Source organism: Oryctolagus cuniculus, chromosome 20 (assembly GCF_051225735.1).
Source record: "Oryctolagus cuniculus isolate XC-2025 breed Fujian yellow rabbit chromosome 20, ASM5122573v1, whole genome shotgun sequence".
Lineage (NCBI taxonomy): Eukaryota > Metazoa > Chordata > Mammalia > Lagomorpha > Leporidae > Oryctolagus > Oryctolagus cuniculus.
In genome coordinates this window covers 51,458,169-51,590,893 of record NC_142886.1, presented here as the reverse complement: position 1 = coordinate 51,590,893, position 132,725 = coordinate 51,458,169, and the positions used below count along the sequence as shown (strand labels likewise).

Sequence of the window (132,725 nt, the reverse complement as noted above, 5' to 3'; positions counted from 1 at the left end):
CTCGTCCCCAACCCTCCCTGTGAGGCCCTGGGTCACAGCTGGAGGGGACAGGGGGGCCCTTGGCCGTGGCGAGGGGCCTGTCCTCACACGTCCTTGGCCGCAGTGGTCTCCTCGGGCCACAGCAAGCAAATCCACGTGGGGGAGTGGAGTGCGCCAAGGTGTCTCAGGGCTTCTCAGCTGCCCAGATGCCCCCGACCCCTCCTGACCCCCTCTGACCCTCTCCGACGCCCCCCCAACACCCTCTGATGTCCCGTGACCCTGCTGGTCACAGTCGGGGACTGTGGGCCAGGGAGAAGGACCGGGCACACCCTTCCCTGTGGCTGCCACCCATGTGAGGGGACACGGGAGCCTATGGACAGTGCGTGCCGGTGGCCATGCCCCAGGGAGCACTTGAGGCTGGGCGGGGAGCAGAGCCGTGCGGGCCTGCCTGGCCCCACAGAACTGTGTCCCCTCTGCTCCTGGGGTCCCGGCAGGGGGCCTCAGTGCTGGAGACCCCGGCCCCCTGCAGTTAGGATCCCACCACTTCACCTCTGTGGGCGCGGCGCGGAGGTGCGGCTCTCACCACCGCAGCGCCTGCTGGGTCTCCAAGCCTTGTCCCCCGGGCCTCTTTGGAGGGCTCCGCTTTAGCGCAGGCCTTTGAGGCCACACTGAGGTCCTGGTCCCCGTCACAGCCCAGAGGATGGGACTTTCTGGAAGGCGTTGTCAGGTGTGAACAGCAGGGGAGTGCCGGGTGCAGGAGCCAGAGAACAGAGCCCCACAGGCGAGAAGCAGAGCTGGGGGGCACTGGGCGTGTCCTGGCTGGTGCGGCCCACACTGGGCTCCAGGCTGGACTCGCTGCCCAGAAACTGCTTCCTGTCCCAGGAAAGCGTCTCCACACCCTTCCCAGGGGGCCCCCACAGCTGGGGAGGGTGCCGAGGAGTTGCTGCCGCTACAGACCAGTGCCCGGGGGCAAGCGTCTGTCCTCCCATAGGACAGCGCCCGCCATGAGCCGCCCCAGCGGCACCTGCCAGGGGCTGTGGGCTGCAAGTCGGTGGACATCCTGGCCGTGTGTCCTGGCCATTGGGACACTGGTGGCCCGGCCTGGGAGATGTGCCTGTGCCGCAGCGTCTGCCGCAGGAGCTGTCCCTGCGAGCCAGGCCAGCCCTCTGTCTGAGCCTCTGCAGGGACCCTGGCCCCCTCAGGAGGCCACCCTGATGGCCTGCAGCCTAGAGCTGGGCTGAGATCCTGGACGACCCCTTTCTGGGAACCAGACCCCACACAGGCACTGCCAGAGGCCCTCCCCCAGCCCCACAGGAAGGGCCTGACCCCTGCTCCCCCTTCCCCAAGGAGCTGGGTGCCCAGCTCTGGGTGGGGCATAGGAGTGGCTGACGCTGTCTGGCCCGGTGAGGAACCGGTAGCATGAGGCTCTTGGGCACTGTCCCGGGCTGGGTTCAGCCTGCAGGCAGCAGGTCTTGGGGGACTGTGTCCGTGAGGACGAGCCTGGGGAGGCCAGGCAGGCCCTAGCGTGGGAGCAGTGGCCCTGCTGGTGGCTGCCACCCCTCCCTGCTGCCCCAGGCTCCACCCTCATTCCCCAGGCACACTTGCCCCTGAAGCTGAGCCCGGCAGCCAAGGTCGGGGCTCCGGGACCCCAACAGCAGGGCTGGGAGATCCTTGCAGGGCTGCCTGGCCGGACTGAAACCACATCCCTGGGACCTGGGGGCACCTGCGTGGGGTGTACCTGGCTCCAAGTGAGAGGAGGGGCACTTGCCACACGAGGCAGGTGAGTTCTGAAGCCACGCCCAGCACCTGAAGGTAGGCAGGTGCTCTCCACGCGGGGCAGCTGGAAGGGGCCGTGGAGAGGCAGAGGCAAGGGGCGGGGTCTGCGTCCTGCAGGGGCTCGGCCCCCTGCCACCTGCAGCATGGTGACCATGCCGCGACGCTGTCCCCAGGCCCCTGCCCAGGGTCGTGGGCCCGCCAGGCCGGGCTTTCCCCACCCTACAGCTGGGGTCCCCGCCCCCAGTCTCTCCCTGGCTGGTTCTGTGCTCTGGAGGCTGGCCCAGGCCCCTGGGAGGCTGCCCCGTCCTCCGGCCCCAGGCCACATGGCAGCTTCTGTCTCCCGGGCTGTGGGGCTGCGAGGAGTAGCTCAGCCCCCTGGAACTGCCTGCCCTCAGTGCCCAGGCAGCTGGGCGTGCAGACCCCTCGGGGGTCCCCACAGGCACCTGCCAGAGCCCCCGGAAGCCGCTCACCCGCCCAGGTCACACCTGTGCTGGGTCGTCCTGCAGGCCCAGGGGGCTGAGCCGGCGTCTCCCTCTGCGTCCCCGCGTCGGGGAGCGACTGCCAGCCAGGCCGTGTGTGGAAGTGGGAGCCGCAGGCCAGAGCAGGCAGCTGGGACACCCGGCAGGGAAGCGGGGGGAAGGGCCCGCACTGCCGTCCTGGGCGGGAACCCTGACCCTGCAGAAGGGACTTTGTATCCAGCTGGGCGCAGAGGCGCCGCCCCGCCCTGGCTGCCAGAGCCCTAGGCATCCCCTGGTGCTGAACTTGGGGTCCAGGCCAGGCCGTGCCCGTGCCTGGGGCGCCGTGGCCACCAGCCCCTGAGCAGGTCTCGCTCGGCCAGCGGTGGGCAGGGGGCTCTGCTGTATGGGGTCTGGGGTCCTGTGTGTGACCGGGTGCTGGGCCACGGGCAGCCAGTTGGCCCTGGCCTCTCGGTCATTCCTGGGCGGTCCTCCCCTGAGCTGAGCCAGGGCCTGTGTGGGACAGTGGCCCGGGACGGCCAGGTCCCTGGTGGTGCCGGCCCTGGAGACCACAGCGAAAGGCTCAGTGTGGAGGTGCGGCACTCACCCACCGGGGAGCCCACCCCAGAGCTGAGCTGAGCTCAGGCAAGCCGAGAATGGCCGTGCCCCTGAAGCCCCCCGTGCCCACGGAGGGACCCCAGGATCCCGCCCCCAGCGGGGCAGCAGTGTGAGGGCTGGGCTGGGCCCAGGGATGCCCTTGAAAGGCGACCTCTGCCCCCCGCAGCAGCGGCCGGCAGGGCAGGGCACAGGGTGGCCACGCCCACCCCACCAGGCACCCCTGCAGCCAAGGACTCCCAGGCCCGGCACCACCTCTTGGCCCCCAGGGTTTGCTGGGGGCTCAGAGCAGGGAGAGACGGGGAGCTTCCACCCACAGGCTCACTCCCCACAGGGCTGCGACCGCCAGGGCTGGGCCAGGCCTAAGCCGGTCTCCCACGTGAGTGCAGGGGCACGAGCACCTGGGCCGTCCTCGGCCAGGCCACAGCAGGGAGCAGCCGGGCGCGGAGCCTGCTCTGACACGGGCGCTGACCCTCTGCAGCTCAATGCATCCCTGCCACGCAGGCCCCAGTCCAGCGCCGGCCCTGCAACACTTGAACGGAAAGCCTGGAAGAGCCCCAGCCGTGGGGCTCGAGCCCTGACCCCTGCAGAGTGTCCAGCATCGCCAGTCTGGGCCTGTGCCGGGACCCCCGCTGCCTGAGCGCCTCTGAGCCCCGCCCTCCTTTGTCCCGCTTGGGCTCTCCATCGCCACCTGCTGTCCGGGTCCGAGAACGGCAGGTTCCGGCCCAGCGCCTGTGCCTGCACCACGCCTGCCTGGCTGCCTGCACCTGGCTCCAGGTCGCCTGGAGCTGCGTGCCGGCCATCTTCACGCTGGGGTTGTGTTGCGGGCAGAATTAAAGTGAACTTTTTCTCTGGCATAATTTGAATTTCAGCCATTTTGGGGGGAATTTTTTTCTGAGAAATTCCCTGGGAAAGCTGTTCATTTTCGTGTGGGCATGGTTCTTCCCGGGGGGCAGCCCCCCAGCGACTCACCCAGGCCTGTGCTGCCCTGCCTCTGGGGCGCTTGGCCAGAGGCCTCGGGGCTCTCCTCTGCCCGCCCCCAGCACCAGGCTGGTCCTGGCTCCTCCTCCTCCCCCGATCTGCTAAGGAGGGGAAAACCCACACCCTCAGGGGTCCTCCTGCACCCAGCTCTGCCACACCTCCACCTGCCACACCTCCACCTGGCCTCACACCACCTGGCCTCACACCACCTCCCGGCCTCACACCACCACCCGGCCTCACACCACCTGGCCTCACACCACCACCCGGCCTCACACCACCTCCCGGCCTCACACCACCTCCCGGCCTCACACCACCACCCGGCCTCACACCACCTCCCGGCCTCACACCACCTCCCGGCCTCACACCACCTGGCCTCACACCACCACCCGGCCTCACACCACCTCCCGGCCTCACACCACCACCCGGCCTCACACCACCTCCCGGCCTCACACCACCTCCCGGCCTCACACCACCACCCGGCCTCACACCACCTCCCGGCCTCACACCACCTCCCGGCCTCACACCACCACCCGGCCTCACACCACCTCCCGGCCTCACACCACCTCCCGGCCTCGCAGGCAGGCTCTGGGGTGTTTGTTCTGAGTGACTTTCAGGGTCCTGGGGAGCACTTCCTGGCCGAGGCTCTGTGGCCCAGATGGGTCTCTCTCTCCAGCCTCACCCACCTCCCTCCATGAAGGAGGCAGGTGAGGGTGTCTGTCCCAGGTGCAGCCCAAGGGCTGGGGCTCAGATGCCAAGTCCAGAGCTGGGAGGGCCCAGGAGGTGCCCACTGCCTTCCCGCACCCCCCTCAGGTGCTCCCCTAGGGGCCGCTGGCATCAGCAGTGTCACAGCAGGTGGCTGCCACGTGCCCGCCTGCCCGTGGATGTGTCCATCCTCCATGGCACAGGAGTAGCCACACCCACCTGGCCCGGCCTCAGTGCTACCAGGCAGACAGTATACATCCTTTTTCTTCTTCAAAAGATTCATTTATTTGAAAGCCAGAGAGAGAGAGCGAGCGACAGAGAGAGAGAGAGAGAGAGAGAGCTCCCGTTCCCAAATGGCCACAATGACAGAGGCTGGGCCAAGCTTCAGCCAAGGGCCTGGAGCTCCATCTGGGGCTCCCATAGGGGTGCAGGGCCCAAGCACCTGGGCCGTCTCCCACTGCCCTCCCAGGCCACGGCAGAGCTGGATCCGAGGCAGAGCAGCCGGGACTGGAACCAGTGCTCGGCCACGGACGCTGGCCCCCACGCCCTGCTTTTCCTGCTGTCTAGCCTTGGGCAAGGGGTGTAGGAGTCCCCAGCCCACGGCCTGAGACTACAGGCCCAGCAGCAGCCAGGACCCTCAGCTGCCCCCAGCCCGCCCGTGGGGCTGCCCGGCCTGTCTCCGGGCTCCTGATTGGCCGGCCAGCCTGGACAAGAGAAGGACAGTTGGGATCAGGCCACTGCAGGCCCTGCAGGCTGAGGCCGATGTCACTCACTCGGTCTGACTCGCCCACGTGTGCCCAGGGTACTCGATGCAGTCTCCAGGGGGGCAGGTGCTGGGGGAGAAAGAACAGGGGCACCCAGGGGGGCAGGTACTGGGAGAGAAAGAACAGGGGCACCCAGGGGGGCAGGTGCCGGGGGAGAAAGAACAGGGGCACCCAGGGGGGCAGGTGCCAGGGGAGAAAGAACAGGGGCACCCAGGGGGGCAGGTGCCGGGGGAGAAAGAACAGGGGCACCCAGGGGGGCAGGTGCCGGGGGAGAAAGAACAGGGGCACCCAGGGGGGCAGGTTCCAGGGGAGAAAGAACAGGGGCACCCAGGGGGGCAGGTACTGGGAGAGAAAGAACAGGGGCACCCAGGGCCCCCTCTGCCTGCTGTTGCACAGTATGCGGGCACTTTAAGGACGGCACCTGGGCACCTCTGACTGCGGCCCCGCAGGACACTGCCTGGCCGAGTGCGCCCCCTGGCGGCAATGTTTGAGCTGTTTGGCCTTGGTGGGGGTCAAACTGGGAGGCCCCGGGCGCTCCCCACCCCAGCCACAGGAGAGAAGCAAGGCCACGGCGAGGGAGGTGGGCGTGCTGCCGTGAGACAGAGAATGATTTATTAGAACAAACTCCATGACAAATCATATAAAATAACCGTTTTCTGAAAGACGATCACAAGACCACCTGAGAACAAATGTGCGAGGACAGCTCCCAGAAGCCCGCGGGGCGGCAGCCCGGAGCCGGGGTGGGGGCGGAAACTCAACCTGGGGAGTGCGGATTGGTGAAGAGGAGTGAACAGTGGCTCCTGGGGTGGGACGGAATGAACGGCCACGGTGTCGGTGTCGGCGTGGGACATGCAGGGCGGGCCGTGCCAGCGCCTCCTCCGAACGGACAGCAGGCTCCCGGGGGGCCTGGGGGCCCGGGCCACCCACCCCTACACACACACTCACACACGTAAACACAGGCGGCTGGGGCGCAGGCGCACAGGACCCGCACACTGGACTCGATCAGCTCAATGTAAACAGGAGACACGGCGGCCGGGCCTGGACCGGTCCAGCACGCGCGGGGACGCCGGGGGGTGCGAGATCCCCACCCCCGCCACAGCCAGCGGGCTCTTTGGCTTAGCGGCCCTGCCCGGGCCACGCTCTGCTTACCTGGCCCCTCCCCAGCTGAGTCCTGAGACAGTAGAACTGCCCCACCCCCGCCGCGTGCATGGGGGACAGTCGCAGACGTTCACGTAATGCCCACAGTGTCCGGGAGCAAGGGTGATGCCTGAGGGCGGGGGCAGGAATCCAGGCAGGAGGGGGAGCGGCGGTCACTCACCTGGCCACACCCAGGCCTGCAGCCGTGCGCACCTGCGGCTGTGGCCAGGCCCAGACTCCGGACGGCGCTCCTGGGGTGGCCCCAGTCGCGGGGTTGGCAGCTGTGTTGGCACCAAGGGTTTGGAGCAGGGGGGCGTCTGCCCCCAGGTCTCCCTGGCCACTCGCCTGCCCCACTGGGGTGACGAGGGCAAGTGCCCTGCTGTCCCTGACAGCCGCAGGGACACGGCCCAGCCCTCGCCGGCCGGGCTTTGGCACTGAATCACCCTCCAGCCCCGCCCTCCTCTGCACACAGGGCCCCACAGGTGGAGGGTGGCGTCCCAGTCCCCGGGGCCCTGCAATGGCACAATTCCCCGCCCCCCACAGCCGCGGAGGGGAGGCCTGGGGGCGGGCTCAGGCGGTTGGGGCGGTGGCTGGGGCTCAGGGGGCCTGGGTGTGGGAGGCCCTCCCAGAGGACACCTGCAGCCGGGCAGGTGGGCGGGGCGGGGCGGGTGGACAGGCAGGCACAGGACGCACACAGACAAGGAGGCCCCGCCGGGCCGGGGCCTAGATCAGGAATCTCTCGGCGTCCGGGAGGAAGGCGGGGTCCGGGAGGCCGGGCGGCCCGCAGCTGGCCCGCGGCGGGAAGGCCCTGGAGGACAGGCCCGGCAGCACGGTGGCCGCCGAGGACGGCGAAGACGGGCTCTGTGCAGGCGCGCGGCCCCTCCCGAGCCCCAGCTGGGCTGAGCCGCCCGAGCCCCTGCTCCCCGTCAGCAGGTCCAGGTTCCCACTGGGGTCCACGATGGCGTTGATGACTGGGGGGGGAGGCAGGGAGGCTCAGGCAAGCCCGCAGGCGCCCGCCGCGGCCCTCGCCCGCCTGGTCAGGCCACACCCACCTTCCAGCTGCTTCTGCACACGCCGCAGTTCTTTGAGGATGCAGCTGATTTCCTGGAAAGGCAGGGAGGAGGGCGGTGGTGCCCGGGCCGGGCTTGGCCTGGCTCAGGACAGGGTCCAGGGCCGGCCCCAGGCTGCCCCGGCCTCCCAGCCCTCCCCAGCCCTCCCCAGCCCCGCCTGCCCTTCCCCTGCCCTGCCCGTCCCTCCCCTCCCCTGCCTGAGCGCCCACCTTGTTGGAGGTCTTCAGGATGGGCACCTCGTTCTCGGCGTCGATTCTGGCTTCCAGGTCCTCCCACGCCCTGCCCGTGTTCTGAAAGAGGATCCTGGGAGGGGCGGGGGGGACGGGGCCAGGTGTCACTCGTGCCCACCCAGACGAGCCTCTCCCCGCCACCCCTCCCGGGCCCACGGGGCGAGCCGGCGCTCACAGCACAAGAGGGACCGCGGCCGCCCACTCACTTCATCTTTTCAGCGAGGTGCTCCGTGTTCTCGCGGATGGCGTGTGACAGCTGGGACACCGGGTTCAGCATCAGGTTGTCAAAGATCACCTGGAAGGGCCGGGTGTCACCAGGGCCCCCGTCTCCCCAGCAGAGCCCCCCGCTCCCGGCACCGCGGCGGGGGGCCGTGCCTCCTCACGGTTCCGAGGCCGCGGCCTGTTGGCCAGGGCGTCCTCCCGGCTGTCATTCATGTTCTGGTCCAGGTCCCGGGAGTTCGCGCAGCCAGGGGGCACCTTCTGGAAGGTCAGGCTGGCCTCCGGGATTCGCTGCACCAGCTGCGAGGGCGGCGGGGGGCGGGGGGGGGCGTGAGGAGCCAGCGCCTCCCAGGCGGGCGTGAGCACTCCCCGCCCCCTGGCTCGGGGCTCACCTCCTCGCGGGCGGAGATGGTAGAGGCCGGCGTGTTGGGCACGTTGCTGAGAGAGGGGCTGCGGGCAGGCGCGGAGGAGCCCAGGGAGTCTCCATCCGCGGCCACGTCGTGAATCTCCCGGGCCAGGATGGCCACATCCTTCACCAGCGTCTGGCTCAGCCTGCGGCCGGCGGGAGACAGCAGGTCCGTGGGAGCCCCGGCACCGAGGCAGAGGGGCAGGACCTGGGGTCTGGGACCTCCCCCCGCAGTCCGGTCCCGGCCATGTCCACACAGGGGCAACATGGGGACCGGCTGTGGCCCTGCATCAACCCCCTGGTGCCACGAGGGGAGGGGCAGGGGCTGGTGGGGCCGAGGAAGGCGGGCAGAGCCCCAGGCCCCAGGCGGACCACCCCTCCTCCCCCCACCACGGCCGGCGTGGCGTGGACAGGACTCAGTAACAGCAGGTGCGGGCAGGCATGGTCAGGGCCAAGCCGCGGTCATGACAGCAAAAACCCAGGGCTCCTGACTCCAAGGGTCAGAGATGGGCGGACGGTGGGGCAGGTGCACCCAGAGAGGCCAGGAGAGCCCAGATCCCCGCCAGCTGTGCCACGGAGACCACGCCCCCGGGGGAAGGCCACCGGGCCTTCCCCGCCCGGTGCCTGGGGCTCCCTTCGCCTCTCCCAGGTGGTGCAGCGCCCCCCTGCTTCCCCAGCCCGCTCTCCGCACAGGCGGTACCACCTGACCCCCCTCAGGCATCCTGGTGGCTCCCTCCTGGCCCCTTCTCTTCACACCCCATGTCTGCCACGTGACCCCAGCTGCCCTCTTTCTGCTGACAACGCCTTTGCCTCGATGCCCCTGGGCGCCGTCTCTGCGTTCTGGGGCCTCACGGGCTCCAGCTCGGACCCTCAGCAGCAACACCTGCACGCGCCCAGGCCCAGACACTGCAGCGCCAACCCGCTCTCCCGCTCTTCCCTGCGACCCCCACGCACCCCTGGCCTGGAGGCGGCCCGCTGCACCATCAGGGGGCGCCTCTCTGATGAAGACCTCCTCACGCCCAGGGCCCACCAGCTCTGGGGGTGCTTCCATCTGCCCTTAATTCCCAACCACTGACCCCTCCACCCACCCGTCCGCCCACCCACCCACCCATCCGTCCATCCATCACCCACCCATCCGTCCGTCCATCCACGCACCCACCCATCATCCACCCACCCATCCACCCATCTGTCTGTCCGTCTGTCCGTCCGTCTGTCCACCCAGCCAACCAGCCACCATACAAGCACTCGCGGCGTCTGTCTGGGGCCGGGGGAGGAGGGTCCTTGGTGGCCCCTGCCTCCAGGGCGCTCACCTGGCTATCTCGGCGATTTCTGCCGTCTGCACGACAAAGCCGTAGGGGTCCGGCTCCTGCTCGTCATCATCTGTGTCCCGGGGGCCAGGAGCCTGGGCTCGAGCCCGGCTGGAGCTGACGGCCCGCGGGGTCTGCGTGGCTGCCGAGGCGTGGGAGCGTGTGTGTTTGGGGGAGCTGTGGTGGGAGCCGTACTCCTCCTCGGAGGTGGACGTGTGATCCGAGCCCTGCTGCCGGCGGCGCGCGTCTGGCGTGCGTGAGTTGGTTTCAGAAGCAAGAACAGAACAGAGCAGCGCTCAGCACCACGCAGGGGCCCTCCGGGGAGGCCCATGCCGGGGCCAGCTGTGCCGCCGCCACACCCCTGTGCCGGGAGCCCACTGGCAGCAGCACTGCACCGCCGAGGCCGGGGCCAGCGAGGGGCGCGTGCGGGAGGGGCGGCTGGGCCCCCAGGCGGCAACCGCGTCCCCGGGTGGGGCTGGGCTCAATGAGGGGAGGCCGGGGCTGCTGGCCACGGAGAGCGGGCCAGCTCCCCACGGGCCAGCCGAAGCTCAGGCAGGACACATGGGTGGTGGGGACGGGTCCCAGTCCAGCCTCCTGGCCGCCCCTGCTCAGAGCCCCACGGCAGCCTCAAAGCCGTGCTGGGGGGCCGTCGGCGGTGGCACAGTGGGTCTGCCGAGCAGGGCCCTCCCCAATGTCCCTCCTGCTGGGAGCCCACCCTCAGCACCCTTGCTCAGGCCTTGCCCCTCTGGGGCAGACCTGGCCTTGGCCTGCACAGCGCACCCAGTGGGACAATGCTGGAGGCATGGCAGTGGCCAGCAGGGCAGGAGGTGCTCCCACAGCAGGGAGCCGGCCAAGCCCCGTGGCCTCAACCCAGTCCCCTCGGCAGGCGGCGAGGGTAGGCCAGGCCGGGGGCGCCGTGTCGCCACCATGGGTAGGGACGGCCCTGCAGGCCTCTCATGGTATGCAGGGCCCCCAAGTGTTAACGAGGCTCCCAGCAGACAGGGACAGGTGTCCCAGGGCAGGGCGGGGGCCCTCGGCCCATGGGCCTCCCTCACGAGCTGCAGGGGTCCCGGGAGGAGCCCCATGGGGGACAGTGGGCCACCTGGGCCTGAGACACACGCAGGTGCGTCTGGACACGGCTGCCCAGCCTTGGGAGACCGGGTCTCCCCTCCTCCCCAGGGCCCTTGCCCACCCCCCGCCGCCACTCCGGCACTCACTGGATGCGAATCTGGCACTGCCCGGGCGGGCCCTGCTGAAGGGCTGGCGGGGACTGGAGGTGGTCGCGGCGGCGGTGGCGGCGGCCTTCCGGGCAGCGGCCCGCGCCTCGGCCATGGTGGGCTTGCGGCTGGCACGGCCCAGCTCCACGCTGCGGCCTGAGAAGCCGGAGCGGGCGGGCCCGGCCTCCGAGTCGCTGGGCCCCGTGAAGGAGCCCGCCCGCTTCCGGGGCATGGCCAGGAAGTCCAGGCGCGACAGCTTCTTGGTCTGCTCGCCGGCTGGCCGGGCCGCGGGCTCAGGGTTGCCCGCGGCTCCGCGTTCGCTGTCCGCAGCCTCCGTGTCGGAGGCCTCCCCGAGCCGGGCCCGCCTCAGCCGGGAGGCCCGCGTGGGCCGGGGCGTGGACAGGCTGTTGGAGCGGGTCAGCGGCTGCTGTGCCCTCTGGGCACTGGTGGAGCCACGGCTCTGCTCCTCCCGAGCCGCTGCTTTCCGGGGGGCGCCCGGCCGACCTGCCCCAGTGGCTTCGGGGGCCTCGTGGCTGGAGGTGCCCAGGTCTGAGCCGGGCGGCGGGGAGAGGCCAGGACCACGCTCCTCGTCTGGCCAGTCCAGGGATCCCCGGGGCCCGGGGCCGCGCCGCACGGCCAGATGCCGCGCTGGCTCCCCACGGCCAAGGTCCGCGGGGCCTGGGGGACGAGGCTGCTTCTCCACGGGCCGCCCACGAGCACTGGCCCCCGAGTCAGGTGTGGCCGGCAGGGCCAGCGGCTTCTCCTTCTGCGGCCCCAGGGCCGGGGGGGTGGTGGGGCTGGGCCCGTTCTTGCCACTGAGCAGGCTGAGGGTGCTGGCCGTGTCCACGTCCGAGTCTCCGGACAGGGAGTCCTCCGGGGGCCTGGGCGTGGCGCCCACCTCGCCTCCCGCAGACTTGGAGAGCAGCCGGGCCTCCAGGGCGGCCAGCGCCGTCTCGGTCTCCTTGAGGATCAGCTGTGTGTCGTGGCTGTGGAAGTCCATGCGCGAGGCCCGGGTGGCGGCCAGGTCCTGCAGGAGGGGGTGGCTGGAGACGGGAGGGGGCTGGCCGGGGGCCGGCTCCTTGGTGGCTCTCTCCTGCTGGCCCAGGGCGGGGCTGGGGCCGTCGGGTTCCGGGGAGCGCCCGGTGCGCAGCTGGACAACCATCTTGCCGCTGCTGCTGGCGTAGAGGCTGTCCCTGGCCAGGGCGCCCCCCACCTCCCCCGGAGCCACCGGCGGTTTCCTGGGGAAGGTGGCGTCCACGTCCTGGTCCCCAATGAAGAAACTGGTGGGGGCCGGCTCCCTGGGCGCCCGCGGTGAGCGTCGTCCACGGCTCCACCCCGGCCCCTCCTGGGGGCTTCGGCCTCTCTCCTCCCGCGGCTCCCTGCCCAGCTCGGGGCCCCGGCCGCCGTCAGACCCGCTGGCGTCGCTGAGGCTGTCCGGCTCCAGGTCCTCCCGTGCCACGAGGCGACTGGTCTGCTCACCACTCAGCTCGGGCGGCCCAGGCCCGCTCTTCCTGGCGGCCTCGGGACCCACGGGGCTGTCCACCCTGTCGCCGGGCAGCTGAGGGAGCAGCCTCCGCGTGCGCACAGGCGGGGCCCCCTCAGGATCCCCGGCCCTGCGTCCAGGGCCGTCCTCTGCGGAGCACGAGGGCGGACCGTCAGAGGCCCGGGCACACAGGGTGAGGCCAGCTCACGGTCGGCCGCCCCAGGCCCACCCTGCCCCGCCCCACGGCAGCACTGGCTCCACTTACCGGCCAGGCCTGCGTCCGAGTAGCTGTCAGCCAGGCTGGCCCAGCGGGACACCCACTTCTGAGCCCCAGGGGAGCCTGGCACCAGCAGGCCCTGCGGAGAGAGGGCAGGATGTGTCCAGCTAGGGCCCAGGGAGAGCAGTGGTGCTGCGGGATGGGGGCTGCTGGTGTGACACGGCCGCTCTGGGCGCCCAACACCGCCCCTCCCGGGTCCCCGCCCCACCCCCTGACACCACCCCTCCCGGGTCCCCGCCCCACCCCCTGACACCGCCCCTCCAGGGTCCCCGCCCCACCCCCTGACACCACCCCTCCCGGGTCCCCGCCCCACCCCCTGACACCGCCCCTCCAGGGTCCCCGCCCCACCCCCTGACACCGCCCCTCCAGGGTCCCCGCCCCACCCCCTGACACCACCCCTCCCGGGTCCCCGCCCCACCCCCTGACACCGCCCCTCCAGGGTCCCCGCCCCCGACACCGCCCCTCCCGGGTCCCGCCTGCCCCCCCCCCACACCGCGCCTCCAAGGTCCCCGCCCCACCCCCTGACACCGCCCCTCCAGGGTCCCCGCCCCACCCCCTGACACCGCCCCTCCAGGGTCCCCGCCCCCGACACCGCCCCTCCCGGGTCCCCGCCCCCGACACCGCCCCTCCAGGGTCCCCGCCCCCGACACCGCCCCTCCTGGCCCCTCTAGGCCTGCGTGACTCTGGCTCCACCGCCCAGCGGGGCCAGCGCTGCCCAGGCAGCCCCTCAGCCCAGCCTAGCATGTCCCGGCCTCGGACATGCTCAGGCCCCCGCGGGGCAGCCCGCGCATGGCTCAGCTTGCCCACAGTTCCTGACCCCGAGCCCTCCACGCCAGAGCCAGTGAGCGTGCGCCGAGGGAAGGCCCAGCCCAGCCACAGCCGCCCCCCGCCCTGGCCACTCTGGGGGGCCTCTGGACAGTACCTGGTGCTCTGCTGGGGGCGCCATGCCTTGGGACCGAGAGGCGAACTCCTGCAGCACGGCCATGCGCTGGGCCACAGCCCCGTCACCAGGCTCTTCTCGGTCCCCTCTGATAACCGGGCGGAAGGTGGCTGAGGTCACCCTGGAGAGTTCAGGGGACTCAAACACCCCAAAGACCTGTGGCCAAGAGACCAGGGTCACTGGGCCATGGCTGGGACACACAGCCAGGGGTCTGGGCAGCACAGCGGCCAGGGCAGGAGGCGCGGTGTGTGGGAGCCACCGGGAGCAGGCTGGGCCGCGGCCCGGGGCCACCTGGGCACCTGGTCAATCCTCTCGCGGGCCTCCTGCACCTCCCTGTCCTGTGCCTCCGTCTCGATGGTGTAGGTCCCCGCGTCGCTGAGGCTGTCATCCTCTTCCGCCCTGCACGCCCCAGGGGGTGGCTGCGGGGCCGGGGGGGCCACGGGGCTGGGCCCCCGAGGTGTCAGGGCCGGGGGCAGGACCGGGGGGGCCTTGTCAGGGCCGGGCCGGGTGGCCGGGGCGCCGTCTGCCAGACACTGGGCCAGGAAGTCCTGAGCCAGGCGGGAGCGGCGCCCCACGCTGCCGAAGGGGCGGGCAGGGGTCCGGGGGGCAGGCGTGGGGCTCCCCAGCCGCTCCTCCGTCTTCTCCCGCTTGAGGGAGCTGGCCCTCTGCGGTCCTGCGGCGCCCCCTGCCGCCCGGTCCCGATCAGCTGGCCCCGGGCCACGGCGCCTGTCGGCTCTGGGGTCCCCGGGTGGGGTGTGGGTGAAGGACTGGGAGCGCTTCTTGCGGGGCGTGTCCTCGTCAAAGAACTCGATGACGAACGCCTGCTGGTTGCGCAGCAGCTCCTGGGGGTCCCGCCGGATCTGCCGCTGCAGCCGCACCTGCTCCCCGCCGGCCTCAGCTGGGGCCCCAGCCGCCACCGCCGCCACCGCTGCGGCCGCTTTGGCCAGGGGGTCCTCGGAGTCGCTCTGCGTGCCATCCTCATGTTTGTGGCCTGGGGAGGGGCAGCCACCAGCCTGTGGCGTGTGTAGGGGAGGGAGGGGCCCACCCCAGCCCGGCCCCGGCCCTGCGGCCAAGAGCGCAGCGTGAGGACGCTGGCCCCTGCGCCCGGCCAGGCAGGTGGCTCTGGGGAAGCTCGCCGAGAAAGGAAGACCAAGCTGCCCAGGGCCCCTCGCCGGGGCTGAGCGCTGCTGGCCGCCTCCCTGCGCCAGGACGGGCACTCACCCTTGAGGCTGCGGCTGTGGACGGCCAGGTCACTCTTGGTGCTGTGGCGGTCGTCGCCGGGCCCCGCTCGGCGCAGCAGGCTCGGGTCGCTCTGCACCAGCCAGTCGGCTACCTTGGTCTCGGCCGAGACCACCTCCACGGGCGCGGCCTCCCGGCCCGGCGGCCGGCGCTGGCGCAGGGAGAACTTGGTGACATGGTCCTTGATCTTCACCTTGCCCGGGCTGCAGTCGTCAAACTCGATGGTGAAGGAGGCGTGGCTCTGCACCACGGGGGCCACCCCAGCGTCCGCCTCCGGGGACCGCGGCAGCGGCGGGGCCTCCTTCGTGGGGATCTCGAAGTAGCTGGGCTCGCGCCGGAACGAGCAGCTCTGGGGCTCAGCAGGCGCACGGAGGCCGGCCAACGTCCCGTCCGGCTCGGCTTCTGGCTGCGCGGGCTCCTTGGGACGCTCTGTGGAGACAGCGTCCTCAGAACAGCCTCAGGGCCACCGCCCTCCACCTCCCAGCCCTGCCAGGCCGTGCCCAGGGCCACGCCCACCCCGCGGTCCCACGCCCACCTCGGCAGGGCTCCTCCTGGCGCCGGCCCTCGGGCAGTGCACTGCCGTCATCCTCTCCCCACCACGAGGGCTGCCCGTACAAGGGTGTGCGGTAGGTGGCCGACTCTGTGGAGGGCAGAGACCCCCGGTCGCCATGGCCCCCGGTGCGGAACGGTGCCAGGCCCTGGCATCCCCTCCCCACTCAGACCTGCCGCTGCCCAGGATACCAGGAGCGACAGGTGCCTTGAGTCGTGGGGACACTCACCTGCCCCACCCCTGCCTGGGCTCCCCTGGGGAGGCTGTGCTGGGGGCGCTGTCCTGGGGCCCCACAGCCCTCCCTGCCCGGCCCCCTGCCCTGGAACCTGCCCCGCAGAGGCCGGGAGGGAGCAGGAGCCTGCACCAGGGTCCTGCCCTTCCACAGCTCTGAAAATGCTTCAGGCCACAGAGGGGCGACCATGGCTGCCGTGGCCCAAGCGGCCTTTGAACGGTCCGGCTCTTTGCATCGCTGGCAGAAGTTAAAATCACTTTCACGAGGAGCCAGTGTCCGGGCAGGGTGTCGGCTCCGATACCCAAGGCCCCTTCCGGGCCCAAGCCCTCCACCCCTGCTGGGCCCTGTGGCTCCAGGCCACCTGCCCAGGCGCAGGTTTCTGGGTTCATGGAGATTTCCCGAGGGCCTCCCCAGGGACCATGTTCTTGACCCAGTGCCACACCCCAGGGATGCTGGTGGGGGTGGGGTTGCCACTAGGTTGTCCCCCGGCTGCAGGCCCGAAGGCCTACTCCTGCTCCCTCTGCTGGGCCAAAGACCTGGCCTGCCCAGCTGGCGGCACTGCCGCAGGCTTGAAGACAGACAGCAGTCGCCGCTGGGCAGGCCCTGTGGCCGGGGTGCCCACAGGGGACGACTTTCTGCACACCTTCCGGTTCCCAGCTGTCTCCTGCAGGCACCTGCGGGGGGCAGCCCGTGGCTCCGCTCCATGGACACGGGTTCTGAGCGTGGGAACCAGGCTGTGGGCCGGGGGAGCCCTGGGACCTCCCCTGACACGCGTGGGAGAGCCCCTTCTCTCTGGAGCGTGTCACACCTGTGCTCCCCGGCACCCACTCGGCACTGCACCTCCCCCCAGCCCACCCAGACCAGGACCGCTGCCCCCCGGCCTGGCCTCAGCCCACCAGCACCCAGCCCCTAGGCTCCCACGGGCCTCACTGGACACCCGTCCACGGCCAGGGGGTCCTGCATCTGCATCCGTCTGTGACCCGCGGGGACCACGGGGGCAGCCACTAGCTGGAGTCCAGCGCCTGGGGGCACAGGCATGTGTGCAGGGACCAGGTGTGCATGGGCAGGGTGTGTACAGGGCCATGGGACACGGGTGTGCACGGGCAGGGGTGTGTACAGGGACATGGGTGTGCATGGATGGGGGTGTATACAGGGGCATGGGACATGGGTGTGCATGGGCGGGGTGTGTACAGGGACATGGGTGTGCACGGATGGGGGTGTGTACAGGGACACGGGTGTGCATGGGTGGGGTGTGTACAGGGACACGGGTGTGCATGGGCGGGGTGTGACAGGGACACGGGTGTGCATGGGCGGGGTGTGTACAGGGCCATGGGACACGGTGTGCATGGGCGGGGGTGTGTACAGGGCCATGGGACACGGTGTGCATGGATGGGGGTGTGTACAGGGCCATGGGACATGGTGTGCATGGGCGGGGGTGTGTACAGGGACACGGTGTGCATGGATGGGGGTGTGTACAGGGCCATGGGACATGGTGTGCATGGGTGGGGTGTGTACAGGGACACGGTGTGCATGGATGGGGGTGTATACAGGGACACGGGTGTGCATGGGTGGGGTGTGTACAGGGACATGGGTGTGCATGGGTGGAGTGTGTACAGGGACACAGGTGTGCATGGGTGGGGTGCACACAGGACATGGGACACGGGTGTGCATGGGTGGGGGTGTGTACAGGGCCATGGGACACGGTGTGCATGGGTGGGGGTGTGTACAGGGACACGGGTGTGCATGGGCGGGGGTGTGTACAGGGACACGGGTGTGCATGGGTTGAGTGTGTACAGGAACACGGTGTGCATGGATGGGGGTGTGTACAGGGACACGGGTGTGCATGGATGGGGGTGTATACAGGGGCATGGGACACGGGTGTGCACGGGCGGGGTGTGTACAGGGACATGGGTGTGCATGGATGGGGGTGTGTACAGGGCCATAGGACACGGGTGTGCATGGGTGGGTGTGTACAGGGACATGGGTGTGCATGGATGGGGGTGTGTACAGGGACATGGGTGTGCATGGGCGGGGTGTGTGCAGGGACACGGGTGTGCACGGGCGGGGTGTGTACAGGGACACGGTGTGCACGGGCGGGGTGTGTACAGGGACACGGGTGTGCATGGGCGGGGTGTGTACAGGGACACGGGTGTGCATGGGCGGGTTGTGTGCAGGGACACGGGTGTGCACGGGCGGGGTGTGTACAGGGACATGGGTGTGCACGGATGGGGGTGTGTACAGGGACACGGGTGTGCATGGGTGGGGTGTGTACAGGGACACGGGTGTGCATGGGCGGGTTGTGTGCAGGGACACGGGTGTGCACGGGCGGGGTGTGTACAGGGACATGGGTGTGCACGGATGGGGGTGTGTACAGGGACACGGGTGTGCATGGGTGGGGTGTGTACAGGGACACGGGTGTGCATGGATGGGGGTGTGTACAGGGCCATAGGACACGGGTGTGCATGGGTGGGTGTGTACAGGGACATGGGTGTGCATGGATGGGGGTGTGTGCAGGGACACGGGTGTGCACGGGCGGGGTGTGTACAGGGACACGGTGTGCACGGGCGGGGTGTGTACAGGGACACGGGTGTGCATGGGCGGGGTGTGTACAGGGACACGGGTGTGCATGGGCGGGTTGTGTGCAGGGACACGGGTGTGCACGGGCGGGGTGTGTACAGGGACATGGGTGTGCACGGATGGGGGTGTGTACAGGGACACGGGTGTGCATGGGTGGGGTGTGTACAGGGACATGGGTGTGCATGGGCGGGTTGTGTGCAGGGACACGGGTGTGCATGGGCGGGGTGTGTACAGGGACACGGTGTGCACGGGCGGGGTGTGCAGGGGTGTGGGGTGCAGATGGGTGAGGTTAGGTCTGTGGGTTGCTGTGAGCCCGGGAGGTGTGGCAGCCAAGTGAGGGTCCCACGGAGAGGGCAGGGCCTGGGTTCGTGGGGGCTGGGCACAGAGCGGGGGGGAGGGGCACGCGGTGGGTGGGACCCCTGCTTCCCAGTGCCTACCTGCTCCCGGTCTCCGGTCCCCCTTCTCTGGCCTGGGGTTCGAGGACTCGCAGTAGAGCGGCTGCTCGGGCTGTGCCTCGCCCCGCGTGGGCGCCGAGCCCTGGAGGCTCACCTGCAGCTGGCTGCTGTACTTCTCATGCTGCGGGCAGGCAGCCGGGTGAGGGGCGGGCCCTGCGGTGGCTCCGCCCCCACCCTGTGGCTGGACCTCCCCTCCACCCAGCGGGCCTTGTGCGGGCCCCTCACTTGTCCTCGGGTCTCCCACGCGCCCGGGCGCTGCCCTGCACAGGGTCGCACAGCCCGGGTCCACATCCAGGCCTCCGGGGGCCTGGGAGGAGTTGTTGAGCCCTGTCCAGCAGGCCGGCCGGCCTAGAGTCCCACGGCCTGGACAGGCACCCAGAGCCCGAGCAGTCGGCGGGGGGTCCGCGGGGCGGGGCCGGTGGGCACCAACCTTGAGCGCCTCCTCCGGCACGCGGTGCTGCACCCGCTCCAGCACGTACATGTTGGAATGTGGCCGCGTTAAGGAAAGCAGGGGGGTGGCTGGGGGGACACCGGGCCGAGGCTGGCGCTGGCTGGAGTCCACGCCCGCCGCGAGCGCGCTGGCCCCAGGGCCGTGCAGGTGGCTGCTGGAGGGGCCCTGGCCTCCTCCCCCTCCCAGCCCGTGGAAGCCCAGGTCCCCTGCAATCCCGGGTGTGGGCGGAGCCAAGCCCAGGACCACGCCCTGCGTCACGAAGCCCGCCCCGCGCAGGCCCGCGAGGGTATCGTAGCCGAAGCGGACGACATCGTTGAGCTTCAGAGTCACGTACTTCTGGTCCGGGATGCGCACGTCGTTCACAAACGTCTGCGGGGAGACGCGGGCAGTGGGCAGCCCGGACACCCGCCGCGGGGCGCAGGGGCTTAGCCGCGCCCCCGCCCCGGGCAGCTAAGCGTCTGCAGGCCAGGCCCCAGGGATGCGGCTGGCTCAGCCCCCGAGGGTCCTGGCCCTGTGGCCCCCAGAACCCGCTCAAGGCCAGGTAGGAGGGGAGGGGGCTGCTTCACCTGCCCGGTCACCCCCAGCTCAGACAAGGAGGCCTCACCCCCAACCCAGACAGGGTCCCCAGCCCCGGGCACACAGGGGAGCAGGCCCTGCACCCAGCCCCAGCCCCGGGCGCACAGGGCAGCAGGCCCTGCGGTCCCCAGCCCCGGACGCACAGGGGAGCAGGCCCTGCGGTCCCCAGCCCCGGACGCACAGGGGAGCAGGCCCTGCGGTCCCCAGCCCCGGGTGCACAGGGGAGCAGGCCCTGCACCAGCCCCAGCCCCGGGCACACAGGGGAGCAGGCCCTGCGGTCCCCAGCCCCGGACGCACAGGGGAGCAGGCCCTGCGGTCCCCAGCCCCAGCCCCGGGCGCACAGGGGAGCAGGCCCTGCGGTCCCCAGCCCCAGCCCCGGGCGCACAGGGGAGCAGGCCCTGCGGTCCCCAGCCCCAGCCCCGGGCGCACAGGGGAGCAGGCCCTGCGGTCCCCAGCCCCAGCCCCGGGCGCACAGGGGAGCAGGCCCTGCGGTCCCCAGCCCTGGGCGCACAGGGGAGCAGGCCCTGCGCCCGGCCCCAGCCCCGGGCGCACAGGGGAGCAGGCCCTGCGCCCAGCCCCAGCCCTGGACGCACAGGGGAGCAGGCCCTGCACCCAGCCCCAGCCCTGGCACACAGGGGAGCAGGCCCTGCACCCAGCCCCAGCCCCGGACGCACAGGGGAGCAGGCCCTGCACCCAGCCCCAGCCCTGGCGCACAGGGGAGCGGGCCCTGAGGTCCCCAGCCCCGGGCACTCACTCCGTTGAGGCTGCCCAGGTCCTTCACCCAGTGCTCGTCCCTGTCCTGGTCGTAGTTGATGACGGCGTGCTGCTTGTCCACGCTGCGGGACTGGAGTCGGACAGCACTTAGAAGCCCATCCCAGAGGACTGGGGCCCAGCCCAGCGACAGAGGCGCCTGCACGCCATGCAGGGGTGAGGGCGCCCCCAGCACCCGCCACACGCAGCACTGGGGCCCTGGTTCAGAGCGCCCGGCCACCAGAGCCGGCACCAGGTTCAGCCGGTGCCAGGGCCACTCTCCCCAGCGCCCCCTCCAGCCCGAGGCGCTCCTGGGTCAGCTGTGGGAGGGACCAGCACGGGGACACGCCGTTCCCTCCCAAGGGCAGGCGGGGGCAGTCAGCGGCTTGGGCATGGCCTGGGGGAGTGGAGGGCAGAAGCTTCCCCCACTCCCGGCCCAGCCCCCACGCCTGCCCCGGCGACACCTCCCGCACCCCTGCCCACCCTCAAGCACCCTTGACACCCACTTGCAGGCACACACGGACTCCCCCCCACCCCACAGCGCACCTACCCCTGGCCATCAGCCTCCCTGGCCTGCCCAGGACCCAGCCCCTCACACCGTGGCTCCCAGGTCGGCCTCGGCTGTCCAGGTGCCGGGCCCGTGGCCTCGCACGGTCTGACGGAAGGCTAAGCTGTCTCCATCAGAGACAGGTCCACCAGCACCGGCCCCGTCCCACGCCCGTCCCACGCCCGTCCCACGTGCGGCCCACGTGCGGCCCACGCCCATCCCATACCCGTCCCATGCCCCGTCCCACGCCCGTCCCACACCCGTCCCACGCCCATCCCATGCCCCGTCCCATGCCCTGTCCCACGCCCGGCCCACGCCCGGCCCACGCCTGGCCCACGCCCGGCCCACGCGCAGCCCACGCCCGTGCCATGCCCCGTCCCATGCCCGTCCCATGCGCGGCCCATGCCCGGCCCACTCACCTGCAGCATGAGCTCACACTCATCCCGCCCCACGAAGATGAGCTCGCGCGGGAGCCGGTGCCGCGTGCCGCTGCTGCTCACCAGGAACCAGGAGGTGACGCTCATCTTGGCGCTGGCCAGGCCGGCCCGGCTCTGGGGGGAAGGGCGGGCACAGTGGGGCTGCCAGCCTGCCCCCGTGCTTCTGGGAACATCAGGCTGCAGCCGCACCAGGCCCCGGGAGCATCCGAGGGCCAGGCAGTGGCCTGCCTTCCCCCCGGCCACCATGGGCACCCACTGCCAAGGCTGCAGGCTGGCTGGGGACCACACACATCCCCGGAGCAGCCCACCCGGGACACAAACCTGGGCCAGGGGATCCATGTTCCCCAGGCAGACGCTGTGGGGCTGAGCCCATGGCAGGGGCCCTGGGGGTGGGGCAGGGACGGGCCTACAGACAGAGGCCCCGAGCCCCTCCGTGCCTACACGTCCCTGGACGGCCCTGCGTGAGACGAGCCGGGGGGTGGGACTTTGGTGCCCGCGCCCCCGGTGACATCACTCAGGCAGGGGTCTGGGTGACGGCTGTGCCAGGGAGCACCGTGGCAGCGTGAGGCACAGTGGGCACAGCCCGAGTGACAGCCAGGGCCGTGTCACAAGGCCACCCAGCCCATGAGCACAGACTGCACGCCATCGCCCTCACAGCCTCGCCGTGCACACATGCTTGCACACGCAGACACGCGTGCTGGGAAGCACAGCAGAGCCAGGAAGGGGCCGGGTGGGGTTGTGGTGCTGGGATGGACTTGGGGAGGGGGAGGGGAGCCCCTGCAGGGCAGGGAGGCCCTGGAGACAGGGAGGGCCTGGGACCACTCCCAGCTCTGCAGGTCACCAGCGGACAGGTCCAGAGGCGAGGGCAACAGCCCAGGGTGGACATGACAGTGGCCAGGCCCCCAGGGGGCAGAGTTGGCGGCGGGGGAGAGTGATGGCCACGGGGGACAGTTTAGACTTGGAAGTCAGGGGGCTTCGGGAAGGACTCCTGGTTCCAGCCGGGTCAGCTGCACAGGTGGGGCCGGGGCCGAGCTGGGGACATTGCACAGGCCTGCACACACCTCCGGAAGTGCAACCCCGCCACCAGGCGCGAGGCCACACCCCGTGCACTGCAGCGCCTTCCAGGCGGGCAGTGGTGACCAGCACTGGGCTCTGTGGATCCCCTGGCTCACCCTCCCCCGGGAAGCAGGCAGGAAGCTGGAGGAAAGCCCCCGCCAGGGGGAGGCAGCACCAGGGCCTGTCCCTCCGTGGGGTCTGGCCGGAGAGGTGGTGCCGGACACAGAGGGGGTGGGGCCTCAAAGCCTCTGCAGCCAAGGACGCTGCCCACGGACCCCAGCGGCCTGCACAGCCCCAGGTTCAGGGATCCAGGCTGCGAGGGCGCCATCGTCCTGAAACCCAGCCCTGCCGGGGTCTGGCACTCCGCAGTCACCTGTGCTAGCTGCTGGCGGCCGCAGGCCTGGGAAGTCCCACCCCGCAAGGGCTGGGCTCCGGGCACAGAAAGGCCAGGCCTCAGAGCCGGTCATGCGGCGGAGCCGGCCGGGCCACCGCCTGCCACCGCCAGCCCATCCCGAAAAGGGCTGGGAGCCCGGCTTCCCGCAGCCTGCGGCGGAGCCGGGAGCGCGCCGGTGGCCAGCAGCGAGGATTAACGCCGCACCGCGTCCCCCAGCCCCCCGCCGCCGGAGGGAGCGGCGGAAGCGGCGGTGCGGGAGACAGGGGCGGCGGCAGGACGCAGAGCGAGGAGGCAGGGACGCGGGCAGACGGCGCTGGCGAAGGGAAGCAGGGAGAGGAGGAGGGCCCGGGAGCAGAGGCCTGGGCGGGCGGGCGCGCCGGCCGGAGGGGGAGGGAGTGGCGCCTTCTGAATCAGCGCTCGCCGGGGCGGCCATGGCCGTGCGGGTGCCGGGCGCGGACCGGGCTCCCAGGCCCCGCCGCGTAGACGCGCGCCGGGCGGCCCCTCCCGCCTGGCGCAGCCCCCGGGCCGCCTCCGCGCAGGCGGGGACCGGCCTGGCCAGGTGCTCCGGGCGCTCCCCGCCCCCGCGCCTTTGTCGGGACCGGGCCGGGCCGGTTCCCCGGGGGGCCCTCCCCGATCCCAGGGCGGCTCAGGGCGCGCAGGTGCCGGCGATGGCAGGCCGTGGCGAGAGCGGGCCCGGCGTGTCCTACCTGCCGCGCGGCCCCGGCTCCGTCCTCGGCTCCGTCCTGGCTTCTTCCCGGCTCGGCCCGGCCGAGCGCAGCGCGAAGCCGCCGCCTAGGACATGCCCGGCGCGCCCGCACGCTCACGGCAGCCCCGGCCGAGCCCACGGCGGAGCGGCCTCGCGCGGCGGGGCCCTGACGTCTGCAGCGGCCGCCCCGCCCCGCCGCGCACGCCCCGCCCCGGCCCGGCCCGGACACGCCCCCCGCCCCCCGGAAACCAGGTTAGGGCGCGCGGCGGCCGCCAGGTGAGCGCGTCCTCGGCGGCCCCGGCGCGCTGCGCCCCGCCCCCTGCCGACCCGAGACCCCCCCTCCCCACCCACTGCGCCCTGGCCAGGGGCCCGAACGCCGGCGCCAGGGCTCCGGGACCTGCCCCGCGCGGGGACGCTCCACCGGCTCTCGCCGCGCCCCGGGCCCCAAGGGGGACGGAGGGTGCCGGAGGTCGGGCGAGTCCCAACGGCCGCCCAGCCCCGGGAGCTCCGGGCCAGGTTGGGGGCGCCCTTCTACCTGGACGCCCGCCGCGGGCCAGGCCTTGCCCGGGGCGGTGGGAGCTGGACCTCCGAGGGGCGCCCGGTGCCCGGGTCAGTTCTCCCGTCAGGGAGCCCAGGGGGAAAGGCAGGCCGGCTTCGCGGACGCCGATGGGGTCCTGGGGGCGGGGCGGCTGGAGGAGGGCGCCAGGCCGGGGAGACTGGGCTTTGTCCTGTGGGCAGCTGGAGCGCCGAGCGCTGGGGGCTGCTACAGTGCCCGCCTGCCCGCCCTGCACCTGGGCCCGCCGGCCACCATCTGTCACCGCCGTCACCAGTCCCAGCCCAAGCTGGCCGGTGAGGGCGTCGAGGGGCTCGCGTGCCCGCACGTGAGTAGAGGCGGCCCGCACCTGCGCTGGGCGGGGGGGCTGGCCGCGTCTGGGGAGCGGAGGCCTGGTGACCAAGGCGTTTGGTCTCCATCCTAAGGACAGCATGGCGCCGCAGGAGGCGAGGCCGGCTGGGCCCTGCCCGAGTGAGGGTTTCCTGGTGAGGGCCCTGGGAGCGCAGGTGTGTGGACGGCAAGAACGCTGGGTGGGGACAGCAGACGTTGGGAGGCAGAGAGGAGGGACCTCGAGGGAGAGTGGGCCGCGGGCTGCGGGCTGGGCGGGCCATCCTGCCTCCACTCCCCTCTCCCGCGGGTCATCCTGCCTCCACTCCCCTCTCCCGCCGGTCATCCTGCCTCCACGCCCTCCACGCGGGGCGAGCGTCCGGGGCCCCATCCCACCTGGCTCTGTGAGTTTAGGGAATTTCAGTGACTCCTCCCTGCTGGCTGTGCCCACCCCTCGGATAGGAGGCTTCTTGGCTTCTTTAAATTGTCTTCACTGCCCGTGCAAGCTGCTCCCAGGACCCTGATTCCCCTCTGGGCGTGGGGAGGGAAGGTGGTGATGTTGCCCCAGGTCCTGCGTCACTGGGCTCTGGGCGCCCGGAGAGATGGAGGCTCCAGCCCATGGTCTGCTCCCCAAGTGCCCACGGCAGCCAGGGCTGGGCCAAGCCAAGAGCCGGAACCTCGACCTGGGCTCTCCCTGGGGCCGTGGCAGGGGCCCAGGCACGAGGGCCGTCACCTGCTGCCTCCCAGGCTGCGCATCAGCTGGGAGCCGGATCGGAGGTGGAGGAGCCCGAACTTGAACCCAGGCTGTCAGACCCAGGGTGCCCCGTGAGCACCTGCACCCAGTCTGAGGACAGAAGGTGCCCAGGCAGTAGCTGGAGGCATGAGTGGACAGGCCTCCCAGGGAGACAGGCAGGGTCCCCAGGCCCATGGAGGCTCAGCCACAGAGCAAGGCGGCGGCCACTCGGCAGGGGCTGGCCCAGCGCTTCTGCGTCCGCAGCATCGCAGGAGCCCCCGTCCACGGGAGGGGAGCGCGCCTGGGCCCTGGGGGGAAGCCAGCAGGTGCCACAGGGCCTCCGCCTCCCTGGGACAGCAGTGCGACCAGAGGTGCTGGGCGGAGCCTGGGTGTGGGAGGAGCAGGTGTCTTGAGGCCGCTGGTGGTGGGGACACTCGGTGTGGACCCCTCACGTGGCTGGAATGGTGAATCCCGGGCGCTGTCTCCACCCTGGGGCCGACCTCGGTGTGGGGGAGCCCACCGGACACTCGGCGCAGAGCCCGCGGCGTGGCCACCTGTGACGCAAGGAGAGGGGCTGGGGCCTGCCGCCGCTCCGAGCGGACTGAGCGTGGGCTGGAGCCGTGAGCGCGGGAACACCGCGCGAGGGTCGTGCTCCTGCGTGGGACGTCCCCAGAGCCGCGCAGCCACGGAGGGGCGCAGCCAGCGGGGCCCTGGACACGCCCCGTCCCGCGGCCGGGCGCGGGTTGGAGTCCCGCTCAGCGATGCGCCTGGGAGGCAGCAGGGGTCGCTGTAGCCCCGGGTGCCCTGCGCTGTTCTCGCCACCTTTGAAGGAACGGAACAAATCAAGATTTAGAAATTGCAGATGGCGGCAGTGTGCGCAGGCAACAGGCTCAGGATGGAGGGGGCCGCCGACGGGAACAGAACCGAACCCCGTGGCCTGCGGGGAGCTGCGTGGCGCTGGAGCGGGCAGGGCGGGGTGGCTGGGCGGAGGGCCGGCCGCTGGGCACTCCTCACGGGAGGGGGCACGGCGGGGGTCGGGCGGTGGGGGTCTGGGGGGCTGCACTCCTGGGCAAGTTACAGAAGCAGCCGGGGGCGCCCACAGGACGGGGGGCCAGGGACCAAGACGCCCCAGGGCGGGCAGGGGCCCGGCGTGCAGCTTGGGCTGGAGGCTCGGGGTGTGGGCGTCCCTTTGGGGTCAGGCAGAGCCCTGGGGTGAGTGGACAAGAGGAGAGTGGGCAGCCGCGGGGCGCAGAGCCTCCCCTCCCCCACAGAGCTGCCCCCTTGAGATCCCCGGACTGTGCAGCCTTCAAGGGGGCCACCTCTGGGGGCAACAGCTCCTGTCCAGCTCTGCTGTCCTGGCCGCCTGGCACATGCGCAGTGTCCTCTGGGAGCCCCTGTGCCCCTCTGGCCGCCGGCCTCAGCACGGGTGAGACCTGGTGTAGCTGCTGCCGGCGGGAGGGGCGGGGCCGGCGGGGCGGGGGCGGGGCCCCGCGGGGCGGGGGTCGAGGGGAATGTGGCCTTGGGCCCGCAGCTAGGGGTCGCCTGGGGCTGCAGGCAGCAGCTGGGTGCGGGGTGGCCTCCCTCGGGGACTCAGGCGCCCGTGGCCCCCGCGCTGAGGCACCGTGAGGGCACCCATTGGGGAGCAGGAGCCACCTCGCCTGCCCGGCCGCTGCGCGAGACCCGCACCCATGGCGGGCGAGGAGGAGGAGGAGTGCTCCGTCCCGCCTCCAGGGCTGCCCCTATCCTCCCGGAATGGGCCCGAGGCGGGGTGGGCTCGTGACCAGATCAAGGCTGAGATCTCTGGGCGGGGGTGCTTCTGGGAAGGAGAGAGCGGGCGAGGTATGCAAGACATGCTGTGTCTCCACTCACTGCCTCTGCTGGGTGAGGACATGACGCTCGGTGCTGCAGCAGCTATCCTGTGGCCAAGAGGATAAGCCCAGGGGCAGGGTAGAGAGGCCAGTCCAGATCTTGGCTGTAGCCCAGTGCCCACAAACTCGTTCTTCTTGTTGAGTGACATAAGCCACAAAGGATCCTGCCTGTGCAGCTCCCCCAGCCCTGTTCCTGGAAGCCTGGAAGTCAGTGTGTGTGGAAGGAGCCCACTCCCCAGGCAGGGGTCCATGTGTTTTCGCACAGTGGTCGCCCCGCCCCCAGTGGGGGCGGTGGCCTGGAGGAGGCATCCCTGGCGCCCGGCCGGGGTCTCTACAGTGTTGAGCCGTGGCCTGAGACGCCGGCATCCACATCACAGCGCCAGGCTGATCCCCGGCCGCTCCACTTCCCACCCGGCTCCCTGCCGATGCGCCTGGGAGAGCAGCTGCAGCCCCTGCTCCACGTGGAGACCCCCAGGAGGCCCCTGGCCCAGCTCGGCCCTGGCAGGCGTGGGGGGGTGGGCCAGAGCAAGGACGTTCTCCTTGTGTGCGTCTCGCTGCCTTTCAAATAAGACAAATAAGTAAAAGCCGGCCTCCCGTCCCGTCCACTCTCCCGGGGGAAACTTGCCAGTGCGTCGCTGCCGGGCCCAGAGGCCAAGGGGAATTTGGCGGCGCCGACCTTCCGGCGCCCGCGTGGGCCTGGGCACAGGTGCTGGTGCCCGAGCCACGGCCCAGGCTCGGCACTGCCGTCCCGCCGAGGGTGCAGGGCCGACGGGAGAGCAGCCGGGGCTCGGGCAGGGGGGGGCCTGGGGAGAAGCCGACCCCCCGGCAGAGCCTCTGCCGACTGTGCCGCCGTCACGGGGCCCCGGGCGGAGACCACGGGCGACCCAGCGTCGGCCCGGACCTGGGCGCGATGGGCTGGTTCTCGAACCCGGCCTAAGGGAAGGGAGGGCGGGCGGCGGAGCCGCGGGAGCGGGGCTGGGCTCCAGCCAAGGGGGGTTGCAGGCGTGAGGGGCGCGAACCAGCAGACGCCCCCCCCCCCCACCTCTCAGAGGAAACTGAAATTAAGAACTCCTTCAGCTGCTTGCCCCACACTGGGGGATGCAAAAATTCTCTTAAAAGTCAGCAGGTGGGGGCCGGTGCTGCGGGGTAGCGGGTAAAACCCTGGGCGCCGGTTCGAGTCCCGGCTGCTCCACTCCCCATCCCGCTCCCTGCTGTGGCCCGGGAGGGCAGTGGAGGATGGCCAGGTGCTTGGGCCCTGCACCGCGTGGGAGACCTGGGGGAGGCTCCTGGCTTCAGATTGGCACAGCTCCGGCCGTTGTGGCCTTGAGGGGAGTGAACCAGTGGATGGAAGACCTCTCTCTCTCTCTCTCTTTCTCTCTCTCTCTCTCTCTTTCTCTCTCTCTCTCTCTCTGCCTTTCAAATCGGCAAAATAAATCTTAAGAGCCATCAGCAGGTGGTGTGTGGAGCATCTGGGAGGTCCCAGAGGGAGGGGGTGGGGGAGGGAGGGGGAGCGCGGGCGGCCACGGCTCCAGGGCCGACAGGGAACCCACGCAGAGGAGCGGCTCAGCAGGGTCTGAACACCACAGCCCAGGGTCTACACTGCCTGGGGGGACACCACAACCCAGCATCTACACTGGCAGAGGGGGGATACCACAACCCAGCGTCTACACTAGCCAGGGGGACACCACAGCCCAGCGTCTACACTGGCCGGGGAGACACCACAGACTCTGAGAGCGTCTACACTGGTCGGGTGGATACCACACCCCAGTGTCTACACTGGCCAGGGGGACACCACAGCCCAGTGTCTACACTGGCCAGGGGGACACCACAACCCAGCGTCTACACTGGCCAGGAGGAACACCAGAACCCAGCATCTACACTGGCCAGGGGGACACCACAGCCCAGGGTCTACACTGTCTGGGGGGACACCACGACCCAGCATCTACACTGGCGGGGGGGATACCACAACCCAGCGTCTACACTAGCCAGGGGGACACCACAGCCCAGCGTCTACACTGGCCAGGGGGAACACCACAGACTGTGAGTGTCTACACTGGCGGGAGTGGACACCACAGCCCAGCATCTACACTGGCCGGGGGACACCACAGCTCAGCGTCTACACTGCTGGGGGACGGAGGCACTATTCCCAGTGCCGACAGGAGAGCCCACAGGTGGACTTCCCACAGCCTCGCCCCCGCTGGCCCCGGGGGCAGCGACGGCCCGGCCTCCTCACCTCCCGTTCTGTGCTCCTGTCCCGAGCGGCCCCCAAAACACAAACACGCCTGCAGGTGCGCGGGCCCTGGCCTCCGGCTCCGCTGGGCTCCGCGCTCTGCCCACCTCCCCTCCCCTCCCCTCCCCTCCCCTCCCCGGGGACCCCACAGGCTGCCCCGCCCCCTCTTGCGCACAGCCAAGGCAGGGAACAGGGGCTGGGAGCAGACGGCCCCGGAGCAGCGGAGGCCTGGACAGGCCGTCAGCCCGCGGCCCACCCACCGCCGGCGCCCCCGGCGCCCCCAGTGCAGCTCTGCCCCGGGAGCGGGCTGGGCAGGTGCTGTGCAGGCAGCCACGTGGCCTCTCTGTGACCGGCCCGGCCCTGACATGAGGAGCCAGAGGTGGCGTGGCCGGTGCTGGGGGCAGGGGCGGGCAGGCCGCCACAGGCCTCTGTCCACCGGGCCAAGCCCCAGGCAGCGGCCAAACCGGCTCCCGGGGAGGGCGGATGGGAGGACTTTGCAGCATGGGGGGCGGTGGTGGGGGCTGCGGCCGGACTGTGCCACGCGGCCCCCTCCCCCGCGCGAGCCCCTCTCCTGAGGTCCAGGGTCCAGGCCGGCGGCCGCTGTCTCAGATCTGAAGAGGCAGCTTCCGGAATCCCAGCAATGCAGCCGCCCTTATCGGCAGCCCAGCCCTGGTCTGGCTCAGAGCTCCTTGCCTGGCCGGGCAGGTGCAGGAGGCCCCCCCGGGGGGGGGGGCACCGAGGCCAGCGCCCCAGGAGCTGAGCTGTGGTTGGGCTGAACCGGCGGCACAGGCAGCTGCCCCTACACCAGGCCCCACTGCCTCGGCACTCGGAGCCCGTGTGTGCCCGACGGTGCCTGAACTCCCCTGTGAACACCACGCAGGATCCATCCGGGCAACTCAGGGCAGCCAGGGGAGGCCAGGCGGGGCCAGGAAGAAGGACCGTGGGGACGGACGGGGCCTTTGGCCAGGCCCACCTCCAGAGGAGGGGAGGGATGAGGGCCAGGGCTCCAGTTTAGCCTCCCTAGGGCGGGGAAGCCTGCGGACAGGGCTGGGCCCCAGGATCCCGGCCCCGGGACGGCAGCGTCCTGCCCAGGCCAGAGACGGGCACTGCCGTGAGTGAGGGCCGCTGTGTACCTGCCCGTGGGTGCCCAGTGTCGTGGCCTGGCTCCTCCACAGGGCCTCCTGGGAGGACTTGGACTCGGGGGCTCACACCCGCTCCAGCCTCCAGGGACCAGTCCGCAAAACCTCCCCTGGGAGGGAGCAGCCGGAGCGGCCAGCAGGGCCCAGCAATGGCAGCCGAGGGCTGGGGCTCTGCTCGCCAGCGCGGCACGGGCAGCTCTGCCTGTCCTGGCCCCTCCTCGTGGGGACGCGGCACGTGGGAGAAGAGGCAGAAACCTCTGGAGAGGGGCTGCACAGGGCTGGAACAGTCTCTCAAAGACGGGGCGACCACAGAGCGCGTTCTTCCCCGGCTTCAGTCCCCCAGTGCCCACAGCAGCCAGGCCCGGCCAGGAGCGCCGTCGGGTCTCCCAGGACCCAAGCACTTGGGCCACCACCACTGTCTCCCGGGGTGCGCACAGGCAGCAGAGCCGGGACTTGAACCCGGCACTCAGATGTGGGGGCGTCGAAGCGGCAGACGAGAGGAGTTCCCAGCCTCCAGCTGGGCACACGGGGAGAGTGGGGGCGGCTAAAGCCTCCCCCAGGCCGCCACCTGCCTGGAGCCCGGGGGGCAGGGGCTAGGCGGCTGCTTCTTGTCCTGGCCCGCAGGCGTGGGCCAAGCCCCTCCTGGCGTGGACATGGCGTGTCCACCTGAAGCCCAGGGCGGCCTGACCTGCCCGGGCTGGCCCTGCTCCTGCCGCGGTGGCCCTGGAATGTGCCTGCACCTGAGTCACCATAAAGACTTCTCCAGGGCCCCCAGCATCGGCTGGTGACAAAGCCAGTCACACACCAGGTCCTGCCGAGGTCCCCGTCAGGACGCCCAGAGCGGACCAATCCAGGGACCAAGACCCAGGGAGCGGGGCGGTGACAGCTGCGTGGTTCTGGGCACTCCACACACCACCACGTCCTGCCCTTGGCGCTGGACGCTCCCTGCAGGCTGTCACAGGAGCCTGGTGTCCTGGGCGCCCCGCCCACAGGCTCCTCGCGGGGACAGCTGTGGGTTTTCACGCCCAGGAAACACACGGGAAGAACGGCCCGTACCCGGGTCTTCTTCCGACGGACGGACACACGAGGCCGCCCCAGGGCCAGTCGTGGCCATGCAGCCGCGGTCACACCCGCAGGGCTGGGGTCCCACGGACCGGCCGCGCCCCGCGCAGCGAAGCCGGCACGGACGCGGCGGGCAGAAGCCTTTTCTGCAGGGGCCCTCGGCTCTCCCCCACTGCCCGGGCACGCGCCCGGGGCCGTCGTCCCGCGGAATCCGCCGCCGCGTCACAGCGGGTCGGCGCGGGATTCATCGTGCGCTGCCTGGAGCGCGCGCGACGTGAACCCGAGAGGCTGCTTCTGCCTGGAATTTTCCACGCACCGTTTTGTGTAGTGACCCGCGCGTATAGCCACGGGCACCTCGGCCACCCGCAGCCCCTCCTGCCCCGCGGAAGGAGCCGGGGGCCGGGTCTCCGCCTTCTGCGCCCGCGCCCCTCGGTGCAGGCCCGGGGCGGAGCGGGCCCCGCCGGTGCGGCCGCGAGCGCGGGCACCCAGGCAAGCGCGGTGCCGCGTGGCGCCGCCAGGTGGCGCGCGTTGGCGGGGCCTCCACCCGGTTCGTCGGGTCCCTAAAGCGAGCGCGCCGGGCTGGCCGCGCAGTGGCCCGAGGATCCCTCGGACCCCTGGCCCCCGACTACGCTGTCCCAGTCATCCGCCTGTACCACGCTTGCTTCTGAGTCATCTCCGTCCCTCGGGGTGCACGCCCCTCCAATCCCATCTTGCGGTCTGTAATCACACCTCAGCCAGGGGTCACTGTGTTTGCACTCCCCGAAGCTCCAGTTACTTTAAAAAAAGATTTATTTGAAAGGCAGAGAGAGAACGAGAGTAAATCTTCCATCCGCTGGTTCACTCCTCAAATGGTGACAACGGCCAGGGCTGGGCCAGGCTGGAGCCAGGAGCCAGGAGCTTCCCCTGGGTCTCCCACATGCGTGCAGCGGTCCAAGCACTTGGGCCATCTTCTACTGCCTCCACAGGCCAGAGCAGGGAGCTGGATCAGAAGAGGAGCAGCTGGGGCTTGAACCAGTGCCCATAGGGAATGCCAGCATCACAGGCGGCAGTTTAACCTGTTATACCCCAACACTGGCCCCCACAGCTGCTCTAAAATACCTGCCCAGTGCCCAGTTTGAGCCCCCTACCCCCGCTAATGCCTGGCCGCTGGCCATACCTGTGACTCAGGGGCTCCAAGCAGGGGCGGGGTGTGGTCTCGCCCGCTGCAGGACCTGGGGCCCAGAAGGCGGGCAGCAGGTGTGCCTCTGGGCCAAGCTTGCACCTGCGCCCCCCTGCTGAGTCGTGGTCCTGGGGGGGCAGGTAGAGCCCATCCTAGGGCGACGTCCCCACCCTCGTTCTGGCCCAGGCTCCTTCCCCTGCCACTCGCTGCTCTCCGTCTCAGGACGGTCATCGACTTCAGCTGGAGCCTCCGTTCCACAGACCCCTGGGGGGCAGTCCCTGCCCCCGAGCCACCCGGCTCCTTGCTCGGGCCCTGATGCGGGCAGCAGCTTCTCCCCGGGACCCTGCGCCTGGCGCTGGGCTCCGGGCTCCAGGACGGCCGGGGGCTGCACTCAGCACCAGCCGTGGCAGCAGGGCTCACGCATCCCCGGTGCTTGGGGGAGGGTCCTCACACGTCACAGATTTAATCCTCGCCCCTGAGCCCCGTGCCTGAGCTGCGGCACCCAGGCAGCACCGACAGCCGGGACCATGGCGTCTCAGCTCCATCGCAGCCACGACGTCCACGGGGCCTGAGTCACAAAATGCCACTGCCTGCTGGGCCTCGATGGGCCGCTGCACCGGGTTCAGGGGGTGCCGCAGGGCAGGAGGGGAGCCTTGCACATTCCCGGCAGGGCCGGCCCAGGGCTCAGCCCGCCCGTGGTCAGAGGGACACTGAGCACGGAGCCCGGCTGGAGCCGGTACGGCAGGCACAGGAGCCCCCCGAGCCGAAGAGCTCCACTCCCGCCGCGGGGTCCGTGAGCCACAGCCTGGTGCCCGCAGGAGGGACACGGAACGTGGAACACGGAACACGGGGCTTGGTGGGCAAGCTGGCGCCGCTGTCCCAGAGAGGCGGCCGCACCCGGGGATGGCCAGGGAAGGCGAGGGCAAGGGCCCAAGGTCCAGACAGTGCTGCCCGGTGCTGCGTCGCCTGGGGGGACGGGCCAGGGCGGCCTCACGCCTACGGGAGCGGAGGAGTCCGTGTCCCCCGGCCTGAGCCACTCTGAGGCCCCCTGCAGCTCAGAGCCCGGCCCCGCCCCTCCAGACGGAGCCTGGGGCTGGAGGACGTCCTTCCGGCTCCGCCCCCCCATCGCTGCTGCGCAGGACTGGGCCCAGCGGGGCTGGCTGTGGGGCGGTGGGCAGAGGAGACGTCCAGGCTGGCACTGTCCTCGGACACTCTGTGCGGTGTGTGAGGTGGCACGGAAGAGAAAGCTGCAGAGCGAGGGGTGGCCCTCAGGGGAGCCCCGCGTGGCCTGGTCCTGCTTGGCGTGGCCATGCCGTGTTGTCAGCCGGCGGGGGGCCGGCGGGAGGTGGCAGCCCCGGCCTTGCCCACCCCCCGCCCCTGTGCCCGCAGCCCCCTCCACAGCCTGGGCTCCCGACGGGCCGAGACTCACGCACATGCTCACCGTGAATGTCGACCCGCCGTTGGCTGCGCCGAGCTCAGCTGGGTCCCTCCCACAGCCTTCCCTGCCAGGGGCCGTGGACGTGAGGGTCCCAGAGGCTGGGCTTCAGGGCCTCCCAGTGGCTGTCCGGAAGGGCTCCCGGGCTCCCCATCCTGCTGTGTGCCGGCCCCTGCCTGCGTCCTGCACCTCGGTCCAGCCCCTGGCAGGACAGGATGCTGGGGGCTGTCCCCACCCCAGGACCACAGCCCTGCCCGCTGCGCCATCAGGCCCCGGGGAACGGACCCTAGCGTCTGCCCAGCGGCACGGCCGCCTGCAGGGACAGCAAGTCCAGCGCTGCCCTGATGCAGGGACATCCCCCGTGTCCACAGCACAGTGGGTGGCTGTGGTGGGAGTCGCCATAGCTGGCCACGGACACCGGGTCTCCACGTGGCCGAGGACCCCGCCTTGCCCTGCCCTTGCCTGCACAGGCGCTGGCTGGGGGCCGTCTTCAGCGCTCTCTAGAATGTGGGAATCCAGACGGAATCCTGCAGGGCCACGGGTCTCCGTTGCTCTGCTAATTTCCTGGGTGCTGGATCCTGTCCCGGCTGCTCCACTTCCGATCCAGCTCCCTGCTGATGCGCCTGGGAGAGCATCGGAGGACGGCCCAGGTGCTCGGGCCTTGCACCCACGTGGGAGACCTGGGTGGAGCTCCTGACATTGGCCTGGCCCAGCCTTGGCTGTTGCGGCCATTTGGGGAGTGAACCAGCAGATGGAGGACCTCTCTCTCCCTCTCTCTCTGTAAATCTGCCTTTCAAATATATATATATATATATATATATATATCACAAGTGTAACTGCTGGTTTACTCCCCAGATGGTTGCAACGGCCGGAGCTGGGCTGATGCAGAGCCAGGAGCCAGGAGCCAGCACTGCAGACGGCGGCTTCCCCCACTGCACCACAGCACCGACCCCAAATAAGTCACAAAACTCCCTGGGCCTGGGCCTGTAGGGCCACCAGAACCCACGCATCCCGCAGCACCGGCCCTACAGTCTGTCGGGCGGAGGAGGGACAGGACCACTGGCTGGGCGGCCTCGGGCCATGTGGCAGGAGGCAGGGGTCTCGTGTGGCCAAGGCTGCCCCGCCTCCTCCCCGCCAGCCCCCATCCTCGGGCGGCGTCCTTCGGCCCTGCCTCCCTGGGGAGGGGGCGGCCTGAGGGGGCCCCGGCAGCTGCGGAGGCCGGGAGGGCACTGTCGGGAGAAGCCGGCACCTGCCTTGGAGGATGAGCAGAGATGGGCACCTGCCAGTGCCGCGTCATCCCGAGGCGCAGGAGGCGGGGAGAGGCCTCCTCCCACCCCCTCTGACCTGGGGGCTCTGCAGGGCCTGGAGCCGATGCCAGCCGTCTCTCTCAGTGCCCACACCGATTCCGCTGGTGGTGGGGGGGCCTTGACAGCGAGGCCAGCCCTGGGGGACCCCGTGCTCCTGACCACATCAGGGAGGACCCCATGTCTGAAGAAGGCTCTCGGGTCCTGGGGGTCAGGACTTCCGCGCCATGGAGAGGGCACACATGGACCCCGCCGGCCAAGGGCTCATGGGGCGGCCAGGAGCGAGGCCCAGACCCCGGCAGGACCACCCCACACCTGCTGGACAATACCAGCGGCTGCAGACCCTGTGGCCTGGCCTGCGCCTCCCCGGCCCGGGTGCACAGGGCCCTGCCCGCCCCTCCCAGGAGCCCCAGGGCCGGCCCCTGCCCCCGACAGTGGCCTGGACGGCGAGGGACTCCTCAGCCTACCTAGCAAGGAAAGGGGTTCGCACCCGCGATCAGGTGGGCCCAGGACTCAGCCAGTGGTGGGCGGGGCAGTGTGGGGCCGGCCCCCCAGGAGCCAGCGCAGGGGGTGGAGCCGCCCAGCCTCTCCCCAGACCGCCCCCAGGCCCAGCTCCCAGACTCCAGGACTGGACCAGAGCCCCGCCTGCGGACTGTGGCCAGCTCGTGCTGCTCCTCCTGCCGCGGGCGCCCGCTGTGGTGCTGGGGCCGTGGCGGCGTCCTGGGCCGCAGGGTGACCGGGGCGCCGGCCGCTGCCCGAAGTGCACGACCCTGCCGGCTCCCGCGCGGCGCTGGCGGAGGAGGGAGGGGGCCGCTGGACGCAGCGAGGGCTCCTGGGGCACCGTCCGGTGGGGCGCAGGCCTGGTCACAGACCTGTCAACTGTCACAGGCGACGGGTCCCGCACCGCGCCGGCCCAAGCTCCCCCTCGCGGCCGCCCCAGAAGCAGGGGGCCTCTGGGGGTCTCCGGAGGACACGGGGGGCCACGGGGGTCAGCAGCGGCCCGCAGGGTGAGGCCGCCTGGACTTCCCGACAAGGGCCCCACCCTGCCAGGCCGGCCCCAGCGCACAGCAGCGGCTCCCACTCTCTCCACGCGCACAGACGTGGGCGCCGGCCCGCGCGTGACGGGACTACGGGACCGCGGGCGGCCCCAGGCAGGCCCGCCCCAGCACGCGGAACCTCGCTTCCCCGCCGCCCTCGCTTCCGGGGGCGACGCCCGGCGCGACACCGCTCGCGGCGCAACCGGGAGAACAGAGTGCGCGTGCGCGGCGGCGGTGCGCACGCGCGGCGGCGGCCAGCGGCGCACGCGGTTTCCGGTGTCTCGGGGCGGGCTCGGCCGCCTCGGTCTCTGGCCCCTCGGGGCCCGCTCGGGGGTCTCCCCGGTGGCGGGAAGGGACGGGGGTCATGGTGGAGAACGATGAGGGGCCCGGGCCCAGCCCGCAGTCCCGGCCGGCGCAGGGCCGGGAGGAGAAGCAGGGGCCCGGGGGTCGGGCGGGGTCCTCCGGACCCCCGACCCGAGCGCGGGGCCGCAGCGGCGAGAACCAGGCGTGCGGGCGCCGCCGGGGTCCAGGCCGCCGCCCCTGTGGCTGCTGGAGTGTCCCGGGGAGCCGCGGTCCAGCCGGGAGCCCCCGAAAAGAAGCGGCGGCAGACGAGGGTCCGAGGACTGGGCGGGGGAGGGCGCTGGCCGCGCGGCCCCTGCCGCTGGCTGGTGGCCTGCAGAGCCCCGGGCGGTGGCAGCGGCCCCGCAGCGTCTGCTGGGCACCGCATCCCGGGCTCGCGGGCACTGAGGGAGCAGCAGCCGCAGCGCGGGGAGGCGGGCGTCTCACCTGAGCCAGGGCCCGGTTGGTGCGGGGCTCGGCGCAGGTCTGCAGAAACGCTAGAAAAAGCTTGGCCGTGACCCGGCGCAGCGGGCAGCGGGCACCCGCTGGCGGCCGCCCCGCCCGAGGCTGACGGTGGGCGGGGGGGTGGAGGCCGGTCAGCTGGCCACTGGGGCGTTGTGCAGACCCGGGCGGGCCCTGTGCAGGACCCGCAGGCTCAGCAGTTAACCTGTGGTGGTGCACGCAGGTGGTGCACGCCCGGCGCAGCCGGAACCTTGTGCGCTGCTGCACGCGTGCGCGTGTATCCAAAGTGACAGCGTCGGCTTGGTGGGGTCCGTGCTCCGTGCAGCGCACCGCCAACGCCTGTGATGAGGGCGCTCGAAAGCCTCCCCGGCTCCCTAGGAAAATCGCTGGGCACGGTCACCCTGCAGGTGCCTTGGAGTGAGAGGACCGGGACACTGGTCCTCGCTTCCTCTGTGGGTGCCAGGGGCGGGCACGCGGCTAAAAATAGACAGATGAGCGCGCAGCAGTGGTCCCCTGCAGGCGGTTTCAGTCTTTTAATGAGGATTAACAGGACAGGGAGCACGGGGTTGGCCGGGCTGGGGAGCCTCGCTGGCCGGCGTGGACCAGGGGCACGGAAGAGACGGGAGACGTTTGACGGCCCCTGGCCGCTCCGTCCCTCACCCTTCAGCTGGGCCCCCAAGCAACATCCGGAAGTGAACAGGAAAATGCACGTTTGGGGGGGGGGTCTCCCTGTGAGCACGGCCCTGCCGTCAGGCATGCTGCTCTCTGGGGGTGGTCCCACGCCTCTGTCCACGCAGAGCCCCTTTGACTTCTTGGCGCGGGCGCTCGGGCGTCCCTGGGGTCTGGCTGGGGTGAGCGTGCTCTGAGCACAGATTTTGCGCCTGTGCGGGTCTCCATGTACAGGATGTGTTCCCGGGACTGCCGGCTCCAGGTGCCGGCGTGCCAGGGTCCCAAGCCTCACCGGTGCGGCGCATCTGAGCTGGCAGCGCCGTGTCCCCCCAGGGCGTGGAAACTGCCCCATGTGGTCTCTGGCGTGAGAGTAACGGGTTTATGTGAGGCGGCGGTCTCCCATGGGGTCTGGTGTCCCCACGAGAGGGGACCCGGCTACACGGTGCCCTTGTGGCACTCCGCCCTCAGAGCCGGGGAGCGGCCTTGCCATTCCTGTGGTGCTGAGGCGGCGCCCCCCATCCTCCCACGTGGCTCGCAGGTGGTGTGTGACGCACACTCCTCAAAGGCACAAGTTAACCGGAAGCCTTGACAACTGGCCGTGCCTGTGCAACGTGGCCGTCCAGAGGCGCCGGGCCGGCCACCTCCCTCCCTGGTCAGCGCCCTGCGGTTTCCGCCCCCATTCTCTGTCCTTGCTCCCGGGCGCCCGGTCGTGGGCAGGAGCTGCACGGAGACTCGGTCAGCCGGCGGCTGCCCCTCTGCAGTGGGGCCACTGTGCAGTGCCGAAGACGCAGCGTCCACCCGCCGGCCAGCGCGCGAGGCTCCCGGTCCTCTTTCCTGGGGAGACCCCGTCACGGCTCCTGTGTCCGCGTGTTTGTTCATGTGTTCGAGAGGCGGAGATCCCCAAGGTCACTCCCCGCGTGCCTCAACTGCTGGGGCCGGGCGTCTGCCACGTGGGCGGCAGGGGCCCCACACCGGAGCTCCCGCTGCTGCCTCCCAGGATCGGGGCGGGGCCACACGCAGGCCTCACGGGAGCCGGGCCGGTGCTGGGCGCAGGGCTCGTGGCCACCGGGCTGCCGGCTTTCCCTCGCTCCCCGTGCCGTCCCACCTTGCATTTGGTTTTTTGCCCTGAGTCCCCCCGTTCCCCCGAGGGCCCGGCCAGCAGCCTCGTAGTGACCAGGCTCACGGACTCAGCTACGCCCCTCCTACCGCGTCCATCGGGCTGTGAGCTGCGTGGAACTTGACGGCAAAAGTGAGCAGAAACTCAAGAGTGGGTGAGCAGCCAAGGCTGTGCCACAGCACCGCCAGCCTGCGTCAGGCCACGCAGCACAAAGCCAGCATCCCGCACGAGCCACTGTTCAAGCCCCGGCTGCTCCACTTCCGGTCCAGCTCCCTGCTTGTGCACCCGGGAAAGCCTTGGGAGACGGACCCCTGCCGCCCGGGCGGGAGCTCCAGGCTCCCGCCATTGCAGCCCTTTGGGGAGTGGGCCGGCAGATGGAAGGGCAATCTCCATCCCCCCTCCTCCCCCGGCCCTGTCACTTGGCACCCCACGCTGGAGCACGTGGGCTCGGGTCCTGGCTCCGGCCCCCTGCCAGTGCAGCCCCTGGAGGCCGTGTTGATGGCCTGGGCCCAGCCCCAGCTGCCGTGGGCATTTGGGGAGTGAACCGGCGGATGCGAGACCTCTGTCTGTGTCATCTCTTGAATAAATTTTCAGAAAAACCTTCAGGGCAGGGGGCCTGGACCTGTTGCATGCCACCCACGGGTGGAGGAGGGAGGGAGGCGGGGCTGCCCGAGAGGGTGGAGAGACCAAACAGTGACCACAGAGGAGGTGCTGGACCAGGCCAGGGGGTAGCAGGAGTCGTGGGCGAGCACGATGAGGAGCGACTGTCCCTGGTGACCACCAGCTGGTACCGGCTGCACACCAGGAGTGGTGCCGGGGAGGGACTGGGGGCACCTGGAGCGAGAGGGGCGCCCCCGGGTGCCAGGAGCCCCATGGCAGGGAGGAGGAGAGCAAGACGGTGGTGTGTCAGGGACAGGGGGCATCGAGGTGATGGCGGCGGGGTGTCCACCGCCGTCCTGCCTGGACACTGCTGGGGGACAGCCAGGCCCAGAGTACAGAGACGAGCGGAGGGCAGGCACGCACGAGGGGACCTCTGCCCACCATGTGCATAGCCGGGCTGCCCCCAGGACCGCAGGGCATGCTGGGCCATGTGTGTGAACACGCAGATGCCAGCTCCACGCCAGCTGCGGGCAGCGTCCTCGGCCCTTGGGGCGCCCACGGGTGAGCACGCCCAGCACTGTGCGCGGCCCCCCATCCACGCTGGAGCCCAGCCCCCAGGACCTGTGTTCACAGAAGCGGCCCCCAACCCATACGGCCGGGTCCTCATGGGAAGCAGGGCCCAGGGCTCGGGCAGGTGCAGAGGGCAGCCCTGAGCACCGTGTCTCAGGACACAGGCCAGCAAAGGGTGGGGCCCTCCTTCAGGGTCCAGCTTGGGGAGGGGGACCCTGTCTCCCATCCACCCACCGCCCTGAGGGCCACCTGTTCCACAGGCCTGGGGCCGGGCAGGGAGGGGATGCCGGGACCCACCTCACGCCTGCCTGGTGCCACTACTCCCGCCCAGTGCAGGCCAGCCCTGGGGGGACCAAGCTGGGCCAGGCGGCAGCAGTGACCACCACAGCCCCGAGAGCTGCCTTCTGGGCTCTTGTGGCTGGAGGGGTGGGCGCCATGTGCACTGCACGTGGTGGCAGGGCCACTTGTGGCTGGCTGGGCCCCTCCGCCCTCAGTGAGGCCGTGGAGTCGGAGGGGAGCTCCAAGGCTGTGAGGACCAGGCAGGCCGCGGAGGTCACCTGGGCGCCGAGGGACACCCGGCACCTGCCCCTGCCCTCTGTGCCACGTGCCAGGGCCTGCTTCCCTCCTTGCTGGGGCTTGGGGACTGCAGGGGGAGGCTGCGGCTGGGGAGCTGCGGGGTGCCTGGGGAGCAGCACTGGGGCCGGCCGAGCCAGGGCTGGGGGGTGCGTGGAGAGCAGTGCCCAGGCCAGCTGAGCCAGGTCAGCCTCCATGAAGATCAGCCAGGGGGTGGGGGTGGGGGTGGGGGTGGGGTGGGGTGGTGGCCGTGCTTCTGTGGGGATGGGCAGGGTGACGATGACGATGGTGTTGGCAGCACAGGGTCTGGATTGCTTGGTAAAGGAAGGATGGGGGGAGGGGGAGAGACCCCTCGGGGAAAGCCGGGGTCACTGTCACATCTGCCTGCTCTGCTGAGTGCTGGACACGCACACGCACACGCACACGCATACACACGCATGCAGAGAAGCCCCCAGCAGTGCCGCTCGCCCCGCGGGCAGTCGGAGGCAGGGCCCCAGCCCCGCGGGCTGTGGCAGGTGCAGGCCCCTGAGTCCCCTGTGTCACAGCCCCACATTCTGCTCCAGACTGGGCACAGGGATGCATAAGGACATCAGGTGCCACCCAGGTGTGGCCGGACCCCCGCCACTGTGCCACTGCCAGTCTCAGGAGACGGCCCAGGCTGCGGGGGCTCACCCGGGGCTCTGCCGCCTGCACAGCCCGAGCAGCTGGGTCTGGTGAGCAGGCGGTGAGGCAGCTGACCCACAGCCAGGGCGCACTGCGGGGCTGGGCAGCGCGTCCACAGCGCCCCCACGGGGGGAGCGCTGGGCTCACACCGCTTCTGGTAAACAGGGAGCCGCTGACCCGGGACCAGGGCTCTGGAAATGCCCACAGGAGATCCCTGCGGGCCCCCAGACCCAGGACCACCATGACCCAGCCACAGCCTGGGACGCCCGCAGCTCCGCTCTTGAGGCAGGGGCTGCCGTTCCCTGTCCGCGGACGCTCAGAGCCGCCCCGGACCTGGCACCGGGCAGAGCGGCAGCGGAATGCTGGGCCCCGGCCGATGCACAGCGCTGGGGGAGGCTGGGTCTGCACCCCCGTTCCCAGATTCCCACTTTTCTGTCACGGGCGCTGCCCAGGCCGTGTCCCCCGCCCTGTGACACCCACCCCGGGCTGCTCGGCCTCTGGCCGGCTCTCCTGCTGGGTGGGTCTCTGCCGAAGCCACGCCTCCTGGGATTCCAGCTGTGCCGGATGGCCCCTGCTGGCACTGCCTGCGCCCCGCCCTAGGGGAAGGGGCTCTGCTGACACCCAGGGGAGCGGCCCCCTGGGGGAGGAACAGCAGCAGCCTTCCCCACCGGAAAGCCCATTGCCCAGCACTGGTCAGGCTCACCAGGGGGCCAGCAGGTGGTCAGACAGCCCCGGGACCGTGGCGGGGGCTCCGGCGCCAGGGTGGTCCTCAGAACTCGGCTGGAGGGCCGTGGCGGGGAGCTGCGCAGGGGGGTGGGAGGCGAGCTGGGAGGAAGGCAGGGGCAGCTGGCTTCACGGGGAGCCCCCCCCCGCCCCGGGGCCCTCCCCGCCCCGCCCTGCCCAGGGACGCCTCACGCCAGCAGGGACTTGAGCAGGCCGCTGTGGAACTTGCGCACGTGGCGGTACAGGTCCCCCGACTGCGTGAAACGGCGCTGGCACCAGCGGCAGGCGTGCGGCTTCTCGCGCGTGTGCACCACGGCGTGCCGGCTCAGGTTGTGCGAGTACTGGAAGCTCTTGCCGCACTGCACACACGTGTAGGGCTTCTCGCCCGAGTGCGTCCGCTCGTGCCGCTTCAGCGTGTAGGCACAGGAGAAGGTCTTGCTGCACAGCGGGCACGTGGGCGCCGCGCCGTCGGGCGAGAGCCGGGCGCGGGCGCCGTGCCGCTCCTGGAAGTGGGCGCCGAGGTGCAGCTGCAGCACCTGGGCGCCTGGGAGCAGCTTGCCGCACAGCGGGCAGAGGCACAGGTGCCCGCCCGGCGCCGGCTCCAGCTCCCGACTGTCAGCGCCACCAGCGGTGGGCGGCCCCTGGGCTGCCGGACCAGGTGGCCGCGGGGGGCTGGGGGGCTTCCCGGGGCTGCTGCTGTCCTGTTCAGGCCGCGAGGTGTGCTGGTCCTTCGCCGGTCCTGGCTGGGCCCCCGGCTGCCTCCGGCTGCCTCGGTCCCTCTGCAGGGCCCGCGGCGGATGGGCTGCCTTCAGCGACAGGTCCAGCGCCCCATCGGCCGGCCAGGGAGGCGGCCCGGATGCTGGCGGGGGGAGGGAGGACTCGAGCCTGAGCCGCGGCGGCAGCGCAGCCTTCTGGGCGACCGGGCAGAGGTTGGCGGTCCAGGTGGGCTGAGGGCGTGGTGGTCGGCAAGACGGCTCCGCGCCTGGGCCGGGCTCCCTCTGCCTGTCCCGCAGCCGGCCCCTGCACACCGAGACGACGTCGTGCATGTGCAGGTAGCTGGCGGCGGCCAGCACGTCCTGGACGGGCAGGCAGCGCAGGTCCAGGCGGCCCTCGTACATGAAGTCCAGCAGGCGGCCGAAGGCGGGCGCCGTGACGATGGCGCCGTCCAGCCGCACCGTGTCGCGGCCGCCCGCGGGCCGGTCGCGGTAGAAGAGGTGGAAGTAGACGCTGCACGCGGCCAGCACGGCGCGGTGCGCGGGGAAGCGCGCGTCGCCCACCAGCACGGTGCAGTCGCACAGGAAGCCCCGCTCGCGCTGCTGCCTCAGGCGGCCCAGCAGCCGCGCGCCGTGCCCCGGGAACTCCATCCCGCCCGCATCGCCCGCGCGCGCCCGCCCCGAGCAGGAGCGACTCGGCCGAGCGCAGCCGGCGCCCGCCCCGGCGCCCCGCGCTGCTCTCCCGCAGCCGCGCGCCGCCGCCCCGACGCCAGAGCCGCCGCCGCCGCGGCATTTATGGCAGCGCGGCCGGGGAGCGGGGAGCGGAGCGGGCCGGGGGCGGGGCGGGCGGGCGGAGCCGGGAGCCGCCCCGCGCTCACCTCGCCGCCCGAGCGCCTCTCGGGCCGCCCCGCTGCGGCCCCGGTGCGCACCGAGCCGGGCGCGCTCCCACCGGGCCGGCCCCGCCCTGCAGGCAGCCAAACTCGGGGCCGCGGCTGGGGCTGGAGGGGGCGGGCCGGGGCGACTTCCCGGAGCGGGGGTGCTGGTGTGGGAGGGGGCTCCCGCTATACTTCCCACCCCGCCCCCGCGAGTCTGCGGAGGGGCCTGGGTCCAGGGCCGGGGGGCTCGGGTCCAGGGGGTTGGGAGGGACCCGCGGTGAGGGACCCTTCAGTGTCAGTCAGTGTGACTGACGCCTGCTTCCAAACACTCTGGGGTGCGCGCAGGAGACCCCCACTCTCCAGCTGACCTGACAGGGACAGTGATGGGGCTGGCAAAGACCCAGCCAGCCCGGGGAGGCTGGGAGGAGAGGAGGGTGGCTGGAGGGGCCGGGGTCGCCCCCTGAGGACCCGGTGTCCAGGGAGAGGGGACCGGCGCTGGGTGTTCTGGGAACCAGCAGGTGGAGGGCACCTGGACCCCTGCTCCGTGGCTCTCCAGCAACCCTGTGGGCCAGCAGCTGGTCTGGGACACTTTGCGGACAAGTCTAACTGGTGGGACCCCCACCCAGGACGCAGAGTGGGCAGGGCTAGGAGGGATGGCCCTGCCAGGTGTGTCACTGGGGTGTCTGCTGGGGGGAGCCCCCAGCCCCGCCCTCAGACTCCTGAGCAGAGGGGTTGCCAGTGGCCCTGGAGCCCAGGCCAGGGAGGGAGGGAGGTCTGTGGGAGGGAGCCACGTCGTCACACTAAACGTTTGTCCCTCGTGCGTCCGAAGCTCAAAGGCGGCTGAGGCCTGCGTGGTTGCTGCTAGCTGGCGCCTGCAGCTTGGAGCTCAGGTCACCGGCCCTTGCCCGGGGCCTCGGAGGGCAGCCCAGGGCCCCGGCCCAGCAGGCAGACTGAGTTCAGAGGCCTCGGTGCCCTCCAGCCCTGTGCCCCCGACCTTGGACACCGCTCAGGAGCAGGTGAGGGGCACATCTCGTCTCGGGAGCTTCTGTGAGAATGGCTGCATGGCTGGTCACTTTCTGGAAGGTTCTTCCCCCAGGCCCGCCCCGCCCCTCTGCTGTCGCCTCGGCCGCGGCAGCGCCCGAGCCAGGCGCCCGTTGCTGACCACCCTCTGGGGCTGCAGCCGGGCCAGCTCGAGGCGGGGGCTCTGTTGTCTCCCTCGTGTCCCTGGGCGGTCAGTGTGGAGTGAGCACTGCCCACGGCGCCCACTGCCCCCGATCCACCTCCTCCAGGGCAATCGTCACACCACCAGGTCTGCTGGCAGCCAGCACCTGCCCCCGCCCCGCAGGGTGGCTCGAGCCTTGGGGAGCTGACAGAGGCTGGGGGCAGGGAGCCGGGGTTGGACCTGGAAGGCTGGGCCCAGCGAGGGGTGGGCCAGGCGCAGGGGTACAACGGGACAGCGGCTCACCGGGCCTCTCCCGTGGGGTCTGGGTTCGAGTCCTCCCTCCCCTGCTGCCCCTGAGGAGGCCGCTCCAGGCAGCTCAGGGTTAGCCCCGGGAGCTGGCTGGCCCGTGGCCCCAGGATGCCCTCCAGGGCCTGCGTGGGGTGGCCAGAGGCCAGCCCAGAGCACAGCCGGTGGCAGCCGTGGTGCATGCAGGGCCCTGCAGAAGCGGGTGGCCATCTGGCTGGAGCTGCCCTGAGGCCCCGCCCTGCAGCTGCTGCTGAGACCGTGGTGCCCGGTGGCCCTCGCCTTGCCCACGGCAGCTGCAGAAGGGGACAGGGCGGGCGGGGGCCCCCCGGGGCCTGGGGAGCAGTTTTTGTTGGAAACATCTGGCCTTGGGGCACCTCAGCAGGCCCAGCAGTGTGGCCAGGGGCTGGGAGAGGAGGCGCCTGGGCAGGCTCACACGGGGGCAGCCGGGGCACCTGTGGGAGCTGGAGCAGAGCCCAGGACAGAGTGGAGGCAGCTGGAGGGGCCAGACCCCACTGGCCGGGGCCCTCGGGCTCCCTGCCTCCTCCCGGGGGTGGGCATGAGGCACCCTTCCTGGCAGAGCAATGGGCAGGCTGGACGGTCCCAGAGGGGCCCCGGGGGACCACGGTGAGGTCGCGCCGCGTGGGTGAGGGACAGACATCACTACCTGACAGGAGCAGCACAGACCAGCTCCGCCTCACCTGGGGCCACACAGTCCAGCAGGACGGCTGTGCTGGGGGGGCTGGAGACACCTGCTCAGGAGCCAGGGGGGGCCTGGAGACACCTGCTGAGGAGCGGGGGGGGGGCCTGGAGATACCTGCTGAGGAGCTGGGGGGGCCCTGGAGATACCTACTGAGGGGGGGGCCTGGAGACACCTGCTGAGGAGCCGGGGGGGGGGCTGAAGACACCTGCTGAGGAGCGGGGGGGGGGCCCTGGAGATACCTACTGAGGGGGGGGCCTGGAGACACCTGCTGAGGAGCGGGGGGGGGCCCTGGAGATACCTACTGAGGGGGGGGCCTGGAGACACCTGCTGAGGAGCCGGGGGGGGGGGCTGAAGACACCTGCTGAGGAGCGGGGGGGGGGGGCCTGGAGACACCTGCTGAGGAGCGGGGGGGGCCCTGGAGATACCTACTGAGGGGGGGGCCTGGAGACACCTGCTGAGGAGCCGGGGGGGGGGGCTGAAGACACCTGCTGAGGAGCCGGGGGGGGGCCTGGAGACACCTGCTGAGGAGCCGGGGGGGGGCTGGAGACACCTGCTGAGGAGCGGGGGGGGGGCCCTGGAGATACCTACTGAGGGGGGGGCCTGGAGACACCTGCTGAGGAGCCGGGGGGGGGGGGCCTGGAGACACCTGCTGAGGAGCCGGGGGGGGGGGGCCTGGAGACACCTGCTGAGGAGCCGGGGGGGGGCCTGGAGACACCTGCTGAGGAGCCGGGGGGGGGCCTGGAGACACCTGCTGAGGAGCCGGGGGGGGGGCCCTGGAGACACCTGCTGAGGAGCGGGGGGGGGGCCTGGAGACACCTGCTGAGGAGCCGGGGGGGGGGGGCTGGAGACACCTGCTGAGGAGTCGGGGGGGGCTGAAGACACCTGCTGAGGAGCGGGGGGGGGGCCCTGGAGATACCTACTGAGGAGCCGGGGGGGGGGGCTGGAGACACCTGCTGAGGAGTCGGGGGGGGGGGTGGAGACACCTACTGAGGAGCCAGGGGGGGCCTGGAGACACCTACTGAGGCGGGGGGCCTGGAGGCACCTGCTGAGGAGCCAGCGGCCCCAGAGGCCATGCTGGGCCCGCCAGCCCTGCAGCTCTTCCTGGCTGCACCTGCCTCGGTGCACACCTCCCAGCCCAGAGCCGACCTCTGACCCTGAATGAAAAACAAAAAATGACACCCCCCCCCAACTCACCAATCAGCTCTGGGCCTCTGGGGAGGGGCGGGGCGGTGGAGAGAGGCAGGGCTGGGAGTCTGCCGGGGTAGGGGCTGGCTCTGCCCGCGCGCAGGGCTCCGGGAGGCCTCTGGCTCAGTGACCGTGGCCTGCGCCCCGGCAATGCAGCCCCGTGGGGAGGCCCGCTCGGGCGCCGCCAGCACAGCCTTCCCCTCGGTGTCCCCTGGGTGTCCGCGGCCGGCTCAGGGCCGGTCAGCCCCGCGCCCCCTTCCTTTCCCTTCCACACTGCCCGCACCGCCCCCAGCGGCCACGAGTGGGGCCTTTAGGACTGTCGGGGCTGTGCCCTCCTCCCCTGGCCCCCACCAGCGGACGCAGGTGTCCCCGAGACCCGCATCGGTCCTGGGCCTGTTCCAGTGGAGTCCGCCAGAGCGCGGCCGGGAAGCGCCCGGTGCCTTTACAAAGAGGGAAACTGAGGCCGGAGGATGCGGCCCCCGGCCCGGCTGCCGAGCGGAGGCTCCGTTAGCGGGCCCGGCCCTGCCCCAGGCCGCCCCGGCCCGCCGCGCTCCTGGCGCCCCGCCCTCGCCGTCGGCCGCGCGGCGGGGGCGCCCGGGGCGGCGGAGGCGGATGTGGGCGGGCGGCGCGGGCGCGGGGCGGGCGCGGGGCGGGGAGAGGGCGGGCCGGCGGCGGCGGGACCGAGCGCGGCGGGCGGCCGGCCCAGCGCAGCCAGCGCGGCCCGAGCGCGGGAGCAGGCGCCGAGCACCGAGCGCCGCGGGCACCGAGTGCGCAGCGGGCACGGGCACCGGACCGGCACCAGGCGGCGGCGCGAGTCCGGCCCGAGCAGCGCCCGCCGCGGCCTCCCGCCGGCCCCGCCCAGCGCCGGCCCGCGGGGATGCAGAGCGGCGGGCGCCGGAGGCCGCGGCCCGGCTAGGCCCCGCTCGCGCGGACGAGGCGGCCCGGTGAGTCCCGCCGCCGCCGGCCGCGCCCCCGCGGCCGAGCGCTTTGTTCCCGGCGGGCCGGCGCGGGCCGCGGCCTCCGGCGTGGAGGGCGGGGGCAGGAAGTGGCCGAGCGAGGCCTGGGCGTGGAGGGCGCGGAGCGGGCGGTCGCGCGGGAGGCGCCCCAGCCGGCGCCCGGGTGCGGGCCGGCGGCCCCGGCCTCCTCGTGACCTTGGGGAGGCCTGGGCCCGGAGGAGGGGCGCCGCAGGGCCCGGGGCCGTGGGCAGTCGGCCAGCGAGGCAGCGGGCCGAGGCTGTGCTCCGAGGGGAGGGAGAGGGTCGCGGACCACCGGCCTTCAAGTTCTTAAGCGGTGGGGTCGGGAGGCCTGGGACAGAAAGCTGTGGGCGGCGGCTCCGTGCCCAGGCTGCCCCATCAGGGGCCTGCGTGCCTCGCGGCCGGGCTGCTTCCTGTTTGGAGTGGGCTGTGGAGGTGCTGCCAGCGTCCAGAGGCCGGGCCCGGGTGTGGCCAGGGCGCCCGGTCAGCTGGGGGTCCTGGGACAGCTGGCGAGCTTGTCCCCGGCTGGCCTGGCCCCAGACAGCTGCTCTTGCCTGCGCTGAGCCCCCCACCCAAGTGCAGGGCCTGGTGCCCCCTCCCGGGAGAACACAGCAGGGCCGGGGGGCTCGGTCTGCAGCAGCTGGGACTTGAGGAGCCATGGCGGCCTCAGTGGTGCGTGCCGCGGGAAGTGGGGTCCCCGTGCCGGCTTCTGTGTGGGCTACACCACGCTGCGTGCTCTCGGTGACGGCCAGCAGCAGGCCTTGGGCGGAGGCTGGGGGGCTGTCCAGAGGTCTTTGCGTCCAGCCCTCTGCCTCGGCCACGCCCACGAGGTCCCAGCGCCCTGGCCTCGAGGTGTCTTCCCCCAGGCACGCTCACTTCCCTGCGGCCCTGGGCCTCTTCCTGGTGTGGCCTGGACACGGGCTGTGGGGCCTCGGCACAGCACAGCGTGGCCCTGGAGGGCCAGAGAGGTGGCCTGGCCGGAGAGCCCCCAGTGGGCCGCATCCCCGGCCGTCCTGGGGGGCGGTTCTGCCTGGCCTGAGGCCCCCAGGGCTGCGCTCCCGGCAGGCCTGTGCCAGATGCTTGTGCCTGGGGTGCCCAGAGCCCGGTAGCTGGGCATGGAGGGTTGCGGCGTCACGGCAGCCACCTTGTGAGCGTGGGGACTGTGGCTCTGTAACTGCCTTATGCCGGGTGCTGCTCCCCAGCAGGTGTGAGCCGTTCTGTGTGCCCAGCGCCCGGTGTGCGGCCTGGCACAGCCGAGATGCCTGGTACATGGGCCGGAGAATGCCGTGGAGCCGGGGGGGGGGGCTCTTCCTGGGGAGGTTTCCCTGTCGCCCGAGCTGCACCGCTGGGGAGGGGCCAGAGCGCTGAGTGAGACCCCCCACCCCGGGGATGGGAGGGCCAGCTTTGTACACGGGCTGGGGCCCAGGGCACGCGGAGGGGACCCGTGGGCCGGGGCCTGGGGGCTCACACCTCACACTCGCTTGCTTCTTCCAGAGCCTCGGGCCGGGCCAGCTGGGGCCAGGAGAGCCGTCTGCGCTGACGGCGCGTGCGGCCGGAGCCGGGCACCATGAACGCCGTGAGCATCGTGAAGGAGGGCTGGCTGCACAAGCGAGGTCCGTGTGCGAGCTCCGCGGGGCGGGGCGGGGCGGGGCGGGGTGCGGGCGGCCGGCCGGGCAGCACCGGCCCAGCTCCCCCACAGCTGCCAGCCCTCCCGGCTTTCCTGGAAGGCGAGGGCGGTGCAGGGCCCCACACGCTGCCTGCCCGGGGCAGTGCCCAGGGGCTCCTTGGCCTGCTGGGAGGGGGGCTGGGCGCTCAGAGCCCTCCCGCGGGGGAACTCTCCCACAGGGGAGCCCCAGACCCAGAGAGGGCACCGAGGGCCCACGAGGCGGACGGCAGTCCCCACAGAGCAGGCCCAGGCCCAGGCCCCGGGGGGCAAGGAAAGAACCCAGACGAGAGGCCAGGGCCGAGGCTGCGCCCCGCTGTTTGCAGGGGAGTGGGCGCCGGGCAGCAGGGGTGGGCTGCAGGCCCACCGGAACCCCTTGCCCGTCTTCCTGCCAAGGCCCCCACCCCGCAGTGCCACCCCGGGCGTCCCACCTCCCCAGCCAGCCGCTCTCCAAGCCTGGGCTGCCGTCTGGTCCCTGGGACTTGGGTGTCAGTCCTCGGCCCCGGGGTGGCACTGGCCAGCTGGGCTCGGGCCGCAGTGGCCTCCATGGTGTGCCTCTGCCAGGGGCTGGGTGGGGACGGCCCGCGGGGCAGCCAAAAGAGGGCTTGGACCTCACCCTGTCCATCAGTCAACTGCCTGGGCCTCCGTTTCCCTGTTTCCAGGGGTCAGGGTGGGGCTGGTGGAGAGGAGAGAGTGGCTCGTGGGGTCCAGCCAGCCGGCACCCTCCTGGCCCTGCTCGCAGCCTCCTCCTGCTTCCACAGGTGGACATCGCGCCCTGGCCTGCCCTCAGAGGCGCCCCCGCCCCGGCCCCTTGGGGCCCGTCGTGGCACTCGGCACCGGCAGCACTGTCTTGGCTCCAGCCCTTTTGCCTTGCCTGGGCTGAGGCCAGCGGGGCCGTGTTGGGCTGACCCTCCCAGTCTGTACGTGCTTGGGCCTGGCTGGGGGCGGGGAGGGGGTGCCCCAGTGACTCCCCACCCCTCTGTGTGGCCCGGGGGTGGCATGGGCCTGGCCCTCTGCCCAGTGTCTACCCTTCTGCACCCTGGGTCCTGCCCAGGGCCTGGAGCTCCTTGCTTGTTGGCTGAGCCCAAGGCAACCGTCCCACCATGGCTGCCGTGGCCTCTGGGGGCTGGGGTGGGTGCAGGAGGGGCACGGGTCCTAGGTGTACTCTGGGCTGAGGCGCTGGGGCCCGCTTGGCCCTGCGTGGACCCAGCGTGGCTTCCCGTCTGGGACTGAGTCCCAGAGACACGGGGGCTCCCTGGTTTTGAAGGTTGGCTGCTGCTGTTTTGTTTTATTGCTTTATTTTATTTTAGAAAAAACATTTATTTATTTATTTGAAAGGCAGAGTTAGAGAGAAAGAGAGAGAGAGCTTCTATCCGCTGGTTCACTCCTCAAATGGCTGCAACAGCTGGCGCTGTGTGGATCTGAAGCCAGGAGCCAGGTGCTTCTCCTGGTCTCCCATGGGGTGCAGGGCCCAAGCACTTGGGCCATCCTCCACTGCACTCCCGGGCCACAGCAGAGAGTTGGATCGGAAGTGGAACAGCCGGGACTAGAACTGGTGCTCCTATGGGATGCCGGCACTGCAGGCAGCAGCTTTTCCCGCCACACCACAGCGCCAGCCCTGGTTATTTTAAAACACTTGTTAGGAAGAGGAGGACAGGGCTCGCTCCCCCAGTGCCCATGGTGGTGGACTGGGGTTTCAGTCCAGGACTCCCGCGTGAGTGCGGGGACCCGGTCCCCTGAGCCGCCACTGCTGCCTTCCTGGGGTCGAAGTCAGGGCTCCCGTGTGGGATGTGAGCGTCTTAACCACGAGGCCAACTCGCCCTAGGTCGACAGTTTCTAAATAACCAGCGCTGGGCCGGGCCGTGGGTCTGGCTGGACGTGGCCCGAGCCTGGGTTTCGGACGCCACAGGCTTCTGTGCGGCTGTCTGGGGCTGGGGTCCTCCCCCAGAGCCTGGCCCACCCCTGCCCGCGTGCTCTGGTGCTGCTGGGCCCCAGCCATGCTTACGGCTGTCCCCAGTGTCCCCTGATGCAGGACAGCCTGGGGCATCTCCTGGGGGAAGCTGGCCCGTGGTTGGTGTGGGCTCCACGGTCCCCTGCCTGGCACACGCGTGTATGTCCCAGCCCCAGTTAACGTGACCCACGGGAGCCACACACCTGGGCCCTGGAGCTCACACAGGGTGCAGTCTCGGGCACATTCGAGGTCCTGCCGCGTCCCTGCCCTGCCCGTTCTCCCACCGACTTCGGAGTTGCAGGCCCCGGCATGGGTCCTCCCCACCCCGGGGTGCTCTCTGCTGCAGGCCTGGCCAGGGCCCCTCCCACCTCCCTCAGTTGCTGTGTGCAGGTGCAGGCTGCTGCGCTGGGGAGAGGGTCCCGGACACTGTCCAGGGGCCTGGGGGCGGGGGCTGTGCGGGCGGAGGTGGGGCTGCCCGTGCCTCCGTTTCCCTGGCTGGCAGGTGAGAGTCTGCAGGTGGCCCTGCCGTGGCTGTGGGCAGCAGTGTTGCGCAGTGCCTGGGGACAGGGGAGGGGGGAGGGTGTGTGCAGAGGACGCCCAGAGGGAGGGCCGAGGGGGCGTGGACTGCATGGCAGCCACGGCGCGTGGTGCGAGGCTGTGGCCGGCTTGGCTGGCTGGTGTTGGGCCCAACTTCCTGTTCTGTGAGTGCGTTCAGTTCTCCCTCCAAAAACAAACAACAAAAGAGGAAGCAGGGGCGGGGTGGGGGCGGGGCTTACAGCTGGCCCCTGCCCTGGACTCCCGGGGCTGCTGGCCACTGAAGGGCAGTGCTCCGGCCTGTGTCCTGCTCACTGGTTCCGTATGGACCGTCTGAGGGGGCAGGAGCCCAGGGAGGAGAAGGCAGTGGGGACATAGCCCTGGGACCCCCAAGCTGCTGGGGGCCAGGGCGGTCTCTGCTGCCCCAGGGGGAGAGGGGCGGGGTGTGAGTGGGGCAGTCCCATGCCACGCCCAGCTTCCACCCCCCACCCAGGGGCCTGGCCGGTTGCACGAGGCCAGTTCCTGGAAGTGCCGTGGGAGGGTGCGCAGAGGGAACAGGCGCGGCTGGCCAGGCCTCCCGGGACAGCTCCCAGGGCTGTCCTCCACTCACTCCACGTGGCCGAGAGAGGCTCTAGCTGGGCTGGACCCTCCCTGGGCCCCGGGAAGCTCCTGGGAGCTGTGCGCCCACCCAGCACCCAGCACGGGGGCTCCCTGTTACCCGGCCTTGGGTGTGGGTCCTCAGAACCCAGGTGTGGGACTTGGGACTGGATTCTCAGCCCCCTGCCCGAGCCCCGGGTACCCCCAAGGCTTCAGGTGCTCAGCACAGGGCCTCCTGGGCCCGGCAGGGGGCTGTGGGTGCACGGTGGGCCCCAGTGGGGGGTAGGGGTGAGGCCTTGGGCCGGGCAGGGCCACCACCTGCCCCAGGTGTGGCTCCACCTTGGGAGGCAGAGATCCCGCCTCGGTGCCCCTGGGGAGGCGGCCCTCGGGGCAGCTGCTGGCCGGTGAGGACCCGTGTCTGAGGGAGGCCACTCCGTGCCGCTGCTCGGACCCCATCTCTCTGCTTGCTTGGGGCTGTCTGTACTCTTGGCCCGGATCCAGGCCAGGAGGTATCCCCTGGGGATGTTCCGGAAGCCCCCAGCACGGCCAGGGCAGCAGCCCCTCCCCAGGAACGGACAGACGGGGTCAGCTGGTCGTCCGGCAGACCTGGGCTCACTCCCCTGGCCGGCCTGACCAGGTCGGGTCCCCCTTGTGGGAAGGCTCGGCTGGGCCGTCCCTCTTGTCACAAGCCAACGAGTGGCCTGGGCTGGGCCGTGCTGGCTTCAGGCTGCAGCGAGGCCAGCGCACGTCAGACACGGAGGGTCGTGGGCAGGTGAGCAGGAAGCCTGCCCCAGGGAGGAGATGGGAGCCACGGAGCGGGCAGCCCAGGGGCCTCACCCGGAGGGTGATGGGACACGCCGGGCCACCAGAGGTTCAGTGACGGATGAGGCTGAGGTGGGGTGGGCGTCCAGGCGAGGGCAGAGGAGCCCACAGCCCCCGGCACCTCCACAAGGTGGTGCCCGGCTGTGTCCTCTCCTGCGTCCGAGTGTCCTCTGGTCAACTCCACCCGCCTTGCCTGCCTGGTGGGGGGGCTTCCTGGGAGGGTGGGACAGGCCCGAGGCTGGCAGAGAGGTGGGCCTGGCGGTGCCAGCCCCTGCCGGGCCGGAGTGGCACTGCTCACCCTCCCCTGAGGACCTGGGCCGGGAACGCAGCGCTGGGCAGCTGGGCAGCTCCCCGAGGGCTGGTGGCCTTGGTCAGACTGGCCCGGCGCCTGCTGCGGTGAGGGGCACAGGGACCCCCGCAGGCAGTGGTGGCCACCAGCAGGCCCTCTGCTCAATGTGCCGGAGAAGGTGAAGGCGCGGCAGCTGTCGGCAGGATGGATGTGCTGGCGGCGGGGGACCGCAGGCCTGCTGGGGCTCACTTCGCTGTGGAGAGACAGCCCGGTGCTGCCTGGCACCCTGCCAGCCTGCACCCGCCGCCGCGCAAAGTGCCAGCCCAGCAGTTTGCTGGGGACCGGGAGCGTCCAGAGGATGTGCGTGGAGGTGGGGACGCGGCTCCAGCCCGTCAGAGCCGGGCAGCGTGGACCCCGAGACTGCCCCCGGCCACGTCGGTGCTGGCTGTGAGCTCGCACAGGCTGGGCCTTGCGCAGGCCCATCCTGTCCCCAAGCATTGTGTGGTGTCCCCGAGGCCAGAGCTGACCCAGGCCGGGTCGCAGGAAGCTAGCTAACCCCGTCACCCTGCTAAGGGCAGCCATCCCCTTCTCCCTGTCCCGGGCATGGTGGCCTGGAGCCTGGACAGGACCTGGGGCTCCGTGCAGCACCTCAGGGGCCACCACTGTGCTCCCAGCCCAGGGCTGGGTTCCAGGCTGTCCTGCAGGTGGGCCGGCCAGCAGTGGGGCGGGAGCGGGTCCCACCCGGGCATCTGCACCTCCTGATGGCAGCGCCTGGCTGGACCTGCCTAGAGGGCAGCTGAGCCTGCTGGAGAGGCCCTGGGTGGAGCCTGGCACCGCCACAGGTCTGAAGTGGGGGGGGGGGCGCTGAGGAGACCCTGCGCTGGGCGCCAGCCGCTCCCTGCCAGAGGCCCAGGCCCCTCTGGACCTCGGGGTGGGCAGGTGCCAGTCTGCAGGTGTGCAGTGGCCTCTGCCCCCACCCTGGCGGGGCCGGGGGTCTCAGGTCCCACGTTGCTTTGGCTGAACTTAAGACGAGGGCCGCAGCCCAGGCACGGCGAGCACTGTGGGTCCCCACGGGCCTGCCTGGCCGGACGCAGAGGCAGAGGCGTCCCTCGGCCTGCTCCTGGCCCCCGTGGAGGGGTCTGTGTGCTGAGGGCAGCCCCCTCACCGACACTGGGGGTGGGGGCCCTGTGTGTGCCGTGTGGCGCAGGACCGAGATGGATTTCTGGGGCGCGCGCGGGTGCTCATCAGTCTCCCTGCTCGCTCAGCGTCCTGGGGAGCGGCAGCTGGTGGGATGGCAGGCACTCCATCAGGGGCCGACAGCTCCAGACTGGCGTGCAGGCGGGTGGGCACGGCGCCGGGCGGCCCGGGACGGGGGGGCTGTGCAGCCCCCAGAGCCCGCTCCGCTCGCCCCCTGGAGCCCCTGCCTGCCCCCACCTGCCCAGAGGGGGTGCCTGTGGTGGGCTGGAGCCTCTTCCCTGAGGGTCGCCCTTTGCTCCTGCCAGAGGCCCCGGTGGCCCCAGCCTGGCGGGGCGGGGTGGCGGCTGCCTCCAGGCTCTCCCAGGGGGGTCCTGGGTGGGGAGGGCGGCTGGCCCCAGGACCCTGCATACAACCCCTCCCAGCTGTGGGGGGCACCCTCATGAGGGGGCAGAACCTTGTCCTTCCCCCAAAGCAGCCCCCGCCGCACCTGAGCGACCGCCCCCTGCATCGTGGGGTGGGGCCTGTTAGCTGGCCTGCCCCCCTGGGCATCGGGGTGTGGCCTTACTCCACTGCTCTGGTCCTGCTGGTGGGCTGGCTGGAATCAGGCCCACCCCAGTCCAGGCACAGTAAGCACCCAGCGGTGCTTGGGGGGGCCTCTTAGAGCCCTGGGCTGTGAGGGGGGTGGCTGGGGTGCAGGTCCCAGCCCAGCCCAGGGCTTCCGGGTCCCATCTGCAAGTGTGTCCAGGACCAGGGTGCAGAGTGGCAGCTGCCGGGCACCTGGGGAGGGAGGGCACTGCCCTGAGTGCCTTGCCCAGGGGACGCCTGCCGACCCGTGTCCTCTGAGCTCCCCTGGGGGTGGCCTGTCCCTGCGTCGTCCCCGGCTCTCAGCCCACAGTGAAGCAGCTGCCTAATTAGCAACTTCCCTGTCGTTCAAACTCTGTGCTCGGCAAAATGTAAATGAGGCGTTTTCTCGGGTGTCAGTGTGAAAAATGGCGCAGCGCGGCTCCACGGAGCATCTGCCGTGTCCCCGAGTGCCGCGGTACTGGGGGAGTCGGCCCCCGTGCCTGGACCAGGGGCTGTCCCAGGGTGGGTGGCAGCTCTGCCCTCGGCCCCAGGACTGTGCTGCTGGCCCTTCCTTGCCAGTGCCAGGCTCTGTCCTCTTGGCTGGAGGCCGGCTCAGGCCAGCAGCCACACCCTGGAGCCTGGGTGCCCGGCCGGTGCCTGAGCTGGGCACCAGCTGACCTACTGCCTCCCCCTCCAGGAAGGCCAGGTAGGTGGGCCCAGGCCTCCTCCCCGTGTCCCAGGTGTGCAGGTGGGCCTGGCCCCTTTCCGGCACAGCGAGCCTGCCTTCCCGTCCCCCACCCTCTGCCTGGCGTAGCTGGCCAGCGACCTGGACAGGGGCCCTCACCGCCTGTGTCCTCACAGGGGAGTACATCAAGACCTGGCGGCCACGCTACTTCCTCCTCAAGACTGATGGCACCTTCATCGGCTACAAGGAGCGGCCACAGGACGTGGAGCAGCGCGAGTCCCCACTCAACAACTTCTCTGTGGCACGTAAGTGTCCCCTCGGCCACTCCGGGTTGGACGTGGGGCGGTGCCTGGAGTGGTCCGTGCCCTGTGGGACTGGGGGCCAGCCCTGGCTGGCGGGGGCCTGGGCCAAGCTGCATGGCTGTCCTGTGGAGCTGTTCCCTGAGCCTCCTGCCCAGAGGGGACAGCTCGGGCTATAGGGAGCCTCCAGGCTCTCCCAGGGGGGTCCTGGGTGGGGAGGGCTGCTGGCCCCAGGACCCTGCATACAACCCCTCCCAGCTGTGGGGGGCACCCTCAAAGCTGGCCAGTGCCACTTTTTCCCCTGCCTGGCTGCCCAGGTGTCCCTCCCACGATGCTGGCTGGGGCCGGGCAGGTCCACTGCCACTTTCTACCACCTGGCAGCCCAGCTCTGCCCTGGGGCTGGCCTGGGGCAGCTGGGGGCGATGGGCCTGCCAGCCGTGGGCCTCTGGGTTCTGCCCCTCCCTCTCCTTGGCCAGCACCCTGGGGTCCTCTGGCCCCTGGCCTTCAAGGGCCACCCAGGTTCTGGTTTGGGGGCTGCAGGGAGGTCTGGCACAGGTGGCTCGACCTGGGCGTCGCCCTGCCTGTGGGCATCTGCGTGGGGATGGGCTGCGGCACTGGCTGCTGGGTCATCCCTCCCGGGGCCCACTCTGTGCTAGAGGAGGGGCCTGGCCGTGGGGATTCCCGTGAGCCCCAAATGCCACCCTCCCCGGCCTCAGGCCCAGCTTCCTGGGCCGGAGGCCACCAAGGAGGCGCAGGCCAGTTCCCTGGAAGCCTTGCTATGCCCGCTGTGGGGGTGAGGCAGGAGGGGCCTCTGCAGAGGAGCCCATGGGGGCAGCGCCAGCCGGGGGCAGGGGGCGCTGCCTGGCCAGGGCGAGAGCCAGCGTGTGTGTGCGGAGGGCCTGTGTCCAGGGGCTCTGCCTTGTGGGAGGACCGAGTGAGCTTCCTGCCCGCACAGACACAGGCCGCCTCCCACCAGGCTGGGCCCCAGGCCCCCACGCAGCCCCTCGCCCGGCAGACCTGGCCCTCGTGGTTGCCAGGGCGCTGGTGCTGGAATGCACACGCTCCCCGGCTGTGGGCGTGCGTGCTGCAGGCACACGTGTGGCAGGCGTGCGTGTTCCAGGGGCGTGTACTGTAGGTGTGCGTGTTCCAGGCGCGTGTACTGTAGGTGTGCGTGTTCCAGGCGCGTGTACTGTAGATGTGCATGTTCTAGGCGTGTGTACTGTAGGTGTGCGTGTTCCAGGCGTGTGTACTGGACTTCCGGTCAGGGTCTCCCAGCGACAACTCGGGGGCCGAGGAGATGGAGGTGTCCCTGGCGTGCATGTTCCAGGCGTGTGTACTATAGGTGTGTGTGTGTGTTCCAGGCGTGTGTACTATAGGTGTGTGTGTGTTCCAGGCGTGTGTACTATAGGTGTGTGTGTGTGTTCCAGGCGTGTGTACTGTAGGCGTGTGTGCTCCAGGCGTGCTGCAGCTGTGGCTGTGGCAACAGCAGGGCGTTCTCGCCCCTCCTTGGGCCTGGGCACCCCTTGCCCTCCAAGGCCTTGGAAGGTGACAGTGACCTGCCTCGCCCCAGCCCCAGCCTTGTGGGCAGGGGAAGAAGTGGCACCTGGCCAGCTTGGAGGGGATGTGCGCAGGGGCCTGGGCCGGCAGCCTCCCTGTAGCCTGAGCTGGAGGAGGGCCCTGGGTAGTCTGGGGCTCAGACGCTCAGGGAGGGACCGTGGCGGGGGCTCACTCCCCCCGAGCAGAATGTTCAAACTGGAGTGGGGCGGGAAACAGCCTGGAGGAGGGGAGTGGGGCCTCCTGGGGCCAGCGGGGGCAGGAGCTGATGGGCACCCCCGGCCCTGCCCCCAGAATGCCAGCTGATGAAGACGGAGCGGCCGCGGCCCAACACCTTCATCATCCGCTGCCTGCAGTGGACCACGGTCATCGAGCGCACCTTCCACGTGGAGACCCCCGAGGAGCGGTACGCACACCGCTGGCCCGGGGAAGCTGGGGCACAGCCCCGCTGCGTGCCCCCGGCAGCTGTGACCGCTGGCCTCCCCGACCCCTGCAGGGAGGAGTGGACGACTGCCATCCAGACGGTGGCCGACGGGCTCAAGAAGCAGGAGGAGGACACGATGGACTTCCGGTCAGGGTCTCCCAGTGACAACTCGGGGGCCGAGGAGATGGAGGTGTCCCTGGCCAAGCCCAAGCATCGTGTGGTGAGGCTCTGGCTCTTCCCGGTGCCCGGGCCAGCGGCGGTGGGCAGGTGCCGCTGGCCCCGCTGACCCGCCTGCACACCCCGCAGACCATGAACGAGTTTGAGTACCTGAAGCTGCTGGGCAAGGGCACCTTTGGGAAGGTGATCCTGGTGAAGGAGAAGGCCACGGGCCGCTACTACGCCATGAAGATCCTGAAGAAAGAGGTCATCGTGGCCAAGGTGGGCGGGGCCCGGGCCGGCGCGGGGCCGGCGCGGGGTGGGCGGGGCCGGCGCGCGCTCACCCGCCCGCCTTGCAGGATGAGGTGGCGCACACGCTCACGGAGAACCGCGTGCTGCAGAACTCCAGGCACCCCTTCCTCACGGTGAGTGCGGGCCCTGCGCGGGCGGGGCCCGACCCTCGCCGGGACGTCCGGGGATGTCGGGGTGGGGGAGCCTCCTGGGGGGCTCCGGCGCCGTCCCACCCGCCTTGGCTCTGCCCCGCAGGCCCTCAAGTACTCTTTCCAGACGCATGACCGCCTCTGCTTTGTCATGGAGTACGCCAACGGGGGCGAGGTAGGGCCGGCGGGGGCGGGGCCCGGGGGAGGGGCGGGGCGGGGGCGGGCCCTCGGGGGGCAGGGGGCGGGGCGGGCGGGCCCGGCGCCTCAGCCCCCTCCCCCGCAGCTCTTCTTCCACCTGTCCCGCGAGCGTGTCTTCTCCGAGGAGCGGGCCCGCTTCTACGGCGCCGAGATCGTGTCGGCGCTGGACTACCTGCACTCGGAGAAGAACGTGGTGTACCGCGACCTCAAGGTGCGCCCCGCGGGCCGGCGGGGGGCGGGCCGGGCCGGGCCCCGCTGACCGCCCCTCCCCGCGCAGCTGGAGAACCTCATGCTGGACAAGGACGGGCACATCAGGATCACGGACTTCGGGCTGTGCAAGGAGGGCATCAAGGACGGCGCCACCATGAAGACCTTCTGCGGGACGCCCGAGTACCTGGCCCCTGAGGTGCTGCGCGGCCGCGCACCGCGGCCACCCGACCTGGGCACGCTGGGACCCCACATCCATCCCCCGACCTGGGCACACTGGGACCCCACATCCATCCCCTGACATGGGCACGCTGGGACCCCACGTCTGTCCCTGTGTGCACCTCCTGACCCCCTGGGCACGCTGTGACCCCATGTCCATCCCCCAACCTGGGCACACTGGGACCCCTCGTCTGTCCCCCAACCTGGGCGTGCAGTTACCCCATGACCACCCCTGACCTGGGCACACTGGGACCGCATGTCCACCCCTGACCTGGGCACGCTGGGACTGCATGTCCATCCCCCGACCTGGGCACGCTGTGACCCCTCGTCTGTCCCCTGACCTGGGCGTGCAGTTACCCCACGTCCACCCCTGACCTGGGCGTGCAGTTACCCCCTGTCCACCCCTGACCTGGGCACACTGGGACTGCATGTCCACCCCTGACCTGGGCACGCTGGGACCCCACGTCCATCCCCCAATCTGGGCACACTGGGACCCCTCGTCTGTCCCCTGACCTGGGCGTGCAGTGGCCCCCTGTCCACCCCTGACCTGGGCACACTGGGACTGCATGTCCACCCCTGACCTGGGCACGCTGGGACCCCACGCCCATCCCCCGACCTGGGCACGCTGTGACCCCACGCTCCCTCCGCCCCGCGTAGGTGCTGGAGGACAACGACTACGGCCGGGCGGTGGACTGGTGGGGGCTGGGCGTGGTCATGTACGAGATGATGTGCGGCCGCCTGCCCTTCTACAACCAGGACCACGAGAAGCTGTTCGAGCTCATCCTCATGGAGGAGATCCGCTTCCCGCGCACGCTGGGCCCCGAGGCCAAGGCCCTGCTCGCCGGGCTGCTCAAGAAGGACCCCAAGCAGCGGTGAGGCCGCCCTGGGCTTGGCGGCCCTGGGCTCCGCCGTGCGGCGGCGGGGGACGGTGGGGGAGCCCTGGCCTGAGCCCTGAGCCCGCTTCCCGCCCCCAGGCTCGGCGGGGGCTCCGAGGACGCCAAGGAGATCATGCGGCACCGCTTCTTCTCCGGCATCGTGTGGCAGGACGTGTATGAGAAGAAGGTGCGGCCTGTGGGCGCCCCCGTGGCACCTGCCGCGTGACAGGCAGCCCAGCTCGCACAGGGACGGGGCAGTGCCCACCTGTGTGCAGGGCGTGTGTCCATCTGCCCCTCGCCTCCCGTCTCGGTCACGCAAGGCCAGCGGGGCTGGGTCTGCCCTCGCCTCGGGCCCTGTGCCGACCCCACCACCCCCAGCCCTGCTGTCCAGGGGCGTGGGGGCCCTGAGGGGTTGCGTGGGGGCAGCTCACGTCACGTCACCCCAGGCCTGCGTGCTCTCCGGTCCTCTGCCGGCCAGCTCTGTGGCGTGGTCTGAGGCAGGGTGGGCTCATCTCATCCACTTGCCCCCCAGCCCCCTCCCTCTGTCCCTTCCCAATTCAAAAGGAAGCAGCAGCAGAAGCAAGACGGGGGAGGGGGGCTGACGCGTCCACCTGGGCTGCACCGCCGCCCGCAGGGGCCCTGTGGGCACCGCTCTGCTCCTTGGCAGGGGGTGTCCAGCGCCCTGGGTCGGCCCCAGCAGGTTTGGGGAGCCATGAGGAGCTGGGTTCACCGGGTCCGCGTGTCCTGGGGGCACAGGCCAGGCCAATGACTGCCCTGCCCTGCCCGCAGCTGAGCCCGCCCTTCAAGCCTCAAGTCACCTCCGAGACGGACACCAGGTATTTTGACGAGGAGTTCACGGCCCAGATGATCACCATCACGCCGCCTGACCAAGGTGAGGCTGCGCCGCCCGCCGCCTCCGCCCAGACACGCGTGCTCGGGGTGGGGCCGTGTGCCGAGGGCTGGGTCTCCACCTCCAGGTGTGGGCCCTGCCTCGGTGTCCCCGGCAGTGCCCTGTCCCTGCCCCGCAGATGACAGCATGGAGTGCGTGGACAGCGAGCGCAGGCCGCACTTCCCCCAGTTCTCCTACTCGGCCAGCGGCACGGCCTGAGTGGCCGCTGGGGGAGGACGGAGCCTAGCCGCGACCGTGCAGAGGCCCTCCTGTCCAGCTGTGAGCAGCGGGAGCCACGCTGTCCCTCCCAGCGCACGGGGGAGCTGTCCTGCGGTCCTTAATTTATTTCATCCAGTCTGCTGCAAGGGCCAGCGCCCTGCCCCCCCAGCGGGACAGCAGTGCCTGGAGGACTGCCCTGGGTGGGGCCTGGGGAGGGCGGGGCCTTGCAACAGGAAGGGGTGTGGCCTTTGCCCACATCCCCGCCCCCTCCTGTCGGGGCGCCGGGCGTCCACGGGCGTCCCCTCCTCGCAACTCCAGCAGCACCTGCCCTCAGATGCTTCTGTCCCCGCTGCGCCCGGCCCCCACCCTCGCCCCTCAGGGCCAGATGCTGGCACCGTGCCATGTGTTTTTAACCTTCAACCTTAGTATTTTTACTATGAAATACGAAACAGTCCCTCCAAATTCTTCAATAAAAACTGCTTTTCAAGTTGGTGGTCCATCTGTTGGGTGGGGGGGGAGCCCTGTCCCAGGGCAGACACTCCCCCAGCCCCGGGGGAGGGATCGAGACGCTGACCTGCCCTGTCCCCTCGAGTCCAACTCACCCGGCTTCCCCTCAGCCTGAGGGCGCCGCCTAGGCGGCATGGCCACCTCCACCTGCTGTCCCCTGGGCACAGCGCCTGGCCACAGCCAAGCAGGAGGCCCTGGGGAGTGACCTGCTACAGGTCAGCGCCGGACAGAGCAGGTGGGGGGCCGAGGCTGCCCTCAGTCACAAGCCAGCTCAGCCCACAGGACGCGCTGATGGCGACACCTGGTGGCCACCCAACGCCATCAGCACTGGCACGGTTGTGGGCCCGGCACTGGCGGGTGGGTAAGGACAGGGGCTGGCTCTGCCCTCAGGCACTCCAGGACACGGGGCACTGCCCACGTCCACTGGAGACAGTGGACCCCATGCCCTGTGTCCCGCCCCCGTGGGCAGCATAGCGTCTGGCGGCGGCTGCATGGTGTGGGTTCTGGGTCAGGTGGGGGCGGCCAGACGGGTGCAAGACGCCCCTCCTGAGGGGCCTCTGGACGTATCCAGTCTGGGAGGGGGCGGCCTCAAGGGGATGCACGTGGGACGGAGGCCTGAGGCTGCCACGGCCTCCTGGCTGTCTCAGGTGCCCGGGGCTGGCGCGCAGTGCACATCTGTAGGAGCTCCTGGGGAGGGGGCAGGTGCACGGAGCCCCTGGGTCTGGGGGCCTGGCGGCGGCTCCTGCACCTCTCACTGCCCCTGCACAGTCCCAGCCCACACACTTCACGAGGACGGTTAGCACAAACATAAAGGGGTTCATTCGCTTCCGTCATCAGAGTACAAAACAGCATACAAAAGCCCCCCACCCCCACCCTGCTCTTCGGTGTGAACGCAGGCGCCGGCACAACGACCCCACGGTCCTCAGGCTTCGAGCATGGCGCAGCCGGGGCACAGCGCCTTCTCGTCCACGTCACCGAAGCTGCAGCACCACCGGGAGCAAGAGGCAGGGTTAGGAACAGGCAGCCCCCGGGTGAAGTCCCTAGAGCGAGCCCAGTCCCACGCGGAGGAAGGCTGGGGAGGGCGGCCTCAGGCCCGACTCGGACCTGGACTATGGCCCGGGCTCCACCCGGGCCCTGGCTGCGGCGCAGCTGACTGCCCGCGGGCGGCCTGCCCTGGGGTTCCCACAGAAACCCCGGAAGCCCTGGTGGGGCTCACGGCACCGCGGCTTCCGTCTAGGACGGCCTCTTCTGGGTAAAGGTCAGGAGACCTCCAGTCAGAGAGACACTGGCCCCCAGAGAGCCGGTGGCACACAGCCCAGGCCAGGCCGGGTCACAGGGGCCCCTGCCTGGGAGCTGCCACAACACAGTGGGCCCGGCTTGGTCAAACCAGAGCTGCAGGGGAACGTGCTGTCCACCGCTCACAGGTGCCCTGCCCTGTCCTGGTCTGTCCTGGCCTCCGGCCTGGTTTCTCAGCCTGGCTGTGCCAGGCTGGCTTGGGGCTTGCCGCAAGTTTATCTGTGAAGCGGGCAGCGCCCACCTCCTGGGCAGTACTGCGGTGCGGTCAGTGGTCACCTGGATGTCTCGACCTCAGTTCTAGGGGCGTCTGGGGAAGAGGAAGCAGAAGGAGGCTGGGAGGAAGCTGGTGTGCGGGTCCCTCGAGGGTGCCGGCCACAGGGGCTGCAGGAGGGCTCCCCCGCCCTGCTCAGTGCCTGCCCAGCAAGACGGCCTCCGCGGCTCAGAGCCAGAGATGGGCTGGGCTGGTGGGGACGGAGGAGGAGCCTGCCTGTGCCCAGCCCAGCCCCGGCCTTGAAGGCACAGCTTGCTCCACTCGGTGTCAGGCCCAGGAACCGGCCAGGCACAGGGCGTCACCCCGCCTCTGCCTCGCCACACAGATCCTAACGCTGCTGGGAGAAGTAGCTCGTGGCAGCTCTGCGGCGTGGACGCGGGTGACAGGTAGGCACAGCCGCGAGGGTGCGGCTGTCTCCCCCAGCACACCAGCAGAGAGAACTGGAGCCAGCGCGTGTAGATGCACGCACACGCATGCACGCAGACACGCGTGTGCACGAGGCTGAGCAGAAGTCCCTGATGAGGCCGCAGGCTCCTGGCCTTGGCCTGGCCCAGCCCTGGCCACTGTGGCCCACTCTGTAACTCTGCCTTTCAAATAAATACATCTTTTAAAAAAACTCCTGAGACGTGCACTTCCCCCCCAGTCCTCAACAACAAGCAGAACACCACTGGGCAAGCTGTTGCCAAGGCGCCGCCCACCCCGCCCGGCCCCGCCCCACCCGGCGCCGCCCACCCCGCCTGGCCCCGCCCACCCCCGCCCCGCCTCCCCCCCCCGGCGCCGCCCCTCCCCCCCCCCCCCCCCCCCGGCTCCCCGGCATGCATGGCGGACACTTACTCCACAAGGCCGCACAGGGCGCAGGCCACGGCGCCACAGCCCCAGCAGGTGCGCACACAGCGCTCACACAGAGCCCGCTCGCACTGGCCGCACGCCGCCTTGCCGTCCACGGCGCGCACACACGACGAGCAGGCGACGGGTGCTGCCCTGCACGGGTCTGCAGAGGGAACGGAACGGCACGGGTCAGTCCCGGAGGGAGGCTGGGAGGGACTGGGGGCTGAGGGGCTCCCACGTCCCGCCCACCTGAGGGCAGAGGGCTCTAACCCCGCCCCGGCCCCTTCTCCTGTTGGATCCTTTGACAACCACTGTGTCCTAGAGGGAGCCCAGCGCGGGAGGACTCCCCTCCGTGCCCCGGCTCAGGGTGGCCGGCCCCTCCAGCGGCTAACAGAGGCTTGGGAGGCCTGGAGGTGCAGGCCTGTGTGAGTGTTCAGTGTGGACCTCGCGTCTACGTACCTCGCAGAGGGACAGTGAGGAGACGGGGAGGGCTCCTCCAGCCGCTGCCTCACTCCCCAGGTGCTCACACACCCAGCTGGGCCAGGCCGGAGTCAGGAGCCGGGGCTCCATCGGGGCCTCCCACGTCCCTGGCAGTGACCCACGCTCTTGAGCCACCACCCGCCGCCTCCCAGGAAGCTGGGTCACAGGGGAGGGCGAAGGGAGGGGCGGGACGCGGTGTCCAGGCCGTGGCTGCCCGAGCCTGCGCTTTGTACAGTGACACAGGTGACCTCTGAGGGCTGGGCCCCACCCGCACGCGGGCCTGAGACTGAGAAGCCGCCTGACCACGTCCAGGCTGGCAGTCAATGGGGTCAGACCTCCCGGGACGGCTTCCCCAGGCTCTGGGCTGGACGCCCGCGGGCAGGGCAGGGGCAGGGGCGGCCCAGACCACGTGGTCCTGTGTCACACTGCTGACCCTCAGTGCCATAGCCAGAAGTGCTGTCGGTACCACTCACCAGCTTCGGGGGCCTGGGCCCGGCTCCTGACCAGACGGCCGTCTGGTCCAATCAGCATCTGTCCCCGTGCAGGCCGAGGGGCCCCCGTGGGGCCGGGCTGTGGGGACTCTGGCAGGTGAACAATGGCACAGCCTTCATCCCACGTGCGGTCCATGTAGGCCTGGGCCCCGCGGAAGAGGAGTTGCCTGGTCCTCTCTGGAAAGACAGGGCATCCCACGTGTCCAGCTGTGCAGAGAGCGCCCCGGCACAGCCACAGCCCACGCGTGTCCACCTGCGCACAGCCACACCTCACGTGTCCACCTGTGCAGTGTGCAGAGAGAGCCCATCACAGCCACACCCCACGTGGTCACCTGCACAGAGCCACACCCCACATGGTCACCTGCCCAGAGCCACACCCCACACGTGTCCACCTGCCCAGAGCCACACCCCACGTGGTCACCTGCGCAGAGCCACACCCCACACGTGTCCACCTGCGCAGAGCCACACCCCACGTGGTCACCTGCCCAGAGCCACACCCCACGTGTGTCCACCTGCCCAGAGCCACACCCCACGTGGTCACCTGCCCAGAGCCACACCCCATGTGGTCACCTGCGCAGAGCCACACCCCACGTGGTCACCTGCCCAGAGCCACACCCCACATGGTGACCTGCCCAGAGCCACACCCCACGTGTCCACCTGCCCAGAGCCACACCCCACGTGGTCACCTGCCCAGAGCCACACCCCACGTGTGTCCACCTGCCCAGAGCCACACCCCACGTGGTCACCTGCGCAGAGCCACACCCCACACGTGTCCACCTGCGCAGAGCCACACCCCACGTGGTCACCTGCCCAGAGCCACACCCCACGTGTGTCCACCTGCCCAGAGCCACACCCCACGTGGTCACCTGCCCAGAGCCACACCCCATGTGGTCACCTGCGCAGAGCCACACCCCACGTGGTCACCTGCCCAGAGCCACACCCCACATGGTGACCTGCCCAGAGCCACACCCCACGTGTCCACCTGCCCAGAGCCACACCCCACGTGTGTCCACCTGCCCAGAGCCACACCCCACGTGTCCACCTGCCCAGAGCCACACCCCACGTGGTCACCTGCCCAGAGCCACACCCCACATGGTCACCTGCCCAGAGCCACACCCCACGTGGTCACCTGCGCAGAGCCACACCCCATGTAGTCACCTGCCCAGAGCCACACCCCACATGGTCACCTGCCCAGAGCCACACCCCACGTGTCCACCTGCCCAGAGCCACACCCCACGTGGTCACCTGCGCAGAGCCACACCCCACGTGTGTCCACCTGCCCAGAGCCACACCCCACGTGTCCACCTGCCCAGAGCCACACCCCACGTGGTCACCTGCCCAGAGCCACACCCCACGTGGTCACCTGCCCAGAGCCACACCCCACGTGGTCACCTGCGCAGCCTGCACAGACCCGGCACAGCCAGCTCACCCTCCAGCCTCCCCGGACCCCACCACCACCCAGCAGCCCGGCCCGCGCTGCTCCTCCAGGATCGTTCTGGACGCGGGAAGGCCCTGTGCTGGCGCAGGCTCCTTCTCCTGAGCACGATCCCAGAGCTGTGCCCGGCCTCTCCCCAGCTCTCCCGTCTGCGCCCGGGGCCCTCAGAACCGGCAGCAGCTGGGCCCACAGCCCGGCCCACGCACAGCCCCTGACGCGTGTATCCCAGAGCCCTGTGCCCTCTGTGGGCCTCGGGCACCCACTGCCCAGGAGCTGAAGAGGCCACCGGGCTCCTTCACAAAGGGGAAGCTGGTGGCCCCCCCGGAGCAGCGACAGGGAATGCAGGCGGCGGCTGAGGGCCCAGCACACCTGCGCCCCTCCCCCATGCATAGGGCGGGGTCTCGCGACGAGGTCAATCCCGCACCGGCAGGGGCAGGTGCCTGCCCACTGCCTCGCTCTTCCCCTGCTGGGTGCTGACCCTGCACGTCCTTGCAGAGGGCACACACGGCCGTAAAGCCAACCTGCCCCGAGTGTCACTCGTCCTGTCATCTGCATGGCCCCGTTTCAGTTTGCCACCCGCGCCACGGAAGCTGGGCGAGGCGCGCAAGAGGGCCAGGGTCTCTCGAGGCGGCTGCTCGCTCCCAGTCCCCGGGCCCCGCTCCATCTGCCCTACAGGTACAAAGTTGTGTGCCCACCCCAGCCAAGGCAGGCCCTGCGGACCGGGGCCCTCACGGTGCCACTCCTCCTGCGCCCCGGCTGACCCCACTCAGCCCGCGCGCCCCCCACCAGGCAGCCCTGCCCACCTCTGGGCCCTCTGGCAGGCAGGGTGCGTCCATGAGCACCTGCGGCTCACCCTGTCCCGCACGTCCCACTCCTCGCCCTCTCCCGGGGCCTTCGGGGCACAGCCCGGGCATCCCCGCAGGGCACAACCCAGCGGACACGCCCGCGGGAGGGGCGGCCGCACGACCGGGCTGCGCGGAGCAGGTGGACGCACACTGACCCCAACCCCGGCCGTGGACGGCTCGCTTCCCGCGGCCTCCCAGCTCCCAGGGCGCCGGGTCAGCACGCAGGCCCGCTCAGCCGCCGCCCAGCGCGGACGCGGCGGCCACTCGGCTCCAGGCCGTCACGCGATTCCCGTCAGCACCCGCCCGAAACTCACCAAAGATTCCCCGCGAGTAGCGCTCGGCGCACACGCCACGGCCCAGCTCCCTCGGGCCCACGCGCACCTTGAGCTGCAGCGGGGCCGCGTCCGCGAACGGACAGCTCCGCTTGGGCATGGCCACGGGGCTGCAGGGCGCAGCTCCGCCGCGCCCGCGCGTTTGGCGCGGCCCGTGATGTCACAACCGCGCGCCCCCACCGGGGCCAGGCCGGGGGCGCGGCAAAGGCGCAGCACGGGATAGGCCAAGGGAGAACACGGGGGCGGGACTCGTGCGAGACGCGGCGCTCACAGGCCAGAGCCAGGTCGGGGGCGGGCCTCTTGCGGCGAGGAGCGGGACTCCGCGGCGCGGGAAAGGCCTCGGGCGAGGAGGAGTGCAGGAGGGGCCGTGGGGCGGGGGCGGGACTTGTGGCTCTGGGGCGGGACCCGTGAGAATTGCGGCACAGGATAGGCCGGGAGCCATGCTGGGGGCGGGGCTCTGTCCGGGCGAGGGGCGGGATAGGCCCGGGCTAGCTTGGGCGGGAAGAGCCGGAGGGCTCAGGATTTCTGATTTGGTCCCTCCTGCGGCAGAGACGGCTTAGATTTCCTCGTTTACGTCGTTAAAAGTTTTTATTAGCTTATTCGAAAGGCCGACTGGGGACGCAGCGCTCCCAACGCCGGCCGCGTCCTCAGCGGGCGGCGCGGACGCTAGCGCCTGTGCTCCTGGCGGGAGTGGGCTCGGGAGCCGGCGCTGGGCCCGCACCTGGCCTGGCGCTGGGCCGTGCGCGCCGGGCTCCCGAGGGGCGGCCACCCCCGCCCGGCTCGCGCTGGTGCTCCGCTGAGCCCCGGCCCTGCTTCGCCCAGCGCTGGGCAGAACCGCGGACCTCGGGGCCAGGGAGGCCCCGCCGGCCCCGCACGCGCGCTTCAGGCACTTGAACGGGGGGGTGGTGGGGGGTGGTGACCGCAGCACGTGAACTGGGGCGGAGGGGACTGCAGCCGGGGGGGGGGGGGGGGGACTGCAGCAGGTGAGGGGGGAGTGCAGCCTGGGGGGGGGGGACTGCAGCCTGGGAGGGGAGTGCAGCCTGTGGGGGGGCTGCAGCCTGGGAGGGGAGTGCAGCCTATGGGGGGGCTGCAGCCTGTGGGGGGGGCTGCAGCAGGTTGGGGGGCTGCAGCCTGGGGGGGACCTGCAGCCTGGGAGGGGAGTGCAGCCTGTGGGGGGGGCTGCAGCCCGGGGGAGGGACTGCAGCCTGTGAGGGGGAGTGCAGCAGGTGGGGGGGCTGCAGCCTGGGGGGGGAGTGCAGCAGGTGGGGGGCTACAGCAGGTGAACGGGGTGGAGGGACCACAGCGGGTGCCCTGGGGGGGACTGCAGCAGGTGAGGGGGGACTGCAGCAGGTGGGGGGGCTGCAGCCTGTGAAGGGGAGTGCATCAGGTGGGGGGGGCTGCAGCCTGGGGGGGAGTGCAGCAGGTGGGGGGGCTGCAGCCTGGGGGGGGAGTGCAGCAGGTGGGGGGCTACAGCAGGTGAACGGGGTGGAGGGACCACAGCGGGTGCCCTGGGGGGTGCACAGCTTGGGCACACCCGGTTTCAAGCCCTGTGTTCAGAACTGGTCTCAGTGGGGGACACAGAGGCTGCCCTTGCCCCGGGGGAGGGGAGCCCTGGACCAGGTGCCGCTGGGAACCAGCATTTGCTCAATGGCATCATCTGCCCAGGCTGCCGTTGGTGCGGGAGGGCCCGGCGCTGCGGCACGGCACAGCGGGTTAACGCCCTGGCCTGAAGCGCCAGCATCCAATACGGCTGCCGGTTCGAGTCCCAGCTGCTCTTCTGATCCAGCTCTCTGCCGTGGCCTGGGAGGGCAGTGGAAGATGGCCCAAGTGCTTGGGCCCTGCACCCACGTGGGAGACCAGGAAGAAGCTCCTGGCTCCTGAGTTCAGCTCAGCTCAGCTCCGGCCGTTGCGGCCATTTGGGGAGTGAACCAGCGGATGGAAGACCTCTCTCTCTGTGTCTCTATCTCTCTCTGTAACTCTGCCTGTCAAATAAATAAAATAAACCTTTAAAAAAAAAAAAGAGCCGTGTGGGGCTGGCGCGGGGAGCAGCGGGCTCTGCCACCGCCCGCCCGGGAGTTCTGCACCCCATGTGGGCGCCGGTTCCAGTCCGGCTGCTCCTCCCGCCCAGCCCCTGCTGTGGGCCGGGAAGGCAGGGGTGGTGCCTCAAGGCCGGGGCCCTGCACCCACTCGGGAGACCTGATGGAGCTCCAGGCTCCTGGCCCTGGCCCGGCCCAGCCCTGGCTGCAGCACTTGGAACCAGCGGATGGAAGACATCGCTCACTTGCTCGCTTCCCCCCACCCCCAGATAAAAAGAACTGGGAAAAACAAAACAAAACTGTTGTTAACAAAAGGAGGCCTGGGTGTTTGGAGTGTCGGTCAGACAAGCGTGGCTGAGCGGCCGCGAGGTGAGGTGAGCCCAGCAGGAGGGCTGGAGCAGCGGGCACCGTGGGCTCGCCGTGACGGGGGTGCTGGGGTCACTCGCTGTCTGACTGTAAGCCGGGGAAACTGGAAGTGAAGCTGTGTCGCTCGTGTCCGGTGCCGCTGGCACACAAACGCCCAGGGGCCCCGGCCGCCACCCCCCACGGGTGACCTCGGGTCTTCCCGTCCCTGTCCCGGAAGCTTCTCTGTGCCATCTCCATTGCGTGTCTGTGTGGGCGTCCCCCTGGGAGGGGTGCTGGGCTGCAGCTGTGCGGGCTTGCGGACACGCGTGTCCCCTGTGTGCCGGCCAGCCCCGGGGTGCGCGTGTAACCTGGAGAAGCCGGCAGCCCCCTGCTCGGGGAAGCTCCTACTTTCCGGGTGCCTGTTGTGGTTTTTCTCCCGTCCGTCTGGCCTTGAGGTCGGGGCCTGGGGCTGGGTGTCTACAAGGGAACCGAGGGACGTTCCCCTGGGGGCGCCAGCCAGAGCCGCTGCTCAGGGTATGGACGCCGAGACGCGGCGAGGAGGCTCGGGGAGACAGAACAACCAGGGCCACTGCCGGCAAGGGTGGCCAGGGCCCTCGGGCTGTCCCTGGGGTCACGCGTGGGCCGCGGGGCAGGGGTGCAGCCGCACAGGCGGTGCCAGCGGGCGTGGCCATCAGGTGGACCGGCCGCCTGGAGGGCCGAAGTGAGAAAGTTGAACTTGGGCTCACCACGGACCAGAGAACTCACGGCAGTGACCAGGTCAGCAGTGCCGCCCAGTGGCAGGACACAGCCCCGCGGCTCAGCCGCCCTGCTGTCCCCTCCCCTCAGTGTCTCAGGCCCTGACCTGCCCCCCGCCCCCCTCGACGCCCAGAATGGCTTCCTCGGCAGCTTCCTGAGAGCCGGGCAGGTGGCCGGATGCCCGCGTTTCCCCGTCTCCCTTCAAATCCTCAAGGCCACTCAGCCCGGTCTGGAAAGGTGGCCAGGAGTGCCTGAGTCCCGTGGCCCTGGACGCCGTCCCAGGAGTCAGCAGCCTCTCAGGGTGCGGCCGGCCACTGGGTCCCTGGGAGGGGGCCGAGTTGGCCTCCACGGGGAGAGCCGCTGGGACAGCGCCCGCAGGCCTGGGCCACGCTCTGTGCGACTCTGAGGGGGACCCCGGCCCCCGGGGCAGCCACGGCCAGGTCAGGTGACACAGGAGGAAGCGACCAGGTGGCCCCAGGAAGGGCCTGAGCCCTGGACCACTGGGACCCCAGGGTGTCTTGGTGCAGGGTTAGTTTGGGGAGCTCTGGGCTTGGCTGATACCCGGGCTCTGGTCGTGGGGAGCCAGCGCTGACCAAGTGGACACACGCAGGAGCGCCACCCCGCTTGGCGGCCCCGAGCCCTTTATTAGGTAGGACACAGCTCCCCCGGTGTCGCGGCGACTCTGGAACGTGGCCACGGCGCCGTCTGCAGGCGGGCCTAGAACAGCTGGATCATGGACTCCCGGGATTTGCCGACACCGACCCACTTGACTGCAAGGGCAGAGGGGACCCCGTGACCCCGTGGCCCGGCGCTGCCTCCCTCCCAGCGTGCCCCTGAGTAAGCGCAGTGGCCCTGCTGCCGCAGGTGGGGGAGGGACCATGCACAGGGGTTCCCTCTGCCACGGGGCCCTTCCCGCAACTCCTACGCGTGCCACAGTGTGCGGGTGCCCGAGCCCTTTCACCAGCGTCTGCCTGCAGCCCACGCTGTGGGTCACCTGTGGGTGACTCGGCCCCGGTGGCGCTGGGACGCCCTGGGAGCTGTGCTGGCCGCATGGCCCCGGGGAGGGAGGACAGGGAGGCCGGGCCGTCCACGGCCGGCACAGGCATCGTGTCCCAGCGTTCCCGCCTGAGACCGGCTGGCGTCACGGGCGTGGGGCCTGCGCCTCTCCCCACGCTCCTCCCTGTGTTGCGAGCGAGCCGCAGGCCTGGACGCCTGTCACTCTGCGCTCTGAGCTGTGGCCCTTGCTGGCAAGGTCCCTGGGGGCCCCTTAGGGCACTGCCCCGGTGACCTTCCTGGGACGGCACCTGTGCCCGGCCCCGGCTCCGCACTGGTCTCTATGGGGGGCCAGGAGGGGCGGCTGGGCAGGGGTCAGGGCACCCACCGGCCACTCCCACGTGGTTCTCCACGAACCGCACGTAGCTCTGGGCCTGCGGGGGCAGGTCCTCCCACTTCCTGGCGCCCGTGGTGTCCGCCTTCCAGCCGGGCAGCGTTTCGTACTCGACCTCCACTTTCTGCAGGATCTCCTGGTTGGCTGGGGGACACACGGACGCGGGCAGACGTCTGTGTTGCTGCAGGAAGCACTCGCCCCCCCGCCCCGGCCCGGGGCCGCCCACCCGGGAGGACAGCGCCAGGACAGCGGCCCTGGTTCCTCTAGCAGGGGCAGGGAGGCAGGGGACTCCCCCCCCCACCCCGCTGGAACCCCGGGGGGCGGAGCCAAGGCCCGCCTGGAAATCCGGAGACTCCAGAGCAGCTGGGTGCACGGGGGGGGGGGGGGGGGGGGTGGCTCCAGAGCAGCCGGGCTTCAGCTTCAGCGCCCCCTGCCTGCAGGGCGCACGGGGCGGGGGGGTGTGTGTGCCAGCCGACCTCACGGAGCCGGCCAGGAGACGGCCCAGCAGGCCTCAGTGGGGCGCCCCCAAGGTCAGGGGTCAACCACTGGGACGCAGGGGTCAGGCCCCCGGCACGGGCTCAAGGGGCATGTGCAGACGCACGAGTGACAGGGACAGCAGCAGGGGCCCCGGGAAGGAAGCAGGCGCCCGAGCCCAGGCCCCAGAGCCGGGCGCCGCGTGTTGGGGGAGTCCAGCCCAGCCGGCTGGGAGGCGCCCGAGCCCCCGCTGAACCCCCCCAGGAGAGCCCCAGGCTGCGGGGGGCGGGCATCCAGACCGAGGCTTGCTCTTTGCCCGGCCGGCCCCGAGTGGTCGCCAGCTCGTCCCACCCACCTGGGAAGTAGGGGATCCTCTTCCCGTTGAGCTTGTAGGCCACGCCCACTTTGATCTCCCCCAAGACGTCCAGGATGTCCAGCTTGGTGAGGGCCAGCCTGTGCGAAACCAGAGATGAGACGAACCACAGCGTCAGCCCCGGCGCCGCCCGTGCTCGCCTCTGTGGCTTACGGCGTGCAGACGAGGGTGACAGATGGGCGTGGTGTGGCCACGTCCCCTCCCCGTGCCCTGCCGGCCCTGAGGACACGGGGAGGCCAGGGGTCCTCACTGCCTTTTCCGTTTCTCCCCCCTCCTGTGTTTGCTCCGTGCCGGGCGGCAGAGACCTCAGCGGGGGCTGGGGAGAAGCCGTGTGAGTGCAGCTCACGGCCGCGCCCCGGCTTCCCCGAGCGGAGGATGCAGGGAACCCCCTGCCAGCTGCCTTTCTCTCGAGGCCGCTCTGAGCAGCCCCGACCGGACCAAGTCCACCTGCGGGGCCCCGGGGCCCTGATGCCCCTCCTGCCTCCCAAGGGCTGTTGACCCGGCCCACACCCCTCCCTCACTGCCGTGTCCTGGGGCCACCTTGCCGGAAGGTCTCGGAACATGGGGGGGGGGCCCTGTTCTGAGCCGAGGTGGCTCCTGGACTCTGGGGGGAGTCGGGCGTGGCCTCCTGCCCAGGGCACCTCGCCGTGGGCGGGGCCGTGCTGGCCGGCTCCTGTGGTGTCGGCGGACGTGCCGGGGGGCTGCTTACGCGGTGAAGCCGTTCACCATGTGGGCGTATCTCAGGATCATGAGGTCCAGCCAGCCGCAGCGCCTCTTCCTGCCCGTGGTCACTCCCCACTCGCGGCCGCGGGTCTGCAGCAGGTCTCCGGTTTCCTGGCGGAGGACAGCGCGGACGGTCCCTGGGCGAGCCTCAGTGCCAGCAGTCCCCCCACGTCTCTCCCTCCCTCCCAGCCCAGGGGAGTCATCGGAGCTGCTCTCCTGTCGGCCCCACACCCCACTGAGGTCCACGCACGAAGGGCCTTGCTGTCCGGTGGGCTCCGGGCTGGCAAGCGCCCCCACAGCCAGAAACCAAGCCCTGTGAGCACGGGGGTTCAGGCAGCCCCGGCCACTGCCTGCCTGATGCAGGCTCCACCCTGCTGGCTCCCCTCCCCGCTCAGGCACAAGAACCAGGCACCTGCCCAGCCGAGGGTCACCGGGGGCCTCCCCGTGTCCAGGACAGCCCCCCAGGCTGTGGAGGGGGCCTCCCCATATCCAGGATGGCCCCCAGGCTGGGGAGAGGGCGTCCCGCGTCCAGGATGTTCCCCAGGCTGTGGAGGGGGCCTCCCCATATCCAGGATGGCCCCCAGGCTGTGGAGAGGGCCTCCCCATATCCAGGATGGCCCCCAGGCTGGGGAGGGGGCGTCCCACGTCCAGGATGGCCCCCAGGCTGTGGAGAGGGCCTCCCCATATCCAGGATGGCCCCCAGGCTGGGGAGGGGGCGTCCCACGTCCAGGATGGCCCCCAGGCTGGGGAGGGCCAGGCTGGGCTGTGTGTTTAGCTTCAGTCTTGGCTCAGCTGGACAGGGCCTCCCAGATGGGACAAAGGTGGCCTGACTGCCCAGGGAATGGCTGCGTGGACACACGGGGGTCAGCTTGCAGTACCAGGGCGCTGCCTGGACTCCCTGCCCGCGAGAGGGCCAGGCACTCACGTTGATCTGCTCGGTGGGGAAGGCCCCGATGCCCACGCGGGTGGTGTACGCCTTCACCACGCCGTACACGTCGCCGATGTTCTGGGGAGGGATGCCCAGGCCGGTGCACACGCCACCCACGGTGCAGTTGGAGGAGGTCACGAAGGGGTAGGTCCCTGCAGGACGCACCAGGTCCAGTGACACAGGAGGGCTCCATCCCTGTGCGTCCCCTCGTGGGGGCGTCAGGGGGTGTGGCCCGCGGGGGCTCGCTCAGGAGTCGGGCGAGGAAGGCAGGGGAGGGCTGCCCCTGGCTGGGAGTGGGGTGGCCGGGTGTCGTGGGGCTGGGGAGGGGACAGAGACGGAGGGAGCCTCCCACCCTCAGGCCGGCCCTTCGCCCACTCCTCTCCCTGCCAGGTTTGGAAAGCTGGGGACACAGGTGCAGCCGGCGGGGCCAAGGGACAGGCAGCGCACCGAAGTCGATGTCCAGCAGGGCGGCGTTGGCCCCTTCCACCAGGATCTTCTTGGGAGGGCCGTGGAGAGCCTCGTACATGAAGTAGACCCCGTCCCGGACCATGGGTCGGACGCGCTCGGCCAAGCCCTGGGGCCAGGTGCAGTGTGAGGTCCCGGCAGCCGGCAGGCCGAGGCCCCTTGCCCCCGCCTGCTGCCCCCAGGCCTCACCTTGAGCCGCCTGAGCTGACCGTCGACGTCTATCTCCAGAGCGGGGAACATGGACTGGTGCTGCTGGGCCAGGTTCTTAAATCTGCAGGGGGGAGCGACCTGTGAGCCCCCACGGCCCCCTCCGGCAGCCTCGTCCTGGCCGCACTCCGCACGCCGCCCCGCCCCCGCCGAGATGGCCCAGGTACCTGGCGGAAAACTCGTCAAAGTCAGACAGAAGGTCGCAGACGCGGAGGCCGGTGCGGGCGGCCTTGGAAGAGTAGGTGGGTCCGATTCCCTTCTTGGTGGTGCCGATGCTGCGGGCGGGAGTGGGCGCCCGTCACCGCCATGCCCCCCCTCCTGGCGCAGCCCCTCCAGCCCAGGGCCCGCCCTAGGAAGCCAGGCCTGGGACAGGTGGCGTCCCAGGCACCTCCCCAGCAGCAGAGCCTGGGAGCCTGCGCTTCCACCCAGCCGTGCGCAGCACTGCCCTCGGCGCCTCCGTCTGCGCCACTGCCTCGGCCGCCCTTAGGCACTGAGCACAGGCGCCGGGCATCCGGGCACCGTGCTGGCCCTGGCTGGGCGCGAGGCTCGCCACGGCCACCCTTGTCTGGCTGGGTGTGTGTGAAGAAGGGCCTGGGCATGAGCACGCGTGTCAGTGTGCGCTTGTGTGAGTGTGTGCACGTGTGCGTGTACATCCGTGTAGTGTGAGTTCACCGGGAGTGTGCACCTGCGGGCGTCCACCTGTGTCCATGTTTGCACCGGCGGGTGAGCGGCAGGCAATCGACCCTCCAAGGCAGGACCTGCCTGCTCACTCCTGTGTCCCCGGCTCATCAAACTCTAATAAACATCCTTGGAAGGTAAGTGCAGGACTGTGGGGTGCAGGGGCCAGGACGGCGCCGTGGGGGCCTCGGGAGGCAGGGCTGCTGGAGCCGCCCTGGGGATCTGCCTGTGGCCTGCGCATGGCCAGGGCTGGCCTAGGCTCCCAGCAGCCTCGGTGGGCATGGCCGGTGCACAGGGCTCCAGCAGGCCTCGGGGGTGTGTGCGGCAGTGGCAGCGTGAGTGACAGGCAGCCAGGCAGCCCGGGACCCCGGTGTGGGGGGTCGACCGTCCCCCACCCCCCGGCGCCAGGCCGCTGACACTCACTTCTTGCCCTCCTGCGCCTGGCGCTGCACTTCCTGGAGCCCGTCGACCGCCTGGTGGAAGTCGAACACTGGGCACAGGAGAGAGGCGGAGGCCCAGGGGCTGAGCCGGCTCCCGGGGACCAGGGAGGGCCCCCCGCTGCCACGCCCAGGCTGCCACGCCCAGGCCGCCACGCCCAGGCTCCCTGGGTCTCCCAGACCCGAGTAGGGCAGTAACCCCCCCACTCCCACACAGGAGCCCTGGTTAGGGCTGAGGGACAGGACAAGGGCCTGGGGGCTCCGGGGCTGGGGCCGTGCAGTCCACAGCGCGGCGCCCACGCCACGTGCTCACCGAGGTGCGCCCGGTCAGAGATGATCAGCCTCCTCTCCCAGTCCTTCAGGCCTGCGGGACACGGGCAGTGGCTCTGTCTCCCCAGCTGCGCTCACGCTGGCACGGGCTTCCCCTTCCCCTCGCAGCTCCCGGACCCCTCCCCAGGCCCCGTGCCAGGCACTGCCCAGCGAAAGCACGGAGGCAGCAGCTGCCCGGCTCACTGCCCGCCCACGGGAGACGCCCACGGGAGACTCCCACGGGAAAAGTCCCGGCTGGGGCAGGTCCACAGGGCCCCAGGCCCACCTTTCTTCTCGTTCTTCTCTGCCTCCTCAAACAGGTCTGGTAAGTGCACCACCACCCCGTTGCCTGCAACATGACCCAGGAGACGGGGTCACGCCGTGCACATCTGAACATGCGTGTCTGACATGACAGAGGAGACGGGGTCACGCCGTGCACATCTGAACAAGCATGTCTGACACGACACAGGAGACGGGGTCACGCCGTGCACATCTGAACACGCCTGTCTCACATGACACAGGAGACGGGGTCACGCCATGCACATCTGAACACGCCTGTCTCACATGACACAGGAGACGGGGTCATGCCGTGCACATCTGAACACGCCTGTCTGACACGACCCAGGAGACGGGGTCATGCCGTGCACATCTGAACACTCCTGTCTCACATGACACAGGAGACGGGGTCACGCCGTGCACATCTGAACATGCGTGTCTGACACGACACAGGAGACGGGGTCACGCCGTGCACATCTGAACACGCCTGTCTCACACGACACAGGAGACAGGGTCATGCCGTGCACATCTGAACACGCCTGTCTCACGACGCACAACATGGGGTCACACTGCACACAGTGAACACACGTGTCTGGGTGCTCGGAATGGGCCTGCCGTGTACGTGGCAGCAGAACCCACAGGGAGCCAGCGGCCACTGACAGCTGAGAGCGTGGACATGAAAGTGGGGGCCCCACACGCCAGCCTTGGGAGGGGCGGGGTCCTCGGCCCCTGCTGTGGCCGGGGAAGCAGCAGAGGAGGCTCAGGGCCTGGGCCCTGCAGTGGAGACCGGGACGGAGCTCCTGGCTCCCGGCTCCCGCCTGGCCCAGCTCTGGCCACTGTGGCCGTTTGGGGAGTGAACCAGTGGACGGAAGACCCCTCCCTCCCTCCCTCCCTCCCTCTCTCTGTCTCTCAAAGAAATAAATCAGTCTTTAGAGAAGGAGGAAAACGGAGTGCACGTGCAGGCCCTGAGCACGGGGCACTGACGAGAGCCGGGCGCGGCAGGACAGGCCCTGGGGGCCCAGAGCAGCCCCAGCCGGGCCCCCGCTCCTGACCAAGTGGCCTCCAGGGCGGCCTCCTGGCTGCAGTCCAGCCCTGCCCCAGGCGTTCTGGGCACGGGGGAGCGAGCCAGGGCATGGCCCCCCCCCCCAGGAACGACTTAGCTCGATGGCTGCCAGGGCTGGGGAACCCGGAGGGGGAGGGGTGGCACCGCAGGTGCGCTCCTGGGCATCACCCAAAGGAGCCGCAAACCTGAGCCTGGATGCCCACAGCAGCCGCCCTCAGACACGGACCCGTGAGAGGGGCTCCCTGGCCGCTGCTCGAGTGCCCGTCTGTGCGCTGTCCCGGCCAGCCTCCCGCCCTGGCCCCAGCAGCCTGGCGAGCGCCCAGGGAGCTCAGGGCGGTCAGCAGCCCACTTCCCCCAGTGCAGTGGGGAGGTCCCCTCTGCGGACCCCCCCCCCCCCGCAGCGTTGGCTCCAGGGTCCGCTCGTGGCTCCGCCCCTGCTTTCCTGTGGGCGGTACCAGAACGCGGAGGAGAACCAGAGGTCGTTGTGACCCGAGGGAGGGGGCGGCGGGATCAGGGAGAGGGGGTGCGGGGCTGGGGGGGTTGGGGTGAGGGGCTGGGGGAGTGCAGGGTGGGTGGTGTCGGGGGTGCGGGACGGAGGAGGGACGGTGCGTGGCGGCCGCGTGGCGTCTGTCCTTTGTAAACCGCGGCACGCAGTGGGCGGGGCGGGGGGTGGTGGTGCGGGCCGCTTGTTCTTCGCACCTAAAATCGCCCCAGCAAACCCTACTTAGAAACGCCAAGGCAAACACGGGACTCCTCACGTTTCTACACCATTAAAACTTGGATCAAAACAAAACCCGGACCAGCCAGAAAGCACAGGCTGAGCGCAGGGGTCGGCCCCCGGCAGGCGCCCAGGGTTGCGGGGTGCTGGGAGCCTCGCGGGGTGCTGGGAGCCTCACGGCGCATGCGCACCTCATGCACGAGGGCGGCGTCGCCGCGGGGGACCCGGGAGCCGTAGGGAACCCAGGGACACCCAGCCCGCCTTCTCTGCCTCCGAGGCCCAGAGGCCACGCACCAGGGCGGAGCCTGGCCCGGGGACAGGGGACAGCAGTGCAGGTGGACAGAGCCAGAGAGTGCCGGGGTCACCTAAATGCCACATGTCCCGAAATAACCTGGTGGCCGGCGGGGGTGTCGCAAGCCCTGCGGCTGGGAGCCCAGCACCTCCTGCCCCTCGCTGCCTGGGGCCTCTGGGGCCCTGCCCCTGCCGACTGCCCAGCCTGGCCCTGGACGCTGCTCCTGGCCCAAGGCTCCTGCGGCGCAGCTGGGAGCAGCCGGGAACAGGCAGGCGGCCACCTGGCTGGCCAGGCCTCCCCACCACACCCCGAGGACCAGACAGGGTCTGTGCCCAAGGGAGAGGAGCCCAGCCCCTGACCGTGCGGCCTCTGCGTCACTGCTCACGTCCAGCAGTCTGGGCACTGTGCCATAGCCTCCACCTCCTGACAGCAGTGGGGTGGCCTCAGCCATGTCACGGCGTGGCCTCGGCCTGTGAGCGTGGCCTCAGCCATGTCACGGTGTGGGCTTGGCGGTGTCACGGCGTGGCCTTGGCTGTGTCACAGCGTGGCCTTGGCCTGTGAGCGTGGCCTTGGCCGTGTCACGGCGTGGCCTCGGCCTGTGAGCGTGGCCGGCCTCGGCTGTGTCACGGTGTGGCTCCCTGCAGTGGTGGAAGGAGCTGGAAGGTGCAGGGAGCCAGCCTGGGTCTCAGCGAGGGGAGGGGCCCAGCACTGAGCCTGCAGGGTCTGGGGGCAGTGGGGGTGGGCAGGGGCAGGAAAGCATGGCCATTCATCCCAGGGCCTGGGCGCCACAGACACATGGACACTGGGACACACACACCCACACACACGCTCACGCACCCACATGCACACTCACTGGGGGCACACACACATCCACACTCACTGGGGGGCACACACATGCACACACATGCACACTCACTGGGGGCACACACACGCACACACACATGCACACTCACTGGGGACACACACGTGCACACACATGCACACACACATGCACACTCACTGGGGGCACACACGCACACTCACTGGGGGCACACACACACATACACACACACTCACTGGGGGCACACACATGCACACTCACTGGGGGGCACACACACATGCACACTCACTGGGGGGCACACACATGCACACTCACTGGGGGCACACACATGCACACACATGCACACTCACTGGGGGCACACACGTGCACACACACGCACACACACATGCACACTCACTGGGGGCACACACGCACACTCACTGGGGGCACACGCGCACACTCACTGGGGGCACACAGATGCACACACATGCACACTCACTGGGGGCACACACACGCACACTCACTGGGGACACACACGTGCACACACATGCACACTCACTGGGGACACACACGTGCACACACATGCAGTCGTACACACATGCTCGTGTTCAGGCACACGCACACACGCACACACACGGGGTCCGGGTGCTCAGCCTCCTGCACCCCCAGAGCCCGGGGGAGACGCTGGCTGTGGGGGCTGCCCAAGCTCTGCACACTGCTGAGGACAAGCCCACAGGCCTGGGTGTCCACGAGGCCCTCACCACACTGACCAAGCCCCTTCCGGTCTGCCCCCAGCGCTGGCCGAGGCCCGTGGCCCTGCAGGCCTTCCTGCACGGGGAGTGTGTGGCCTGGGCCGGGCCGGCACTCACCGATGAAGGACACAGCCTTGGGGTTGATGATGCCACTGGGCAGCAGGTGGAAGTCGTACTCCTTGCCGTCCACCACCACGGTGTGGCCAGCGTTGTTGCCACCCTGGGAACAGAAACCCGGCTGAGCCGAGGGCCCTGGACAGGGCTGGCCCGAGAGGGGCCTGCGCGGCGCCCGGCCTCACTGGGGGCCATCTGCGTCCCCACAGCGCTGTGGGGGTCCCCAGGGCTGTCCATGCTCCGGTGTGGGCAGTCTGCTCCTGTGGCTGGCTCTGACACGGGCCTGGGTTACTGCCTGGCTCTGCCAATGGCACGGGCAGGGCCGGGGGACTGGAGCCGAGGGCTCGGGCAGGGCTGGTCCAAGCCCTCCGGAAGGTGGCACGGTGCCAGCTCAGCAGCTGGGTTCCCTCCTCTGAGGCAGGAACGGGGGTCCCGTCCCCTCCAGAAAGCTCACTCTTGGTGCCGTGGCTCGACCTGCCATCACCCTGTCCTCAAGGTTCCTGAGGGCTGGTGTAGGCGTGAGAGCAGTGGAGGCTGTGGCCTGGGTGCCACCAAGCCCTCGTGCCCCGGCCTGGAGGTCCAGTCACCCAACGGGCGCCTCTGGCCCTGCCTGCCCTGGGGGTGCGGGGGCCCTACCCTGGGCACTGCCAGCCTGCTGCCCATCTGCCAGTGGTGGGCTTCTGTTGGCCAAGGGGCAGGAGCGCCTCTCTTCCACCCTGTGGCCATCACCCCAGCCAGGCCCCACACGAGCCACAGGTGGCCGTGCCACCCCCAGGAACCCATGTGGGCCGGATGTGCCAAGGCCCCGGGCGCCTGATGGTCCAGGCTGCAGGAGGGCTGCTGACCCTCCTCCCTCCCTGAGGCTGCGTGGCCCTGTGGCCCCGCTGTGGCCCCGGCCCCCAGGCTGCCCTGCTGGGCAGGGGCAGCCGCTGACACCAGCACCATGGCCAGTCTGCGGCCTCGGGCCCCAGGCCCAGCCCAGCTCCCTGCAACACCAGAGACGCAGGCCTGGCCCCAAAGCTTCGCCTCGGCTGTCCGTGGGGCCTCCTGCCCGGTACACCCTGTTTCCTCGGCCTCTCTTGGGGGCAGGGGCTGCAGTGCTGAGGGGCCTCAGCCCCTGGCCGTCCCACAAGGCCCCTCAGGAAGGTCGCCCACGCCCCTCCCCTCAGCGCTGTCCGTGGGAGGAGGACCTGCCACCCACGCTGCATTGGCACAAGGTTCCCAGGCCCCAGCTTCTCCTCCGGATCTGGGGGCACCCCCGACAGGAAGCCCAGGCGCAGAGAGGGGCGGGCACCAGAGACCCCCAGGGACCTCCCTTCACACAGGCAAGCCTCACCCAGGCCCAGCCGTGACCTCTGCCAGAACTGGCTCCATGGCACGGCCCCCAACAGCCACGCCGCCACCCGTGGGAGGGTCTGTCCAGGTGCACCCCGGAGTCAGGGTTCACGGCACTGCCAGAGCCCCAGAGGGGCCTCCCCAGCTCAACACGGACCCAGCAGGGAGCCACAGGATCCGGTGTGGTTCTGGCAACTCCACCCCGCCCGCCTCCTCCCCAGGGACGCCTGTGGGCGGAGCTAGACCTGGGGAGGCAGACAGTGTGGACTGGGGCAGCTGCCCCTGGAGTTAGACTGGGAGGAGGAAGAGGCCCGGAGGATGGTGCAGGGGTGGGGGGGGGACGTGGGAGAGCCTCACAGGGTGAGGGGACAGTGACAGGAGAGTGACGGGTTGGGTGAGGGGCAGTCCTTGGCGGGCAGTCAGGATGAGGTCTCCGTGGACACTGCACGGAGCCTGAGCTCCGGGAGGGGGGAGGGGCGTGGGCAGCAGGGCCTGGGGAGCACTGCCTGTCACCCATGGGCTCCCACACTCCAGGCTGGCCAGCGTCCAGGACCCAAGCGCCGCGGCCGGGGCCAGAGGGGTCCCGATGCCCTGTGGCCCCGCTCTCCTCTCCGGGTGCCCAGGCCAGCACCAGCTCAGCGGCCCCAGTACACAGGGACAGCCGGAGCCCTCCCAGCAGACACAGGTGCCTGGGGACAGGCGGGGCGCCTGCCAGCTGCTGTCACGTGACTCAGGCCTGGGCTGCAGGCCACGCCCAGGGGACAGGAACCAGCCTGACACACCGCCTGGTGCCGATCTACAGGGGCGCCCAGCAGCTCCGTGGAGTCCAGGTGACAGCCCCTGGAGGTGACAGTCCCTGAGAGACCCCAGTTTTTCTTCCCATGGTCCAGTGAGGTCTCAGGGTGTCCAGCCACACAGGGGTGGCTGGTGAGGGTGAGGACAACCCCCCACTTCCTTTAGTCTCAACCTGGGGTTCACAAGGGCAGTTGGGCACCAGGGACCACCCAGGGCGGGCGCAGTGTGGGTTGCTGACCTCAGAGCGCGGGGGCCGCCATCCCACCCAGGCAGCTGGCTCTGAGCTGTGGCCCGAGTTGGGGGTCACCCTGGCAGGGTGGCTGGGGCTCCAGGGCTCCCCTCTGTGGTGGAGCCTTGCTCAGGCCTGGGCACAGCTCAGGGATGTTCCCTGCCACGCCCAGCCCGCAGTGGCCAAGGCCACACCCACTCGGGCCTCAGACTCAGCCCTGACCCTTGCTCCGTCCCTCCCTCCCTGGGCCGGGGGCCTAGGGCTGGAAGCAGGGAGCCCCTCCTTGGATGGCCCGCCTCGCAGAGCCCGAGTGACGAGGACACACGAGACCCCCACCCACCTCCGCTGGCCAGCCCTGCCCGCTGCCCGGGCAGCGCTTGTGCCCACCTGCTGCCTGGGGGCGGGGCCCTGGAGGATGCCCTTGCTGGGCGCGTGGCGTCCTTTGTGGGGCTTCACTCACCATCTGGCGGGAGACCACACCCCAGGCAGGTGCAGTGCGGGGCATCCTGGACACACTGCTGCCCTCCCGCCCAGAGCGCTTCCCACAGACTCCTGGGAGAGCCACGGACAGCCTCTCCAGGCACGGCGCTGCCACCAAAGGCAAGGCAGGACACGGCGATGGCTGGCACCACCACCACCCGGCTGGACACCAGGCCCAGCGGAGCTGTGAGTTCCCTCGGAAACCAGGAGAGCCCCCAGGACAGCGAGTGTCCAACCTCGCAGGACGCGGAGCCACAGCCGGCGGGGGCTGGGAGGAGCGGGCGTGGGCCCACAGCACCGCAGCAGGGCGGCGGCAGAGGGGCTGAGCGGCTGGAACAGGGGAGGAGGCCCGGGCACCTCCAGGAGGCGGGAGGGACAGCTCTCGCCTGTCCATCTCGCCATCCAGCCTGGAGGGGAACAGGGGGTCCCGAGGAAGCCGAGAAGGGAGGAGGTGTGGAGGGCGGGGTGCAGGCACCCCACACACTCCGCAGACTGAGAGCTGCCCTGGCTGAGGCTGTGGTGAGAAAGGGCTGTCCGGGTGCTGGGCAGGCAGGCAGAGCCCAGACCGGGACAAGCGCTCCAGCCCGCTCTGCCCTGTGCCTCGGCCCTCCCCCCAGCCCTGCATCCAGGCAGCACCCACTTCTGCTGTCTTCACGCAGCACCCTGAGAGGCAGCCTCTCTGGGTGCCTCGCCCACCCCCGCCTGCCAGCCTGAGACAGGTGGGACACAGAGAAGCCTGGAGGCCCCGTGCCAGGGGTGACACGTGAGGGGAGCCGGGGTCCCCAGGGCCAACGGGCAGGAAACTCACAGAGGGCAGCCCGGCCTGGAGGGAGGGGCGCGGCGCGATGGCATGGGGTGGACTGGCGGTCCTGGCCCGGAGCTCCTGTGGTGGGCGTGTGGCATCCACCAGGGCCCGGGGCTGCCAGCTGCTCTCCTCCTCCAAGACCCCTGGCCTCAGTTTCCCCTGTAAAGGGCTGGCAGGAGGACCCCCGCCCTGGCCTGTCTGCAGCTGGGAGTGGTGCCCGGAGTGTTGCCCCAGGTGGCAGACCAGGGAGGGCCCAGTGCCGACTGTTTCACAGCTGGACCAGAGCCCCCGGTCACTGCGGGGCAGGGAGTGGGCGGCCGCGAGGCCATGACCAGAGCCGCCGGGTCCAGGGAGGCCTGGGCACTGGGCCCACTGCCTTGGCACTGGGGCGTCTCCAGGGAGAGGCGCTGCACCCGGTGGACACACGCCCCGGCCAAGGGGCAGGAGCAGAGCCCACGGGGGCAGGAGGGGCCCTGGCGAGCCGGGCAGGCTTGTTAGCTGTGCCCAGGGCAGAGAGGGGGTGGGAGACCCCCACCCAGGGCAGGAAGAGCCTCTGGGGGTTGCTCTCAGGATCGCGCGGGATACCCCGCTTCACTGTGGCAGGGGCGGGGGGCGTGTGAGCCCCGGAGTGGCCGGCTCTGTGCGAGCGGCCAGGGCCGGCACCAGGCACAGCAGCCTGCATCGGGCGGAGGCCAGGCCTCCTCACCCGCACCGCCAGCCGCAGGCCCAGGCTCCGCCCTCTCCCAGGCCGGCCTGCACCCTCCAGAAAGGTGGCCGCCGCCCAGTGAGGCCTTCCCCCCGCCCCGCCCGGCCGCCCCGCCCCCGGGATCGGGGTCCCCACCTCGGCGCCCGGCATTCACAGCTCTGCCCGGGGTCGGCGCTGGAGCCGGGGCGGCGTGGCCCCGGGGGGAGGGCCCGGGCGGCCCGCACCTGGCAGCGGCTGACGATGTCGGCGTCCGTGGCCAGCAGGTCCACCACCTTGCCTTTGCCCTCGTCTCCCCACTGCGCGCCCAGCACCACGGTCACGCGTGTGCCAGGCGCCGCCGCCTCCTGCTGCGAGCGCCCTCGCTTGACGCCGCCCGCGCCCGGGGGTCGCTCGTGGGTCGCTCGCGGCGCCGACATCGCGCTCCGCTCGCCGGCTGCGCGGGGCCGCCCCAGGGTCCGCGCCATTAAAAGGCCCGGCGGGGAGGGGCGGGCCGGGGGCGGGCCCGCCAGGCGCGGTGACGCGCGGTGACCTCGGGCCGACCGCTCCCGCCCGCCGCGCCCCGGGGCCGCCGAGTGGCCGCGGGCGCCCCCGGGAGGGCCGGCGCGTCTTGAGGGCCGGAAGTCCCGCCAGACCTTTGGGGGCAGGGGTCGTGCCCCACCGCAGGGTCCACGCGCGCTGGGGGACGCACCTGCTCAGCGGCGAGCCCCGCGTGCCCGGGGAGGACGCGCGCGCCCTCTGGTGGCCGCGCATGGGTGCGCCGCGCCCTGCCTCCGCCCGCCGAGAGAGCAACTGGCCCCAGCGCTGTCCAGAGCCCCCTGCCCTAAGACCCCGATTCTGGGGTCGTGGAACCCGTACTGCTGGGCCAGCAGCCGTCAGCACGTCTCGAAGGCGTGTGCGCTTCTGTCCGGACCCAGGCTCCCTGGGGGCCCACGGGCGACCTTCCTGGCCCAGGAGGTGGGCACAGGTTGGGATGGGGAGGATGGGCCTGTCCCCTGGGGGCTGTTGCTGCAGCATCCAGGCCAGTGACAAGACAGGAGACCAGACACCGCCGGCCACAGGAGGCCTCGGACGTGGCTGCTCACAGCAGGGGTCGCCTGAGAGGGGAGGCTCAAGGGGCCCCTCTTTGACTCTCCTTGGGGGGTGCCCAGCCCTGTCCCCAGCCTGGGCAGAGTGGCTGGGCCCCCACCGGCAGCTGCCCCTCTGCTGGGCCCTAACCGCAGGGGGGGTCACACTCTGCCCAGTCCCTGCTGCACCCCGTGGCGAGGATGATCACTGGGTGGGGGCGGGGGGCCTGGTGTGAGGTCCCAGGCCTTGGAGGAGGGGCGGGCTGTCCTGTGGGCCGGGCAGGCGGATGCGGCAGGAGCAGCCAGGAGGCTCCCGGGGGGTTTGTCTGCAGCAGGGGCGTCCATCAGAGCTGCACACTCACTCCGGGCAGGGCTGCAACCCCGGGCCCCTGGGGGTGCCGGGGACCAGAGCATGGAGGTCACTGGCTCTGAGCCCTTCCCAGGGAGACCCGGGGCTCCAGGACACGCTGGGAAGAGGGGGAATCCCTGGACAGTCCACTGTGGGGTGGAGACTGGCCATGAGGGCCAGGCAGGCAGCCCTATGAATAGCTCAGGCCAGGACCGGGGGGGGGGGCATGCTTCTAAAAACGGTGCCACGGGCAGCTGGCCCAGCAGTCACATGGCCTGGCCTGAATTAGAACAGCCCTGCCCCCACCCCGGGGCCTGGGCATGGGGGCAGCACCACAGCCCAGAGCGGCTGACCAGGCTCTGCTGTGGTCTCCACCGGTGGGGGCCGCACCTCGCAGGGGCCTGAGTGGACACGGACAGGCCGACATACACAGCTGCCTGCGGGGCTGCTCCCACAGGGGGGCGGGGCCCAGGGCACCAGGCCGGGGGGCAGGGCCTCACCTGCCGGGCGTGAGTGGCGCATCAGTAGCCCAGGGCCCTTAGCCCTTCACTTGGGTGGGGGTGGGGGTATGTGAGTGGGAGGAGCTGAGCTATTTTTTTAAAGATTTATTTATTTATTTGAAAGAGTTACTCAGAGAATAGAGAGGCAGAGAGAGAGAGAGAGAGAGAGAGAGAGAGAGAGAGAGGTCTCCCATCCGCTGGTTCACTCCCTAATTGGCTGCAGCGGCTGGAGCTGTGCCGACAGAGCCTCTTCTGTCTCCCACGTGGGTGCAGGGCCCGAGGACTTGGCCATCTTCTGCTGCTTTCCCAGGCCAGAGCAGAGCTGGATTGGAAGTGGAGCAGCCGGGACTCGAACCGGCGCCCACATGGGAGGCCGGCACTGCGGGCGGTGGCTTTACCCGCTATGCCACAGCACCGGCCCAGCTACTCTTTTATGTATTCACTCACCCGACAGAGACAAGCCAGCGCTGCTCACGGGCTCCATCAATGCTCACAACAGCCGTGGCTGGGCCGAGGCAGGGCACTCAGTCCAGGTCTCCCGCGGGGCGGCAGGGGGCCAGGGTGCGGCCTCCTGGGACTCAAGTCAGCAGGAGGCCGGAGCCGGGAGCCGGAGGTGGGGGCTGGACCCAGCAGTGTGCCGGGGCTGTGGCGTCCCTGCCGGCCAGCCAAGGTCCACCTGCCGCTTAGCTATTTTTATCTTAACGGGGACGGAGATCGGGGCTCTGCCTGGGAAGCCAGCGTGGCAGTCTTGTGAGAAGTCAACAGGAACTTGGCCCTGGACCCTGCCCAGCCTCGCCGGACCCTGCGTCCTCACAGCCGCGGCCCGCCAGGCACCCATGCCGAGGGGCACCGGGCAGGTGTGGAGCACAGCTCCCTAGGGTGGCTTGGGCAGCAGGTGCCGACTCCAGGGGGCCCGGGCCATGGGGCCTGGTGGCCAGGTGCCGGGGGGAGGGGCTGGCCTGCTTTATCCCCACCTCCTCAGGGCTCCAGGGGCAGCCCCTGGCTGGGGTGGGGGGGCAGGGACCTCAATCAAAGCTGGGGAGGAGGAAGCTGAGCCCACAGGGCCTCACGCCCGCCCACCCACCAGCCCCCGCAGCCTTCAGGGACTGGGGAGAGGCCGGCAGGCTCCCGGCAGTGGGGGGGGGCAGGAGAAGGGGCAGTGGGCGGAGGTGCCGGGAGACAGGGGCCGCAGCACTCTCACCCCGCCCCCGCCTGCTCTGCCAGACACAGGGTGACAGGGGAGATGCGTGGGTGCCTCAGGTCAGGAGGGTCAAGGACCCTGGGCATCCAATCCAGACCAGGAGTGGCCGGCCGGGCAGGGACCACCCCCACCCCCCAACATCCAGCTCCTCCTGCACGCATCGCCCCTCCCCCCGCACCCCCCAACTCCCACAGCCGGCACACAGCAGTCAGGGCAGGGCCAGGCTTGTCTTTATTGGTCTCACTCCTGGCACACACCGGAGGAAGGAGTCAGGGCAGGGGCTGGGTGGGCAGTGGCAGGGAGGGGCCTGCTGGGGCGCCCCGAGGCCCTGGCTGGGTAAGGCACGGACTTGGGGTTCCCTGGGGTCTCGCTCACTTGGCTCTGGGCTTAGGCCTGGGTCCTGTGGGGAGAGGAAGACGCCCTGGTCAGCAGCAGTCTCCATGGGGCCCCGCCCCTTCCTCACTGCTGCCCGGCAGGCCGAGCCTGCGGCCCAGGTCCACTCGGACCCCAGGATCTTCCTCCGGACGTGGCAGGCTGGCTCCATCCCTGCAGGGCTCGGCGCCCTGAGCCTGGGTGCCCCCTGCTGGACGGGGAGCCCCTGTGGCCTCCCCGGGGGTCTCAGCCGCACCCTGGCCTCAGCCCCCACCTCCTGGGGCTCCCCAGTCTCCAGGCCTTGCCTTGTGGTCCTTTTCCCGCTCCCAGAGCCAGCAGGGGCCCCTGGTCGGCCTCGTCTGCACCCCCGGCCACCCTGCTGCAGTTTAGCCAGCGCTGGGAGGGGACGGGGCGCGGGACGCAGCGCCGCCCCCACCGCGGGCACTGCGGGCTGCCCGCCGGGGCTGCAGGAGCCAGCCTGGCAGCTGTCCGTCAACACTCAGGGGAGCACAGCCGCCACGCCAGGCTCACAGCCCAGACAGACGGAGGGGGCGCTGGGTGGGGGGCGAGGGCCCCCTGCAAAACCCAGGGACAAACCCGTCCCAGGCCCCGCCCTGGAGCTCTGGGGCGGGCGTGGGAGGGGCGGCACCAGGGGCCCAGGGGAGTGAGGAGAGGCGGGTGACACAGGCCCGCCTGTGGACACCGGCAGGTTTCCGGGGGCCCGCGGCAGGGGCTCCTGTTGGGTTCGAGTTTTTCCAGACAAAAGCTCGCTCGGGCGAGGGGAGGGAACACAAGCAGGCACAGCAGAGCCGCCAGGGGGCTGGCGGTGGAGGTCCCGTGGGCCTGGAGACCGCCCGTCCCCGGGGGGAGAGCCCGAGCGTGGCGCCAGCCTGGGAGCACCGCCGCCGAGGAGCCGCGGGGCCTCCCGGCCCTGTGTCCACATGGAGGCTTGGCCGCTGGGCCTGCCCTGCCCAAGGGCTCCCCCGCTCCTCACAGCCTCCTGGGACTCCCCTGGGCCCAGCTGGGGACGGAGTGGGGGAGGCGGCGTCCCCGTTACCAGGCAGGGTCCAGACAGCGTTAGCAGGGACGCAGTTAGGGCTGGGACGCACACAGGCGCAACCTCAGGCTGTCCCGTGGCCGGCCGCCGGGAGGCCTCCAGGGGCCGCCCCGGCCCTGACCTTGGCCGCCCAGCCCCGTCCACCTGCCCTCTGCCCACAGCCAGCGCTGAGGTTGCGTCTGGGGTGGCACGCGCCGGCCGCCCGACCGCCTGCGGGCGAGGGCCCACCACCGACAGGACAGGCGTGGCCGCGGCCAGGCGGGCTGCGCAGAAGCCGGGTCAGCGTCCAGCGGGCGGCCGTACCTACCTTACTGCAGCACACACAGCCTTCGTGTCTGACTGTCACCATCGGGGGCGACCTCTGCTTCCAACAGAAAACCCAGGGTGGCTCGCACGGGGGCCTCGGGGGGGGGGCGGGGACACAGGAGGGGCCCCCGAGCCGCCTCCCGGGGGCGCCATGAGCCCGCCCGGGGCCCAGAGCCCGAGTTACCTTCCTGGCCCCTGCAGGGCCGCTGCTTCCTCCGCCGGCCCGAGCCCTTGGCAGCTCGGCCCCGCGCCCGGGGCAGGGTGCCGGACCCCGAGGAGTCCGAGAAGGACTTGTCCAGGGACGTGTCCAGCGCGGACTCCGGGGCCGTGTCCTCCTCGCCCCCCAGGTGGCTGCAGCCATGGCCGTGAGCAGCTGGGTCCTGGGGCGCCTCGCCCGTGCTGTCGGCCTCCACCTGGTGGACGCCACCCAGGCCTGCAGGGTCCTGCTGCTCCCGCCTGGGACTCTCGGCTCCAGGGGGCTTCTCGCAGGAGAACTCGAGGGGCTTGAGGGCCTGGTCGTCCCCCAGAGTCACTGGCCAGGCCCCCGTGGAGGGCAGGGGGCTCGGGGCGTCCTCGCCGGCCAGGAAATCGCTGGCGTCCTCATACCAGGAGGAGCGCCTCTCCGGGGGCAGGGGGCTGCCCTCCTCTGGGGGCTGGGGGCTGCCCTCCTCCGGGGCTGGGGGGCCGCCCTCCTCTGGGGGCAGGGGGCTGCCCTCCTCCGGGGCTGGGGGGCTGCCCTCCTCTGGGGGCTGGGGGCCGGGGTGCAAGGCGTCCACCAGGTCCCAGTCTGGAGGCTCGGAGCAGGCGCGGCTGGGTGCCGGGTCGGGGGCAGCTGCTGGGGGTGGGGGGCTGTGTTAGGGTTGGGACCTGGGGCCTCCTCCCTCAGACTGAGCTGCTACCGGGGAGCCTCCCTGTGCTCCGCCCTCTGACCGGTGGCCTCGGTGTCTCTGGGGGTGGCTGTCCATGGGGACACGCCGCCCAGCCCCACTGCCCCAGGCAGCCGCCAAGGGCCGGGAGCTCCTCCTGAGGGCCTGCTGTCACTCCCACCCCCTCAGCCACCAAGCCCCCATCTCTCCTGGCCACCTGAGGTGCCCCGGGGGAGGAGGGGGCACAGGGCTTCCCTGGAAAGTCGGGAGGGCTTCCCGGAGGAGGCTGCGGGCAGAGCGTGGGGAGGGAAGGAGAGCAGGTGGCACGACTCACCGGGCTCTGCAGTCTTTGGGGGGTCTGGGGGGTCCTGGTCCCCGCGGCCACGGTGCGTCTTCCGCAGCCGGAAGCCCTTCCTGATGTCGGCCAGCAGGGCGTCGATGACGCACACCTCCTCCTGCTGCGCGGGCCCCCTCCTGGCTGAGAGCAGGCGCTCAGGGAGCCGCTCTGGGGGAACCCGCGCCCACCCGGAGGAACTGCGGCCACTGCTGGTCGCCGTGGGGAGGGGCCTGTGGCTGCCCCGCCCCACCCTTCACCTGGCTTCCCCCACTCCCTTGGCTGTCCCGCCCCCAGCTCGACAAGGGGAGGAGCCTGTGGCTGCCCCACTCCCAGCAGCCAAGTGAGGGGCCTGTGGCTGCCCCACCCCTTCACCTGGATTTCCCCCCTCCTGTGGCGGCCCCGCCCCCCATCTGGCTCCCCGCCCCCCATGATGGCCCCGCCCCACCTGCCCCCCTCGTGGCGGCCCCGCCCCCTCACCTGCCCCCCGTGGTGGCCCCGCCCCCTCACCTGGCTCCCCGCCCCCCGTGGTGGCCCCGCCCCCTCACCTGGCGGCCCCGCCCCGCTCCGCAGCTTCCGCGCCTCCTCCTTGGCCAGCTGCTCCTTGCGCGCCTTGTTCTCCTGCGGGGCACACGGAGCCGGGTGAGGGCCGCGTGGCGGGGCTCCCCGGGCGGCCCAGCCCGAGCCCCACCTTCAGGGCGCGCAGGAAGAGGTCCCGGAAGGCTCTCATGGTGCTGAAGGTGTCCTCCAGGGACAGCTGCTGGGGGTCTTCGCACAGGTACTCGGCCAGCTCCTGCCGCCGCCGCTCCACGGCCTCAAACAGCTCCTCCAGCGCGCGGGAGGCCGCGATGCTGGCCTGGGGCGGGGGGCGCGGTCACACACCCACGGCCGGCTCAGCGCCACAGCCCCGGGGACCCTCCCACGGGAACCACCTTCAAGAGAGGGGAGCCGGCCAAGTCCCTGCCGCCCCGCCCCGCCCGCGGCCCCGCCCCGCCCGCGGCCCCGCCCCCGCCCCGCCCGCGGCCCCGCCCCCCGCGGCCCCGCCCCGCCCCTTGCCTGCAGGCGCTCGGCGTACTGCTCCTGCACCTCGGGCAGCGAGGCCGACACCTTCCGCTCGGCCTCCAGGAGCTTCTTCAGGTTGGCGCTGGCCTCGGAGCGGAGGATCTCCAGGTTGATCCTGAGGGCGGGAGGGCCAGGACGGGTCAGGGGCTGGCTGACGTCAGGACGGGGCGGGACGAGGCCGATCCCTGCCGGCCGCCAGGAGCCTCAGGGCGGCCGGAGTGACCGCCCCTGCCCCCAGCTACCCTGCCCAGCCCCAACCCCAAGGCCAGCAGCTCCAGGAGCCCGGGAGGGGCCTGTGCCGGCAGGGGCGGGGCCTGGCTGCCCTCCCACAGCTCCCCCGCCCCTTGTGTGACCCGGGAGGGCGGCCCCGGGGCCTCTCGCCCAAGCCACAGTGGACACCGTGGTACGCGTGAGCCCCTGCGTCAGCAAAGGTCAGGCTCCCTCCTGGACTGGGCTGCTGGGCGCCAGGGACCTGGAGAGGACCAGAGGTGGGGGCCCAGGGGCTGGCAGGAGCTACTACCCCGCGGCCCGGGAGGGCAGCTCCAGGTCCTGTGGCAGCTGCAGGAGGTCCGGCTGGGTCTTTTCCACTTCCTGCAATGGGAGGCGGGCAGTGAGGCCCTGCCCGGCCACCCCGCCCCCAGCCCGCCCCCAGCCCGGCACCATCCCGCCCCTGCCCCAGCCCCTGCCCAGCCCTGCCCCTGCCCCTACCCGGCCCCAGCCCCCTGGCCGGCCCCGCCCCATCCCAGCCCCTGCCCCGCCCCAGCCCCCTGGCCGGCCCTGCTCCATCTCAGCCCCCCCCGCCCCGCCCCGGCCCCGCCCCCTGGCCGGCCCCGCCCCAGCCCAGCCCTGCCCCGGCCCCGCCCCCTGGCCGGCCCCGCCCCAGCCCAGCCCTGCCCCGGCCCCGCCCCCTGGCCGGCCCCGCCCCGTGCGTACTCACCTCCAGCACGTGGTGCAGCAGCGTGACGCGGCCCTGCAGGGACTTGGTCTCCGTGAGCTTCAGCAGCGTGCTGATCTTGAAGCCGTCCGCGTCCCCCGTGTGGCTGCCCTGCGAGGGACGCGCGCGTGTGTGGCCCCGCCCGCGCCCGCCAGGCCCCGCCCCCGGGCCGCCCACTCACGTAGTTGAGGAAGTTCCCGATCTTGAGGATCAGCCGGCAGAAGACGGGCAGATGGGGGCTGGTGAGCAGGCCTGCGGGCGGGGGAGGCTGCCTGACCCGGCGCCCCCAGGCACAGCCGGCCCGGCCCCGCACCCACACCGACCCCGCCCGCCCTGCCAGCAGCACCAAGGGGCCTTCGAGAGCACACAGCCGCAGTTCTCGGCTCACCCTCCCGACCCCCGCCCCGAGGCGGGTGGACATCCCTGCCGTGTCCCCAGCAGAAGCGGCGTGGCAAGTCCCTGCTGTCAAGATGGTGTGAACACGTGTGCACGTGTGACTGCACACGTCCATGTGTGTGCAGATATGTGCACACGTGACCGCGTGCCTCACACAGCGAGGGGCGGGGTCAGCTGTCAGATCCCCCCCCCCCGGGCCCCACTCACTCTCGCAGGCGTCCAGCACCAGCTGGGCCTTGGGCCGCACCATGTCCAGCACGATGGCTGTGCCCTCGCCCAGCAGCATGCACTCCACCCGCAGCTGGTAGCTGGGACAGCAGGGCGGGGGTCAGGCGGGGGCCCCTGTCGGGGGCTGTGGCTTCGCTGGGCTGGGCTGGGCAGGGGCCATCGTGGCCACCCCCAGGACGGAGCTGGGACGCAGGCAGGAGCCTGGAGGACCCAACTCAGCTGCAGCCAGGGGGGCCTGGGGGCCTGGCAGCTTGGGGAGCCTGGGGACTCAGCCTGGGGGCTCAGCCAGGGGTCCTGGCAGCTTGGGGGGGCTGGGGGCTCAGCCAGGGGGCCTGGCAGCTTGGGGGGGCTGGGGGCTCAGCCAGGGGGCCTGGGGGCTCAGCCTGGGGGCCTGGGGGCTCAGTCAGGGGGCCTGGGGGCTCAGCCTGGGGGCTCAGCCAGGGGGCCTGGGGACTCAGCCTGGGGGCTCAGCCAGGGGTCCTGGCAGCTTGGGGGAGCTGGGGGCTCAGCCAGGGGGCCTGGGGGCTCAGCCTGGGGGCTCAGCCAGGGGTCCTGGCAGCTTGGGGGAGCTGGGGGCTCAGCCAGGGGGCCTGGGGGCTCAGCCTGGGGGCTCAGCCAGGGGGCTCAGCCAGGGGGCCTGGGGGCTCAGCCAGGGGGCCTGGGGGCTCAGCCTGGGGGGCCTAGGGGCTCAGCCAGGGGTCCTGGGGTCCCAGCCAGGGGGCCTGGGGGCTCAGCCTGGGGGGCCTGGGGGCTCAGCCAGGGGGCCTGGGGGCTCAGCCTGGGGGGCCTAGGGGCTCAGCCAGGGGTCCTGGGGTCCCAGCCAGGGGGCCTGGGGGCTCAGCCTGGGGGGCCTGGGGGCTCAGCCTGGGGGCCTGGGGGCTCAGCCTGGGGGCGGGGCCTGGGAGCCCAGCCAGGGGGCCTGGGGGCTCAGCCAGGGGCCTGGGGGCTCAGCCTGGGGGCTCAGCAGAGGGCCTGGGGGCTCAGCCAGGGGGGCCTGGGGACTCAGCCTGGGGAGCCTGGGGGTACCACCTGGGGGCTCAGCCGGGGGCCTGGCAGCTTGGGGGGCCTGGGGACTCAGCCTGGGGGGCCTGGGGGCTCAGCCGGGGGGGCCTGGGGGCTCCGCCGGGGGCCTGGCAGCTTGGGGAGCCTGGGGGCCTGGCTCTTCGTAAGGAAGGGCTGGGGCGGGCGGGTGACTCTGGAGCGATCATCTCCTGGCTCCTGGCAGCCCCTGGCTGCTCCCTGCCTGGGTCCAGCCACTGGCCTGGGCTCTCCTCTGGCCGGGCCGGGTACTCACCAGGGGACGTCCAGCAGCAGCAGGTAGAACTGGTCCGCGCTGGCCAGCCTGGCTCGGTCCTCAGCGAACGCCCGCAGATTCTCAATCTGCAGGGGTGCGGCCGAGTGTGGCGATCCCGCTGCCCGCAGCTGCCCACCCTCCTCCTGCCCCGCTCCAGCCCAGGCACAGCCCCGTGGGGCTGGCAGTGCAGGGCAGGGCTGCAGGGAGCGGGGGCTCCCTGGCCTCCGTCCCCCGGCCCCCTGCTGGCCACGGGGACCCAGAGGGGCCGCACCCACCTCGTGCTTCTCCGGGAGCAGTTTCAGGAGCTGTCTGAGCACCTCCGTGTCAAACCTGCTGGTGTCTCCGGCACGGATCATGGCCACCACCTCCTCGTTGGAGCTGCAGGGGCGCGAGGGTGCGGGAGCGTGAGTGTGCCCCTGGCTCCCAGGCACCTGGCCGTCTTCACACACCCACGAGGCACGCAGGCGGGGCTGGTCAGCACAGAACGAGCCACGGTCCCAGGCCACACGGTGGCCGTGGCTCAGGGCCGAGCTGCACTCTCTCTGCCCTGGTGCCCGTGAGCCCCCTGGAGGGACCAGTGCCCCACAGCTGCAGTGGGGAGGCCCTGGGACGGGACCTGGCCGCTGCTTCTCGGTGGCCTGGGAGGAGGTCCCGGTCCATCCTGGCCTTGGCCTCGGGGAGGCTGGACTGGCCGTCTCCAGGCTGCTGGGACCCAGCGCTGTGCCCTCCCCAGAGCGGCCAGCAGGGGGCACTGTGGCACCACACTCACCACTTAAACTGCTTCAGGAAGATGTTGAGGTTCAGGCTCTTCCTGGAGTCCAGAAAAGTGACCTGCAGAGGCCCGGAGAGGCTGGCACGGCGTGGCGAGGCGGCAGCCCGTCCCGCTCGCCCGCCCCGGCCCCGGCCCCCCACCTCCTTGGGCTCCTTCCTGGCCGGGGCGGCCGCCGGCTCCTTGGGCTTGTCCGCGGGGAAGGAGAAGAGCCGCTCGAGGCTGCCGAAGTCGGGCTCCAGGGCCGCGCTGCCCGGGCCGCTCAGGGCTGCCCACATGGAGTTGCGCTCTGCGGGCGGGGGGCAGCTGCCCAGGCGTGTCCTCCCGGGGCCTGGGGCCCAGCGCCCAGCAGGCCCCGAGGCCCAGTGCCTGTGTCTGCCTGGCAGCTGCCCCCCACGCCGTGGCCTCCCTGTGGCCTCAGCAGAGCAGTTCCAGCCCCCCCACCTCAAAGGGAGGCCACTGGGGGCGGGGCCTCACCTCGGGCCACGCTGGACGGCAGCTTCTGCCAATTCAGCTTCTTCATGCGCAGCGTGGGGGGGTTCACGCGCCGGTGGCTGGGGACCCGGGCGGAGCCCAGGCCGTGGTCCACCTGGGACACGATGACCTCCTCCACCCCATCTGCTCCAGGGGGACCAGGCAGTGGGGGTGGGGGTGGGGGGCCCCCGCCTGTACCAGGCAGCGGGGGTGGGGGTGGGCATCCCATGACTGGGAGAGGGGGTGGGGGAGGTGGCACTGGGGGATACGTGGCCCCCTGGCCTGGGAGAGGGGGTGGGGGAGGCGGCACTGGGGGATACGCGGCCCCCTGGCCTGGGAGAGGGGGTGGGGGAGGGGGCACTGGGGGGCACGGGACCCCCTGGCCTGGGAGAGGGGGTGGGGGAGGCGGCACTGGGGGGCACGTGGCCCCCTGGCCTGGGAGAGGGGGTGGGGGAGGGGGCACTGGGGGGCACGTGGCCCCCTGGCCTGGGAGAGGGGGTGGGGGCACAGTGGCGAGGCTGGGGAGGGGGAGGGGGGTTGCGGCTGTCGGCTGTGGAGCCATCAGGTCCCTGGCACTCGGGGTGCTGACCACGTGTGGGCAGCTGGCAGCCGCTGCTGGCTGCCGAGTCCCCAGGTCGGCCGCGGACGCAGCAGCGGCCTGGGGGGAGCTGCCCGGCGGGCTCAGGTTCGCCTGGACGCTCTTGTGGGCCTGGCTCAGGGGACCCGGCCGAGGCCTCCCCTTGGTGGACAGCAGCCTCTCCACCAGCTCCTCCAAGGTGCTTTCCTGGGCTGCAGGGGAGGCGGGTCCGAGGTCACGGTCAAGGTCGAGGGTGAGCCTCAGCACGGGGAGACCAGGAGGGAGCCCCCACCTGCTCACCGTCGCTGGCCAGGAGCACCGCCCGGTTCACCAGGCCCTCCAGGGCCTCCCAGAGCAGCTGGCTGGCGCGGTGCGAGGGCTCCAGGTGCAGGAGGCCCTGCAGCATGGACAGCAGCTGGGTGGACGCCGGGGAGCAGCTCACCTGGGGGGGGCGGATGAGGGGGCGGGTCAGCGGTGCGCCTCGCGGGAGCCCCGGGGGATTTGGGGCAGCCCTGCGCGTTGTGGGAGGCCACGCCAGCCAGCCGGCGGGGGCCCAGGCCGGCCCAGCCAGCTCCGCGGCTCCGCGGCGGCTCTGTCTGGGGCAGCGCAGCCCAGCACCGCTCCCTCTCTGTGCTGCCCCCGCGCCTGGGGGTCTCGGCCCAGGCCCACCTTGTGGAACAGGCGTGCGAACACCTCCTGGTGGCTGTTCATGTCCACGCCACCCGAGACGCGCAGCAGCTCCTCCTCATCCTCGGCCTTGGCCTCCTCGAAGGCCTCCAGCTGGATCAGCAGGTCCTCGTCCTCCAGGTCCCTGGGGGCGGGGCGCGCACCTGCTGCTCCCACCAGCCCCACCCGCGCGGCGGCTGGGTGGCAGGGACCCAGGTCGGAGCCCACTGGCCCCTGGACAGCGCCACACAGGCCCGGGGGTGGCACAGGATGGATGGCCAGGCCCTCCCAGCACCAGCCTTGGGCGCGGGGGCCCAGTGGGTTTGACAGATGGACGGCAGGGCAGCGGGGACTCAACGAGGGTCAGCATCGACGCCACACACCCTGCCCTGCACCCGGCACCCGGCCTCTGCGGGCAGCCAGCGGGGCCCAGCCTGAGTCCCGGCCGCAGGCGGAAGCCACCTCTCCACCCACCGTGCGGTGCCGCTGGGGCGCAGGGGAAGGGCCCCGGCGGGCACTCACCGCAGCCGGGTCAGGACGTCCAGCAGCTGCAGCCCTGGGAAGGGACAGACGGGGTCCGGGGGTCACTGGCACCCTGTGCTCCGTCCCAGCACCCACAGCGCCCGGCCCGCGGGGCAGGAGGGGGCAGCCTGGACACACGCGTGCTCATTAGATGGCCACGTAGGGGGCCAGGGCTTCCGAGGCGCGTGTCCGCTGCACAGGCGGGGGCGGTCCCCTGGGGCCCTGGGGTGCGGTACAGCGGGGCAGGGTGCGGCCGTGGTGGGGGTACCGATGAACTCGCTGCGCAGCTGGGCGCGGGCGCGGACGTCCTCGGGGCCCAGGATGACGGCGTTGACCACGCTGAGCAGCGTCACCACGTACGGGACGTTGTCACTGTCCGACAGCTCGTTCATGATGACGCTGAAGCGGTACTGGTGGCTGCACACGGCCTGCGGCGTGGGCGGGGTCAGCGCGTGCCCTCCCGCACGGAGGCCCCGCGCCGGCCGGGCCCCGGGCCGGGCTGCCCACCTTGTAGTGGTCCAGGGCGTCCAGGGCCAGCGCGTGGCCCGCGGGCGAGTACACGCAGAGCGCGGCCAGCAGCTCGAACACCTGCTTCTTGACCATCACGTTGGCGGTGTCCAGGGCTGCAGGGGCGGGGCACGCGTCTCAGGGCCCAGCTCTGCCTTCGCCCCTGCAGGTGCACGGCTGCCCCCCCGGCCCTTGGTTCTGGGGGACCCCGCTGGCCTGGGCCCAGGGGTGCTCCGAATTCAGCACTAACTGTGGCAGACAGCCCGGGCCGCCTCCCGGTCCCCAGGACCCCTGTGCCTTTCACAAAGGCACAGCCAGGCCCAGGCTGAGGTCTGCCTGGCCCCGGGCCCTTACTGGGACAGGTGAGGCCACCCCTGGCCCCATGACCCATGCGGGCACCTGCCCACTCCCATGAGCTTGGCACCCTGGACCCCCAACCCCCCCAACTTGGCCCTCTGCCTGAGAGCTCAGGCATCAGCTGGCGGGCAAGGGTGTGTCCCAAGGGGTAGGGACTAAGCCTGGGAGACTTCCTGGAGGAGGTGGCCATGAGCAGGAACACAAGGAATGCACAGGACTTTGGCATCAGCAGAGGCCAGAGCGGCCAGAGCGGGGGAGGGGAGGCGGGGGCGGGGCTTGGCTAAGGCCAGCCAGGTGGGGCAAGGTGGAACGCAGGTCCTTAGCAGGTGCAGGCCTGACCCAAAGGGTGTGGAGCTGGGCAGACAGTGGGTGGGAGCCGCTCAGGTGAGCGCGGAACCTGGAGGGTGGGGGCCAGCACCAGGCTAGGGGAGGCCCGGGCAGGTCACAGATGGGGGGTAGAGGGTGTCACTGAGGCGCTGCTGCCAAGCTGGGGGCACCGACCCTGCTCCCCAAGGACCAACCCTGCCCCCCAGGGACCAACCCTGCTCTCCAGGCACTGACCCTGGCCCCCTGGGGACCAACCCTGTCCCCCAGGCACCGACCCTGGCCCCCTGGGGACCAACCCTATTTCTCTGGGCACCAACCCTGCTCCCCAGGGACCAACCTGGCCCCCCAGGCACCGACCCTGGCCCCCTGGGGACCAACCCTATTTCCCTGGGCACCGACCCTGCCCCCTGGGGACCAACCCTATTTCCCTGGGCACTGACCCTGGCCCCCTAGGACCAACCCTGCCCCCCGGGCGCCGGCCCTGCCCCGGAGCCCCGCTGGCGGCCTCACCCTGGCACAGCTGGCGCACGTAGGCCTGGTTGCCGAGGATGTACTGCAGGCCGGGCGGGGAGTTCATGACGGCGCGCACGCAGCTGACGCAGGTGAGCTGCAGCAGCGCGTCCGCGATGCGCGCCACGCCGCGGCCCGACAGCCGCGCCAGCGCCTCCAGCAGCAGGTCCAGGCCGCTCTGCTCCAGGAACTGCACCATCCAGACGCCATCGCTGCTCTCCAGGCGCTTGCGCAGGCCCGAGTAGTTGGCCACCGAGGGCACCTGCAGCAGCCGGATGCACAGCTCGGGGCCGGCGTTCTCCAGGTTGGCCTCCGTCGGGTCGGAGTCCTGCGGCCCCAGGCGCTCCTTGAGCGCTGCCCACTTGCGCTGGGCGCCGTCCTTCACCGACATCCTGCCGAGCTGCGGGGCCGGGGTGGGTGCAACGGTCAGTCCACCCCAGGGCCAGGCGGCCAGGGCCCCGGCGGCGAGCAGAGGCGGCAGCTGCCCCCGGGTCCCTCCACTGTGCTCGAGGAGCCCCGCGCTCAGAGCCGTGACCGGAGGGGCTGGGCCAGAAACCCGAGTCGGACTCAGACACGGAGACACGCGTGCACCTGCACACGCCCTGACGTGGAGACACACGCGTGCACCTGCACACACCCTGACATGGAGACACGTGTGCACCTGCACACACCCTGACAGGGAGACACACGTGTGCACCTGCACACACCCTGACATGGAGACACGCGTGCACCTGCACACACCCTGACAGGGAGACACACATGTGCACCTGCACACACCATAACATGGAGACACACACGTGTGCACCTGCACACACCCTGACAGGGAGACACGTGTGCACCTGCACACACCCTGGACACGGACACAGAGACACACACACATCTGCACACACCCTGGACACGGACGGGCGGGGAGAGGCCCAGCAGGGGCTGCCGGGGACGTGCAGAGGACCCTATCTCGCCCACGAACACTTCCCGGGCTGCCCACAGCATCAGGAGTGTGGCTGGCAGGGCCGGAAGCGAGGGTGGCCGTGTGACGTGGGGGACGGCCTCTCCAGGCCTGGGTCTTCTGGCATGGGGGTGCTGAGACAACCGGGGGTAACTGGGGCTTGGGGTCTGATGCAGCCCAGGGCGCGGGGCGGAATGCCCTTCACCTGCCCTTCCCTAGAGCAGGAACCAGGCCAGGCCGACCGAGCCCTGGGGCCCCCAGTTCCGTCCCTGCCCAGCTAAGGCTGCAGACCCTGGGGACTGCCCAGGCACCTCCCACCAAGTGCGACTGGGGCCTTAAATTCAGCTCTGAGAACCCAGCAGGAAAGAGCAGGAAGAAGGCCCTGGGGGCAGGGCTGGGCAGGGACGAGGCTCCCCACACCCACAGGGAGGCGGCAGCCCCCAGTCACCCCCAGAACCAGGGAGCCGTGGGCGCTCAGTGTGGGCTGATCAGCTGAGACTCCCTGGGCGGCATGGCCACAAGGGGCCGGGAGCCTGAGGCTGGGTCCTCACCCAGGGGCCGCGGGGTGTCCTGCAGCACCCATGCCACGGCCTGCCCAGCCCCTCACCCCCTGCCCTGCGTGTGGGCCCAGCCTGGGCCTGGCAGCAGACTCCGGCCACACCGTGCGTCCTGAGCCTCCTCCCGCCTGCAGGCTGGGATGGGGTGTGTGGGGGGGTGGACAGCCCGGAGCCCCCCTCGAGCCCCACGCACGCCCCAGCTGCCCACTCACCCAGACATGCAGGACCCTCTGGCCGCCTCTGCCCACCCACGTCGGGCCCTGTGGCCGGCTGCTCATCGGGCTGCCCGCGCACTGCCTGGCTGCGGCCCAGGCCCCGGCCCGTCTAGGGCAGCCCGAGGTCCCCAAAGCCCCTCTCAGCGGTGGCCGAGGCTCTGAGCACCACGAAGAGCTGGGCTGAGCCCTCTGCCCACCCCACCTGCTCGGGGAGGCGCGGCCCTCCTTCAGCCTCCCAGTGCTGGCCCTCCTTCCCACCCCTGCCCGCCTCTCTTGGCCAGAGTCCCTGTGCCCTTGGCACGGCTGAGTGGACGCAGCACGAACTCTCCCAGGCCAGGCCTCTGGCGCCCGTGGTGTCGGTCTGGCCGCGAGCCCCGGGGTCCCTCTGTGCAGACCCTGACGCGCTCAGGCCTCAGCGGCGCCTCTCCTGGCTCTGCCCTGGGCACGCCCAGACCCCGGAGCTATGGGCCTGAAACCCCACAGCTAAAGGGGCAGGGGGCAGAGCAGGAGCCGCTCTCCATCCCCCGTGATGTCCAGCACCAGGGTCATCTCCCAGGCCGCACCGGGCGAGCCAGCAATGGCCACCGCCGGATGGGACTTGCACCTGCCACCCGGGTGCAGAGCAGTCCACCCCGACATGGCCGGCACATCTGTCCCCTCACCGGGTACCCGGAGCCCTCCCTGAGGTCATGACCTGCCCCCTGGCCCGTACCCCTTGCCACAGGGGCGGCTGGCACCTGGGGGAGCACAGGGGCGCCAGGTGTTGGGGGGCACACGAGCTGTGGCCCGGGAAGCCTGCCCAGTGGGCTCCCACTCCAGGGCCGGGCCAGTGCGCATGGCCAGGGCGCAGGCTCCCTCCAACGCCCTGCCCTGGCCTGCGGTTATGGTAGACGCCGGGGTGGGGCTGCAGGGATAATCCCAGGCTCCAAGGCCAGCACTGGGGCGTGGCCCACGTTCTCTGTGCCCTGCGGCGAGAGGCGTGGCCATCCGAGGGGCGTGGCCACGGTGCAGGAATTTGCCTTCCCAAGTGTTTGCAGGGAGCGCCCTGGGGCAGCAGGAAGCCCCCCGTCAGGCTCTGAGGGCCAAGGATCTGCGGCTCAGGCCCACCCCCACCATGAGCACCCCCTTCCAGCACCCAGGGAACTACGGGAGACCCAGGCTGGGGGCTCCCCCTGACCGTGGCTCCCCCAACAATGTGGGGTCTCCACTAAGAGGGCCTTGCCTTCCCCCAAGACTGGGGCCTGCCTGCCCCGAGCACTCCCCAGCCCCTGCCCCCTGCATCGGTGTCGGCCAGCCTGGCGCCCACACGCCGGAGCTGCTGGGCTGACTCACTGGGCAGGGAGGCCGCCGCCCACCCGCTGGTCACATGTGCAGCTGAGCGTGGAGGGGGAGCAGGGACAAAGCTGGCCCTCAGCAGGCCGCAGGCCGCCCAGCAGCCGGGCAAGCGGCTGCACCCACTCGCAGCGGCGCGGGGGGGTCGCGGGGTCCAGACTCCAGCGCGAGCGCCCAGCTCTGCAACCAGCGTGGGGAGTGGCCGTGCAGCCCCTGGACCTAGCATCCCCGTCCACAAGCGAGGATAACGGGCTCCCAGGGGTCGGCCGCCGAGGGCCTCCGCATGGCCTGCACAGCTCTGGGCCCCCGGCCCCATGACCTGTCCCGGGCCCATTCAGGGCTGCCCCAGGCTCGGGCCCCCACGCCTGACCCCCAGCCCCGCAGTGTCGGCAGGCGCAGGTGCAGGTGGCCCCGGGAGAGCCGTGGCCTGCAGGAGGAAGCTGGCTTCACGGCCCCGCTGCATCCGGGCAGGGGCTCGGAGCCAGGGCGGGGGCGGGGGCAGGAAGGGGGGGAGTCTTCCACGGGGAAGGCAGGGAGCGGGATTCCGGAACCCAGGCAGGGGCTCCGCTGGCTATTTTTAGTTCCTCCAAGCCCAAATTTTCCACTGCCTGGCAACGCGTGGGTCTGCACAAGCACACGTGTCCTGGCACACGCCGGGGTCTGCACAAGCACACGTGTGTCCTGGCACACGCCGGGGTCTGCACAAGCACACGTGTCCTGGCACACGCCGGGGTCTGCACAAGCACACGTGTCCTGGCACACTCCGGGGTCTGCACAACCACACGTGTCCTGGCGCACGCCGGGGTCTGCACAAGCACACGTGTGTCCTGGCACACGCCGGGGTCTGCACAAGCACACGTGTCCTGGCACACTCCGGGGTCTGCACAAGCACACGTGTGTCCTGGCACACGCCGGGGTCTGCACAAGCACACGTGTGTCCTGGCACACGCCGGGGTCTGCACAAGCACACACGTGTCCTGGCACACGCCGGGGTCTGCACAAGCACACGTGTCCTGGCACACGCCGGGGTCTGCACAAGCACACGTGTCCTGGCACACGCCGGGGTCCGCACAAGCACACGTGTCCTGGCACACGCCGGGGTCTGCACAAGCACACGTGTCCTGGCGCACGCCGGGGTCTGCACAAGCACACGTGTCCTGGCGCACGCCGGGGTCAGGGGCGACTCAGCTCCTGTGGCCCCCACACCCTTCCCTCCCACCCAGAATCTCTGCTCCCTCGAATCCTCAGCTCGTCACCTCCCCCCCCACAGGTTCACCCAGGCAGGGGTCCCGTGCACCAGGGCCCTTGGGAGAGGTGGGGTCTCCACCCCTGCCCACAGGCCTGGAACCCCAGGGCCAGCGTCCTCACTCTCCCCTGCCACCTGCGGTCCCCAGGGATCGGGGGCCTCACTTGAACTCCCCTGGTGACCAGACGGGCACAGGACCACTGCGTGTCCAGCACAGGACGGAGGGGCCTCGTGTGCCGTGCTCTCTGTATCGTCCAGTTAAAAACACAAACAGGTGGGGCAGCAGGAGTGGGGTGAGGGGTGCCAGCATCCCCCGTGGGCGCCGGTTCCAGTCCCGGCTGCTCCACTTCCATCCAGCTCCCTGCTGTGGCCTGGGAAGGCAGGGGAGCATGACCCGAGTGCCTGGGCCCTGCACCCACGTGGGAGACCTGGAGGAAGCTCCTGGCTTCAGCCCGGCCCAGCCCTGGCCGCTGAGGTCATTTGGGGAGTGACCCAGCGGATGGAGACCTCTCTCTCTCTCTGCCTCTCAATTAGACAAAAACAAAACTGCAAAGCTGGGGGCTGAGAGCTCGCACGGCCCAGCGCCCGCCCGCCCGCCCTAGACCCGGGACCAGGAAGTGCCTGCTCCCGGAGAAGGGTCTGCGGCTGTGTCTGCTCTGTGAAGGGAGGCGGCTCCCTCTCCAGGGAGGACAGGAAGGGCGGAGGCACCGGCAGGAAGGCAGCTGCGGGCCGGCTCCCTCCTCCCTCCGCGGGCCGCACCTCCCGGCAGTCTGGGGTCCCGGGCACCGCCGGGGAACACTGCCGCCCATCGGGTGTCTGACGTGCGGCCGGCAGGGCAGGGCACGAACCTGGGCTGCTCAGCCCGGGCCACCGTTTCGCCTGCAGGGGCCCTGCTGGACGAGGACGGCAGGTGGCCAGTGAGGGGCTCTCCTCCGCAGCAGGTGGGTCCCCCCGGGGCCTCCATCGGGGCCAGGCGGGGAAGGAGACGCACTGGGGGCTCAGCTCACCCGGGACGCCTGTGCCAGGGACACCCCCGGGGGCCCCGCCATCCTCAGCAGAGGCCTCCCCCCAAGCTGACTGCTGCGCTGAGCGGGGCCTCGGGGTGTCCGGCCCCTCCCTGTCCACGGGCCAGGCACTCGGTCCCTGCCGCCAGCCCACATCCCAGCCCCAGAGGAGAACAAAGACAGACTGACAGTGGGGGAGGGCCCGAGGCCGCACGCCCAGCACAGCCAGGCACGGCTGCCAGGGCCGGCCGGAAGCTGCCCCAACTCTGGGGGAGACCAGCTCTGCAGGCTGAGCCCCAGGCCTGCCCTTCTCCCTGGCCGCCACTGCACCTGCGTGAGGCTGGGATGGCGCCGGGCCGGACACCCGTCTCCTGGCCCCCTCGGCACCCCTTGGCCGCCCGCCCCCAGGCGGCCGGCACCAGGAGCCCGTCAGGTCCGACCGGGTGAACAGGATCCTCAGGTGGCCACAGCTAAGTGGGGGTGCAGGGCACCCCAAAGCCACACCCACTCTGGACCCCTCACCTGGGAAGTGGCCGGGATGCCCCCTGCCCCTGAGCTGCCCACCCCTCACCTCCGAGGTGACCTCGTGTAGGCAACCCCCAACCTCTGCGGCCCCCAGCCAGGGGCTCTGAGGGTGGCTGTCCCCAGGCTGCCGACATCTGCCTGGGGAACAAGCAGCAGCCGGTGAGGAGCAGCCGAGGGCCTCCCGGCTCCTGGGCGCGGGCGGCAGTGCCGAGCTGTGCTTGGAGCAGGGACGGGCACACAGATGGGGGGCAGGCTGCACTCAGGCCACACCGCAGGGCCCCAGCACGCACCGGGAGGCTGAGGCCACTGAGACGCAGCCCCCTCGCACGGCGGGCCAGGGCCAGGCCACCCCCTCCCCCATCCAGCAAGGGCCAGCGTCCGGCTGGACACGGTGTGGGCCTGGGTCCAGCCTCAGCCCACAGTGGCCACAGGGGCTTAGAAGAGCTGCAGAAGCCACCATGCGGGGGGCGGGCTCGGCTGGGATGCCCGGCACCCCTGCCCGGCCCCCTGCTGCGCCAGCCCGGGGGTGGGCCCTGCTGCCAGACCTCAGAGGCACCGTCTGCAGGATGGGGAGCGGAGCGCCTGCCTCCCCTCCCTGGGAGCCCTGGCCAGCCTGGAGGGGGCGGGCAGGCCTGCGGAGGCCGCCCCACGCCCTGGGTGCTGAGGCTGGGCCCCCTCCCTCAGTGAGGCTGCGGGGGCCCCGCGCTCAGACCCTGCCTGCCCCTTCCTTCCCGCCTGGCTCCCCTGCTGTCCCCAGCAGTGACTCCCAGGCCTGGTCCTGCTGGCCCCTGCGGGCAGCCCACAGAGCTACCTGGCTTCCACCTCCCCCGCTGGCCGTGGCTCCCCTGGACACGCCACCACCCACTGTCCCGAGGCAGCAGTGGACACGGCTGCCCGCCAGGCACCCACTGGACACGCTGTTGAGTGAGTTGGGGAGGGGGCCGGGGCGGAGCAGTCAGACCACGGAGATCTTCAGTACCAGAGGCGGGGCCACCGCAGAGAGCACCCCTCACCCAGAGAGCCGGGCCGCTGGCTGGGGCTCGGCGCCCACGGGCACCCCCCGCCCTGCAGGGAGCCAGCGGGCGACAGCTGCACTCAGCACACGGAGCCCCAGGCTGGCGGAGGGAGGGCAGCGCCTTCTCCCCAGGGACAGCCCCTGGCCGAGGTCAGCTCCAGCCTGACCTGGGGGTGGGGCGGTGGGAGGTCTCGGGCCTGCTACGTCCACTCCGGGGAGGCCCCCTGCCCTGGGTGGTCCCCGGGGGCCGTGGGATGTTCCCCCCGCGGGTGGCTCAGGGAGCCCCAGGTCTCAGCCGCTGCCCGGGGAGCCAGGTCTCACCCTGGTCCCACTGCCAGCCAAGGCTGGAACAGGCAAGGGGACTTCCCAGCGGCAGCCCGCTGCTGTCCTGACCTCTGGCCTCAGTCCTGGCGGGTCCAGCGGGGCTGGTCCAGCGGGTGGGGCAGCGCAGTGGTCACACTCAAAGCCTGACACACGGTAGCCTCAGGGCCCGCGCAGCTAGGACGGCGTGCGCCACGCTCCCCAGGGTGCCAGGAAGGTGACAGTCGGCTGGGGGGGCCCCACCCCACCCAAGCGGAACTGAGAGAAGCCGCGCCTCGACCGCCGGCGTGGGCAGGGAAAAAGCGCAGCTGGGGCGGTGCAGGCGCCGCGGACCGAAGTTAAAGTTGATTTTCCCAACCGAGGCTGACTCACGGTCAGGACGCCCGCGGGGCGGGGAAGCCCGCAGGCGGGGTGGGGCGGCCACGCCACGATCGCGGGCCAGGAGCGCCGGGCGCGCCCGCGCCGACCACCCGGGCCAGGAGCCGCGGCGGTGCTGTGCTTCCAGTGGAGCGCGCCCGGGGGTCCCCGCCGCCGCCCCGAGCTGCGCCCCTGGACCTCAGCGCGCCGCGCCACTCCTGGTCTCGGCTTCCCCGGAACTTACCGAGTGCGGGCGGCCCGAGGCGGGGCCGGGCAGGGCAGCGGGCTGCGGGCGCCCGCGCGGGCGGTGCGCGGCGGGGACGGGGGCTCCGGGCCGGCTGGTGCGCGGCGCGGGGCGGGCTCCGGCGGGAGGAAGAGGTGGCGCCGCCCCGCCCGCCGCGGCCACGTGAGGAGCGGGCGCGGTCTGGGCCGGGGGGGTGGTCGCCAGGGAGGCCCCGCCCCGCCGCCACCTCGCGGGTTCGCCCCCGCGCCTGGGAACACCGCGGCCGGCTCCCCGGGGCTCGTGGGGCGGGATCTGCAGCCAGCGCCCGATGGGCGGTGGGCGGTGAGGACGCGCGGCCCCGCGCCAGGAGGAGGGCCAAGGCGCGCCAGGCTGCCGGGGAGGGACAGCCCCAGCCGCCCTCTGCCTCCAGCCGCCCGCGGGCCAATCCAGGGGACCCCAGCTGGCCGTGCTGGGCGGGCAGGGCTTGGGATGCTGCCTGGGAGAGGTCCCACCTGCTCCAGGGGACTCGGACAGGGAGGTGGCTCCTGCCCTGTAACCAGGGTCAGGGAGCTGGCTGCTGGCCTGTAACCCGGGTCACTGTGCCCTGGGCCTGGGGCTTGGATGCTGGGGCAGCTCAGGCAGAGGAACACGGCCGCTGGCCTGAGGGTGCGGGAGCCGGTTTCCGCAAGGGCTGTGTGGATGGTGCAGAGCCGGGGGCCTTGAGCCCCTCCCAGAGCCGGGGGGGGGGAGGGGGCTCCCGTGCGGATGCTCCAGGTGCCCACCTACCCTGCCCCCGCTGCTGTGTGGGGACGAGGCCCACCCTTCCTGTCTGAGTGTCCACTCCCTGGGCCAGGTCCCCTGCCCAGGTCCAGTGGCCACAGCCCCGGAAGTCTCCTTGGCAGGGCCCCAGCCCAGGAGCAGCCCCTGGCGGTCAGCCAGCGGCCAAGGAGGGCCTGGAGCCGCGTCTGTGCCCGGGGAGCCACCACGCTGCCTCTCATCTGCCTGGGACCGACGGCCGCTCCTGGTACACAGGCACCTCTGCCTGGACGGCCGGCTGGGAACCAGGCACTTGGCTGTGGCCCTGTGGCCTGTGGGGTGCTGTTGGTGACCCTGGGGGGAGCGAAGTGTGGGCCTCAGCTCCAGTGGGCAGGGCTGGACCACCCTGGAGCAGGGCTCGGTACTGGGCACCTTCCCTGCAGTGGGGAGGTGGGAGGACCCCAGCCCTCAGGGCCGGCCCGGGGTTCTGTCCCCTGTGCTCCTGTCTGGCCCCACACACCTGCAGCCGCCCCTCTGAGCTGTCCCCATTCAGGCGGAAACGGTGAATTTGGGCCAGTGGAGTCTCAGGGAGTGTTGGGGGGCTACAGGCAGAGTGGGGGTGACAGGGGCCTGTGGTGCCTGTGTGTGTGCATGCGTGTGAGCGTGTGTGCACGTGTCTGCGGAGAATGACGGCAGGGTCAGAGGTCAGGCAGGGTGTGGGGGGGTGAATGCTGGACTCAGGCCTGGGGCTTGGATCCACGCCACCCGGTCAGCCGGGCACTGGAGTCTTGGCAGGTCTCAGCGTCAAGGGGCCCCGCCGGCCTCCCCAGACCCACCCCCCCAGCCCCCGGAGCCCTCTGCCCCTTCCCGCTGTGCGCCCGGCAGACCAGATCCCTGCCCCCAGGGCACACAGCAGGCCCGTCCTGCACAGAAATTTCTGGAAGCCACGGCCTGCAGGCAGCTCCTGTCCTGGTGCCCGGGTCTGTACACGCTCATCTGCCCGCACCTGGACAGAGGCGCCCAGGACAGGGACACGTGAGCACACGTGGGCAGCAGCACACCTGGGCTAGGCTCACGGGTGCCCACCTGTGGATGTGAGGGGTGGGCAGAGAGCTGGCCACAGCCTCTTGTTGGGACGTGGAGCACAGACAGGGTGAGGGGGTGCGGGCTGTGGGGGCTGCCGACAGCCGTGGGTGTTCCCCAGAGAGAAGTCTCCCAGTCCAGGCGCCACCGTGCAAAACCAGGACAGCCCAGGCAGCTCCCAGAATGCTTTGCATCTCTCTCCTCCTGAAACCTTTTTCCTTTTAGCATCCTGTGGGGTGCCCCGAGGCAGCCTCTGACGCATGTCAGGAATGAAGTCAGCAGGAACACACACGCCTCCACTCTCACCGCTCACCCGCGTGCACCCAACCCCCGAGCACGCACCCATCAACCCATGCATGCACCCACCGCCATGCACCCACCCACCCACGCAGGCACCCACCCACGTACACCACCACTGCCTTGCACCTGTCCACTGTGCACCCAGACACCCAGCCAACCACGCACCAACCCATGCATGCACCCACCGCCATGCACCCATCCACCCATGCAGGCACCCACCCACCCACCATGCACCCTCCCACCATGCACCCACCACCCCCCCTCCCACCATGCACCCTCCCACCATGCACCCACCACACTCCCACCATATACCCTCCCACCATGCACCCACCACACTCCCTCCCACCATGCACACACCACACTCCCACCATGCACCCACCCACCATGTACCCACCACACTCCCGCCATGCACCCACCCATGCAGCCCTCAGGCACCTCCTGCTGGGACGGCGCGTGGGGAGGCGCTGCAGTGGTGACCTGCGCCCGGTGTGTTCTCAGGGAGACTCAGGTGACGCCCGGGGTTCCTTGCCAGCGGCTTTCAGTGACACCGAAGCTGTGCAGGTCACAGAGGGCCACAGAGGTGTTCACGAAAGGGGCAGGCACTGACTGGCCCCAGCCTGGTTCTGGACTCCACCCCATGCCACTGTGGTGTCCCTGACAGCCCCCTGCCGGTAGCCACGCTGGCCACTGAGGACAGCCCTCCCCGCCCCCACACCCAGGAGGAGGGCCCAGGCCCTGAGACACAGGTGGGCGGCTGGGAGTGTGGCCCGGCTGGAGGAGGCGGGGGTCTGTGGTGTGTGCTTGGGCTGAGAGTAGCTGCCAGGCAGCCCGGAGGGGCCCCTGGGGGCCACCCAGCCCCAGCCCCAGCCCCTGCTGTCAGGCCCCCGGGGGCCCGTCCTCCAGTGTCGGCTGTCTTCTGCTCCTTAATAGCAGATGGGTCTACGGCTCTCCGTGTCTGAGGGCCCTGCAGGTGGAGGTGTTTGGGGGTGCCAGGCCGGCCCGGCACAGAGCAGGTGTGTCCGCCCGCCTTCCCAAACCCGGGGGCCCGGGATCTGCTGGGGAGGGGGAGTAGACCGTTCCTGTCCCTTGCTCTAAGTCCCTCAGCTACCCGGGGGCTGGCTGAGGCCGCCAGGGAATGTCGGGGTGGGGGCCTGCTTCCAGGGGCGGGGCCTGCACTCGGGCCGAGACCCCTCCCTGCGGGAGGACCTTTCCCTCCAGGCTGGGCCCCCAGGGCCCGGCGAGTCCGGACAGTGGAGGTGCGTGCCTGTGTGCGCCAGCCGGCGGCAGTTTAACCAGACAAGCCAGGCCTGGGGTGGCCTCTCCATACTGACCCTAGACTCGCCGGGGGGCATGTGGTGGCCAGGGCCACTGTCTCCAGTGACAGGGACGTCCCGGGGCATGGGTGAGGGCTGGGTGTACAACACCAACTTCTGGATTGAGTCCAGATTTCCCGCCTGTCATGGTGTGTGGGGGCTATGGACGCCTGTCATGGTGGGGGAGGGGCTATGGACGCCTGTCATGGTGGGGGAGGGGCTATGGCCGCCCGTCACAGTCCCCCCCACCCCCCCGCCTCTCCTGGCAGGTGCCCTGCGCCCCAGCTTCCGCTGCCATGCTGGCCCCTCAGGTCTGCTCAGGGAGGGAGACGGGTGCTGAGTGACTCAGCTGCTCACGGTTTGCCTGGCCTGCCTGGATTTCCGGGGGAGAGGCTGGGCGGTCTGCAGCCTGGAGCCCCTCCCCATCCCTGTCTCTGGGGGTTCTCAGGCTGGCCTTGGTCCAGCCCCACCCACCCCAGTGGCTTTGTGAGCTGAATTCCCCCTGGGGGGCGGCTCTGTCCAGCTCAGTCCCTGCCAGGGGTCCCCCCTGACCCCAGCAAACAGCCTGGGCCTTTCCCGGCTCCCCTGAGGCTGCGGCACAGCGCCCCAGGCACCGGCCCCTCCCAGGAGTGGCCAGCGTTTGGGGGTGGAGTGGGCGGGGCCCCGGGACTCGGTGGGGTGTGGTCACCACCCAGTACCACCCGGTGCTGCACAGCAGACAGCCCTGGCCTGGGGGCTGCGGCAGCCCCGTGGTCAGCACGTGGACACTGTGGCTGCCGGTCCCTTGTGGGTCCTGGCTCTGCTGCCCAAGAGCTGTGTGGCCTTGGGGGCGGCGAGGACAGTCCCGCCTGGGGCCGCCACAGTCACCCAGAGCCGTGTGGGAAGCCTCTGGACAGAGCCGGCTGCACCGGCCAGGGGAGGAGGCCATGTGTGTCCGGGCCAGTGACTGGGCTGCTGCCCAGGGTTGGGGCAGCGGGGCCTCCTTTGGGGGGGGCTCACTGAGGGGAGGGAGGGTGGAATCCCGGGAAGGGGTGGGGTCGGGTGGGAGCCCCCCGGTTACTGAACTTCCTGCCTGGGCAAGGGTGTTGGGGGTCCTGGATGGAGGTGAGGCCTATGGGGACCGCGGCTCCTCCCCTGTCCCGGTCTCAGCCTCTGGGAGCAGCCTGAAGACCTTGGAGCCGGGCCGGCCGGGCCGCCTGCTCCAGAGCGAGGGCCCTGGGGTCCAGGCCTGAAGGGACCAGAGCCGCTGAGCTGGGCGGGCACAGGACACTGGGGCTTTGTTTGCCTCTGTCCTTGCAGGCCTGGCCTTGCCCACTGGGCCACGCCCGAGAGACGGCAGTGGGCGGGCCCTGCCCCAAGGCAGTCCTCAGCCTGGCAGGCACACAGCACGGCACACACACATACAGCTGGCGCTCAGCACGGCACACACACACAGCTGGCGCTCAGCATGGCACACACACACACACACACAGTCGGTGCTCAGCACAGCACACGCACACACACACAGTTGGTGCTCAGCACAGCACACGCACACACACACACACAGCCGGCGCTCAGCACAGCACACACACACAGAGTTGGTGCTCAGCACGATACACACACACACAGGTGTTGGGTATGGAGTGTACACAGTCGGCGCTCAGCATGGCACACACACACAGGTGTTGCGTATGGAGTGTACACAGTCGGCGCTCAGCATGGCACACACACACAGGTGTTGCGTATGGAGTGTACACAGTCGGCACTCAGCCTGCGAGGCAGCTGCGAGGGGGCTGCCTGGCGTGCTCCGCCCCCGCAGCTCTGCCAGCAGTGGCCTGGTCTCTTGCTGGCCCACAGGTGACCTCGGCTGGCGGGGGCCGCGCCCCGGAGCACCCCCACCCCGCCCCCAGGTGCAGACACGGAGGCTGGCAGGGCTGTGGGTGGACAGGGCTCTGGGGACCTCCTGGGGCCGAGGGGCAAGACCTGGACCACGAGCACTGGCGCCCAGAGGCTCGGTCACTCCCTGGGCTCCGAGTCTGCAGCTGCCACCCAGGGCCTGGGGCAGAGGCTAGGGGAGGGGGGGCGGGGGCAGCTCCTGCCTTTCTGGGGGACAGAGGGTCTCTGTGACAGTGAGGCACCCAGGCCTGGGGGGGCTCCACGGGGGAGGCAGGCAGGGGACAGGAGCTGCGGAGGCCACACTCACACTTGCACAGAGGGTGGGTGCCGGGCCCAGCTGGCCAGGGCCAAGGGACAGGGAGGGGAGGGGGACCCTCGGGCTCCTGGCAGTGACCAAGGGGGGGTTTCTGGGGTCCCAGCCTGAGCTGACAGGGTCTCTGGGCTTTCAGCTGAAGGGTTTGAGAAGAGAAGGAGGTCTGTCCCTAGGAGGGGCGGGGTTAGTGTGCAGGGGGACCCTGGGAGGGGCGGGATTAGGGTGCAGGGGGACCCTGGGAGGGGCGGGGTTAGGGTGCAGGGGGACCCTGGGAGGGGTGGGGTTAGGGTGCAGGGGGACCCTGGGAGGGACGGAGTTAGGGTGCAGGGGGACCCTGGGAAGGGCGGGGTTAGGGCGCAGGGGGACCCTGGGAGGGGCGGGGTTAGGGTGCAGGGGGACCCTGGGAGGGACGGGGTTAGGGCGCAGGGGGACCCTGGGAAGGGCGGGGTTAGGGCGCAGGGGGACCCTGGGAAGGGCGGGGTTAGGGCGCAGGGGGACCCTGGGAAGAGCGGGGTTAGGGCGCAGGGGGACCCTGGGAAGGGTGAGGTAAGGGTGCAGGGGGATTCCTGGGTTGGGTGAGGTTAGGGTGCAGGGGGATTCCTGGGTTGGGTGAGGTTAGGGTGCAGGGGGACCCTGGGGGGGTGGGGTTAGGGAGCAGATGGACCCTGGGAAGGGTGGGATTAGGGTGCAGGGGGACCCTGGGAGGGGTGGGGTTAGGGTGCTGGGGGACCCTGGGAGGGGCGGGGTTAGGGTGCAGGGGGACCCTGGGAGGGGTGGGGTTAGGGTGCTGGGGGACCCTGGGAAGGGTGGGGTTAGGGTGCAAGGGGGACCCTGGGAAGGGCGGGGTTAGGGTGCAGGGGGATTCCTGGGAGGGGCGGGGTTAGGGTGCCGGGGGATTCCTGGGTTGGGTGAGGTTAGGGTGCAGGGGGACCCTGGGAGGGGTGGGGTTAGGGTACAGGGGGACCCTGGGAGGGGTGGGGTTAGGGTACAGGGGGACCCTTGTAGGGGTGGGGTTAGGGTGCAGGGGGACCCTGGGAGGGGTGGGGTTAGGGTGCAGGGGGACCCTGGGAGGGGCGGGGTTAGGGCGCAGGGGGACCCTGGGAAGGGTGAGGTAAGGGTGCAGGGGGATTCCTGGGTTGGGTGAGGTTAGGGTGCAGGGGGATTCCTGGGTTGGGTGAGGTTAGGGTGCAGGGGGACCCTGGGGGGGGGTGGGGTTAGGGTGCAGGGGGACCCTGGGAAGGGTGGGGTTAGGGAGCAGATGGACCCTGGGAGGGGCGGGGTTAGGGTGCAGGGGGACCCTGGGAAGTGCTGGTAACCGTCAATCAGCCTCCTGCAGCATCACCACGGCCCCGCCTCCCTCCTGAAGCTTCTGCCTCCCAGGTCTGTGCACCTTGACCTCAGGGCCAGGGTGGCCCCCCAAGGCCGCAGGCCCCACGCTGGTGTCCAGAGAAGCAGAGCTCTGCCCCCCCCCACTTGCTCCCCTCCCTCTGAGTGGATCAGCGGGGCGGGAGGGGCCGTGGGGCCTCCGTCTTCCCCGGGTGTTGTGCCGGGACCCACCGATGGAGGAGAGGAGGGGCCGTGGGCCGTGGGCCTCGCTGCTTCCCAAGGCTCAGAAATCCCATGAAATCCAGCTCCAGACGGACGCAGGCACTGCAGGTGCCATGGTGTAGACGCCATGAAGTCCCTGGTGGCGCCACAGAGCTTTGGTGGCGCCACAGAGCTTCGTCACGTGCCACGCACAGCGGTGGCCACAGGGTGCCGCTGGGGCCTGCACAATCCACACCGTGGGCGCCGGGTGCAGGTCCCGGCCCCTCTCCCAGCTTATGCACGGGGAGGCAGCAGGTGCCGGCCCAGGAGCTGGGTCCCTGAGCCCCAGGGGGAGACCCTGGGTGGTCCCAGCTCCCCGCTTTGTCCCGGCCAGTGCAGGCGTCCAGGGGCTGGGCGCTCTCCCCGTCTCAAATTACCCGAGGGAAAACGTGGCCTGGCTCCCGGACGCAGCGGACGCGCAGGCAGCGGAGCCACCCCGGCTCCATCTGATTCCTGTGCGGTGCCACCAGGGACCTGGTGGGTGGGTTCCAGACCCCGTCACCCAGGCCCACGGGACACTGACCACTTCCCCCCTCCGAGCCCGGCCCCACAGGTGCCTCTGGCTGGGCCTAGCAGCCTTTGCAGATGCGGAGTCATCTCGGGTCACCTGGAGAGGAGGACAGAGGGCCTTTGTACCGGGGATGCCATCGGCCCTGCAGCGAGGGGTGTGGGGGGGGCAGCCACACTCCAGGGAGCCCCAGGACACAGCCCTGCCCTTCCGAGCGAGGGGGGGGGCGGCCACACTCCAGGGAGCCCCGGGACACAGCCCTGCCCTTCCAAGACCTGTGCCGCTGGCCTAGCACCTGACGGGCCTCAACACCCAGCTCAGCCCTCAGGCGAGGCAGAGCCTGGGACTCAGCCACTGTGGGCCCCCAGGGCTGGCCAGGGCCTGCAGGGTGGTCCGTGGGGCCTGGCCCTGCCCTGCACGGGCGCCCCTGCGTCCAGCCCGCCCTGCGGCTCTGCGGGGCTCCCAGCCTTGGGCGTTCCAAGGCCCCACGTCTCCTCCACCAAGAGCAGGAGGCCAGGGGCCGGCTGGGGCGGCTGCAGGGGCCTCCACGGCCCTGAGAGACCACTCACGGCCCAGGCCGCCAGCACTGGGTCAGAGCTGTGGTCCACTTGTTGCTGGGACCTCACTCCTTAGGGCCAGCGGCCCCTCAGCTGGGACAGCGACAGCCCCACCTGGCCTGGCCATGCGTGTGCACACGCGTGTGCAGGTGCGTGTCAGCATGAGCCACCCCCCCCCCCCCGCCGTCTCCACACCTCCTCCCGCCGCGGGCGCCGACTCTGCCCAGGCCACACGTGGTCACCACAGGCAGCTGAGCCGTGTGCTCCAGGGGCACCGCTGCCCTCCCACGTGTGGCCGCTGTGTGGGAAGGCAGGGAGGACGGCCCAGTCCTTGGGCCCCTGCACCCACGTGGGCGATCCAGACGGAGGAGGCTCCGGGCTCCTGGCTTCAGCCTGGCCCAGCTCTGGCCATTGTGGTGACTTGGGGAGCGACCCAGCAGATGGAAGACATGTCTGTCTGTCTGTCCGTCCGTCTGTCTCTGTTACTCTGCCTTTTAAGTACATGTGTACAAGCCACGGTTACAGCCGAGAACACTCGTGAAAATAAACACGCTGACCATCACCTTCCCGCCCAGCTGACCCGGCGGACCCGGCGACAGGATTCTCGCTGTTGGTGGACGTCACGGGACACCTGTGGGCAGTCATGTGCCTGCACCGGGGAAAAGCCGAGGTCCCGGTACGGGGTCGCCAGGGGCCAGGAGCAGGGGCGGGGGTCTCCCAGGCTCTCAGCAAACTCCCGCAGCACAGGGAAGGGGGCGCCGCCGGGTCCTGGCCGCCCTAGTCTCAGCCGCTGACCGCGGGAGGAGCCCCTGCCGCACCCCCACCTCGACAAAGGGGGGCCTTCGGAGGGGGTGCCGCGGGGACCCGCCTAGGCCAGGCCCAGGGCGAGGCCTGCAGAGCCCCCAGAGCAGGCTCCCGGTGGTGTGCCCGCAGGCTCCACCCACGCGTATGTCCTGGCGAGCGCCTGGGCGGGGGGTCCGCGGGCCGGCTAGCGCCCACCACCCCCAGCCGCCACTCGGGCTTGCTCCGCGTCCAGGTGTGGGCTGGAGCACCTGCTCCCTCCCTCCCTCCCACTCCGCGCGCCCGACAGTGCGTGAGGGGTCCCACGGCTCCGACGCTGGAGGAGGGGGCGGGTGCTGGGGCCCGCAGATGCTGGGGGCCGGTGCGGGAGCCCCGCGCCCGGCGTCGGGGCCGTGGGCGGGCATGGCGCGCCCTCTGGCGGTGAGAGGCGGCATCACCCTCCTTTGTCGGGCAGGTGGGCGGGGGTTGGGATGGGTGGGGTCCTCAAGGCGGGACCGCCCACCGACGCCTTCCAGGAAGGGGGTCCCCGAGAGAATGGAGCCTAAGAAAGGCGGGAGCGGTGCTGGCGGGAGAGACAGGAGCTGTAGGGGATCGGTGCGCGCCTCCGGGAGTCTGCCGGGTCCGCGCCTGGGGGTCCTTGGGGTTAGGATGGGGTTAGGATGGGGTCTCCCAGGCCACGGGAACCAAGGCCCCAGGGCAGCAGCGGCGCCGGCGCGGCTCTGGCCGGGTGAGCAGGTGCGGTCTTAGGTGAGCAGTGCGGGGCAGGGTCTGGACCCTTCTCACCGTGACTGCACCTGCACCGTGACGGTGACGGAGTCACTGATGGCCCATGTGGCCCCTCCAGCGTGGGAGCTGAAACACCACAGGCGACAACACAGGTAATCACATACGTGTGCGCCATCACAGGCACCCACCCACACGTATGCAGCGCCACAGGCACCCACACATGTGTGCTGTCACAGGTACCCACCCACACGTATGCAGTGTCATAGGCACCCACACACACATGCGTCATCACAGGTACCCACATGTGTGCACTGTCACCATCACAGGCACCCACACACGCGTGCACCATCAGATATCCACACGTATGCACCGTCACAGGCACCCACATGAGGGCACTGTCACAGGTACCCACACGCATGTGCCATCACAGGCACCCACACATGTGTGCTGTCACAGGCACCACACGAGGGCACCGTCACTGGTACCCACACATATGCACCGTCACAGGTATCCACACGTGTGTGCCATTGCCATGCCTCAGTGCACATGAGAGGAGCCCAGTGCAGAGAGAGCGAGCGTGAGTGGACATTAAACACACAGCGCCTCCGGCCGCGGGCCAGCTGCCCGCTGGAGGGCGGGGGTGCAGCTTCCGACGGCGCCCACGTCGCAGCCCGGGCCCTCACCGCTGACCAGCGCTCCCGGCCGCTGTGCGAGTGGGGGGATTCTCCCAAGTGGCCGCAGAGGTGAAGACCCCGTGGCAGCAGCAGGGGTGGACCCGCGGGCTGGGCGCAGGGGTCCCGGCCGGCTGCCCCTGCCCCTGGCCAGGAGGGCCCGCAAGAGGGGCCGAGGCCTGGGCTGGCACCCGCTTGTAACACCACACCTGCTCTGTTCCCCGGGAGCCAGCGCCGAAGGTGTCCTGGGAGGGGGCGGAGTGTGGACCACGCCCCTCCATCGCAGTAAGGCCTGTCCCCTGTCTTCCTCCGCTTTTGAGAGACGCACCCCCCTCCCCCGCCCCCCAGGCTGCGCGGTCCGCCCCGCCCCCCCCCCCCCCGGGGTTTGTGACTGCCGCCCTCGCCTCCCGAAGTGGAGCGGGGTCTGGGCGGGCCTCGGCGTGCACCTGCACGGGGTGTGTGTGTGTGTGTGTGTGTGTGTGTGTGGCTGCCGGCCCGGCCATCGGGAAGGCGGAGAAGGCAGCCGGGGGCAGACGTGGCGTCCACCCCGCGTGCTGGACCGTCTGCCGCGCCGGGAGGGCGGGGGGCGCGGCCCCGGCTCGGTGTTCCCGCGCCGTTCTCTCACCCGCCCCCGTGCGTGCCAGCTCCTGCCAATTTACGGCCGCTCCTCGCTCCGTCAGCATCCCCGGGAGCTGCGGCGGGTGCGCTGGGCCTCCCGCGTTTCCAGCAGCTTCCCCGCGTGTTAGGGAGCGCGAGGCGGCCTCCGGGCGCGGCCCGGCCTGGGAGCCCGCATCTCACTTCTGAACGCAGGCTCCTCCTGGGCTGCACAGTCGCTCCCGCGGTTTAGGGAGCAAACGCCCCGGGCCGGCCCGCGCGGCACTCAGCCCAGTGGGACCCGGGGCCGAGGAGGTGCCGGCGCCGGCCACACGGGGGCGCCGGGGCTCCGTGGGGACGCCGGGCCGTGGGGGTCAGCACGCAGGATGGCGCCCCGGGGTGTTTCCTGGGGACGGTGGTCGCCTGCTGGAGCCCGGGAGGACCAGGATGGTGCCCCGTGCGGTGGGCGGCTCGCGGTCAGGACCAGGTCCGGCGTGGAATCCGTGGCTGCAGACTGCCGGGCCTGCGGGGGCATCGGTGAAGGGTGGGGGCTGGAGCGGGCAGGGCCACCGCGTGTTTATTAAGCCCACAGCCCTGGCAGGGGCCTCAGCAATATTAATCCCAATTAAATATTGTTAGCAGGGAGCTGGCTTCTCCCGGCAGGAACCTGTTAGAAGCTGGGGCTGGTGGTGCCGGGGAGGGGTCTCTGGGGAGGGGCTGCTGCTGGCATCCTGGCCACAGCATCGCTCAGGGCAGGGTCACCGTGGAAGCCCAGTCCTGGGCCCTCAGGCAGATTCAGTCAGGGACAGGTGAGTCTTGGCCACGCGGTGGCCCCCGGGCAGCTGTGCCCTCCAGGGGCCGTGGCGTGGACTTAGGGGGCCGACAGCTGCTGCCTCTGTCTGAGCTCCTGGCTGGGACCCTGGGGTGTCCGTGCACAGTGGCCACTAGGGGGCCTCGCAGCCCTGTCTGGACGCTGTTGCTGGCACGGCCCCTGCCCTTGACCTTTGGCTGAAGTGTAACCCATCAGCAGCAGACTGCAGGGTGCTCGTGGTCCCCGCTGACCCCGTGCTGCCCTGAGTGTCCCTGCGGCCACCGTATGTGCTGTCCTGCCGGTGTGTCCCCTCCGGCGGCCACTGTCTACTGTCCTGCCTGTGTGTCCCCTCCGGCGGCCACCGTATGTGCTGTCCTGCCCATGTGGCCCCTCCGGCGGCCACTGTCTACTGTCCTGCCCGTGTGTCCCCTCCGGCGGCTACCGTCTGTGCCGCCCGCTGGAGCTGCCGTGCCCAGCTCTGTTTTCCTGGGCTGGCGGAGGGGCCGCGGGGGCTTTTATGTGTGCTTGGCTTCCGAAAACAAACAGGGGCCAAGGCCGGTGTTGGCTTTTTTTTTCTTTAACATTTATTTGAAAGGCAGAGTTACAGAGAGAGGGAGAGACACAGAGGGAGGTCTTCCATCCACTGGCTCACTCCCCAGATGGCCACAATGGCCTCAATGGCCAGGGCTGGGCCAGGATGGAGCCTGGAGCTTCTTCCCAGTCTCCCACGCGGGTGCAGGGGCCGAAACACCTGAACCAGCTTCTGGGAGCTGCATCGAAGGTGGAGCAGCCGGGACTCGAACCAGCGCCAGTGGGATGCGGCCCTGCCGGCCAGGGCTTTCACCCGCTGCGCCCCAGCGCCGGCCCTCAATCCCCTCATTTCAGCCAGCGTTTCACTTCTTGCTGCTTTTGTCCGTGGTGTTCTTGGGCCTCCGTCTCTCACACAGCGCGGCTTTCATCCCCAGATGCATCTGGTGTTCAGCTAACTCACTTGGGAGGTGAAGGTTTTCACTGTTCAGTTAAAATTCCAACTGCTTATATTTGAAAGACACACACACACACACACACACACACACACACGGAGACGGAGGGAGATCTTTGCTCCCCAGATCCAAGTCAGCTCAGTGCAGGTCTCCCGTGGGTGGCAGGGGCGGGAGGACCTGAGCCCTCACTGCGGCCCCCGGGGCGCAGGAGCAGGAAGCTGGGGTGGGGAGTGGAGCTGGGAGCCCCCAGGGCACGTGGGCGTCCCAGGCTGCAGGCCGCTGCCCCCTCGAGTCTGACTTCTGAGTTAACCCCACAGACTGGCTTCCTCCTGCTGCTGCTGAGACCCCTGCCCCAGGGCTCCCCCTTCTCCCAGAGTCGCGAAGCCCGGTTCCCTGCTGGAGTTGTTGCGGGGGAGGGGGCTGTGTGCACCCCAGGGCCCCTTATTCCTCCCTGCCTTGGGCTCCCGACGGCACGCCCCCTGAGCACCTGCAGGGCCCAGGGGGCGAGGCCAGGGCCGGGGTGGGGTGCAGTGTGTCCCCGGCGGCTCCCACCGTCCACTGCTCAGCGTCGCTCAAGCTTTCGCTGTCTGTGGGCTCCGGATGGAGCCAGACGGGGTCAGCTCTGACCACAGGGCCGGCGCTCCCCCTCCACCCGCGCTGGGCAGAGGACCCGGCTCGCCTCTTACCAAAGCGGGCTGAGGGAGGAATGTGGGGGGTGCGCAGGCTTGGTGGGAGGAAGGTCTGTGGGGTGGGGTCTGCGGGCTGCAGGAGGGCTGGCCACAAATGTGAAAGCGATGCCTGATCAGCAGCTTTGAGTGTGGCCATTTGCATAAATATTGTCTGCAAAAAGCAATTAGCGGCTCATCTGAATGTGGCCCAATCTCAATTTGCACTTTTCCAGGACCGGCAATTCCACGCCTGCCGCCATCCTGGGTCCCAGCCAGGAAGCCCCCGCGCCACCTGGGCACCCCCGGTGCAGGCCCCGCTCCCGGCTCCTGGCGATGCTGCCTCCCGGCCTGTGGCACTGTCAGCCCTGCTGCCCGCGGGCGTGCCCGTGTCTGGCACCGGCTGTCACACTGGGTTGACGGCACCTTAGCCCACGGAGCTCACCAGTGCTTGGCCGCGTCTGTGTGGTCTCTGAGAGGGGCAGGGTCAGGACTTCACACAGGTTCTGGTGGGGGGCGGGGCACAGGGAGCCCTCAGCCCCTCGCCCAGAGGGGTTTGCAGGAGGAGGGGCCGCTCCCTGTGCCTGGGGTGGCAGAGGGGGAGGAACATACCCCAAGGCACCCCAGGACCTGAAGGCCACGCCCTGGCAGTGGGGGGTGCTGTGGGGGAGGGGGAGGGGGAGGGTCCAGTCCCAGAAAGGACCTCCCTGGTGAGGGAAGCAGGCGCCCTCGGCCCTGCCCTGCACCCTGTGTCCCTGGGTGGCCCAGGTGGGCCCGGGGTTCCCCCGCAGGGAACCGGAAGCGAAGCTGAGGCCGACCCTGACTGGCTGTGCAGGTGCAGCAAGGGGCTGGGGCCGAGGACTGTGGAAGCTTCTAGAAGCTGCAGAAGGGCAGGAGGCAGATTCCGGCGGAAGCCTCTGGGGCCCAGCCCTGTGCTGGAGCCTCTAAGCCTGCCTTACCCACAGCCGGGGCTCGGGTGGGCACCGCGGCGGCAGCCCGGCTGGATGTGCAGGGCGGGGCTGAGGGGCAGCGTGCCGAGGCTCGGGTCCTGGGTCTACACGGGGTCCTAGACCCCCGGCCGGCCGGAGCCGCGCAGGGCTCTCACAATCCTCCCACACCGCGGCGAGCCTGCTTTGAGCCCCGCTTTGCCGGGCCTGTGGACTCCAAGGTGTCGCCGTCACGGCCGCCGCTGCCGCCCCTCAGCCTGGGTCGTGCGGGTGGTGCCGTGGGGCCTAGTGGGGGCCCTGAGCCGCCCCCGGTGCGTGCCCCTCGCTCCCTTGCGTCCGGTTTCCCGGGAACTCTCTTACCCGCCTCCCCACACAGCCCTGAGCAGGTGTTTCTGTCGGTGCCCGTCGCCCGCAGAAGTGAGTTCTGGAATTTTCCGTGGCCTGGAGTCCCTGCCGTGAGGGACTAACTGGGCCAGGCCCGGCGCGGGCGCGGCGGCTTCTCTGGCCCGGGTCTGGGCTGAGCTCAGTGCCCTCGGAGCCCTGCCCCCTGCACGGTGTGGGGGGTCCTCAACCCACGGCGAAGACCCTTGGAGAACAGAGGCCGCCACGGTGATGGGGGTCTCCTGCCCCACAGCCCCCCTGTGGGAGCCAAGTCCTTAAAATCTCTCCTCACATCTGTGTGCACACCACGCACACCACACACAAACACACTACATACAACACACACTACAGCAATACCACATACCACACACCACACCACATACAGCACACACCACATGCAACATACCAGCACAACATGCAACACACAACACACTACATGCAACACACCAGTACAACATACAACACATACTACCTGCAACACACAACATGCAACACACAACACACTACATGCAACACACACTACAGCAATACCACATACCACACACCACACCACATACAGCACACACCACATGCAACATACCAGCACAACATGCAACACACAACACACTACATACAACACACCAGTACAACATACAACATACAACACATACTACATGCAACACACAACATACAACACAGCACATAGAACACACCAGACACAACACACACACCACATAGAACATGCCAGACACAATACACACAACACACAACACACACAACACACTACATACAACACACCAGTACAACACACAACACATGACACATACTTCATGCAACACACAACATGCAACACAGCACATGGAACACACCAGACACAATACACACAACACACACCACATACAACACACACCACCTACATCACATGCCACGTACAACACACACTACGTACAACACACATGCCAGCTACACAGATACACGCACACACGCACACACACGCACTTGGTGGACTCCTGTGGGTTTCGACAGGGTCTGTGCTCAGAGCCGACATTTCCTGACTTCCCGGTGGAACCCGTGGTTTCCGACTGACATCCCCCCCCCCCGTCACAGCCAAGCCTGCGGTGAACGCCTGGATGTGTCACTCGGTCACCTGTCCTGGGAGAGAGAGGCGGCGTCCACGCGGGTCACCTGTCCTGGGCAGAGAGAGGCGGCGTCCACGCGGGTCACCTGTCCTGGGCAGTGAGAGGCGGCGTCCACGCAGGTCACCTGTCCTGGGCAGTGAGAGGCGGCGTCCACGCGGGTCACTCTGTCCTGGGCAGTGAGAGGCGGCGTCCACGCGGGTCACTCTGTCCTGGGCAGAGAGAGGCAGCGTCCACTGTGCCCAGGTTAGGAGCTGCATTTCTGAGTGAGCCCTGGGGCAGAAGGGCTGCTCGTGCACAGGTGTGGACAGGTGTGGACAGGTGTGGACAGGTGTGGACAGGTGTGCACAGGTGTGGACAGGTGTGGACAGGTGTGCACAGGTGTGGACAGGTGTGGACAGGTGTTCCCACAGATGGGAATCTAGAGGGTGGCCCCGCCCTGAGGTGCGGAAGGTGTGGGGGGCCGACACTGCCGTGTCTCACGCAGCCCTGGGGGAATTCCGCACCACGCTGGGCTTTGCTGAGGGTCAATCTGAGCAGTGGGCTGGAGGCGGGCAGGCGGTCACACCCACACGTGGACGTGGGCACACACTGCATCTGCACGCATGTTATGAGGGCAGCCCCATCTGGTTCACACCCACACGTGGACGTGGGCACACACTGCGTCTGCACGCGTGTTATGGGAGTGGCCCCATCCGCTGGTTCACACCCACGCGTGGATGTGGGCACACACTGTGCACGCGTGTTACAGGGGGCGGCCCCATCTGCTGGTTCACACCCACATGTGGACGTGGGCACACACTGCGTCTGCACGCATGTTATGGGGGCGGCCCCATCTGCTGGTTCACACCCACACGTGGACGTGGGCACACACTGCGTCTGCATGCGTGTTACAGGGGGCGGCCCCATCCGCTGGTTCACACCCACACGTGGACGTGGGCACACACTGCGTCTGCACGCGTGTTATGGGGGCGGCCCCATCTGCTGGTTTACACCCACACGTGGACGTGGGCACACACCGCGTCTGCACGCGTGTTATGGGGGCGGCCCCATCTGCTGGTTCACACCCACACGTGGACGTGGGCACACACCGCGTCTGCACGCGTGTTATGGGAGTGGCCCCATCTGCTGGTTCACACCCACACGTGGACGTGGGCACACACTGTGTCTGCATGCGTGTTATGGGAGTGGCCCCATCCGCTGGTTCACACCCACACGTGGACGTGGGCACACACTGCATCTGCACGCGTGTTATGGGGGCGGCCCCATCCGCTGGTTCACTCCCCGCATTCCTACAGCCAGGGCTTGGCCAGGCCCACATCAGGAGCCCAGGACTCAGTCCAGGTATCCACGTGGGTGGCAGGGACCCAGGCCCCCGCGAGTGACCCACTGCCCCCCAGGAGCTGGGACTTGAGCCCGGAGCTCCACGTGGGATATGCGTGTCCCAACCATGGGGCCAAAAGCGTGTGGTCACTGTCCCGAGTGTGCGGTCAGTGCCCCAAGCATGCGGTCAGTGTGCGGTCAGTGCCCCAAGCATGCGGTCACTGCCTTGATTGTGTGGTCAGTGCCCCAAGCATATGGTCAGTGTGTGGTCAGTGCTCCGAGTGTGCGGTCAGTGCCCCGAGCATGTGGTCAGTGTGTGGTCAGTGTGCAGTCAGTGCCCTGAGTGTGCGGCCAGTGTGCGGTCAGTGCCCTGAGTGTGCGGTCAGTGCCCTGAGTGTGCGGTCAGTGTGTGGTCAGTGCCCTGAGTGTGCGGCCAGTGTGCGGTCAGTGCCCTGAGTGTGCAGTCAGTGCCCTGAGTGTGCGGCCAGTGTGCGGTCAGTGCCCTGAGTGTGCAGTCAGTGCGTGGTCAGTGCCTTGATTGTGTGGTCAGTGCCCCAAGCATATGGTCAGTGTGTGGTCAGTGTGCAGTCAGTGTGTGGTCAGTGCCCCGAGTGTGTGGTCAGTGCCCCGAGCGTGCGGTCAGTGTGTGGTCAGTGCCCTGAGCGTGTGGTCAGTGTGTGGTCCGTGCCCCAAGTGTGTGGTCAGTGCCCCGAGTGTGCGGTCAGTGTGCGGTCAGTGCCCCGAGTGTGCGGTCAGTGTGTGGTCAGTGCCCTGAGCGTGTGGTCAGTGTGTGGTCAATGCCCCGAGCGTGCGGTCAGTGTGTGGTCAATGCCCCGAGTGTGTGGTCAGTGTGTGGTCAGTGTGCGGTTAGTGTGCGGTCACTGCCTGAGTGTGTGGTCAGTGTGTGGTCAGTGCCCTGAGCGTGTGGTCAGTGTGCGGTCAGTGTGTGGTCAGTGCCCCGAGCGTGTGGTCAGTGTGCGGCCAGTGCCTGAGTGTGTGGTCAGTGCCCCGAGCGTGTGGTCAGTGTGCGGCCAGTGCCTGAGTGTGTGGTCAGTGCCCTGAGCGTGTGGTCAGCGTGTGGTCAGTGTGCGGTCAGTGTGTGGTCAGTGCCCCGAGCGTGTGGTCAGTGTGCGGCCAGTGCCTGAGTGTGTGGTCAGTGCCCTGAGCGTGTGGGCAGCGTGTGGTCAGTGTGCGGCCAGTGCCTGAGTGTGTGGTTAGTGTGCGGTCAGTGCCTGAGCGTGTGGTCAGCGTGTGGTCAGTGCCCCGAGCATGTGGTCAGCGTGTGGTCAGTGTGTGGTCAGTGCCCCGAGCGTGTGGTCAGTGTGTGGTCAGTGTGTGGTCAGCGTGTGGTCAGTGCCCCGAGCACGCGTGCTCCAGCCCAGGATCTCCTCTGAGGATCAGGCACCGGGCTGAGACAGCCACGGGGGCCTGCGCTGCGGCGTAGCAGGTTAATCCTCTGCCTGTGGCATCAGCGTCCCATGTGGGCGCTGGTTCGAGTCCCAGCTGCTCCACTTCTGATCCAGCTCCCTGCCGATGGCCTGGGAAAGCACTAGTGGACGGCCCAAGTCCTCCAGCCCCTGCACCCACGTGGGAGACCTGGCAGAAGCTCCTGGTTTTGGATCAGCCCAGCTCCGGCCGTAGCAGCCATGTGGTGAGTGAACCAGCGGGTGGAAGACCTCTCTGTCTCACTCTTACCGTCTGTGACTCCACCTCCCAAATAAATAAAATCTTAAAAAAGAAACAAACAGCCATCGGAGCTGCTAACGTGCAGTCACGCAGGCGTGCAGTCCTCACCCAGCGGAGGCTGGCAGGACCACACAGAAGACACGCGTGTGCAGGGAGACGGCCCTGCTCGCCAGAGTCAGCCCAAAGCCGCCCAGGGAGCGTGTTTCTGTGAATCACGTCTGTTTAGGCGCAAAACGTCTGTACCCAGGATTCAGCTGCTGAGCTCGCCCTCCCTGAGCGGGGGGCGTGCGGTGGACCAAGCTCCCTCCCTGGGCGGCGGGGGAGGGATGTGGTGGACCAAGCTCCCTCCCTGGGTGGGGGGATGTGGTGGACCAAGCTCCCTCCCTGGGCTGGGGGGGGTGCGGTGGACCAAGCTCCCTCCCTGGGCGGGGGGGGGGGTGCGGTGGACCAAGCTTTCTCCCTGGGCGGGGGGGGGGGTGCGGTGGACCAAGCTCCCTCCCTGAGCAGGGGGGGTGCGGTGGACCAAGCTCCCTCCCTGAGCAGGGGGGGTGCGGTGGACCAAGCTCCCTCCCTGGGCGGGGGGGGGGGTGCGGTGGACCAAGCTCCCTCCCTGGGTGGGGGGATGTGGTGGACCAAGCTCCCTCCCTGAGCAGGGGGGGGTGCGGTGGACCAAGCTCCCTCCCTGGGTGGGGGGATGTGGTGGACCAAGCTCCCTCCCTGAGCAGGGGGGGGTGCGGTAGACCAAGCTCCCTCCCTGGGTGGGATGTGGTGGACCAAGCTCCCTCCCTGGGCAGGGGTGGGGTGCGGTGGACCAAGCTCCCTCCCTGGGCGGGGGGGGGTGCGGTGGACCAAGCTCCCTCCCTGGGTTGGGGGGGGGGTGCGGTGAACCAAGCTCCCTCCCTGGGTGGGGGGATGTGGTGGACCAAGCTCCCTCCCTGGGTTGGGGGGATGTGGTGGACCAAGCTCCCTCCCTGGGTTGGGGGGATGTGGTGGACCAAGCTCCCTCCCTGGGTTGGGGGGATGTGGTGGACCAAGCTCCCTCCCTGAGTGGGGGGGGGTGCGGTGGACCAAGCTCCCTCCCTGGGCGGGCGGGGGGTGCGGTGGGGCCGGCATCGGCTTGAATTTGACCGAGGAGCGCATGCAAGAGTTCGTGCTTGCACCGACATGCGGTTTAAGCAGGGGCAGCAGCTGGCCTTCCCCCTGCGGGAGCGGACGCGGGAGAGCGCGGCGGCTGCAGCTCCCCGAGAACTTGCGGCTCAGCGCCGGGCCCTCCCGGGCGACTCACCCGCTGACGGCGACCCCGCCACCCACTGCCGCCCTCCCTGGGGGCGCCCTGGGGGCTTCCCTCCTGACCTCCCAAAGCTAGCTGGGGACCCCGCGCCGTGGCTCCTGGTGGGTGATGGCACAGTCGGGTCCCCGTCCCGCACCCCCAGCCGCCCCTTTCCCTGAGGAGGCCCGCGCCCCCCAGCCCCTGCCGGGGCCTCGCGCCCTCTCCGCGCGCGCCCGGGGCTGTCCGCGGTGCTGACCGCCGGCGCGGCCGCTGCGCACGCGTCCCGGGCGGGTGCGCGGGGCTCGCCGGCGCCGCCACTGCGCAGCCTCCCGCGCGCCCTCCGCCCGGCGGGGCCCGGCCGCCGGCTCCCCCGGCGCGGCCATGGCGCCCAGCAGCGTCCTCCTGGCGCAGTGCGTGTGCTACTTCCTGGCCTTCCTGTTCAGCTTCGTGGTGGTCGTGCCGCTGTCCGAGAACGGGCGCGACTTCGGCGGCCGCTGCCTGCTCTTCACCGAGGGCATGTGGCTGAGCGCCAACCTGACGGTGCAGGAGCGCGAGCGCTTCACCGTGCAGGAGTGGGGCCCGCCGGCCGCCTGCCGCTTCAGCCTGCTCGCGGGGCTCCTGTCGCTGCTGCTGGCCGCGGCGCACGCCTGGCGCGCGCTCTTCTTCCTCTGCGAGGGACACGAGGGGTGAGTGGGGCCTCCTTCCCGGGGGCGGGCGTGAGTCCCTCGGTGTCGCGCGCTGCGCCGCCCCGCCAGCCGCCCTTTGTCTGCAGGCAGGCCCGGGGACCCTGAGGCCCACCGTGCTGGGCGCGCGGCCATCCTTACCCACCCCAGGTGCGCAGACCCCGGAGACTGCGCTGTCCTGGCCGGGCGGGGCGGGGGCGGGGCGGCTCCTTTGCGGGACCCCGGACAGCCCCCAGCCCAGGACGCGGTCGGAGAGACCTTATCCCCTACCCCCCAGTCCCGTGAGGACAGAGACCCCCTGCGTCCTGCCCTGGCTCTGGGACCTGGCCTGGGGGAGGGGAGGCACCCCGCCTGGTCACTCCGGGGCCTCCTTCCTCTGCCTCCATTTCCCTCTGCCTGCTCAGGTCCATCCTGGAACCAATGGGTGGGGTGCGGCCCTCACCCTGGGCTCCCCTAGGGTCTCCAGTCCCCTGGCTGCTGCCTGCTGTGCCCAGGAGAGACCAGAGGGGCCTGGTGAGGCGCAGGTCCTCCCCTGAGCTCCGCCCGCCAGCTGTTGGCAGCTGTGCAGGAGGTCCAGCCCGAGGCCTGAGCCTGTGCACAGGGCGAGGACGAGGGTACTCCCAGGAGACAGGACCGAGGGGTTGTGCCAGGGCCAGGGCTCTGGGTCCTGGAGCAGGGGACGGTGGGGGCCATTCCGAGGCTGCCCGAGCGAACCAGGGCTGGGCGTGGCTCTGGGGCTGGCATTCAGGCACCCGGGCCTGCCGGGCCGGCTCCCTTGGGAGCCAAGAGCCCTTCCTGGGGCTCCTGCAGGTTCTGGCCGCCCTCAGTGGCCCTCGGCTGTGAAGTGTATCAGCCTCCGCCTTCTCTTTACAGGGCCCCCTCCCCATAAGGACCCCCGTCACCTGTCACTCCCAGACCCTCGGGCTGAGTTACCCCTGCGAAGACCCTGTTTCACATGTCACAGTCCAGAGCCAGGGCCAGGGCTGGGACGCAGGAAGCAGGACTCAACCTGGGAGCTTCCCAGTGCCCTGGAACGGAGGTGGAGCTCTGCCCAGCGGCCCCAGGCCCAGGGTCCGGCCCACCTGCAGGCCTCCCCTCCTCCCGCGGCCCGCGCGAGGGCTGGTGTCCCAGGATATGTGGGAGACATCGTCCCCACTGCGTTCAGGTCCAGGAGTCACCGGCCAGTGCCCCGAGAGAGCAGAAGCCTCTGTCCGAACCTGGCTGCAGGGGGATGGGCCTGGCCAGTGGGGCGGGACAGGGCAGAGGCCGAGTGGCCGTGGCCTGGTCACAGCCTTCTGGGCGTCCCTCCGAGGGTCCAGTGGGGTCAGCTCCACGGCCCTCTCAGTGGGCTTCTAGTGGGACGTGGCTCCAGTGGTCAGAGGGACGGCCACAGGCTTCAGCGGGCAGGTGGAGGGCCCAGGTCCCACAGGTCCCAGCGGCGGCGACAGTGCTTGTCCTTCATCCACGCAGCAAGTGGGGTGGCCGGCACAGCCCTTTCCGAAGAGGGAGAAACGAGCTGGGGAGTTAGGGCCTCCCAGAGCCCTTGCTTGTCCCCCCAAGCAGCGGCCAGGCTGACATGGCTGCCGGCCGGGCTGGGTCCGACAGCTCCTGCTCCCACCGGCCGGGCCTCTGGGGTCGCCGGCCCCTGCCTCCGTCCATAAAGCTCACCTGTCCTACGTCTTGGGCAGCCAGGGCTGGCTCCCGCCTCCCCTCCCCAGGGACGCACGGTGCTAACACCTGCTCTGCCATCAGGGGGCTCTGCCGGGACGCTGTGGCCGTGTGCAGCACAGTCCAGCTGTGGTCTGGCAGGTGGTCCTTGGCCGTGACGCCTGTGGACAGCGGCAGCGCCCCGCCCGAGCTCTGCTTGCAGGACTGGGTGAGCGCTCTCGCGGGGTGTCCACTGAGTGGTCCCCGGGCAGGGGCGCCTTTCCCACCTCCGTACCCCTAGAGCTGAGCTCAGGCGCAGGGGCCGCCAGGAGCGTTTGCTGAGCGAGGGACGGCGGGCGCCCGCTGGGTCCTGCTCCTGCATCAGCAGCTGGGCAGAGGCTGTGGTGGGAGGTCCCGGCCCCCCGGGGCGGGCCGCACGGCGTCTGGCATGGGACAGCATCAGCTCGGGTCACAGTTCCAGCCCCGCACTCCACTGGTCCAGCCACGAAGAGCAGGCCAGCAGGTGCGGGCCAGTGAAGGGCCTCAGGGTGGCCGGGGGGCTGGGCCCTTCCAGCGAGCCCAGGGGGTGACGGAGGAGCCCACAGCCTGGTTAGGGTTAGCGCACACTTGCTGCAGAGACCCCCGGAGCTGCCTGCGCTCTGCCTGGGGGGCTGCTGGCCGCCTCCCCCCGGGTGCATCTGCCATGCCACAGCCGGTGCCCGGGGGGGCTCGGGGGCGCGGTCCTGAGTTGATGTTAGGTGTTGAGGGAACCCGTGGGTGGGTAGAGTCAGTGACGCTGGCTGTGGCGGGGCAGTGGGGTGGGCTGAGGTGGCTGTGGGTGCAGCTTTGCCCCAGGAGGTGGAGCATGGAGTGGGGGGGTGGGGTTGGTGGCTGCCTGTGATTGATGGGCTGGGGGCATGGGGTTAAAACAACCCATCTGCCTGCCCACACCTGTCACTCAGCCTTCAAACTGCTCAGCTCCCCAGGATTCCTGTCACCATGGAGACGGCACATCCCAGCAGGGATATGAAGTTAACCCCATGTGTGCCAGCGCTGCTGTCCTGTCCTGGGTGCCGTGGGGGCGGGCGAGTGGCTTTGTGAGCTCCTAGCTGGCCCCGGGCAAGGCTGTGGACACAGGTGCACAGCCAGATGCCTTGGCCGGGCCCCGTGGACAGGAGGACGTGAGGGGGCCAGGGTCCTGCAGGCGTGGGACTCCATGTGTCCCAGCCGATTCTTGCTCTGTGCGTGGAGGTGCTGGCCTGGCGGAGCAGGGTGTGGGGAGCACCCCGGGTACCCCTGCTGTCCTCTGAGCCCCGAGGAGCCAGAGGCTCCACCCCTCCCCTCAGCTTGCTCTCCCGAGGGTGGGCACGGCTGTCCCTGAGCCGTGGGGGACTGGGTGCTCTCGACCCCACTCCTGCACCCCGACCTCCTGGGGGCAGCGCTGGCTTGGGGCGCCCGGGGGGCTGGGAGCTGGCCTGGCAGGGCTCGGAGCACGTGGGTCGTTCGCCGTGTCCAGCTCGCCCAGAAAGAGGCTCCGAGAGCAGCAGCCGGCAGGGGTCAGGGCCGGGTCCTGGCGGAGGGCAGAGGGGGGGCTGTGGTGCCCCTGTCCACTCAGAGCGCAGGGCCAGGCGGGCCCCAGGTGCGGTTTGGAGCTGGTCACCGCTGGGGTCCCCGCAGAAACATGACCACTCGCTGAGGACCAACGTGGGGGTCCTGGCTGAGCTGAGACCCAGGCCCGGAGCTCTTGCGGGGAGGGGAGGGGCCGGGGGGAGGGTCTCGAGGAGAGGAATGGGCCCCCATGGAGGGGGCGGGGCGTGGGGTCACTGGTGTTCCCCAGCGGTGGAGGGCTGAAGGTCGCGGGAGATGCCCACACTGAGGCGTGGGAGCAGCCTGGGGCCAGGGCCGCCACACACCGACCGCCCACACTGAGCCGCAAGCCCGGCCAGGGCTGTCCCAGGTGCT

At 70.6% G+C, this 132,725-nt stretch overlaps 8 protein-coding genes across 17 annotated transcripts in view; 3 read left to right on the top strand and 5 right to left on the bottom strand.

Annotated features, from left to right (window-relative positions):
• AHNAK2 (AHNAK nucleoprotein 2) overlaps positions 1-40 on the top strand; it is a 28,009-nt gene extending 27,969 nt beyond the window's left edge. For all 3 annotated transcript variants that reach the window (XM_089322081.1, XM_089322082.1, XM_070065369.2), the window contains one exon: positions 1-40. This exon is cut by the window's left edge. The gene's annotated coding sequence lies outside the window, so the exon portion shown is untranslated.
• A 5,813-nt stretch (positions 41-5,853) lies between these two features.
• Positions 5,854-23,720, bottom strand: CEP170B (centrosomal protein 170B). The gene is made up of 18 exons (XM_089322080.1): positions 23,530-23,720; positions 21,355-21,486; positions 20,393-20,482; positions 19,042-19,431; positions 18,594-18,732; positions 15,333-15,437; positions 14,780-15,226; positions 13,858-14,549; positions 13,541-13,714; positions 12,607-12,697; positions 10,859-12,490; positions 9,645-9,888; positions 8,321-8,480; positions 8,085-8,228; positions 7,916-8,004; positions 7,689-7,782; positions 7,462-7,513; positions 5,854-7,380 (listed from the first exon to the last, which is right to left on the bottom strand). Exons 2-18 carry the CDS (start codon positions 21,457-21,459, stop codon positions 7,133-7,135), a joined length of 4,896 nt encoding a protein of 1,631 aa, XP_089178206.1. The 5' UTR covers positions 21,460-21,486; positions 23,530-23,720; the 3' UTR covers positions 5,854-7,132.
• Positions 23,721-40,953: 17,233 nt separating this feature from the next.
• Positions 40,954-45,833, bottom strand: ZBTB42 (zinc finger and BTB domain containing 42). The gene has a single exon (XM_089322079.1). The coding sequence runs from the start codon at positions 43,453-43,455 to the stop codon at positions 42,280-42,282; it is 1,176 nt and encodes a 391-aa protein (XP_089178205.1). The 5' UTR covers positions 43,456-45,833; the 3' UTR covers positions 40,954-42,279.
• Positions 45,834-47,690: 1,857 nt separating this feature from the next.
• On the top strand, positions 47,691-62,275 carry AKT1 (AKT serine/threonine kinase 1). Of its 2 annotated transcripts, none has more exons than XM_051829832.3 (14): positions 47,691-47,976; positions 49,501-49,619; positions 56,485-56,613; positions 58,456-58,567; positions 58,658-58,805; positions 58,892-59,023; positions 59,101-59,166; positions 59,288-59,356; positions 59,465-59,590; positions 59,657-59,785; positions 60,463-60,677; positions 60,780-60,867; positions 61,470-61,572; positions 61,709-62,275. In XM_051829832.3, exons 2-14 carry the CDS (start codon positions 49,574-49,576, stop codon positions 61,786-61,788), a joined length of 1,443 nt encoding a protein of 480 aa, XP_051685792.1. In that variant the 5' UTR covers positions 47,691-47,976; positions 49,501-49,573; the 3' UTR covers positions 61,789-62,275. The 2 variants fall into 2 exon arrangements, with proteins under 2 accessions (XP_051685792.1, XP_051685791.1); XM_051829831.3 differs by having other exon boundaries at positions 61,688-62,275.
• An 816-nt stretch (positions 62,276-63,091) lies between these two features.
• On the bottom strand, positions 63,092-68,460 carry SIVA1 (SIVA1 apoptosis inducing factor). The gene is made up of 4 exons (XM_051829833.3): positions 68,256-68,460; positions 65,644-65,838; positions 64,697-64,853; positions 63,092-63,275 (listed from the first exon to the last, which is right to left on the bottom strand). Exons 1-4 carry the CDS (start codon positions 68,371-68,373, stop codon positions 63,218-63,220), a joined length of 528 nt encoding a protein of 175 aa, XP_051685793.1. The 5' UTR covers positions 68,374-68,460; the 3' UTR covers positions 63,092-63,217.
• A 3,574-nt stretch (positions 68,461-72,034) lies between these two features.
• Positions 72,035-86,194, bottom strand: ADSS1 (adenylosuccinate synthase 1). Of its 2 annotated transcripts, none has more exons than XM_051829840.3 (13): positions 85,891-86,194; positions 81,409-81,511; positions 77,678-77,740; positions 77,396-77,446; positions 77,069-77,135; positions 76,135-76,242; positions 75,950-76,031; positions 75,743-75,869; positions 75,293-75,447; positions 74,354-74,478; positions 73,627-73,724; positions 72,792-72,941; positions 72,035-72,180 (listed from the first exon to the last, which is right to left on the bottom strand). In XM_051829840.3, the coding sequence occupies exons 1-13, from the start codon at positions 85,903-85,905 to the stop codon at positions 72,128-72,130; spliced, it is 1,197 nt and encodes a 398-aa protein (XP_051685800.1). In that variant the 5' UTR covers positions 85,906-86,194; the 3' UTR covers positions 72,035-72,127. The 2 variants fall into 2 exon arrangements, with proteins under 2 accessions (XP_051685800.1, XP_051685799.3); XM_051829839.3 differs by having other exon boundaries at positions 85,980-86,194.
• A 1,566-nt stretch (positions 86,195-87,760) lies between these two features.
• On the bottom strand, positions 87,761-108,471 carry INF2 (inverted formin 2). Of its 6 annotated transcripts, none has more exons than XM_089322073.1 (24): positions 108,190-108,470; positions 100,428-100,827; positions 99,234-99,349; positions 98,995-99,154; positions 98,727-98,760; positions 98,208-98,349; positions 97,839-97,980; positions 96,965-97,750; positions 96,631-96,776; positions 96,488-96,549; positions 95,994-96,096; positions 95,719-95,804; positions 94,404-94,504; positions 93,982-94,052; positions 93,804-93,911; positions 93,387-93,457; positions 92,861-92,981; positions 92,496-92,660; positions 92,353-92,425; positions 91,805-91,948; positions 90,789-91,439; positions 90,606-90,659; positions 88,116-89,269; positions 87,761-87,990 (listed from the first exon to the last, which is right to left on the bottom strand). In XM_089322073.1, the coding sequence occupies exons 2-22, from the start codon at positions 100,816-100,818 to the stop codon at positions 90,607-90,609; spliced, it is 3,726 nt and encodes a 1,241-aa protein (XP_089178199.1). In that variant the 5' UTR covers positions 100,819-100,827; positions 108,190-108,470; the 3' UTR covers positions 87,761-87,990; positions 88,116-89,269; position 90,606. The 6 variants fall into 6 exon arrangements, with proteins under 6 accessions (XP_089178199.1, XP_089178202.1, XP_089178201.1 ...); XM_089322076.1 differs by having other exon boundaries at positions 90,789-91,436; XM_089322075.1 differs by lacking the exon at positions 108,190-108,470 and adding an exon at positions 107,661-107,796.
• Positions 108,472-128,734: 20,263 nt separating this feature from the next.
• Positions 128,735-132,725, top strand: part of TMEM179 (transmembrane protein 179) — a 7,889-nt gene continuing 3,898 nt past the window's right edge. Inside the window, exon 1 of the mRNA XM_051829823.3 lies at positions 128,735-129,119. Within this exon, the coding sequence (XP_051685783.1) occupies positions 128,815-129,119 (305 nt within the window). The 5' untranslated portion in view covers positions 128,735-128,814. The remainder of the gene's footprint in view (positions 129,120-132,725) is intronic.

Bases quoted from the DNA above. Each gene is read 5' to 3' on its own strand.
- CEP170B (XM_089322080.1), bottom strand. From the start codon at position 21,459: ATGAGCGTCACCTCCTGGTTCCTGGTGAGCAGCAGCGGCACGCGGCAC. The intron at 12,491-12,606 runs GTAAGTGGAGCC...CGTGCTCCGCAG, and splicing joins CTCGGACGCAGGCCTGGCCG to AGGACGGCCCTGGACGCAGG. The intron at 7,783-7,915 runs GTGAGTGGGCGG...CGCCCCTCCCAG, and splicing joins CACCTCGCTGAAAAGATGAA to GATCCTCTTTCAGAACACGG.
- ZBTB42 (XM_089322079.1), bottom strand. From the start codon at position 43,455: ATGGAGTTCCCGGGGCACGGCGCGCGGCTGCTGGGCCGCCTGAGGCAG.
- AKT1 (XM_051829831.3), top strand. From the start codon at position 49,574: ATGAACGCCGTGAGCATCGTGAAGGAGGGCTGGCTGCACAAGCGAG. The intron at 59,024-59,100 runs GTGGGCGGGGCC...CCCGCCTTGCAG, and splicing joins AAGAGGTCATCGTGGCCAAG to GATGAGGTGGCGCACACGCT. The intron at 59,591-59,656 runs GTGCGCCCCGCG...CTCCCCGCGCAG, and splicing joins TGGTGTACCGCGACCTCAAG to CTGGAGAACCTCATGCTGGA.
- SIVA1 (XM_051829833.3), bottom strand. From the start codon at position 68,373: ATGCCCAAGCGGAGCTGTCCGTTCGCGGACGCGGCCCCGCTGCAGCTC. The intron at 65,839-68,255 runs GTGAGTTTCGGG...CTGTCTTTCCAG, and splicing joins CTACTCGCGGGGAATCTTTG to AGAGGACCAGGCAACTCCTC. The intron at 63,276-64,696 runs GTAAGTGTCCGC...GTGGTGCTGCAG, and splicing joins GCCCTGTGCGGCCTTGTGGA to CTTCGGTGACGTGGACGAGA.
- ADSS1 (XM_051829839.3), bottom strand. From the start codon at position 86,171: ATGTCGGCGCCGCGAGCGACCCACGAGCGACCCCCGGGCGCGGGCGGC. The intron at 81,512-85,979 runs GTGCGGGCCGCC...TTCTGTTCCCAG, and splicing joins ACATCGTCAGCCGCTGCCAG to GGTGGCAACAACGCTGGCCA. The intron at 77,136-77,395 runs GTGAGCACGTGG...TCCTGTGCCCAG, and splicing joins CTCTGACCGGGCGCACCTCG to TGTTCGACTTCCACCAGGCG.
- INF2 (XM_089322074.1), bottom strand. From the start codon at position 100,818: ATGTCGGTGAAGGACGGCGCCCAGCGCAAGTGGGCAGCGCTCAAGGAG. The intron at 99,155-99,233 runs GTGGGCAGCCCG...CCCACGCCGCAG, and splicing joins ACGCCCTGGACCACTACAAG to GCCGTGTGCAGCCACCAGTA. The intron at 97,751-97,838 runs GTGAGCAGGTGG...CCTCCCCTGCAG, and splicing joins GGTGCTCCTGGCCAGCGACG to CCCAGGAAAGCACCTTGGAG.